Genomic DNA, 109,149 nt, shown 5'->3' with positions numbered 1-109,149 from the left:
TTGCAATTGTGCTCTGGCTTCTAAGCAGGCTGTTCTGGGCACTGGACAAAGCCCAACAGTGGTACTCAGGACCCATCCGCCTTGATCCTTTCCCATTCCATGTCTCAAAATGCACCCCAAGATGCCAGATAACCAAAATGAATGCTTCCCCATCACATGGAATGAATGGACACCCAACATTTTGGTCATGGGAGAAGCACTTCTCCACAAAAAGATCTCTTACATATCCCATCATATCACCCCATTGTCCAGCACCTAAGCAAACTCATTGTCTAAGCAGACATGAGCCCATGATGGGAATGAAGACCGTGTGTTTTGGGCACACAATTCACATGTTTGATTGAGTCTTGGAGCAGCTTCTAGGCCCCACAAAAGAGAACGTTAGGAACACAAATCTCTGAGATCTGAAAGACTGAAGATAATAATGGGTGAGGGGGATTGCATGTGCTTCATGGAGAATGGGAGCATATGAGCTCTTATTGGACTGCATCAAATAGGATTTTGTCACAGCTGTCACGTGTAATCAAACTGTAACCAATACCAATTTCTCAAAAGATATTCATGGGAGGTGTCCTGTGAGAAGGGATACTCAACCTCATCTGAGTACTGATTGCTGGCAAATATTAGGGAATGGATTGTGATGCTAAAGTCAGAACAATAAGACAATGTGACTATAGGAAAGTTGCAAAAATCTCAGGCAAGGTACCTCAAATCATGTGGAGTTTCACGGTCTCTCTTAACATCCTCTTGATGTTCATTCCCACTGCTGAGATTTCATTCCAAATTCATAATAAAGGAGTGCTGTAAACAAAATTTGCCAGAATTACTTGCAAGCCTGTGTCATCAGCACACAGGTTTTGCATAGCAGAGAAGTAATGGCAGAATTAGCCACTATGATCCTCTCTTTTTGTCACTACAGCAGAACTTCATTTGTGCAGTGCTGAGCAGTGATTTTCCAGCAGTCTCACTATCATCACTCAAGTCAGCTCAGAAGGAGATGCAGAAAGTATTTTCTTCAGCACAGAAGTTGAGAGCTATTGGAAGAGAAGTGAGAGTAAATTTCATCCATTTTTCAAAAAAAAGGGGGAGAAATGCACCATTCAGGAAAGTGCTGTCTTTGTTACAAGGTCAAGAGTAAGAAAGTTCCCCAGTTCTGACAGGAGTATGGAGCTTGCTCTGATTTTTAGTAATTGCATTACTCAATTCATTACTTGGTTTCTCAAGGCTGTCCTACACCTGGAGTGCCTCAGTGCCCAGATGCTGCAGTGGTGTGATGAGAAGCTCTGAGGGCAGCTTCCACTAGGCCCACCAAGCATTAGTGGCTTATGTTGCCTATGGCCTATCCTCCTGTTCCCAGTGATACCATGAAGAAAGAAATGCCATCTTTTCTTTTTAAATACTTGGCTTTTTAAGAACTAGGAAATCCAGCTGAAATTAAAAGATAATACACCGAAGATTCCATTTTGTATGAGTGAGAGCCTGTAACACAGTCAGTGAAGTTATCTGCCTTCAGTCCCTATGATACTGGGATTTATTAGCAAAAAGATCTAGAGAACTAATAAACCAGTGCCTCCTTCAGCAAAGCAGGCAGCTCCAGCAACATATGCAGCTTTTCTCACCTCTGGGCTGTATAACCCACATCTTTCAGAGACCAGATGGTAGGAGTCAGCTCTGTGGGATACACAGAGATACACGCATGATACACGGATGACAAACAAGTAGTGCTTTGGTTATGAGGGAAAGATGCCCTAATACATTACAAAACAAACAGGAGGCTTGCTTTCCTAAACACCAAAGCTGCCTATGTATGTAGCTGGGCATTCTGGATCAAGCTGCACTGCCAAATGTACGTTATTTTCAGCTGTGAACACAGCTACGTGTTCTGGAGTTATGAAAATAAGAACACTTCCTAGCTTTATCTTTGGCCATGTTAAAAAGAATCATAAAATTCTTTCACCACCACTACCCTTACATTTATTTATTTATTATCCAAATAATAAATTAATTTCATAATCTTTGCTGTTCTATAGAAATATTTTTTCTCTGCAGTGTAACAAGGGATATGCCTCTCTAGCAGGCGGTGCTTTACATGGAGTAAATCATTTACTGGTGCTGGCAATCATTCACCCAGCTATCAGAGGAAACCAAGCAGCACTGAGAGAAGGTCAGGGATCAGCTCCAGCCCAGACAGGTATGGCTGCGCTCTCACGGGCTTTGAAATATGCCAGCGGGAATCTGCAGGCTGGTTGCCAAGAGACCATTTGGGGTGAGGGGAGGGGAGTGGGACACATAGTGGGTCACACAGTGCCAAGGACATCCCTCTTCCCTGCAGAGTCCCCTCAGGGATGGGGTACCTTTCCTTTATCCATTTTTCCTGGCTGTTTTTTTCTAGTCTGTTTACCTCTCAGATTAAAAAAACCAAACAAACAACAAAACAAAACATAACAGAAAAAGAAGTGTCCACAGACTATCTGTTGTCTAAATCAAATTTTTTGTAATTAATGGGTGTTGTCCTTCAGCAGCATCTTACACTCACTTTCCTCCATGTCCAGGTGTCCCAATTCTACCTAATCTCTCTTCAGGCATCACAGCCACCTAATTAACATCATCTAAACAGGGTAGTCATTCAACCCATAAAACAGGATAGGCATGGGATGTACTTTGTATAACCCACAACAACCACTCCATCAGTGTTTCTAGATCTAACTTCAATTTCCTCATGTGTGCTCAAAAGCTGCCATTATGTGAATTTATAAGAAATCAATTTTTCTGACCAGCTCTTGTCAGTAGCCCTTAATTGAACTCAGTTTACATTACAGGATCCTCTGGGGCTGGAATGGATGAAATAAGCTGGCTCTCTGCAACTGATGTAGTGTGGAGCCTACTTCAAAAGCCTTGTGGAAATAGTAGGGCAACAGTGTGGCCTACAGAGGTGTGACTAACCTTTTCTCATGCCTGCAAGGGACAACTTGTGTGACTCCATGAGCCTGAAATGACCTAAAATCTTAGAAATAAGAGGGTAGTAAAGAGTCTTCCTTCTGTGCATGTGGTTCCTATGGTTGCCATACAGTTGCAAAGGTGCACATGTGCTTGCTGTCTGCAGTTTTCTACACTTAGATTGTGCAAAGGTCTCTCTGTTGCCCTGAAGTTGCACTGGGTGAAATTTCTCTTCAAGTAAAGGTAATGGCGGAATCCCAGGTGGCAGGGATTTTACCCCAAAGCTCCCTAAAGGTCTCAGGTTCACTTAGATCATACCCACAGAATAATGAGTGTCTCCAGACAACGAAATTCTATGGGGTTGTTGCTGCAACTTTTCCTCCTTTGCTTCATCCTCTCAAATGCATTTTCAAAATATAAGAAAAGAAAGCATCAAATAAAGAACTGTGTCATCCTTGACCTCCTTATTGATTTCAATTGTGTTCATAAGCCCTTCTCCAAGGTTGCAAACTGGCCATCTTCATGTGTGATGTTACAAAATGTTAGCAATTGCCGGGCTAACACCGGGCTATTCCTGTAGGAATAGGAGCTTAGTGCAATGTGTGAACATTTTTTCCTAAAGTTGCAATTACTTGAACCACTGCTCCAAGAAAACCCAAGGTACAGTGTGTACTTATGCTTGAGGGGCCAGAGGGTTTCACTGGCTTTTGTTTTCATTTAAGATAAACTTCTGTTTATTTAAGAACGGGAAAGATTTATTAATTCTTGCAGAACAGTATGCTTGTGCTTATTCTGACGTTTGTATTCATATCTGATAAATCAAGAGATGTGTCTTGGAAAATGCCACATTTGTGCAACATCAGATGCAAAGCTGGAAATCTTTTTTCAGTTAAACTCCCCTTGAGTTTCTCCTGCGCTGACACTCTTTTATTCAAGCACAGCGGGGCGGGAGTCTGGGGACAGCGGGGCGGGGCTGGGGCCGGCGGCGCCGCTGCCGCCAGGGGGCAAGAGACAGCTGGGAAAGCTGGGATAGGGAATGGGATCCAGGCATGGAGACAGCTAGGGAAAGCTGGGATAGGGAATGGGATCCAGGCATGGAGACACCTGGGGAAAGCTGGGATAGGGAATGGGATCCAGGCATGGAGACACCTGGGGAAAGTTGGGATAGGGAATGGGATCCAGGCATGGAGACACCTGGGGAAAGCTGGGATAGGGAATGGGATCCAGGCATGGAGACAGCTGGGAAAGCTGGGGTAGGGAATGGGATCCAGGCATGGAGACACCTGGGGAAAGCTGGGATAGGGAATGGGATCCAGGCATGGAGACAGCTGGGAAAGCTGGGATAGGGAATGGGATCCAGGCATGGAGACACCTGGGGAAAGCTGGGATATGGAATGGGATCCAGGCATGGAGACACCTGGGGAAAGCTGGGATAGGGAATGGGATCCAGGCATGGAGACAGCTAGGGAAAGCTGGGATAGGGAATGGGATCCAGGCATGGAGACAGCTGGGAAAGCTGGGATAGGGAATGGGATCCAGGCATGGAGACAGCTGGGAAAGCTGGGATAGGGAATGGGATCCAGGCATGGAGACACCTGGGGAAAGCTGGGATATGGAATGGGATCCAGGCATGGAGACACCTGGGGAAAGCTGGGATAGGGAATGGGATCCAGGCATGGAGACAGCTAGGGAAAGCTGGGATAGGGAATGGGATCCAGGCATGGAGACAGCTGGGAAAGCTGGGATAGGGAATGGGATCCAGGCATGGAGACAGCTGGGAAAGCTGGGATAGGGAATGGGATCCAGGCATGGAGACACCTGGGGAAAGCTGGGATAGGGAATGGGATCCAGGCATGGAGACAGCTAGGGAAAGCTGGGATAGGGAATGGGATCCAGGGGACAGGGCAGCCTTCTGCCAAAATCCCCTGTCCACAGAGGGGCATATCGTGTCCTGGGACCTTCTGCCCAGCACCCCAGAGCCTCCTGAGCAGCTTGGCCATGCTCAGCAGGGCCCTTTCAACCATCCTTATTTCTGCTCCTCTGGCAACAAGACAGGTAGCCAAGATGGCAAATAGAATCCTGGTCTGTATCAGGAATAACGTGGCCATTAGGACCAGGGCAGGGACTGTCCCCTTGTGCTTGGCACTGGTGAAGCCATGCTTCAAATCCTGTGTTGAGCTGTGCCCCTCATTACAAGAAGGACACAGGTGCTGAAGCAAGTCCAGAGAGGCACAGTGAGGTTGGAGAAGGGTCTGGAGCAAGTCCTATGAGGAGCAGCTGAGGGAGCTGGGATTGTTCAGCCTGAGTCTCTGAAAGAAGAGTGTAGCCAGGTGGGGGTTGGCCTTTTCTCCCAGGCAACAAGTGACAGGACAAGAGGAAAAGCCCTCAAGCTGCATCAGGGGAGGTTTAGACTGGCTATTAGGAAATTCTAATGTTTGTTGTCAAACATTAGAACACAATGCCCAGGAAAGTGGTTGAGTCACCAACCCTGGAGGTATTCAAAAGGTATGTAGTTATGGCACTTGGGGAAATGGTTTATTGGTAGACTTGTCAGTGCTGGGTTAAATGACCTGACCTAATGTTCATATACATCTTTTCCAATCTAAATGATTGTATAACTCCCTGGCATTTAGGTGCTTATCTCCCTTGAAACTGCAGACCAAGAACCTAAAGTGGAGTTCCCCTCACTCAGGTGTTTTAGGCTGAGGCTGAAGTGAAATGTCTGATTGTCCCACCACAGATGATGGAGGGTCACCATGGAGTTAGGTCCCACCCAGACACCTGCACCACAGGTGTGTGCAAGGCAGAGCCTAGAAGTTTTTTGCCTTCCAGAGGGAGTGTGGCATTGCCTTCTATCCATGGGTTTGACTTAATTTAGGGAGATGGAAGCTCCTGTACTGCTGTCCATTCTTAGCACTGAGATTTTACATATACATACATATACATATACATATATATATATATATGTATTCAACTCCATATTTCTGAAAGTTTTTCATTCCAAAATCTCATGGGAAAACTGGCATGATAGATACACAGTTTTTCTTTCCATCAGCATTTACATTTTCTTGCATCAATCTGAATTTTTTGTCTCCATTCCTCCTTCCTCTCTGTAAAAGCCACATGCATCTCAGAGCTGCCCACACAGCATTGTAGAATCACCATTTTTGTTCTTTCCAGCCTCAGTACAATTAGCTCTTGTGAAACAGCATCTTGGTTCCCAGGATTGACATCAGGAGCTTTTGGGATAAACTTAATCACTACCTGCACATGCAGAAGAAGACAGAGTACGTTTGATTGTACAGCTCTGCATTAAAGTCTCTGTTTAACTTTTATAAATGACTCACCCAATAGATCAGTTCACTGAGGCCTGATTTCTGAGACATGCTGGTGCTTTAAGCACATACTCAGATGAGGGATCACAACTCTAAATTAGCAGCACATGTGGACATCACACTGGATTAACACAGCTTGCATGAACGTCAATACTTTGAGTTGTTATTTTCAGAGGCAAATCAGGGGTGCTGCTTCTGACGCAATTTCTCCCAAGCCCTGTTCCACCAGGAGCTGCTTCTGTGCTTCTCCCTGGCAGTGACCCACTTTGTTCTATTATTAAGAAAAGCAATAGTTTAAATAGTTATAATTCCGAGTTTTCTCTCCCATTGTGCTGGACAGAGAGTGGAAATTTCCATCTATTTGTCCTGCTGCAGACAACTCACCTTCTTCACACCGGTTTGATCACTTATGAGGTTTAGCTTCCCCTTGCAGAAACCATGCTGTACCTCTAATTTTAAAAGCATGTCTTTCTCGAGCTCCTTGCTGTGACAGACAGAGTTGAGTGCAGGAAGATGAAACAGGATTGTGTAGAACATGGTGTTGTAAAAGCCTAAAAATATGGGAGAAGAAGTAATTTTAAAACTACACACAGAGTTAACACATACATGACCAAGAGTAAGTATTTGGAGCCATAAGAAAGGCCTGGGAAATGAAAGAGAAAGAACAGGAAAATGCTGCTTGGGGGGAGAAATTTCTATTTTGGGGAGGGTTGCAGGGAAGTCTGACAGTATCTACCTGTCAAGTGTCTATCTGTCAAGGGTTGGTGAGCTTGTTTTGTGTATGTTTGTGTGCATTGTAGTAGCAAATACTGAGGCACAAGCATTGGACCCACGTAGAAAAGAGTGGAGATGAAGGATTTAGTTTAAATGCTGTCATTGATAAAAAGTAAGCATGGAAGGTATGTGCTTACACAGAAAGAGAGGAATGGTAGGCAGGGGAAAAATACCCTTGTCTTTTTGCTCCTCTCTCTCTCATTTACACCTCATACAGTAGATAGCAATTACATTGAAATATAGTCTGTAGTATAGTGTGATCAGTTGGAAAAATGAGACCACAAGAGACTTTCACTCAATAACAGATGGGGTAATAAAACCTGGGACAATAAGGAATATTTGCAGAACAAATGAAAGATCAATTCCCCTTCTGTTGCAGAAGCAAGAAAACAGGCAAGTGTTAAAGAACAATCTAAAAGGCAAAATGATGAGGAAAAGAACATATGGCAAAGATGGAAACTGCTAAATACACACAGAGGAAAATATATGTTTTTAAACTCTCTTTACAGCATGCCTGTTTCTAGTCTTTGCATGCTTTTTTTGTTACCATTTGCGAAAAAAATTTCTTGGATCTCAATAGTACAAAGCATGAAGAAACTAGGTACAAAATATAGGTTCAGTAAAAGTTTTAAGCACAATAGGCTGAGGAAAAAGAAGTGTTTATCATAGGTGGTCTGAACAAAAATGCTACTAAGATTTTTTTTTTCCCCACACATATTATAGTAAAGGCGATTATGCCATGTTCAGAGAGTGAATGCAATTAGAAATGGGACAGGAATCATCCCTGTGTAGCCACAGACGCTATACTTTTTAGTGCAGTATCTAAACAGCAATGCCCAGTGTATCCCATACTCCATTCTCCTGGGAATTAAACAGACTCCTGCACATTAAACATAGGAAGCATTGATAAACTACTCAAATACTGGAATCTCTTTCAACTACTCAGAGTCTGTTTGTACAGTCTGATGAAGGCCAGGAGGAGGCCAGCTTGTGAAATGAAGGACCAATGTAGAAATTCAGCCTAAGAGGGCATCTCCAAGGACAACCAGAGCTTGCTCACTCTCTGTGGGACATACAGGGCCATATATGGTTGGCACTTCAGCAGCCCCAAAAAGGGGCCACTGTCTTCAGTGTCCAGGTGAGACAGATGTGAAGAGGAGAGGTACCCAGATTAGTGCTTGCTGTCATCCCCAGCTTGGCACATTCAGAGCACCCTGGATGTGTGCAGTCGTCCACATCCAGCAGCAACCACGCCAGGGATCCTCTGTGAGAAGTTCATTCTAGACTCAGCACTGAGCAGCCTGACTCCCACTGTGAGCAGGAAGGCTGCCTTTAGACATGTGCTGGAACTGCAGGGAGAGCACCAGACCTTCTTGTTCCCTCATTCTGTGCCCAGCTCTTTGCTAGGGAGGTCCCACAGAGTTCACTAGGACTGTCCTATATTTTAAAGAAAGATCTGCCAGCTAGCTGCCAGTTGCAGGGGTGACAAGGCTGTGGTTCATACATGGGCACTGCCCACTCATGCATCGGGTTATGCAGCAGAGATGTATAAACCCTCTCTGGGTCCATAGCTGGATCTAGCCTTGTGCAATTCTTTGCAAGATCAAATGCATAACTGAACAGAAGTGAGGTCAAGATCCTGGATTTAGAAGTAACACCTTTTATTTTTATGTTTCTATGTTTGCTCTAACAAGTATGTATTTTTCTTTATGCTGCATTTCCTTTTTCTCATGTTAGTATGGAAAAGAAGAAAATGAAATGGAGATGCCCCTAGCTATCTGTCCCTACAGCTCCATTTGAATATATCACAGTGAATATTATCAGTCACGGTAAAATGAGACTGACAACATGGAGAGAACAACAACACTGATGCTTATCACCTGGGCTACACTGCAGAAGAGTGTGAGCTGTATTCTCAGCAGAGCTTTTTCTGGGTTATGACTCATGCAGAGCTCTGTTTTTTTGCTGCTCTTCCACCTACTGAGACAAACGAGAGCTACAGTAAATAAATAAATAAATAAATAAATAAATAAATAAATAAATAAATAAATAAATAAAGAACCAGCTATTATTATCAACCAGAATTCAATAAAGAAATATAATATAATGGTGCACATCCTACATGCAGGCACACCAGAATCCTGAATCCAGCATCACACTTGTGTAATGACCTGTGCCTTGCCCCCTCCCACTTTGAAGCTTCAGCTGAAAGCTCTCTTGTTCCAGGTCTTCTTCTCATTTGCAGTCATTTACCTATAAGAATAGGCCAGCAAAGAAGAGAGGTTTTTGAGGACTCTACGGCCAAGGAAGAGTAGGTGGAGAGGTTGGAAGGAAGAGCCAGAGGAGGTAAGCAGTAGGGTAATGCAGAAGCAACTCTGGGTAGTGGGCGAGAGCTTGCTGATAGAGGCTTTGTCACCCTGTTAAAGACCTTTCCAATGATGTAGGTAGGGCTTGTGATTGTAAGGGTTTCAGTTTTCTCTTTTTAAAGGATGGAAATTACAAGAGTGAACCAGCATTTATCCAAGTTTGGTGGAGAGCCCTCTTCTTCATACTCACCATTGCAAAACTGAGCCTGAGATATTTCAGAAGCTGAACTTGGGGTACGAGCAATATTTTACCATCCAGTGACCTTTGACATAGTGAATTAACATAGGAGGTATCTGCATATCTGGAGGGGAGGGGATATATGCTCTATGAGCCTGCTTTGTCTACAACGCATTTCATCTTTTTGCGGCTTTAATGAAGGGGAAAAACCTTGATATAATTGTAAACTCTTGACTACCTGGAAGTAGAGACTGTCTTTATAATATTCACCAAAATAAAAGAATCAGCATCTGTTTCAGATATCTGTGCACAACCAGACTTGAAACAATAATAATAGTAATAATACAAGTGTTCAAGTATGACACATTAGGATAAAATCATGATGCACAGATAAGTAAGTGACTTAATCTTCTATGAAGCTACTTTTATTTGAAACCCTTTAAAAAGCTGCAGTAGATTCATTCTTTTGCCTGAACTGGCATAAGCACCCTAAAACACGGCAACAGCTTTCCAGTTTCTTCAGTGTTAGGCTTTGGGGCTTATCTTTTTGAAATATTTAGCAGTTTCCTCCCATCCAGTCATTTTGTGTTATTTTCTCTTTTTTTTTTGTGGGGGAGGAAGATTTTTTTGGTGTGCCAATACTGCAACGGTGAAGCTCTTCCCTCAGGCTGGTTTTATTTTGTGGACGTGAAACATTTGGGATCAGATTACATACTGGCAAGTAGGACAATGGCATTGCTGTAATGAGCTGGAGGCTAATTTATAGGCTTTGCAGATGTGAATGCATTACCATGCAAATCATGAGCAGCTCTTGCCTATAAATAACTTACCTTGCCAAGGATGGCTGTCCCAAAAATATAATGAGTATTATAAATTTCAAGCAGGTGTCAGATTTCCACTTCCTTTGTATTCTCGTTTGTGCTTCTCTAAGGAAGCATTTAAAGATAAAATGTACAATGAAGTGTATGGCACAGGCAGTTACAATCTTTGCTGCCCAGTGTTATTATCACCTTTTGCCAACTGCCACACCTTTATTTGTTAACAAAACAGCTAGTTAGACTTGTCAGCAGCTTGGAATATGTTCCTACATAGTGGTCCTCTGAAAAGGAAGGATGAACTGTGGTAAATGCATTGAACATTCACTGAGCAGTGGTGAATGCACTGAACTGTGGCTCAGAAGTTTTCTGCCTCAGACATAGCTCTTCCTCAGACCTGGTGTGTGGCCTTTGGTAAATCTTTTAAGCATTCCATTTCATAATTTCTTTAGCTAAGAAATAAGCAACACTAAAGTTTGTTCTACCTGTGTTTCCTGTTCAGGTATTATTTTGGAGTAAAAGATGTCTTTGCTGTTTATCTCTGCAAGGTTGTGTTGGCACACCCTCGGCACACCTGTCAGCAGAAATAACATCAGAAATAACCTCTGAAGTTACAGCTTCAGAAGATATTTAGGAATTTGCTCAAATCCGATTGGCACAAAAATTTAAGGGTTTTTTGATGGGTTTTGGTGGTTTCAGGGTTTTTTTGGTTTTTTTGTTTTGTTTTGGGTTTTTTTGTTTGTTTGTTTTAGTTTTGGTGGGTTTTTTTTTTGAAACTTGAAGAGAACTGAATGTGACTTGCTTAATCAAGTCATGAACTCATGCAGAATTGATGTCTCTATGATTTTGCCTGCTTCCAGCCACTCCTTACTTCCCCAAAACACCTTTTAAGGACAGAAGATCAGAAAGAGCAAAACTGAAGAATTCCTACAAGTTTCACCAAAAAACACTGCCTTGTGGAGGAGAGAATCCCAAAGTATTGCCTTCCTCCCCTAAAGCAGTTCTACAGTCAACTTAAAGAGAACCTCAGAACTGTTAAATTTTGCTCCTGGCAGAGCTACTAATTTCTTCTTAAAATCATAACTTTGAGGTTGATTCCAGTGGAAGAAAAATCCTTCTCAAAGTGGAATAGGCCTGCTGGAAACCAGGCTCACTGACAGCTTTGCTTATTTTATGGACGTATTACACCAAGCTAAGCCTTTGCCATCTGCTCTGCCACCAATTGTAAATGGAGAAATTCCACACCAACCAAACAAAAAGAACAAATCACAAGAACATCAAGGATATAAAAGTGATTTAACTGCCTGTATATGCTCCACTAACAATGCAGCTTGCACTGAAGATGTTCTTTCTCGTGATTCCAACACAAATCACATGGAAAACAGTTCACACACAACACGGTAAATTTTCTGCTAAGCTGGAATTTTCTTGAACCAGACCCGACTCCACTAGAGCATTCAAATGTATTTATATGATATTATGTGAGCTCTTTATATAAAGAGTGTCCTTAATAACTTCTTTATTTTGTTGGCATCTCAGGCAGTAAGGTACAATGTGGTGGCCCCACAGCCTTGCAAATACTACAGTGGCTAACTGCAATTTACACGAACAGCCTTTAAGAAGCAAGCAAGGAAGGAAAAGAATACAGGAATTGCTGTTGCCCTCCTCAGAGGGCATACTCCTCATACTCCTTGAGTGTACGTAAATACACTGAAGCATCCAACAACTGCATGGAATATGGGAGGTATGTTGACCTGTGTTTTGGGAAGGGTTATGGTAGCTACAGGATCTGCTTCCAGTTCTGAAGGGAAAGCCTTTCCCTACAGTGCTGATAGGAAGATGTGTCTTCATTCCATGGGAAATAACAGTAAGTTAGCTTAAAATACCTTGCACAAGGCTGAATGGAAACAAACGGAACTTCAGAATTTAATTTTTAAAAATTATTTGCATTTCATATACTTTGTACTTATAAATCATGGCTAAAGCAACATGACTAAATCCTCTTATTCTGATATCTACATAACTATTTATAGATGCTAACTATGAAGCAGGGAGCACAGTGCCTGTGGAATAGCAGGCCGCGTAACTTTCTCAGTCTTGCCTGAGAAAGTGGCCTAGAAAATCATAAGGAGGAATTAAAACAATCTTCAGAGATAGAAAACAGCCTTGCAGGTGCTGTTTGTCTGTTCCTTGTTTTCTTGCAAGAGGAGGTCGAGGGGTGGTGTACCCCACTGACCAATGATGGTGATATGTTAGTTTACTAACCAGTAAGAGTTTTACTTTTCTGTACTTTCACGTATCAGTCTATAAAAGATCTGACGTAATAAACCAGAGAGAAATTCTCCTGCTCGACCCCAAGAGAGTCTGTGTCGCTCTTCTAGCCATTCCCAATAGAGCAACAACTATTCATTAATGGGTCAATGATGCTCTGTTCTTCGGCACCATAAAGTTCAACTTACCCTTGGCCTGGGAAACAATTGGATTAATTTGTTCCCAAATGAAGAAATTATTCAAAGTAGGCCCTTGGTATTTAAGAAGATAATGTTTTCAACTTCCACAAAGATCAGAAAAGGCACAGTAAATTAAATGAGCAATTTTCTCATTACTAATTACATGTAACTACATAAAATCAATATTGTATCTGTGATACATATGTCATTTATAAAGTTGGCTGGCATTATAGGTGGCACTACCTCAAGATTACCTGGCAACTGGCACAGTACAATCTCATTCTCACCCACTTTATCAAATACTAACTGGAGCTGAAATCTTCCATCTGGATGGGAGCAGGGGTGATTGCTTTGCATTTCAATCAGATTAGTTTCACCATTTCTAGACAAAAGAGAGCAGATAATGTTTTGCCAATTTTAATACAATCTGATAACCTTTATTTGAGAAGATGTCCCTGTTTGTTGTCATGAAATATTAAAACAAAATGTAAGATTGGCTGTAAGATAAGATGTATCTGGGTTATGCTTTTTGCTGCATGTCAAAAACTTGTCCAAAGGTGTACAAATTTCAGCAAATCAGCTTACACATATTCAGTAAGGTGACTAGTTTTTATCAGTTCTTACAGATAAATGTGAAAGAGCAGAAGTAAAGGGCTATGGTAGAAAAGCTTCTCTCTTTTCATATCAGCGAGACCAAAAATCACAGTTCTTCTGGTTGCAATTGTTTCAATAAAAAATGAGGGAAAAGAGTTGCACAGGACCAATCATGTACTAATGAAATCAGAAAGACTTCCAGTAGTACGGAAAGCAAGAGTACTGGTAGTCATATTTAAGATCAAACCATCAAAATCCATTTGTGCTGTATCCCTAAAAATAGTTTTTGTTCTTTAAAGGACCATCATTTTAATAACCTCGCAAAAATTTCAATCTTTTTTTTCTTTTCTTTCTGCTTGCCCTATAATACACCGAAGATGGCAAGCAGTCCAGTTTGACTGCCAGAAACCAGATGAACCTGTAGCTTTTGGTATTAGATCTATTTTCCCCCAAGGTTTTTCATTTATACACTGAGTATATTTGATCTGGAAGCTATTGAAATTTAACATAGAACTCCAGAATGCCATTTCTTGAAATCTCTTTTCAAAATACATTTTGGGAAATGCTATATTTCTGCTTGATTTTTCATTTAATGCAAGAGAAGTTTTCAAAAATTATACATTTGGATAGTGGTGCTCTCCCTCAGGTCCACAAGGCTGGGTGCTTGTGACTACTGCTGTAATAAGAGCTTTTGTGTGGTTCAATATCACTCAGCACTGGATTTTCAGATCATGACTTAGAGGAAATTACTGTCTACTCCCAGCAAGGAGTAAGGTGAATGCTCTACTCCCTCTGATTATATCTCCAGAAAGTACATGCCAATAACACCTTGAGGATTGATTTCATGTTGATTAATACTAGTAGTGAAATATAAAAGGACATCAGTCAGCATACAAGTTCATCAATCAGTTTATAGCAAACTGGTCTCTTGAAGAACGTTCCAAGAAAGCTTCCAAGCATGCGACTATACCACAGGTCTGCTTACAGGTCAACTTTACTGCTAATATGCAATTTAAGTGTCAAATTCAGGAAACCAGTCCTGTGCCCACTTGGATGACAGAGGGAGATGTATAAGTAACTGATAGTCTTTTCTAACCTAATTGACTCCATGATTCTGTGATAGTTTTGAGATGAAAACCAGTGTCTTCAGGGACAAGAGAAAATGAGGTGTAAAAGATCCTTACACCCTTTGGAAGAGCTTTTGGACTTACTTCCCTTGAAAGAAGTTCCCACTTTTTATTGTGAGGAAAAGGCATAATGAATAGGAAGTAAACTATGATCTGAAGTTAACTATCTCAATTCAGAACATTTTTTCTTTTAAATTGGTCTTTAAAGCTGGAAAAATAAGAACCATTGGCTAACAGAGTCAAACCGTATCTCAGAGAGCTTCAGAGTAGCATGGAGAAGAGGAAGAAGATTTTTTTCTCCTGTTTATACTGAGTATTATATGACTGCATAAAAAGAAGGCTCTGAATTGAATTTTGCCACTACTGCATAGTAAACCTGAGAGCAATGTCCTGAAACCAGGGAATTAATTTCAGATTGATCTATCTGTGGCAGAACAGAATCTACATATTAACACTATTAAACGTCTATTTAACCTGTCCTTTTGTGTTTCTCTTTACTTTGCACCATAATTAACAAATTCAGGGATTTGTCAGGGAATGGTCTTAAAATTTACTTAGAATTTGTAATAGTGGCAGGAAAATCTATTTCTCTATTTCAGAAAGAGCATATTAGATTGAAAACTCATATAATATCTAGCTTTTCTAGGAGTATTTCTAGTACTTCAACTCACGTACTTATATGCTTAACACTAAACAGGCGGTGCAAATCACAATTTGTTTTCTGGCCAATAGAGATGTATTTAATTTAGACCTTGCTGACCTTTCTTGACTTTGTAAAGCAAGCCTCTGACAGCTGCAGATGCATCGCTGTCCTTGTTTCCTCATAATGAGGAAAGGCCACAACAGATTTCAAAGCAGGTTATGAACACAAATATGTATAATACATTTATAACTTTCAGTGACCTACATTTCATACAGCTACAAGTTACCAGCTCAGTCACTTTTCAGAGACAACTCCAGAGAGTTTAGGTTTGTCCATTTTGCATATTCCAGGTATATGATGGCCAGATGATACAGTCCTTTTGTGTTCAGCTTTTGAACAGACTGCACTTTTAAGCTTTCTTTCCACAGATTAATACTAGAGGATCCTATGGATTAGGGAAGAAAAGTGGCACACAAGGAATCCTCTGAAGTTTGGTTTTCTGGCTGACTTGAAACTCTTATGATATTAAGGTTAATTCCAGTTACTTGTCATTTTCTTGCCCCTTGAAGCCTTTTCAGTGGAGTCTGATGGAAGCAAGAGAACTTTTCTAGTTTAAATCTTCACGCCGCCTTTTTCCATGTACTCACTCTTCTTCAAAACTCTTGTATTTCAGGGTAGAGAAGAACAAGAATTAGTACAGAGAAAGGCAGTCAGACTGACCGAAGATCATTTAGGGAGAAAAATTAAATAGAATTTAATTTTTCATTTCACTGTAGACTGGAATGAAAACAGCTGAGGGAGAGAACATGTTCAATGCATAAAGAACCATGGATGATGGGGAGAAAATAGGGGATGCTTATGCAGTGCTTCTCAAAGCATAAAAGGTAGGTAGTTTCAAAAACCTAAGCAAAAAGAAGATAAAACTGTCAAAAAAGAATTTTATTTTCTTTGCACACAGCTTGGCTGTGGAACTCACTGCCAGAGGTTGGTTGTGCAGGTCAAAAGCATAAAAAAGTTTCAAAAGGAATTAGGTACATTCCCAGAAGAAAAATCTGCCAGGTATTATTTATGAAGATAAAACCACTGTCTCAGGAAGTGCCTAGTCTGCAATTTAACAGAAGCTGGGAGAGTTTAGCATAGGGAAGGGCACTATACTTTTTCTGCCCTTTCTTTAAGAATGCCCAACTAACTTCTGCCACAAATTAAACTAGGTAAAAACAACATTTATGTGGCCCAGAATAGCTGTTCTCTGTTCCTGATGCCTTCTTCAACAGCCTTGGCAACTCTGCAGGGATGAAAAGATTATGGTAAATTGAAGACAGTTATGGTGATTTTTGGTTTTTGTCTGTCTCTGCAGAAAATATATCTTCAATGAAGTCAGAAAGCCCTGTCTCATATTTCTACCCTGGCACGGATCTGAGGATTTTACATTTGCTTCAACTGTTCTTCACAGAATAAATGCTGTGAAGCTGTATTGAAAAGACAGTTCTGAAAATACGCCGGCTTTATTTACAGCTGCCACTCCAGTGGCTTTTTCTCCCTAACTCTGTAATCCTGCACTGAGCATCACTGGTGCTTAATGTGCTTTACCTTGCTCAGAAAGGTCATACTTTGAAGGGTGCAGAAAGCAGCAGCAGCTCAGGAAAGACTTCATTGAATCCTCAGCTCTAGCCTCTGGTAACTCACTGTGCAATCAGGCAAACAATGACAGACGCCACTCTACCATCAGTGGTGTGCTTACAGTCTAGACAACCAAAACCAAAATCCTGACAAGGGTCTTGCTTGTCTGAGTCTTGATGCCCTCTGGGAGAGAGAAGAAAGGGTACCTCCATCTGCTATGAGGTGTCACAAAGGTGATGATGAGCCCATGGTCCAGCTATAGCTTCCTTCACTTCAAATTTTTTTAGCAATTTGTCCTTCATAAGGGAAGTCATATGTACAGAGCTTCCTGAGCAAAACAGAACCCAAGCTTCTGACTGCTGGTCAGTCCAGTTATAGGGGTGCTTCTGGGAAGAGAAATTTTGAAAAATCTGGCTAGGCATAATTTTTGAACCATGGGATCAAGTGGTTTTCCTGTCTTTAGAGGGAGTTTCTTAGAATTTTGTAATTAAATTTGTAAGAAGTTCTCAGGGACACAGTCCATTTCTTTGGCCCAGATTTTCCAGCATCTGCAGTATACAATGAGAGAATATTGTTAAAATGGCCAAAGCACAGGTAATACCTGAGTGATAATGACTAATAAATTAACTATCTGTGATAACCTGGCAGTCTAACATGCCTTTGTCTCACACTTTTCCACTATACTTTTAATTCTTTCTTATGATCCCAAAGACTAGAATTACAGGCAGGCGTGTGCACAGGCAGTATGGCTTATGCTACCAGAAGAGATTAAAAATAGGACCACATTGCCTTCCTTGACTGCTAGAAGGCACAGAGACATAGTGGCATGGAAATCTTTGAAGTCAAGCAAATGTTGCTTACCAGCCTGGACAGAGAATCATACTAACACAGCTCTATTACTCCAGGTATCTTGAGTAGCTTGGCTTTGGTTACACACTCCTTGGCTGTGTTCAGAGCTGTGAATGTATCTGGGGACATAACCAATATTCACACAATGCATAAGATCAGTAGCACTGGCACTGCCAGGTGCAAGCTACAAAAGCACACTGCACATCTGCCACTGCTTCTTTGTGATATATATGACCACTGCATCGTGCAGATACCAGATCTGCGTAGGAGCCTTCTGACTTCAAGTTGGACCAGGCTTCAGCAGTGCAGGGGATCAAGAGCACTGCCTCCTAGGCAGCCTCTACCGCTGTAGAAGGCTGCTTTGCACAGTCAGGAGAAAGCAAGGAGGATTGATGAGCTGTAAGGATGACCATAGAAAGCTTAATTTTCTCTTCATGGCAGAAGAGAGGAGCCTTCATCACCATAATCCCTACTCTGTAGCTGGACTTCTAGATATTGTGACATTTTAGGACACTTGCCTTGAAATGGCATCCAGAGAACACGATTAAATATGACCTCATCCCTAAGCAAAGCTTATTCATGGGGTGACTTCCAGCACGACATGGTTTCTGTGTATTTATGTGAGCGTATAGACAACAGACTCAAGGACTGATGGACTCCTGTCCATATGGAAATGGAAGGCCTCAAGTGAAAAGTTTCAGCAAGCTGACTCATGGTGTTCTGACATACATGCTCAGGAAGAGTCATCATGGCTTACTCACTTCTCCTTTTGCATAATCTTACTGGCAGGCCTTAAGATGCTCCAAAGAGCCTGAACTCGACCTTTGTTTGTCACAAGCTGATGACATTGCTACTGACAGAAAGCGATTAGCAGCACAGAATCCATTTTGCTTGAACACATTGGACAGCAAGTGAAACACAAATGAATACAGATCTTGGTTCAGTAATATCAAGTATCTATGAAAAACACTATAGTTCTGATGAAGATGCCAGCTGCAAAGGCCTTCCTGTAGAGACTACTGAGAAATTAACCAGTAAGTTCATGATGCATATAGCCAGAAATTATCTGAAATTAAAAATTAATTCAGTTTAATCAGTCATTCCCTGAAAATAAGCAATTAATTATTTACTACTTACAGATACATATTTATCTTTTAGTGTTTCAGAGGTCCAAATAAACTCTGGTATGCAATTTCTACATTAAAAATACCTAAGTCACCATCATAGTTCTTTTTGCTGTTTTCCCCCCAGAAAAAACAAAACCAAAGCCTTGGAAAGTCAGAAAACCCCATGTTCATTTCCACTAAGCACAACACAGAATACAAGAGGATGCACATGGACGGGAAACAATTTATCATCCCTTCAATATGAGTCTTAACTAATAGCATCATAGTGCCCTGACAATCCCAGGCACTAGCTATCATCAGATTTTTCATTCCAAGGAAGGTGGCAGACCACAATCAGAGATAAGAAACTCTGGGAAACTACTTTCAGTTTCTTAGAGGCTGGTTTATGGCCTGAAATTGAAAGATAAATGATATTTCTGTTAAAGGTTGGGGTTTTTCAGTTTGGGAGTTTTGTTGTTTGATTTTTGGTTTGTTTGTTGCTCTTGTTCGGCTTTTTGTTTGTTTGGTTGTTTTGTTTTTTTTTAATTCTTAGTATTGTAGCAATAGGCTACACCTTTCCACCTCCAGCAACAACCTACGCACCTCTATGCCATTCTGGCATTATTCTAAATCCTTTTCTTTTCTGACAGGACTTTTACATTCTGGCCTTAAAAGGCAACTATGGATAATGCATTCATTATATGTCTGAACACAGGATGAGCCCTTGTAAGTATTTGGACAAGGGACAGCCTTTGAAAGCCCAATATCCTGTGGGAAATGCTACGGCTGATTCACCAGGTGCCAATATCCTGCCTGGCAATTCACTATTGGTACTCTTCCAATTAGCAGTAGGAGCCATAACCACTAATACTGCCAGCTGCTACCTGGAATGCCTTTCTTATCTGCTTTTACTTTTCATTGTCTGCTTATCTTCTTGTCTCTTTTAAGAGAGACTCTGCAAGAAGACGAAGACGTTGTAACACTCAATTAAGCGATGCAGTCACAAAAAGGGCAAGTAGGATATAAACTAGAGATAAAGCAGGGAAACAGCAAATCGAAGGAGGTAGAAGGTTTGGTGGGTAGGAAGCGTTCCGAGTGAGAGGAGGAAGGTCTGAGCTAGTGGAGTGGCTGCTCTTTCTCCTGAAGGCTGGCTTGTTGGGGACATTAAGGTGTGCGTTCCTGTGAAGGCACAGACAGGTAGCTTCAGCCGTGACCTGCTGCACTTGCCGGCTTAGGAGAAAGGCACAGATCTCACACCCGTTTCAGGGCACACTCTTTTCAGGGCACACCCAGCTCCGGCACTCGCGGGTGGCCTGGCCTGGCTCCCTGCGTCCGGCCCGGTGCGGGAGCGCCCGCGGCTCCTCAGGGCGCTGCGGGACAGCGGGGCTGCGCTGCGGCAGCACCGCCGGGAGCGGAGCGCCGGACAGCGGGAACCTGCCCCGCAGGCTCGGGCAGCCCTCGGCGGCAGCCCCGGCCAGAGCTGCGGGGCCCGAGCGCACAGGCAGCGCCCGGGGCGGGCAGGCCGCGGCTGCCGGCGCCCCCCGCCCGCCGGTCGCCATGGCGACCCGCCTGCCCGCCTCCCGCGGGGCTGCTGCCGCCGCAGGGCCCGGATCCGGCGGCGCCGGCTCCGCTCTCCTCCGCCGCTCCTCCAGCCCCAGCGCCGGGAAGGGAGTTCCTGCGCTCCCGCGGGCAGGGCCAGGCCCGCCCCAGCCCCGCTGCGCCAGCGGGGCCTGCCCGAGGTGGGAGAGGAGGAGGAGGAGGAGGAGGAGGGACTCCGCAGCGGCAACAACTGACGTGTCCCCGCCATGGAGCTCGGCGTGATTCATCAGCGGCAGCGGGGCGGCAGCGGGGTGCCGCGCTCCGCTCCCGCGTAGGCACCGCCGCGGCGGGGACAGCCCCGGCGCCGCTCTGCCACCCTCCTCCTCCTCGCCGCCTCTCCTCTTCCCCCGCGGCTAGGCGAGGATCCCGGGGGAGGCAAGATGGAAGAAATCCTGCGAAAGCTGCAGAAGGAGGCATCGGGGAGCAAGCACAGGGCCATCAAGGAGAGCTGCACCTGGGCCATCGGTAAGGTGCGGGGGAGCGGAGCGGGGCAGGAGCCGCCGATGGAGAGGTTTTATAACGGAGGGGGCAGGGAGACCTCAACAAACTTGTTCCGCGCCGGCCGCCGAGCCTCCAGCGGCCGGGAAGGGACCGGAGCACCTGGGCCGTTCAAAATGCCCGGGAGCTCCGCGCTGCTGGCAGGATCCGTGGCACCTGCTGCCGGAGAGCATCCGCGTCTCGCCTTCCCCACCGCCTGCATCTGCTCCGTGGCTCTTGCGAGGCAGATATACGGGTATCAGTAGCTGTCAGTTTCCGCGTATGTTTTGGAGGTGCTGTCTTTTCCTTTAAAGGCCCCCTCCCTCTCTTCAATCATCGTAAAAAAAACATGCAGTTTTACGCTGGCTTATGTTCGGGAATCTATTTTAAAAGCTAGAAGTTTTGTTTTATTGGATTACATGAGCTCTTTTATCCTTGTAATGTAATGATCAGTGTAACGAGTTAATATTTCAAGGGAGTGCAAGCTTAGGTACATTTTAGCATCCACCCATTTTCAAAGATTGTTTGTGGCTTGAAGTGTTTTTTTGACACTAACAACCTGGAACACTGATCATCAAGACCCATAATTTAAATCATCGTAACTGGGATACCTTCAATTGCTTTAAATTTTTGTTTCTTATCCATGCATAGCTACAACATTCTGTGGTATATAAGACCTGTTGCTGTCTTATTACTGGCCTTTCATCTTGATGTTGCATGGGTTGCTTCATTAATTTCATATTAGTCTTGCACAGCAGCCATGCAAGTATCCTCTATACTGTTCCAGTTTTAGTGGATGTGCTGCTGAAGTGCTGATAAATGAAAGGGAAAAGATGGTGCTCGATGCTTTCTCATTGAGCATGCAATGTCCTGACAGATTTATGCAAAGCTTTGGCAACTCAGAGCAGCAGTGGTTGTTGTTCTGTCAGCTGGAGTAGGTGTAAACTTTAGGATCATTGGCTCAGAGACTGTAGCCAGACGTATTAACTGTGGTTGAACTCAGAAGTTTCTTTTAAAAGCCCTGTTTTTCCTTTAATTATACAGAAACCTTGGATTCTCCTGATGCTGCTATCAAGATACCTCCATATCAGCTGAGGTAAGAACATTGAACTTGAGTTCTGTAGAGCGTGTACTAGTAAAATTGAAGCAAAAATTTTGAATTAAAAGTGAGGTAGACAGAGGAGCAGGCTGCATCTATGTGATTTCTATAGTTTGTAGATATGCCTTTTTAGGCTGGTAGTATTAGATAAGTTTCTGATGAGCCCTTGACCTTTGGCCCTGAATGAAATGTAAGGAAATATATTAAAATGGCCATGAGTATGTACAGTGGTGAGATTGGTTAGAAAGGAGGGCTCTCTTATGGTCTAAAGAGTTTTCCTGCTAAATTCCATTATAAGCAATGGTGCTTCTTGGTTCTTCTCAGTGTGCTTGTGTTCTTTTAAATCTAAATCAGGTTTTGTTACTGAAAAGAAATATTCTAGAAACAAAAAAGTTATATCATCATATAGTTAGGACAGTGACTAGGAACTAAAATAATACCGTTTCTATGCCTACTTCTTCCTTTAGCCTGCTGTTTAATCTTGAGTGAGCCTCCTTCCCAGCTCCATTTGTTCACATACAAAATGAGAAAGGTGGCATGGCCCTCCTTTGTCTAGATATTTAAAATCTTGTTTTGGAAATTGTCATTGTTATGGAGTAGCTAAATGGGAAAAATTCTGTCCTTTCTGACAGAACCATTAAGAATCATCAAAGAAAACTAGCAAATGCACTGCTTAAAACAGAAGCATGTTCTTTCACACAGCTTAATAGTTAAGATGTGAAATGCTTAGGCTCGCCTTATTAGAGAATGTAATGGATGCTGAAAGATTGCATGCATGCAAAAACCACCTCAACAAATACAGGGAAGAAATTGATGGAAATCTATGAGATGCACAGGTACCCTTATTCAGAAGTGCTTTAATCAGAGGTGATTGAGTTTGTAGAGGAGGATGTAGAATGTTGCTGTATGTTTGGCTTATCCTGTGGTCCTCTTAGATACCTGCTGTGAGCTGCTGACAGAGGGGACTTTTTTTTTGCTACAATATTACTCTCCTGGGAGTGTTTTTATCACCTTATTGTCCCCTGCCGCTCCTTTCATATATGCTTTGCAAGGAAAGTTAGGAATTGAAGAGCTAATTATTCCAGAGCAGTCACCAAACAGGGAAAGGATAGGAGCGGTTCTTTTGCCACTCTAAAATGCTGTCAGCTGCAGTCCACAAGAGGCCTCAGATCAAATGGGGGATAGATGTAGCACATGACATGACCAGTGCCAGACACAATGCATTTCCAGCGCAGGATGGAAACAGCTGGATGACTAATTCTCAAGAGGTCCATTAGAATTATGTTTACTTGACACCGTGGAGGGAGAAAACTTGGCTCTTCATCTTCCCATTTATCAGCCTCTAATATGGTGTGTGGTCTCTGCCTTTAAGTGCTAATGTCATTCCCTATGAATTAGTTAGCTAGCTGTCACCACATTTCTTCCTTTTTCATTTGCCTACTACCTCTTTGCAGAGAGGCCTTTTTCTTTTCTTTCTCCAGTGTTCTTAGTGATGTATTGTTTAGTTGGAGTATTTTTTCCACTGTAAATCCCAATCTTTTTAAATAAAGCTAACACCTTTGCAGGTGTAGCTATGATTAAATAAGCTCTTCATGTTAGATTTGTCAGTAGCAATGTCCTCATTATTACTGGATGTTTTGGTAGATGAAAGGCACACAAGAGGATTTGGACAAAAGCTTTTGTTGTGGGGTCCTTGGTAAGACTCAGCCACACAGCCAGACAGTGTGGGAGACGTTGCTAAACTTACCCTTCACCCTCTGATAACAAGCTACTGCCAAGCTCCAGATCAGCACACTGGGCCACATCTTGGGCTGGAGTCCGCCTTCACAATGTGCAAATTAGATAAAAGTTCTTAATTTTGTATTTGTTAAAAAGCAGCACCGTGATGGCCTGGTTCCTAGCACTGGAAAAGAATAGCCTTGAAAGCAGAGCAATGGCTGTGACCAGAAACACAGCCAAGAAACAGAATGGAGATGTCCTGGCTGTGCCTCTCTTCTGCTTTCATCTTATATCAGGTGCAGGTTTTATCAGCTGCTATAACACGGATCAGCCTCTGGCTGCTCATCCAGTTGGAATCTTAATCTACACTTCACATTTAGATTCTTTTCATTCTAGAACTGAAGAATGAGGGCTGCTGACAAGAATGAGAATGTGTAAACTGTTTATTCACCTCATTTTTACTTATAAAATAAAAAGCCATTTTCTGCTCCTGACATGCCAGTTCTAGATGAGTAGAGGTTCTTTGTAAAGTTTCTTTTGTAAAATTGTGGTCCTAGTGTGAGAATGGGGAGGACAAGGTGTCTCTGCTTTTCCTCAGACTATGACCATTTGAGTTCAAGGGATTTCTGACATGTATTATATCAGCTGCATGCTTATCTCCACTGTAGTATTGGGGTATAGATGATTTCTGTGTTCTATCTTGTTCCTGACTTGTCCATAGTTTCATCTTGTGTTGGACTTGTGTTATTGAACATGAGGCAGACCAGACCACATTACAGTTCCCTGATGGCTGTGCAATTAATTGGGGGCTTCAGCTGTAGCATTTGCATGGGAGCTGTTTCCAGCAGTTGTCTGATACAAGTTTAGGTAGCACATGCCTGCTACATCTGGGAGCACCCTTTGCCCCAAGAGAGTCCCAGTGACTGACCATCCAGGCTGGAATGTAATTCTTTAATTAGTTTGATAGAGATCTGTTTGGTATATCTTCAGGGAGCTAGATAAGACTATTTTGCTGTTCAACTTCTTTTGATGTTAGTTTGACTTATGAATCCAAATCCCTGTTAATGACCTTGCATATTGATTCTAGTGAGGGGCATTATTTAAATGTCTCGCTTCCTAAAGAAATACAAATCTCCAGCAGAGTTTTCCATGGGGTCTTGTCAGCTCTGCCTTGAGATAGGAATATGTGTGTGATTTTCCAGTACTTTTAACTTATGATCAGAGTATTGTCGAGGGTGTGAGATAGTAACAAAGATTAAAGTGGATCAAGATTAAAATGGCCTTAAGTCAGTTCAAGGCTTTTCTCTAGATATTCCTTGAATTCTTGACAAGGGAGAGTCACATAACCCACTGGCCTCTTGTTATCTGTCTAATATGATGATATTTGTCTCTGAACATGAGTTGTGAAGATTGGATATATACTAAGTGCTTTAGGAGGCTGGGTGGCTGACTTATAAATAATGAATTAGATAAGAGAAATTGATGTGCTTGTGTTTTAATTGGTGAATTGATCACATGGAAAATAGCTTAAGAGACCTTAATGTTGTCTGCCAGCAAGCAGTTGTTTGCTACTCAGCCGGGCTATATATCCACTTCAGTATTTTCAGGATGGCAAATTTTCCCCTAAGGCCAGCACTATACACTGAACAAGGCTCTCTTCTTGGCTTGTTGTGATTTTAGAGACTGAAATATGAGCTATAAAAGGGAACTGAACAGACACAAGAAAATGAGCTTTGAAACAGAATGTTTGATTGGAGCAGTTCAATACTCATGAGGACTATCTACATATCAGATAATAAAATAAGAGGCTAGACAGCAGTTGCCAGTCACATACTGCTTTGAAAAAACTTGGGATTGCCAGAGTTTCTTGGAGTGCATTATGTCATTAAGTCATGCCTTATAGGCTACGTAAAACTTAGTGACTTGCTATTGGTGCACTTTGCTGGAATAAGAAGTTGATTGGGACTTCCGAAGGGGCTTTCTTTTTGGAAGAAATGCAAATTGGGTTTGCATGGCCAGGTTTTGGTAGGAGTGGGGCTACAGGGGTGGCTTCTGTGAGAAGCTGCCAGAAGCTTCCCCCATGTCCAGCAGAGCCAATGCCAGCTGGCTTCAAGACAGAAGTGCCCTTGGCCAAATCTGGGCCAGTCAGGAGTGGTGGCAACCTCCATGTGATAACAAATTTAAGAAGAAGAAAAAAAGTTGTTTGGCAGATGTAACTGCTTCCAGAGAAGAGTGGGTTGAGAATACGTGCGAGGAACAGCTCTGCAGACACCAAGGTCAGTGAAGGAGGAGGAGGAGGAGGTGCTCCAGGTGCCTGAGCTCAGATTCCCCTGTAGCTGATGGTGCAGCCCATGGAGAAGCAGCTGTGGCCCTGCAGCCCATGCAGGTCCATGGGGGCACAGCGATCCACCTGCAGCCTGTGGAGGAGACTCACACTGGAGCAGCTGAATGCCTGAGAGGAGGCTGTGAGCCTGTGGAAGGCTGGTGCTGAAGCAGGTTTCCTGGCAGGCACCTGTGGACTCATGAACAGGGGAGCCCATGCTGGAGCAGGTTTCCTGGTAGGACTTGCATCCTTGTGGAGGACTCACATTGAAGCAGGCTGTGACTCCTTTCCCCAAGCAGTGGCAGGAGCAATGTGTGATGAACTGACCATAACCCACATTCCCTGCCTCCCTGTATCGCTAGGAGGGAGGAGGGGGGGAAGGTGTTTAGGTCTTATTTTAGTTCTCATTATCCTGCTCTGGTTTTGGTAATAATAAATTTAATTAGTATCTCTAAATTGAGTCAGTTTTGCCTGTGGCAGTATCTGGAGAGTGATCTCTCTCTGTCCATATCTCAAACCACGAACCTTTCATTATATTTTCTCTCCTCTGTCCAGTTGTGGAGGGGAATGACAGAGTAGCTTTGGTGGGAGCCTGGCATCCAGTCAGGGTCAACCCACTAAAAACCCTCTTCTATTTTGCATTGGCCTTTTAAAAGTGATCAGTATTTCTGGAGATTATAGCTGGAAAGTCATTGAAGAAGTCAGTGAGGAGCAGGGTCCTGTAGTAGTTCATGTCCTGTTCTGTCTCTTCTTGCTTGTGTCCCAGTACTAATCATGTTGGTGGTAGCTTTTGAGGGTAGTGCATGAACTTTTTCTATAGTCATGGACATTTGGGGATGAAGATATTTGGGGATGAAAGTGGGCGTTCTGCTATTTTATTTTTTTTCCTATCTCTAGATTAGCATCTAACATACTTCTTGAGAAATATGCAGTTTATAATCTCTTAAATAAAACAACATGCTCACTTATTTTATTTTACACGTGCTCAACAAATAATAAAAGCGGTAATTGTAGTGTGATCATCACCAAACAAGCAATGCTATAGAGACTTTCAATCCACTTAGCTTTGCAGGTAATTCATCCACTTACAGAATCTTGAGTCTTGGTATGCATTTCACCTTCTCTGTTGTGAAGAAATGTTTGTGATTTCATCGTTTTTGTCTTCTCCCATCTCTTAATTTTGTGAATGTTTTCTGTTAGTTTCTACTGAGAGTGGCTAGGAAAGCTGATATATAGCTGATATAAGCTAGGAATGCTGACATAGCAGACCCCCCGAAGAGAAATAAAGAGTGGGGAGGGAGGAATGGTTGTCTCTGAGGTTTTTTTTCTGGTGGGTTGTTTTAGCATATCTCTCTCTGTTCCACTCTTTTTTAAAAAAAACCCAACAATTTGTTTCCTGCTCTTGCTGCCACAACCATCTGGCATTAGGTGCTCCTGTGCTTTCTTCCTCGGTATGACTGCTGGATGTGACTCATGCTGTTCAACCATTACATGGTCACTATCTGCCATTCAGCAAGTGAATTATGAGTTCCCTGGCAGGCAGCTGGCCAAGAAGAGATTCTAGTGACAGTGTGGATTACTGACCTGCATCTCCCATGCTGGCAGTTTGCAGCCTGGATCCAGACTTTTGGGGGCACTTATGTAGTCCATTTGGTGTTTTGGATGGTGTATATGCCCTGGTCTTGATTTAAAATTTTGCATTCTCCGTTCTAATGTTGATGAGTAGATGAGGGAAGGAAATGAGTGTTTAGAAAGGCAATGCGCCACTGCTACAGTATTTGGATCAATCTGCTTGTTTAATTTGGGATATGTAAGTGGCCCTATTTCTTGTCAAATGGGCAGGTATTTTTATCTCAGCAAAACTTTGCATCAGTTCTGGGACCCCAGAAGATGGTAGTGTTGGGGAGGAAAGGGAAAGGGATATGTGGGGTCAGCTTTAGGAGTCCCTGAAAACCTGTTAGCTGGGGTTGTGATTCTTGAATGTATTGAGTGAAGTTTAGTATTGTTATGAAAAAAGACGCATGGTTTCTGTTACTCTTACTTGTGAGTTCGGGTGAGGTTTTTCCTTTGGTTTTAGTGGTGTTTTTTTTAAAGAGCAATGCTTGCTCTCTCTGAAGCTAGCTTTCTACCTTTCCTTTGTATTAGTGGACCGTGATAATCACCATTGCCTTGGGTCTTTGTTCCTGTTATAGACTTCTCAAAATTCATTCTCCTTTTGTGACAAAAGCCCACAGTGAGCTAGTCTTGGCTGGGCTGAAGTTAATTTTCTTCGTGGGAGCTGGTAGAATGGGAGTAGGGAGCAGCTGGGTGGGGCTGAGGATGAGAGCAGCCATAGTTTTAACTGTTTGACTTCTAACAACAAATGCAACTGACATATTGACCTGAGGGTCTGAGGATGATAATGGAATAGTAGTGTGTGTGTTTGTTTTAAATGTTTGATCGCTTTCAGTGCTTGCAGAAGAGAAGAAAATGAGAACATCATGAGGCTTTTGATAATTGCCTCAGAGAAGGAAATGTGATTGGGGATGGGAAGAGGGGTGGCACTGAAACTGAGAGGACTGTTTTCCTGCTAATGATGCTTTACTCTGCTCTGGTCTTTGTGTGATGCTGTGCAAGGCATGACTTTTCTTTGTTTTGAAAATGAAGGGGTGAGTGGGAATAATGAGTCTTTTCTCACATTTCCTTTATTTACATTCCATGAAAAGTATCAAAGCTGCAGGAAATTCACTACCTTTCATTTCCTTGAATGTTTGTTTGCTTAAGAAACTGAATATACTGAAGTGCGGTGAGTATAAAATTACGTAATGCATTGCAAACATGGGGATATTTTTAGCAACCATCCCTTAGGTCTGTCAAGATTTAGCGCTGAACTGCTGTGAAAGTTGAATGGCATTGCGGATTACAGCATTGACCTTCAAAATGTAACTAGTAATGTCCAAAAATATACCTAATTCTCCCATTTCTTCATCTGATTTCTGTATCTCACAGCTGCAGTGGAGAAAATAAGGTAATTTGCAGGATGTCTGTGTGATAGTACCTCTGTCTATTTTTCTGTTCTCTCAGCCCTGCCTTCTCCCAGCATTGTAAAACTTCTCATGATGGAAGCTTAATGCTCATAAAACACTTTATTTGTTGTTTTGTACTTAACATTTGAACCAAAAATGCTTTCACTATACAAATCTTTAACTTTCCTTCCAGACTTACCAAATTCAGGGAGGAGAGGCTTCATGGAATAGTTTGATAAGCTTTCAAGATTGTAGGCTGAGCATGTCCTGCTTGTCACCTCATCTTCATACTCTAATTCAAATCATAATCAAACAAAGTCACCTAAAGGCTACAGATTGCTTTATGATTAAGACCTGATGAGGTTTGCATGTGTCATCAAGTTCCTTAAGAGCAGAGTTTGTAAGTGACTATGCTACCTTGTGCACAAAGGGCAAATACCTGGGGGGGTGGCTGTTCTAGGGAGAGCAATGATAACAGAGAGTACACTAGAGCTTCAGAAACTGGAAGCATCTGATTATTATTTTAGCCTTGTCTACCTTTAATATTGTGTAGAATCTTTTGCTGTCTCTCTTCCTCTCCTCTCAAGTAAAGGTACGCCTTGTGCTTATGGCTTGGGTTTTTTTTTTTTTTTGTTCTGTTTTGCTCTCATCTTGACAACAATCTAGGAACTTTGTGTTTCTGTTAAAATCAAGATGTTATTAGCTTTTATAGCAAGGAAGCAAGTGACCTCAGAAGTGCTCTCCAGCTGAGTGACTGTGCTGAGTTACTTAATTACAACTGTATGAATTCTGTGGTCTTGGCTGCACTGGGTTGATTGGAAGGTTAAATTGCTCATGTTTGCCTTTCCCATGAGTAGAGCTATGCTGCTTCTGTAGTGGCAAATTCATTCATCTTAGAAAGAAAGATGAATGAATAAAAAAGATTATAAATACCATTATGTCGCTTCTTTAATACCAAGCATTTTAAAATTGCAATCGCATTCAAGATTCCAGGTAGAAAAAAGAATTATTAAAGTTCTAGCTAGGAAACTATGAAATTACATTTAGGCATTATTCTGCACTTTTTTTCCACTGTGTCATTAAACATCCTCTGATAAGCAACTCATATTTCCCTGCAAGGGCAGGCTTATTTAACTGTTGGATGAAGACTTTGTGTCTGGGTTTGAAAAGCAAAAGGATTGAAGGGAAGCGGGAATACATGAAAAAAAGAGGAAGGAAAAATTAAGTACTGAGTTGGATAGGACTCAGAGAGAGCTGATGTCAGCAGCTGAGGTGAGAAAATCAGATATGGAAAGAAAAGAAGCATTAAACTTAAGTCAGAGAAGAAACATTTCCATTGTGACTGGATAAAAACAAAGAGTTTTGTGCTCTATGGGAAAGTAAAGGATGAGTTTTTTTAAAAAAAATAAGATGCAAGTGGTGAAACATAAAAATGAGAAGGTCTTCAACCAGAAATTACAATTTCTTTAGTTATTAGTAAAGGTGAAAGCTCACCTGATATGTGCAAATATATGAGGCAAATCTCATTATATGGGAAACATGCTTATAAGTGTCTCTATGCTTGTGAGTAACTGGAATAAAATCCTGGCCCTGTTGATGCAAGCCAGTATTTATAGCTAGATAGTTTGGCAACAGTCTCCCAGTAGTTGTTTTGGTTTTTTTTTTCCCAGGACCAGTAAACTGCAACACTGAGTGCTTGTTCATTCTTATGTAGCACAGTAGCAGCAATGTTGTCTAATGGTGCCTGATCATCTTGTAGTGGCACAGCGTCAAAATTCGTTGTTTTATTTTTTTCTTGAGAAGGAGTATTCTAACTGGAGGGCTTCAGATTTTGTCTTTTATCCTATTGCTCTACTGTGTCTGTAAGTGCTATTGATAAACTTGTACTTGCATAGAGGTACAAATTTTAGTGCTGAAGAGGGCTGTTGTAATCATCTGGTTTGATTTCCTGCATTGTGGAGGTGGGAGAACTCGCCCTATATTTATATACTGTGGATTCCAAACCTCTCTCCAACCTGAGCTTGACTGCAGTTCTCTTTGTAAGTGGGATGATCATATTTCTGCAGTAATCATTTCTCTAGAACACAAGCAAGGACTTAAATCTTCCTTCTCCTGGAAGAACTGTTACTTGAAAAACCATGCATTTACTCCATATTCCTTTTCCAGGTTTTAAATACTTCCATTATGCCTAAACTTGCTGGTGGGATATTTTATCAATGTTGTCTGAACTAGTACAGGAAAAAAGATTTATGTTTCTACTTTTAGATGTACACATGTTCATATATTCAACACTAGAATTTGTTTTATGTAAATTTAATAATTCCTTTTTGTGCAAGGACAGTGTTTGCTTCTGTTTGGTTTACTTAAGGGTAGCAGCTGTGGGTACTTGCAGAATTCTGAGAATTCGTCTCTACCAATTATTTTCTCATCATGGGCCATTTTCTCATCTTCTGCTTGAGTAAGTGATGCTAATAATATTACACTGTGCTACTCTGTTCTTTCTAAGCAGCTAAGACTGAGAAAATCTTTTCAACCGTTGTTTACTCCAACTAAAAAAATGTCAGACTTTGGCTATGACTGTTATCCTGACTAATAAACAGTGTATCAGAAAATGGCAACAGTGGTGAATGAAATTTTTATCTGTTCTTTGACTGGGCTGTGAATTATTCTGTGGAATGCAAACTGCATGCTGATAAGGCCTTGTGCTCCTGAATTTTGCTTCCCCTATGTAATTTTCAGCAGGAAGATAATACTGAGAGCTGTCTTCTTTTTAGTCTTTCATTTTCAGAAATGGGATTAAAAATAATATGATTATCACCATTTGCATGAAGGGAAAAATGCTTCATTTATCATGCCCCTTTCCCTAAATCAAGGAGGGGAAGGTGGGCTGTGAGACTGTGTTCCAGGCAATAGCAACAAGGAGTTAAGATTAGGCAATTTCCTATCTTCATTACAGTTTTTATCATAAGGGTGGATTAATGAGCCATTATTCTTTTCTCACTAAATGCTTTTTTTGTCATTACAATGATAATAGAAAGATTTTTATGATCTCTCTACTTAAAATAGTAATTTGTCTTGCTCTGGCCTTTCTGGTAGTCTGTTTTGACTGACCTGCCATAGCATCTCTTATTCCAGACCTGCAGGGAAAGAGGTAGGTTGATAGGCTGACAAGCCACAGCAAGCTTGGACAACTAGAAAGGTCATTGTAACTTAGTGTGCTGAATATAAAGGCTGTGTGTGTTCTCATCACTCATTCTGCAGTTGGCAAAGTTGACAGTCTCAGAGTGGGGTAGCTCAGGAGGAACAGCCTGTGCTCTGGGAGGTACTGGCCTTGGATTATGCACTTGGTTGTGTCGCTGAGCTGTTTTGCTTGCCCTGGCAGGTAGCTTCCTATCTTCCAAGTCAAAGGTGTTCCTTTCATTCTCCCTCTGTGTTTTGTACTTGATGTGTTTCAGTCAGGGTTAAGTCAGTATTTGTGCCTCAAACTGTATGTGTATGTATGTCCACACCAGCACACAACAGTATGGATACTTAAGAGTTACAGTGTGAAACTACTTTGTGTACATTATGTAAATGGAGAATGTTCTTAAACATGTTTTGAAGTATATTGTTGTGCATCAGATTATTCTGAGAGCTTCACTTATGTAAAATGTCTTACATGTGTAGTACTACAAAACCTGCATGAATTGTCCCTTAACCATACAGAACTGTGGATGGTGCAGTAAGCAATGAAATCCTATAGTGGAGGACTGATCAAAACAGAGTGGAATTATAAAAGGGCTGCAAGGAGTAAAAGGAAATCTCATTCTCTTACTTCACTGCACTCAAATCCATTGAGGTAATTCTGATCTGCATTCCCTGTTTTGCAGCCTTACTGAACTGAATTCTTAAGATGTTAGAAGGGACTATGTTAATTTACATCATTCTCTCCTGTTCTGCCTGAGGATTATCTGTCATGTCCTTCATGTTCTCAAGCAATCAGATGATGCATTTAAATGGCAGGTTGAACTGAAGTGTGAAAGATGCTCAAGCTAATCAAACATTGTAAGATATCTCTGCAGGTGTTTCATAGCTGTAGCATAGAAATGCTAAAGGATTAATTGACTGAGTGTAACAAGAACAGGAAATGACACAATGGCAATTCATTCTCTCCAAGAATACAGTGGGAACACAGTCTGCAGCAACCTTAATTAGATTCTCAGTTAAACATTTTTAGCAAGGATGGGAAGTTCAGCTAATTGAATCTGTTCTAATTTCCATCCTCCTGTTTGTCATTTTTTACTCTTCTTTTTGGGACATCTATCAAAGCTCTCATTGTTCTGTGCTCGTTGCAGTATGTGTTGACAGATGGCAGGCAACATGCTGATGTGCAGGGTAGCTACACATAAGCCATAGGAGCTCCCACCTGTCTTCATTATCATGAAACTGAACTGGATCCACTCCAGTGGCTTATGACTTTCTTCATTTTCTGCTCTCTTTCCAGTCTTCATCCACTTTAATGTGAGAATAAATTCAGTCTCTATTAGTAATGCCCAAAATGTTTATATGCTGTTGCAAAAATCTGTAGAAAATCTAAAAAAATGTGGTGTTCTGCCCAGAAGAGATGCAGGTCTAAACAACCATCAGTTTTAAGCATCCTTCAGTTAGTACCATACACTGTAGTAATCTTTCTTCCTTCTTTTTTTCCTGTCTGTGTCTGGCTGATGGAGTACCAGTTGATGCACAGGTACCTTGCTTTGGCACCTGTTGATCTGTTGATTTCAAATGTGAGTTCTCCTCACTTTAACAGAGGGAGTGTAACAAAGTCATAATGTAAAAGCACTTAAAGGTGCTTTCTGGATTAGAGATGTGTGAAGTGTGTGAATAAATATGCCAGCTTTCTTTAGAGGGTAAAAGTGCTTCACAGAATTGTGAAATTATCTTTGGCTGCTGTATGCAAACATCATATTTCTGCAACTGATACAGCTCTTCTGGAATGTCACTTGAATACCAATTTTAGTTGCATTTTTCCCTCTCACTTTTTTTTTTTTTTTTTTTAATTTTCCCTAGGGAGAAGTGTCTTCTTCCTCTTCAACTGGCTTTGGAATCGAAGAGCATGAAGCTGGCCCAGCAGGCTCTAGCAGGGATGCAGGTATGGCTTTAGAGTGGGAGTGTGTTGGCAGGCAGTGTGTGTCAAGAAAATGTAGGCTTTTCTTTTGAAAAATACTACAGAAAAAGCATCTGTCCTTGGGTGAACCTAACAATAATGTTTACATTTCTGTTCAGAAGTTAGGATGCAAGTAAAGGCTGGTGATTTTGTGGAAGTTAAAAATGTTTTGCAGATAGGTGGGAGGTCCTGGATTTTAACATTGAAATGTAGATGCACTCTTCCTTGTGGGCCCTGTGCTACTCCCAGAAAAATTTGCCACTGCTAAGCATCTTGGAAATTAAGCTGAGACTTGCTGATTTCTTTGATTAGAAAAGAGGACAGCAGTGCTTGGAAGATCGAGAGTTTAATAGAAGATCGGGGAGCTGTGTTCTTTATATGTGGGCACTTTTCTGGGGTTTTTGTACGCTGAAAACAGTAGAAACAGGATCTGATTTGGAAGTCTATGAAATTGCAAAAAAAAAAAACAAAACAGAAGAGCAGCACAAGCAACAAAATTCTCTTCTGGGTTTGACAGTATAAAAACTAAAGCAGTTTACTGTTCTTTTAATTGGACAAATGAGTATAAGTCAGTAAATACTTATCACTAGGGGTATGCTAGTTACGGAAAAGGCTGGCACACTGCTGGGGCATAAAATTCATTTTTCAAAAAGATTTTTTTCCCTTGGAGGGCCAGAAGGAAGTTGTTCTGAGAATATAAGGATATAAGTGAATCGTTCAAATTCACTTTATCCAGCATATGAGGTGTTGGACACTTGGTTAGAGAGTTCCCAATATTGGGGCACAGTGTGGTTGTCGAGGGAAGGGATAGGAGCATCCCTGTTATGAAGAAGGGCTGAGAGCTGTGACTGTTTAGACTGGAAAAGAGGTGCCTCCAGGGCGGGGGGCAGCATAACCTCTCTGGACAATCTGTGCTTGATCACCCTTACAGTAAATTTTTTCTGGTGTTCAGAGGAAACCTTCTGTGTTTCAGTTTGTGCCCAGAGCTGCTTCTCCTGTCAGTGGGCACCACTGATAAGTTCCTGTCTGTTCTCTTTGCAAACACTCTTCAGATATACTTATATATGGTGGTGAGATCCTCCCTGAGCCTTCTCTTCTGCAGTCTAAACAGTCCCAACTCTTAGCCTTTTCTCATAAGAGAGATGCTTCAGTTCCTTTGTCATCTTAGCAGACCTTCCTTGGACTCTCCAACAGCTCCTTATCTCCCATCCTGAACTAAACATTCTTCTTTATTTGGAAAACCCCATTATTCTCACTGCAGATTGAGCTAAATCTCATCAGGCTGTACAGTGCTAAAACACTTGAAATTCTGGTATATGAAAAATGCTTTAAAACACTGTGAGTTAAACCCTGGCTGGCAGTTCAGCTTTACCCATTCACTCCTTCCTTCTCAGTGATATGGGAGAGAGAATCAAAAAGGTAAAAGTGAGGGCAAAGACAAAGTTTAATAGCAAAAGCAAAGCTGCAAATGCAAGGAATTCATTCACCCCTTCCCATGGAGCAGCAAGTGTTCAGCCATCTCTAGGAAAGCAGGGCTCCATCATGTGTAACAGTTATGTTGGAAGACAAATGCTTTAACTCTGAACGTCTGTCCCCTTCACTTCCTCCTTTGCCCAGCTGTTGTTGCTGAGCACTGTGTCATATGGTTTGGGATATCCCATTGGTCACATTGGGGTCAGCTGTCCCAGCTGTGTCCCCTGCCAAACTCCTCTGCACCCCCAGCCTGCTTCCTGGGGAACCAGTCTGAGAACCGGGCAGCCTTGATGCTGCGTAAGCTCTGCTCAGCAGTAGCAAAACGTGTGTGTGTTATCAGTGCTGTTTTGGTCACAAAACCCAAAACACAGCATGCTTTGAGCTCCTATGAAGAAAATTAACACTATCCCAGCCAAAGCCAGTACCAGCATAGAAAATAAGAAGTGGGAGTGAACCAGTGAAAGTGGCTGGTTCATGCAAGGTTGAAGTTGAGGATGAGCATCAGTACAAAGAGTAATGCAGAATATAGAGAGGGAAATGGGCTGCTCAAAGTCTCTACTAGGACAGAGCAAGGTTGTGTTCCTGGGATCTAAGACAAGCTAGTTTTGCTGTGTTGTGGGATCTTCTGAGAAGATAGGAAAAAACTTGTGTGGATACATCTCTTGCAGGATGTCTGCCACTAATAAGAGACACTCATGAAGATGGTTATAGACTATATGGAAGAAGCATTTCTAGTGGAACTCCAAGGAAATAGTGCCATTGACAATGTTGAGAGAATTTGTGAGATACTGGGCAAAGTAAATCTGATTAGTCTAAAATAGCCAGTCTGCATTGAATTCAGTTCAAGCAACCCAATGTCAGGACAAGGAATTATGGTATCACCTCAGCTTGGGTTGGTTTCTATGTGTGTTTGTTTTAGTCACTTATTAACTGTACTCTTTGTCTGAGGACTTGCTTGTATCCACTAATGGTCAACTCTGTATGACACAAAACACATCTTGCCAGGGATCAGAAGTGCCACCTCCACAGCACATGTGCTCTATTGTATTGTGCTCTACACTAGTGGAGTAATTGGGATGGTAGGTGACTGTCTCCTATCAGGCAGGAGATCTGATAGCACTAGTTTAATGCCAGGATACTAGCCTGAGTGGAGTTTTTTTTATTCATTGTTGTTTTGATGGTCTGAGGGGCTGCAAAGGTTCCAGTCTCTCCCAGCTTCTAAGGTACTGAGAGGTTTTGCTGAGGATATTATTTGAAGTGATTTATCAGTTACTGGTGTCTTCTTTCTTCTAGATGCTAGGGAAGTGGGATGGGCAAAGATGATACTGGAATGGTACCTGACATGACACAGATGTCCCAGTTTTGCTGTTTTTCTTATATTTTATATTATTGGATTAACTTGAAAATTTTACACAGAAAGCCTAATCACCCTAGTACCAAGTGCTAATGGGTTAGGTGCAGTACTTTGCAGAGGCAGTTTTTGTCTCGAGATGTACATTGCCATTTTCTCTCTGCAGAAGCTGCTGTCTGATGAGAGGTTTGTATCCGTGGAAACAGACTCAGATGAGAAACAGTTGCTTAATCAGATGCTGAATGCTGTCAAAGTGACTCCTTCCCTCAATGAAGACCTGCAAGTTGAAGTGATGAAGGTTAGTCTTTCACACACATGAGTGCTTGCAACAGAGGCTGCTTGACTGAATGCTGCAGTTAGCAAATAAATTAGCTGTTGCCTTGAAAATCTTCATTTTAGGACAGTATCTGATTCCCTTTTCCTGCTGGCAGATGTCAGTTGTTTTCGTTTCTATTTTGTGCTTCCTTGGATTAAATAGGAGACAGTTTACATTAAGATTCAGGATACTGGTGGTTCCAGTTTTAGCAGACTTAAGCAGGACAATCAGTTTCCTCCGTGGGAGGGCATAGATCAATGACATGTAGATCTGAAAGTTTGTTATTGAGCTTTAGTGGTCGTGAGGTGGGCTGTGCACACATGTAATTTTGTATTGTGTGTGAATAGGTGCTGTGTAATTTGTTAGCTGTATTTTCTCTTTGATGGAACATGATTTGTTTAGGCATCAAAATGTTCCTGGACCAGTGCATAAGGGAAATTATTGTTTTGTATACTCTGTCAGAACTTCCATCTCTAGGAATACTCTAGCATTCTCCTGTGTGCATGCTAGGAAGCTCAGCTTCCAGGAGGTACTACTGTTTTGGGGGGGAGGTCCAAAATTCCTTGCCCTGTGATCGTGTTGGTTGTATGACTTCGAAGTCACTTTTCTATATCAATATTGGCAATACCTGTATTATTTGTACAAAGCAAGATGATGGTGGACAGTTTTCAGATGCTTGGGTATAAACTGTGCTGCAGGGTTTCTTGTGCTATAGCTGAAACCATTTTGGAACAAACCTGGTGATCCTTTTTGCATGTTCATTATACCTAGTACTGATGGATATATTTGGATTTATTCCTTGACTGTCCTTTCTAAGTGCATAGGTTAGTTATTTTGTTTCTTCCATGTAACATCTTGGGTCTAACAAATTCATGTTACCCACTTTGAAATTGCCCTGTAGGAGCCCTACTCTTTACCACGTGGAATATGCCCCCAGTGTCAGAAGGTGCATATCCTAGGCTGAGCCTAGCTGCAAAAAAAAGGGAGTGGTATTTGTGTAGACTGTTATGTGTTTTATGGCAGCAGGCTTCTGCCCCAGGCTTAACTTTTGGCACCCTGATCTGCATTCCTAACCCAGCACACCTCCTTCTTGCCTCTTTTGTCCCTACAGAGAGGGAAAGGGGAAGAGTTAAGTACTTGCAGTACAGAACCAACAGGTCCCTCTTGGAATGCAGTAATTTTTTGCAAGCTGCTTTTTTTACATTCTTAAGTGTTACAGATTCAGAATCTGCATGCACAGTTTCTTTGAAAGCCTTAATATACATCTGCAAGGCAAAGCCCCCACACTAAGAAAAATGTGAACACTATTTTGCTACAGTTCTGAGTAAACATCTTCTCAAGTTGTCTTGACATGTGAGAAGCAAAAATAATTTCAAAGTATCAAACCACAGAAAACCCAAGCCAAAACCATGTATTTATGTATGCATTTTTAATTTATTTTTTTTAAAATTAGGAAAACATATTCAGTTCCAGTTTAAGTGCATAAGAGAAAAGAGAACATAGTCTTAATTTCACTGAGTGAAATTCTGATGTGCAAATCCTTTTGTGGGCAAAATACGTTTATGGTAAAAATCAGGGTACAACTTCAATTTTGCTGAGAACAAAGCAAAATTCTATTTTGATTTAAATATTTCAAGAGACCAGAGGGCCATAACATATTGTGACCAGGACAGTTAAAACTCAGAGGCATTAGATCTGAGCCTTGCCTGACAGTCAAATCAAGCAGACATGTCTTCAGATTGTAGCCTGAAGGTTACAGATACCATTGCAACATGTGAAAATGTTGTTAGCTAACCCAAGCCTGATGAATGGCTAAAGCCTTTGTGGGGGAAGGAGGGAGATTTCTAGCAGCTGGTCTCAGCAATGTGTTTATGTCCCTGGGTCTGCTAAAATGTGTCCTCAAAACAGCTTATGATTGTACATTAGACTGTGTTATTCCATCTGGAAGGGACAAAAGATGTCTTTATCTAGTGCAGATAGATATTGGACACTCCTGAGTGTGAGCAGGTTTGTGTGAAGCTGTGTCAGCTGTGGTGCCAGCCTGGTTCTTTGTGACTTGCTGCACAGTTGCACCACAGTGCACCAATACTCACAGGTATTAAGAGTGCAACCATCAAAGATTACACAAAAGCTTTTAGTCATGTAAAATCAGTGTGAAAGTAGGCATGCAGGACTACAGAATTCACTGTAACTTGCTGGCATGTAACCTGCTGTTCCCAAGAAGTTTACCAGAAATTCACACTTCACATACTATAAAAAAAAATATCTTGGATATTTATGTTAATGATTTGTTGTGACTCACCTGTATTACAGATGGAAGTGTGAAGGGATCTGGTTAGCTGAGGGGAGCATTCTGTAAAGATGCTTTTTACATTCAGATGACTGCGTGTTGGAATTGGCAGTGAAAGGAAGAACACCGGAAAGACATGCAAGTGCAGTTAGTTGCCTTTCTTCGTACACTTTTGGAGCATGTCAAGTATTGTGAAGGGCCATCCTTAGACAGGAATGGTATGAGTAGCTGTAATGGTTGCTGTAAATAAATGGAGAGGAGTGCTACCTGGATCTCTTCTAGAACTGAAAAAAGCAAACAGTTGGGGCCTCTGGTGTGAAAATGGAAAGGCACTGACTAATTTATGGCTGGGTACCAAATCCTCCTGATTTTTAAGGGTGAGTGTCATGGAATGCTCTGCAGATTGCCAGATTGGAGGATCACAAAACCAGCATTCTGATAGCATTCAGACTTAAAGGCCAGGGCTGGGGACTGTGCAGGAGTGCATTCTGGGCAGCACTCAGGGAAGATTTACACTGCCCAAATGCAACTGTCAAGATGAACTCAAAGCCTTCCCCTGTTACATTATTTCTCTCTTCTGTGCCAGGTGAAGCATCTCTTACCTTTGCATAAACTTGGCTTGACTCTCTGCTTCTTCTGAATACCAGTTGGGGATTGTGCCTTTCTCTTTAGGTTTTTCCATGTAGAGTCATTGTATGGGGTAATTCCTCCCTTGAATTTCCAGAATAGAAATAATACTCTGAAGTCCTTGTTTACTTGCAGGACACCCTTGTAATTGCTAAGCACTGGGTAATTCTTACACCAACAACACTTTGATGCCCAAAAAAGGCAGTGATCTTTTCAGTGAGGATCTTTTCTGTTTCTCTTTGACATGAATACACATGAATAACAAACACAGGTATACTAACTGGATTTGATTTCCCACATATCAAAGCAAGCTGTCTGGGTGTATAAATTTTGCATTCAGACTTGTATGTTATTTAACTGCTTAGCCAAATATTTCTTTAGAATATCTTAATTGCTACCCATTCCGTGTACTCTCTGTATCTCTGATGTATTTTATGGTAGAGATTTATTAGTATTTTCACACCAGGGACTAAAGCGAGGTTATTTAGGTGCTTTAATTTATATTAAAAGATACTGAGAAATCAGATAATTCAGAATGTGTGACTAGAGGGAATAGTGTATCTGACACAAGGTTACTTTAGTATTCATTTTTGTTTATGCCATCTTTGTTCCTATAAGACTAAAAATCCTTCAAATATGTGTGTTACCAGTTTGTGTTTTACTATGTTCAACTGGCTGTATCAGTGGAAGGGAAAAATCACACAATCATACAGTACCTTGCTGATAATTTTGTTATACATCACTAACTTCAGTTTCAAACAGAATAATTACATATTTATACTTTTATATTTTCTTTAGAATATTCATGTAGGAAGAGATATATTGATTGCTAATCAAATGCAACATTTTATCAGTGAGATACCAAAGTGACTCACTGCGCTATTTCTACAGCTGCAGATGCATAGAAAAATCAGGGGGACAGTAGTTTAGCATTTTTCTTGGATGAACATGATCATGCAGTGGGGCTGGCTCAGAAGTGGGAAAAATTTTGTTGTGTGACATGGTGCCATGTTGCAATTGAGGGAAATGCAAGGGTGTATCTTCCGTTGAGGGGTGGGGCCATTTTGATGACATTAAGCACTAGACTAACAAACCATAGATGGTCTGCAGCAGAAAGAGTACATGTTCTGGACTGGAGATTAATACTCACTTTTGGGTTCAGTTGTGGAGTCAGGGGATCCTGATTTTTTTTCCTCCCTGGCTTGATGCTTTTAAATTTTGCCTTCAGAGGTTTTTAAAATGGCTGAAGTACTTCTACTTCGTGTTGTTAGACCTTTGCTTAGAGGAATACATATAGTATTGACAAAAGCACTGTCAAATATTGTCAGATCAGTACTGGAAAAGGAAACTGGGAATCTGATCTATAGCTGAACCTCTGGATTTCAGTCACTTCAAACCTCAGCAATTCTGTGATTTTTACTTTCTTGCTTTGAGTTTTTTGGTTATTTTTCATAACTAGCCCTGACCCTAAAATGCTATCCCTCCAGGAAAGGCTCCTGGAAGAGGAGAGGAAGAATTAGGAATTAGGAAGAATTAGGCTTTGAATGTAAATTTGGCACCCAAGCAGCTCAAATTAAATATTGAAGAAGTGGGAAGTATGGAAGGAATCCTAAACAGCAGGGACACTTGGGGTTTTTTCTTTTTTTTCTTTTTCCTTTATTCTCATGCATGTTATAGTCACTTTCATTTCTGAGTTGACCACCTTCTTAATAATGCAGTACTTCTATGTGACTGTAATAACATTATTTTCAGATAACAAAAAATGAAGAATTTATTCATTTATTTGCCTTTTTGCAAGCATTTTTCAATATCCCTTGCAATATAAATTGCAGTCCACTCATCTTCTAAGCAGAAACAGACTATGCTTCAAATAAAGTAAAAATAAAAACAATTAGTCAACTTCAGTTGAAAGCTTTAATTCAGAACTGGATTAAAATCTATATTAATTAGAAAATTTTAAATGCTGAAAAATTATAGTTTTGCCTGAATGTGTACTAGTGTTTGTAATAATGGTGCCTGGTATGATTTGGAAATTATTAGATGAGTCCTCACACAGGGGCAAGTTCTCCAGGTAAGCCAGATACAACAGTAATATAATGGGTACTGAAGTAAGAAAGTTGTTCTTAGGACAAAGGTGTGATTGATCATGTAAAATTTCCCTTTCTACTGCATCCTCTTCTTTTCTTTAGTCACAGAGATAGCCTTGTCATATAATTCAGTGCATTTCAGTTCAGTCTGTGTCCAGATTTCCTGGGAAATATAGAGCTTGCAGGACAGAAATTTTCAAGCAAGAAAGAGAATAATGACCTCTTGTGAAAGAAACTCAGTTTTTAGATTTGATGTTTTTCCGAATGCTTATTCTTTATTTCACTGTTCTAATTAATGGTGATATGCTGGATATGCTATGAATATTTACTGTGTTTCTGTCAGTGAAGATTCCAAGCTTTGTTTCTTATTACATCTAAGAAGACTTCACACAGCTGAGTTGCAGCTACCTTACTTGTGGTGGTTTTTGAATAGACTTGAGGATTGCTTTAAAACCAAAAAATAATCTTCCTGAGTGGCTTTAGAAGGATCACACTTCTAGTTCCCATTATTTACCTATTATCCGTGGTGAACAGCAGTTTCATTTAGGAAAGATTAGTTTATTCCCAGTGAGTCCAGCTTGCATTTGTTTGTGGATTAGGTGTATTTCTTGCTGATGGGCAAATTTTTTATTATTTTTCTTCTGTAGGCTTTCAGTGAGGAGTCAGCCAGAAGTCTTTCAACTGTGAATGAGTTTTAATGAACCCTTGTTAAATCTGCTGTGTCAAGGCAATCTTTCCTCTTTGTCTTTTCTCTGATCCATTAATTAATACTGCATTTGAGAGCTCTCCAGTAATAACAGTAGACAGCTCTTTTTGTGATTTCAGTTTTCATTTTGGATATATTCGGAACTGAAGCCTGACTTAGAGTTCTGTGGTAAAACATTGTTTGTGTAAGGACAGACTGTCTTGAGGTGGGTATTAATTTCCAAGATTGTTACCATAATGCTTTAAGGGTGCAAAGTGATTCTTTGAGTGCTAAGAGTCATCTCCTAGTTTTTATAGTCACTTGTGAAGGTCACTATTGAAATTCTACAAGGAGTCAGAGAAAGTTTAGAGACAATTTTTTTTTTTTTTGTCTTAGTTTTTATAACAATTGTATTTGATCTGTTTTAGCATCTGTACTACCATGTTGTTACAGGTTCAGGGAGGTAGTCCTGATCTGGTGCAAATACTGAATGGAGCTGGACTGTGCTTGACCAACCAAGCAAAACTTACAGTTAATTATTTCAGAAAACTTGTCAGGAACTTAGTTGCTGCTGAGCAGGTCTTTGGCTCTCGAAGATAGAGAACAACTTTTGTGTTTGAAAAGTGGCTCCAAAGCATTTGATCCAAAATGTTGACATAGTTGTACAATCCTAGTCTCTGTAGATGATTATATTCTACGCCGTTTTCTTGAATATTGATAAATGAGATAATCACTTACAAGCTCTCACAGATACATGTCTTCACATTCTTTTAAGATTAATGTTTATGAAATCTGTGGTTATGCTTAGTAGAATATAATTTACGACTGTTCTGCTTTGTCTTGTACTGTAATATCAAATGGAGGGCTAAAACAACTTCTATTAAAAGGTATATGTAAACTGTGATATTCCCTGCATCTATATAAGAGTTTTATATAGAAATAAAGACAGTGATTTCAATGCCTATTAAAAAGAAGAATTTATTGGTGCAACAGTAAAAGTATAATTTCTCAGTGGTGATGGAGAGGAGAGACTGTCATTATCAGGAAAGGAAACAGCAACCCAGTTGGTGACACTTGTTTATCTGTGCATTTTAATTAATATAGAATTTAGGAACAAAAATCTGTTTTTTCCTCTCAGTATATTTTATGCACTGCCTTTTTGCAAACATTTTTCAGTATCTCTTGCAATATAAATTGCAGCCCAGTCATCCTCTGAGCAGAGACAGACTATGCTTCAAATAAAGTAAAAATAAAAACAATTATTCAACTTCAAATTCAAAGCATTCAAAGTTGAATGCTTTAATTCAGAACTGGATTAAAATTTATATTAATTAGAAAATAAAATTTTAAATGCTGAAAATTTATAGAACAAGGTTTTGCCTGAATGTGCATTAGTTGTTGTAATAGTGGTGCCTGGTATGAGCTGTCATAATCAATGACACTTTTGTCCAATCAATAATTTTGTCCAATCCATAAGGTGTGTTAGCATCTGCTCTTTTAAAGAGGGGATTCTGTAAAGACTTGCACAGTATCATGCCAATTAGATTTTTTTCTAAGATCAGTCCTGCTGAGAAATGCTATATAGAGTTCTTAGTGTGTAACCTTTTCATAAGTTAAAGTTTTGTAATCTAGGCCAACTACAAATCCAGACCCTCTTGGGTTTGCTTGTCTCATTTTACTTCTTTCTGGTTATTTTTGAAAGGCATTTTATTCATGTGCTTAGTTATAAGTAACCGGGTTAATTCCAATGGATTGAATGACCCACCTTATGTGCTTCAAGATAAGCTCATCCTTTCCTGAGTTAATTAGAACTATAGTAAATGCCTAGTACTGTGATTAAAGGACTCTCCTGGTTCTTAGGAGCCTGGTCGTTGTAGCCAAAACCAGTCTTGAATTAAAAGCAGAGCTCTCTTCTTAAGGAATCCAAAAGAACAAAGTGTTAATGGCCTGAATGTGACCAAAAGGATGCTGGATGATAACTGCCTAAACCAGTCAATAGTGAATGCAGTATTTCAGTAATGAAACCTGTTTCCAGGATCAATGGCTTTTCCTTACTACTTTTCTGTGCTTGAATTCTATTCCTGAACAACCTCTGGGTTTGGTCAGATGAGTAATTTCAAAAATCTAAGCAGAGGGTTGTCAGCTTAAAATATTTGCAGAATAGAAAAGTAGGCTTAGTTTCTTGCCTGAAGAAATTCTAGTGCAAAAATTTTAGATGTCTCAGAGCTGTGAGGTTATGAAGGTGTTTTCAGATTGAGAACATACTCATTCTGTCACATTGGAACTGTCACATTTGGTGTGGCATAATCAAAATCATTGGCATCAGCCAAAAAAAAGTACCAAGTCCCTAGCTCTGTCAAGTGTAATTTCACACCTATCCAGTGTGGAAGTACAAGTTCTTACAGACTTTTTTTAGTCTGACACATATACCAAGAACCTGGAGTTCACTTAACCATTAAGAAAATGAATTGCAAAGACATTGTATGATCAGAACCCCAAATATAGAAACCCTTTAACTTTCACGTATGACCTTTTAGTCTTTTGCCTGCTGCCAGACATTAATGCTTACTGGTGGTGACAATGCCAAGTTCTGCCAGCCAAAGTGGCCACACAATAGTGGCACAAAAGGGTCACTTGCCATAGCTTTTGCATGCAATTATACCCATATTGCAGGTGTGCCACAGCTGTGCACAGATGCACCCAGTTTAGTCCCTCTCTGTTTATGTGCATCCCATGATTAGGGCCACTGCTACCATAGCTGTTAACACCATTGGGTCCTGGGGGCAGCTGAGGAGAGAACTTGTGTCCCAATAAGCTGTTCTGACACTGCCAGCTCCTTGGGTCCTCTACTGTGGAGCACCTTACGTCTCTTGAAAGAGAGGAAAGAGACAGAAACTGTGTGTGACAGCAGGTGGTGATACAACCACCAAACCAGCTTCTCTGGCTTTTTAATATTTTCCTGGATGCAGGTCAGGATGTGGTCTGGGATAGGATAAAATCCTCAGGCAGGCCAGACAGTCTGTGGGACACCACTTCTTAGGTTGTCTTCATGCTAACTTCTGCCAATTAATCTAGTGACTTGAAACAGTAATTTTAAATCAGCCGTTATAAAGTACATTGCCATGCAGAACATTTCCCTGTTACACTTTTTCATTATCTGAGAGCAATGGAGCTATCTTCCCTCTCCCCTGCTCAAAAAATTCTCTTGTCAAGAATAAATGTCAGAATTTTCCACCCAGGGGAGACACACCCATTCTTTTTTTCTTTGACAGCTCTGGCTCTACTTACATCCATGTGTCGACAGCCTTTTGAATCACTTTGGTAATTGATGCATGAAACTTCATTTTTATTTGAGAACTCTTTAAGCTTTTTGTTGGTGTTTTCCAGTTTAGTAATTGTTCTTTTTCACTTTTGTTTTACTCAGATTTGTAAAGTAATGCAGTATTACCTAAATAGGATGTAACCTGTAAAGGGGGAAATGTCATCCTAATACTGCTATTCAGCCTTTTTCTTTATTTTCCCCTGCCTTTAATTGTTAAAATTCTGAAGATAAAAACCCCCTGTCAGAGTGTTGACAAAAACTGTTAAATATCTATTAAGCTTTGAATAATTTCTTTCCCTTCTACAATTGGACTACATAAGCAGAATTTCACTTGGTTTCATACCACCATAAAATAGTGTTCAGCAGCAGTTGTTTTAATCCAGTGGACTAAATAGGCATTGTCTTCTTGGAACACTCAGCATGTCATTCCTGATGATGTGTGAGGTTCTCCTGTACCGGATATAGTCCTTATATCGGAAGCCCTGGTTCATTCATAATACTGAGCAGCATTTATGGGTTTACTGATTCACAGCAGACACTCCCCTCTCTTTCCATAATTAAAATCTGCTGTTTGGTACACATGGTGACACAGCGTACACGACTTCATTAATGCCTTTGTTTCTCTTGCCCTTGTTTTCCTTCAAGGCCAAAGATTGCGACATGAGCAGGTTGCCATTTATCCTGACAAACAGGAGGACACCTCCTGTCCAAACTATGTTGCAGAAATAACAGTATGATTTTAAATGTCAAACTACTGAATGAAGTAAAAAAGAGTGTCTTTCCTGTCAGGGTTTTCCTCTAAGGAGCAGGATATGAGAATCATCTGACACACATTGCATCCAAGTTTACAAGCCTGAAAGTAAAGTAAGTCAGGAAGAACTTCTTTTACAAATCCCACAAAGGGATTAGAGGTGGCTGCAAAACTGTTCTGTTTGTAAACTGTAAAGTTTTAAACCTTTCCTCTCTTTCTTGGAGATACTGATTGCTTTCTTACACACTATTTATTTGACGTGCCTCCAGCATAAGCTCTTCAATGTGAGAATTGCTGTGTACTACAGATATGTACTAGGCACTTAAGGAATTTGGCTAGCAATGCTAGGCAGCCTTAAAATCTAAAATAATGTCCTCTTTTTTCCTCGTCAAGAGGTCACAGAATAGTTTGGGTTGAAAAGGACCTTTAAGTTCATCTAGTTCCAATGTCCCTGCCATGGACAGGGACACCAAGTTGTTCAAAGCCCCATCCAACCTGGCCTGGAATACTCTCTCTTAAAGTATAGAATCACAGAATGGTAAGGTTAGAAGGGAGCACAGTGGTCATCTGGTCCAATCTGGTCCAACCAGAAGCAGAGTTTTTTGCTTTTGTTTCTACTCATTGTAAAACCAACCGTGTGTGTGCTCTTATACTACATTTGGGACTGTATCCTGGGACTCTAGGGAGTAGGAATTATATTTTTTGTTCTATGGCGGTTAGAACTTCAACAGTAATTAAAACAAATACTTTCATTATGAATAAACCATTTATGGAAATGTGATCTCATCAGGCATTTGCAAGATAATGCAATCCAGTTAAAAAATCCTGCAAGTTATGTGACTTTGAAACTATCTCTACAGTCATATAAGTTTCTTCTTTAAAACAAAACCAAAAAAGAAACAAAATTGTTTTTAGAGTCCATACATTTTCAATTTTGTTTTTTACTGGAATTGCTTTCTAGTTATTAGGAATTGCTTTGTAGTTTTGTTTTTGCTTTGCCTACCAGTGGTTGCAAAAACATGTCATTGCCCAAGAAAGCCTCCATCTTCTTTTCTTTAATGTTTTAAAGTACAGATTGTTTGAATTAGTGTCATGAGTAGTTAGGCAGTCTATGGGGGTATCCTGTCTGGAGACTCAATATATTCAGTGGATCTGAATGATTAAGTTTGGTTTTGTTTAGCTGGTTTTAATCCCATTTTTCATCCAGTAATTTAAAAGAGGAGCCTGCTGTCTTCCTGTTTGTTCAACATAAATGGGAAAACATGCAAGTTAAGTGTTTGGATCATTGCCAAGACTGCAAATGAGCCCTGCAGCATAAATGAGCCCTGCAGCAGTGCTGATGGAAATCATAGCTGAGAGCAGTCTTGTGTACTGGTCAGAGATGATGTTTCAGAACTTACAATGATTTGTGAGGGAAAGTGGTAGCAGTGGAGCAAGCCAAGAATAGACTGACTGATCACTTGTGCTTCTGTCATTTGACTGCATCAGTTTGTATGCCCTTTCTCTAGCTAGTGGGTTCCCAGATCTTATTTATTACAAAGAGTAGCAGCCAAAACTTAGCAGTCTTTTTGCTGAAATTCTCTATTGCTTCATAGCAAAGTTTTAATCATCACTTCCTTAATGAGCTTGATCTCTGATGTTTTTATCACTCACATGTTACATGTAGGGTTTTGTCATTCGTGACAGAAAGGAATATATTTATATGTGTGTGTGTGTGTGTGTATATGGACTAACTTTTCACAGGTCAGATCCATAAAAGAGTGAAATTTGAAAAAAATAAAAAAATAAAAAGGAGGGGAAGAAAGAGATTTTGAAGAGCAAAGGCTTAAAAGAATTTCTGAACCGGTGTATGCTTCCATGAATTGTGGTGTATTTGCATCCAGGTTTTGATCTGTGGAAAGCATTAAGTGGTAAGACATCTTAACAAATCCAAGATGGGATGAAAGCAGAAAATCACATGAAGTAAATAAGGTTTTACAAGTAGGGAAAATCAGGACACACAAACCACTGAACAGGATTAGTCATGGATGTCCATCGCTGTTCTTAGTGTGATAAGAAGAGATTTGTCAGAGGGAGGTAACACTTGTCTGTCTCTGGGTTTAGGAAGTGTAAAACCTGTGTTTTACATAGCATTGTTTGGGAGGTACAGATCAGTTTTTCCTTAAGTACTGAATATATATTTTTAGCCAGCTGCTGGGCTCTCACAGCTATTAGAAACATCAATAAAATTTCAGGGTAATTAATAGTTGAGAAAGAGAGGCCCCACAGCTGACTTGTGAGGCTGGCCAGTAGTTTAGAATCCAGTTAGTGCTAAACAAAATTGTTTGGCCTCAGAGTTTTAAATTTTGAACATATAGACTGAGCAGCAGATAGAAATACCAGCCCTTAGAACTTATGTACTTATTAGCCAAATGAGATTATTAAGAGTTTTTATAATTTACTGTTTATTTTTCTGTTATTCTGTAGAATTTGATCTGTGGACAGGAAGAGAGGTACCACAGTTCCTTTTCACTGGCACTTGTGCATGTACCAGTCAATGTTATGGATTGCAGAGAAATTTGTGGAGTTCCTATCAAGACATACAAAATAAAGCGTTTTTAATTGTTTGTGGTTAGAATTAGATTGCTTTCTCTGGCAAGTTCAAGTGCTCTGTAGCTTGTATCTCTCCTTGTAATATTGAGGTGGACTGTATAACACTTTTAAGAAAATCTATTTTGTCCATTTCAAAGAAAAGAGAAACCACAAAGAACGAATTTGGCTCATAAACTTTGCTTTGCTCCAAAGATAAATGCAAAATATCTAAAAAAGAGTTTCTAGTGCAGGACTACTGTAATTTGTAAGGGGTTTTTTGCCCTTTTTCTTGTCACTACCTCTAGTATTTATCCACATTATTCAGCTTCTATTAATGAAGGATTGAGAGTCAAGTCAAGATAACATTTACAGAAAAGTTGTGCCTGTAAAATTGTCATTACGTAATGGTTTACTTAGAACACCTTTTGTAGTAAAATCATCTTCTGTAAGAACAGGATCAAGCTCTTTATTGGTATTTTATTTACAAAACAAAAGTGGAAACAAGCAAACAGAAAACTCTACAACCTTGGAGTAAGGTGTGACATCCTGTAGTGAAATACAGGTTTTCTGCTAAGAAAAACATTTGTAGAGGTGCTATGCATTTTGGTGTATAGAAACTTTTTGGTATGACTCTCAAAATGCAAAACAGTTTATTTATATCCTCCTTCAGGAAAATGTGGACATTTTGTCTGTCTGTGGACAGACTATTCTGTACTTTGCTTCTAGTTAACAGCCACTAATGCCCCCAATTTCCTTGTGAAGCAGAGAACAGTAGTTCTGAGTAGGGCTGCGAAGTTGTAGAGACCAATACATTAGTGTTAATGTGATTGATATTTGCTGCTATACTTATCCCAAGGAACTCATACTATTTCAGACCAAGGCAAACATAAATTCTGGTACTGGGGAATTTTATGCTTTGAAGGAGAGAGAACAGTAGCTGAGACTCTGTCTTCTGTGAGGCAGAAGAGATTGGAAAGGAAGACAGGAGAGAGGGAAGACATCTTCAGACACAAAAGGCATCACACCCCACAGCACCTCTTGCCGCATTGCCTCACTCATCCATTTACCCCGGTGGTTCACATCACATTCTCACTCCCCTTCTCTTCAAAGTAAGATGTTGAATTGATCTTTTAGTGTCTTATTCCTCCTGCTGAATTCAGGACAGGACAAGCCTCCCTTCATGAACTGGGGCTTATGGATTGTTTTTTAGCTACTCATCAAGTGACTATAAAGCACTTACTGGAAATATACTGTGCTGGGAAATCCTCAGGCAGTAATTAATGGCTTGTTTCACTTAATACTTATGTATCTGTGGCACTAAAGTAATAACTTGCATTGTATGCATTTTTCCTTCCTCTTTTGTTTTTGATAGAATTGAATGGAGCGATGGATTATAAATCATGCAAAGCTTGTGGTTAAATTATGAATAGAGGTCCAAGGCCAGAGTTGATCACTGGATTGTCTTCCTTTTGGTGATCATATGTAGGAGACAGCAATAAGTAATCCATTGGGTGGTGCCTCTGGGGCCAACAGATGCAGCTTCTCAGGAGGATCTCATCTATCCCAGTAACATGCGGAGCTAAGAAACTTCTGATGCTGTTCTCAAAATTGGAAGGAGTTGTAGTTAGAAGCACATGGATGGGAAGGAGAGTCAATAATGGCTGAAACTTATTTTTTTCCATTTCCTCTCTTTTGATGCAAGGTCTTGCTCTGCATAACATATACGTCCACCTTTGAGCTGAATGGGAGTTCAGTGTTGAAGATTGCTGAGGTGAGTGCCTCTGTTATATCACAGCTTGTGTCACTTAACCTTTCCCTACTACCTACAGTGTGTCTTCCATTTGTAACCTGAAACTGAACCAGTCTAAAGCACATCTACCGTTTTTTGGGCTGGTTTTACCTTATGTTTGGTGTGAAGAAATAGTTGTCAGTTGGGCAGGTTTGGGCTTGCATGGGAAGGCTTTGAAGTTGACTGATACTTGTATATTACAGCATTGCACATTTACTACTCTTCATATTTACTTTATTTTGCTTTTTGCAATAGAAGAATTTTGTAGAGTTGTTCATAAAACAGCACGGTGTTGATTTCTTACTGGCTGCAGCTGTAATGAAGTTTCCTCAAGGGAATTGTATAAGCCATAGTGTGCCATGTTAGCACAAGTGCCTCAATGTTCCTTGTGTATATCTCTTTCCTGCCACATCCAAATAAAACATTTATAATCCTTTAGATCCATTGGGTTATTATTCACTCTACTCCCTTTATTCCATTAGATTTTAGTTTGAATTAAATTGTAAAGGAGCTTTGGTTGTAAAAAAACATACTTGCAGGCATATTAAGTGAGCCTTTGTAGGTGGATGATATTTTTAGTACAGTGGGCTGCCATGGGCTGTTTGTTTAGGTTAGAGAAGATGCACAGGAACACTTAATCCTCCTGTGCAACACACACTGCTGTGTGCAGAATGTGTTATAAAATTACATTGTTAAGGTGATATAGGCAGAGGTAGTGTCCATGAAGGAATTAAAATATTACATGTCCTACACTCCCAAGTGTCTGTAGATATTTAGAGACATGTTCCTTCTCAGTTTTTGCTGTTTGGGGTGGGGGGTTTTGTAAAAAACAGAAATCCCATGTCAAAATAGCTTACTGTGGCTGGAAGTTACAGTATTTTCTGAACTGAAGAATAAAACTGACCTTCCCTTATCTTATTGAAAGCTGAGAAGGGAATTGTAGGTATAACAGGGAACCACAGAAAATTCCTTCCATTTTGTAAAAGAAAAGAGCTTTAAAAGGCAAGGATACAACATAAATAGTTCATCTATATAATGTATACTGGATTAAAAAATAAAAGATAGTAATCGTTCTAGATTAACGCAACTTAGATTTTAGTTTCTCTTGTGCTAGGTGACACCATAAGGTGTGGCTATTTTTGGAGGTCTTTGTAAGCCCCATCTGTAGATGCTGCAGCAGGGATGAACTGAACTGTTACTTAAAGCAAGCCACAATTTTTAAATTACTACAAAACCCTCTTTATGTCAGTGTCACACACTGAAAAAAAAATACAGATAATTTCCTCTACTGCAGTTTTTCTCACTTTTCTCACAGACTTCCTAACATGTGAGGCAAAAGCTGATGAATTCAGCTTAGTGCATCTCTTTGGTGTAGATGAAGAGCTTGAGATTAAACAAAGTGCTTGCTGGCAAAAGCATTTAATGACTCTGAACACTTCAGCTTTCAGTCTTTAAGAGCACTACCTGGGACTGGGGGGAAATGGTCAATCAGTCATCTGTGTCTATAGTCTGTGTGCTATAAACTGTAGAAATTATCGGAAGTAATATTTTCTGTTCTCTCTGTAAACAACGGGGTTGTTATTAATCAAAAGCATTCTGAAAATTGGCAGCTGTCTTTCACAGATTTGGTAGTTCACTTTTATTCTCAGAAGGACAATTTGGTTTTTAAAAAGCTTTGTTAGTGTACTGATATACATTAGGACAATGTTAGTTATTTTCTTGTATGGTGAACAAGACTCTGATGCATGATGAGATGTGCCAGCAAAGCAAGCAAAACTCATTTTCTTCAGTGAATTGGAACAAGCAGTAATACAGAGTGCACTTGTATCTATTTGGAGTGTTTGGGGGTACAGTTATTTTCTCCACACCTCTTGAGAAAATGTTGCCTCAGGTTTTTCTAAATAGCCTAGGTCTTTCTAAATAGAAAATCCTACCAGACACATACATGCTTCCCCAGATTCCTACTGTCCAGACTTTAGGTAAGGCAAAGACTTTAACAGCTGGCATCACTATGCCTTTGAGTATGAATTATTAAATGTATGAGCAGTAGGAAATAGAAAATCATTTCTCAGTTCATCATTTGGTTAACCTTCAGACTTGCTCGAAGTGAAAGGTGGCAGAGAGGAGCTTTCTGTTCCGGTGCCCATGTTATTTAACATTTCTTTCCAAGTCACTTCCTTAGTTTTCCTAGCCTGCACTCTGTAGCAAGTAGAGCCACTGCAAGACAGGAAAGATGCTGCCTTCATGCTGCCTGATGGAACTCCCTGAGGACTGTCTCTGACAAACAAAGCTACAGTCTGGCCATTTTGCACTGCCTTTTGTTTCCAATTCATGTGTACAAAACAATGGCAATCAAAATCTTTCTGAACCTTATCAGTTGCAAATTAAGGAAGAGTACTATAATTTGTGTCCTAAGTATTAATAGTATTGAAAATAGATTAGTAGTATTAAAAATAAATTAAATCTTGCCCTGTGCACCTTCCCATGTTTGCCTAGACACCTGCAGGAAAATTTAGTCTATGCTGTTGCTTGTTTTCATGTGTGTGTTTGTTGCTCCAGTGTGCCTTCTGGAGGTTTATTTTGTGTAACTGTTGTGTTTCATTAGCTAACCCTTCTGTGTTTTGCTCTTAGTTGTGTTTTGCATGCCATAGAGCTGGAAGTCCCCGAATGCATGAAATGATCAAAATGTCCATTGCACACCTCTTTGGAGCCCTGAGCTCTCGCATTTTCACTGCTGCTTCTTCATCAGTGGCTTTTCAAAAGGTATCTTGCCCAGCCATTTAGAACACAGGCCTTCTGTAAGATTGCAACTCAGGTGAACAGTATTGTTTGCATATTAGATCGCATGGGGAGAGGAGAGAAGGAGGTATCAACCATGCTCTTTCCAGAAAGTCAGCCTACCTCTAAGAATGGTATTTCATTAATTAATTCAGGTACTCTAGAAAAAAGCTTGCAGCCCAAAAAGAGTGATCTCAGCAGCACTGGAATGGTTTGGCCTCTGTGAAGAGCTGTATATGGTAAGCAGGCTTTTAGGGTTATGTTGTCCACTGGGGTTCAAGTGATAGATTAATGAGGGGCAGAATTGATCCAGGCCAACTTACAAGAACATCTTCATCCCTGACCTACTGGCAGCTTGGTTTCATTTCAATAGGCATTAGAAACAATCAAGAGTCTTGTTTGTGCACCTATGTCAGTACTGATCAGACTATGTAATCAGATCACTTTAATTTTTCCCTCTTAAAAACTCATCCACATTAGGGAACTATAAAAATGACTTTACGTCATATAATATCCTTCTCATTCAAAAAATGTACACCAGATACATTTATGTATACTCCTTATGCATATAATTTATACTACATATTTATATTTTTAATATTTTTACACAGCTAGTTCAATTTATATTTACAGTTCTTGTTATATATCTGAACAGTGACAGAATAAAACTGCTAAAACTGAAAAATATAAACATATGTGAACAGTCATTTACTTCTTTTTTTTTGGTTGCTTGGTTTGGATTTGGGGGATTCTTGTGGTCATTGTGAATGATAAAGTGTAGTATAGGACAAAGGACCAAAACTGCTTCTTCAAGAAGGCTGTATTGTACAGTTCTGTCACAAACCTGCTCAGCTCCATCAAGACTTTTATTTGCTTAGTAGTTACTGTGCAATGTGCTTACACAGTTTATTCCAGTTACAGCAAGTCTTAGAGACCTCCTACAAATTACCTGATGAAGAATAGAAACTGCATTTTCCAGATCCTGTCCCCAGGATGCTGGCTGTGTAACACTTTGGCAGCCATTTGTATCACATCACCTCGGACAAAAGCACATCTGGGCACAGCACATTGACAGAAAACTGCCAGCAGCTGGGCATGGAGTTAGGAACTGGATGATCCATCTGTGTTCTTCTGTTGCTACCTTGGCTCCCATGGGGTGTCTGAGCAGAGGAGCCCTCTGCTGGATTGCCAGTTACTAAAAGGCAATTGTATTATTTATGGTAAAGTGCTGTTGTATTTTCTGTGTTAAGAAAGGCCTTAAAAGTTTTCAGATTTGTTAGAATATGTAATAATTATCATAGAATAAGTGGCAAATACTTGTATATCAGAAGCAACAAGCTTGAACAATTGGAGGGGATTTACATTGCAGACATAGACTTGCAGAGAGGTAGTCACAAATAAGTATCAAGAGATGAATAATAAAAGCAGCATTCAATTGTACAAAGTGAGACAAGTACCAAAATCATTTGGGTTTGACAGGAGACTTCCAGTTTTGCCCTACCATTCCTGCAGCTATGAGACTGATGAATTGTAGGCTGCTTCTAGGTGCTACTTACTTGGTTTTCCAACTGAGACTGCTGAAAACTTCTAATGCGTGAATAAAGCAGTAAGAAATAGTAAGGAAGGCTGACTATCTGCATGTGAGAGACCTTGGTATCCTCCTAAAATGTGTTCCTGGTAAGTGGGAGTTGATCTCTTTGTACTGCTGTCTTGTTTTCTCATCAGGTTTGCATTGAGACATATGTATCTAGCTGTCACCAGCGGAGCATTAACACCGCTGTGCGAGCAACCCTCAGCCAAATGTTGAGTGACTTGACTTTACAGTTACGACAAAAGCAAGAAAACATGGTGAGCCTTCTGGCATCAACAAATGGTTCCATGTCCATGGCTGCGTACCGTTTTGTTCCTCTGAACGCCTTATGGCTTTTATTTGATACTTCCTCAATTAATCCTGTTTAAAAGCTTTTTTGGGCTCTGACTATGCCTGTATGCCTGCCTCAGAGCACTCACGTTGTCGACTCTAGTTGGCTGGTTTGGTTTTTTTTACCTTCCATTGAACAAGAGAGACTTTGTTCTGATATCAGGCTGCCTCAGCCTTTTGTTTGATTGTTTATCTAAGGTTTATTGAAATCCTTCTGCCAAAACTTTTTGTATGGCAAATATTTACGTAATGAAAACAGATTCTCAACTAAGGAAAGTGTAATTGAGGTTTTTCATCTACTTTTTTTATCGAAGATAAATTTAAGTTCATGAAATTATTTTTTTCTTTGTTAGAAAAAAATATATTTATTTTATTTATTTCATTATTAAAATCCATGAGAGCTGTTTGAATGACATCCCAGCACATTTTCAACTGTAAATGTTCTGGGTGCATGTGAAATTACATTGGCTTCTTACATTTGTTTGTACTGCTTTGTATAATATCATATTGTCAAGTACTATTTGTAAGTCAGTTTTTATTTATTAGGAAATTTTAAGGACTGTAGTTGTAAAGACTATTTTCCTTACATCTGTTTTGGGTTAAGATGATCACTTCTATTTCACATTATTAGACTAGATTGCTCTTATCCTGCTGAGCAACTGCAAAAATAATTAATCTGTTTAAGTAAACTTGTCTTCTGTTGATGCTAAGTAGGTTCATTTTACTAGACAAAGTATTTACCAAAAAAACCCCAAACAAACAAACAGAAGCATTTTGGGTCCGCAAATTCAATTTTGTTAGTTCTTTTCTTAGCTGAGAAGTAGGTAAAAACATATGAGAACTGCATTTTATTCCTGGCAGTTTGTTACTGATGCTTGAGAGAATTTGGCTTGACCCTGTTGAGCACAATAGGAGGACCCCTATACCACAGCTGAACCAAACGATGTAAGAGGTCATTTCCATTTCCTGACTGCCATTAATTCTGTTGGTACTGTAATATTAACATTATCAATGTTCTAAACTCGCTAATACTCAATTGATTTTGGTTTCTAAGTAGTTTTTGAAGTAAAAAACTGTGCTTTTCTCCGAGTTATTTTTAATGTAATTTACATGCTAAATTATTCCTGAGTTGTTTTAGGTGTAGGAAATCCCTTAAGGACTTACAGGGCTTTCACCTAAATGAGATGCAAATTCCTTAAATCTAAACGACTGTTAGAACATATCTTGAGAAATTTTTTAAAATGTTTTGCAAAAGGTTCACTTAAAAACCCTAACAAAAACACAAAATGGCTAGAGGACATGAATTTAAGAAAGTTCTGCTGTTAAAGTATTGCTTCTATAACATTCCTCTGCCCCTTGCACCAATTTCATCACCTTTGTCTTTCCTCAACAGATAGTTGAAAACCCTGACACCTTGCAGAAATTCAAGAGTCAAGGTATTTGTAATATTTTTTTAGTGACTCCTTCCAAGCCAGCTTTTTTATTCTTAACTTTCCTTTTATCACCACAGTGCTGTTTGATGTCATGGGAGTTGCATCCTCAGGATTTCATAACTTCTCTATAGTTTGGTGGTCTCTTGGTTACCTGTGGTAAGAGCTGAGACAGCCCTGTTAGTTCCTGGTACTCCCACTTGTGTCTTCATTTGGACCATGGTAACAGCATTGCACTCAACATAGTAATAAATTATTGTTTCAAGGTGCTAACTTCTGTAATTAAGGAGTTTCAGTAGTCTGGAAGTAGTTTTAGCAAGTGTCTTCCTGAAATGAAATGGATTCGCAGAGTAGAATGTGGAATCTGAAAACCATTGTTACTGTATTTCAGGCCAAAGACATTGTTTATATAATGACTGCTTGCCAGGTGATTGTTTTATAAGAGAATGGTTTTTTATTCCCTTTGTGGCTTAACTTTCAGCATCTTCTAGTAGGAAAAAGTAGTCCCTGGTTTTGACCTTCACACTGGATTTCTGTATGAGAACTTGTGTGAATGGAAGCGAAAATCTTTGAAGAGCACAGGCATTCATTTATAAGATCAGAGCTTGGTCAGACATCACAAAATGTGTAAGAGAGAGAAACTGCAGGGAGAGATACAGAACTTGGCTGTCATGTAGAAATATTGGGGCCAGTCTTTTTTATTACTTAATTGTATACTTATTTTATTATCTGAATTTGATTTCAGCTAACCTTCTGAAATGCATGTAAGCAATTGGTGCTCTCTCTGGATTTAATACTGTTGCTTTTGCATTTTGTAGCAATCACTTTCCAATCTAGGACTTTTCCTACTGCTTCTTCTGTATGAATTTTGGTAGCTCTGCTCCTTGTTTAGAAGCTCTGACCAGCTCTGAAAGCCCATGCAGTTAACTGATGTTGCAATCCAGCTGCTCATATGTAATGCCTCTGATCTTTGTCCTTTTTGGAGGTACTTCAGCTGAGTCTCTTTGTGACGATGTTGTATCTGTCCTCACTGTGCTCTGTGAGAAGCTCCAGGCTGTCATAAAGTGAGTTATTTAAGTTTATAATTTCAATTTATTACCTGGAGATTGAGAGTTTCACTGATGCATGTGATTGTACTGTTGTCGTTCTGGAATTATGGAGCAAAGCTGTGCTTAAATGAAGTGTTTACTAGAGAAAGTATTGTTCATGATGCAGCAATTTAATCCTTGATTTAAATGAGGAGCTAATTTGCCTTCTTTGTGCACTGTTCAGCTTTAAAGAGTTTCCAGTAAATCTAATCTGTAGGTAACTTCCATACAGCAGCAAAATACTAATCCAAGGAGAAGTTTTCTTATCTGGCTGGAAGAACCATCATAGAGAGAATAACAATTACAAAAGCCGTGGAAAGACCTAACATATGCTATATTCAGAATGAATAAATCTGTCCTTCTTAGGTAGCATTTATCCAGTTGAAGTAATTTGTACTATCAAAGTATTCCTTCATTTTAGGAATATCAGACACTACCTACTTGAAAATGCATGATCTTAACTTTTAAAATGTGTTTTTTATGGACAGTAAGTGCATTATTTGCTGTACAATTTTCAGAAACTACCAGAGGTAAAGATAGCACAGGCATCTGTGTGCAGTTCTGCAGACTTTCTTCCCATGAATGTCTCTTCTAACAGAGGGATTACAGAGAAGTGCCTTACTTAGCATTATTTAATCAGTGTCAGCATCTGGGAGAATAAAATCAAGAGTGCAGGGATGCCCTGTGCATGCCCATGCAAGTGTCAACTGCAAGATGATGATCATCTGCAATAAGACACATTGTAAGAAAGGCTGTTGGGAAAGAAGGCATCTGTACGGAATGCATGTATCTTTCCAGATAGGTGTGGACTGTTGTAAGGAAAAATCTATCACCTTTAAAATAGATAAGAAGCCAGCAGTTTTCAATCCTCCATAGCACAGAGTTAGAAATCTAGCTTTGAGTCTCAGGATTCAGAGTTTTCTGCTTGGCATGCGAAATAGGTATTGTACTTGGATGCAAATTCATATATGTGAACAAAAGGAACTCAGGCAGTGGCAGAAAAGCAGATATTTCTCACTCCTTTATTTCAATTTAGATAAATCCATTCTTTACAGCTTCCTTGACCTACAATCATATATCAGAAAGCACATTCCTACAGCTCTCATCTCTGACCAAAAGAGTTATTAAATCCTGGTTTTCTTAGGAGTGAAAACCAGATTATGGATGCACTTGCCGTGGAGTGCTCCTTTCACGAGGCAGACCTTAGCCTTGCTTGTCTCCTGGGTCCTGCAGTTAACATTAAGAGTAGGCACAGGCACAGGGCATGTTACAAGTGTGTCAGTTCTAGGTGGCCACAGGTTTTTTAATACTCTTTCTTATGAGGCTTTCTTTGAGTTTATGGTTCTGACAGAGTAATTGGCAATGCCCTGAGAGGTACCAATGTTATCATGTGACTTTCTGCCTGTAGGCATTGACTTTTGACCATTATGGCTGTCACCAAGGGAAAAAACAACAAAAACAAACCAGAAGAGAGGAGCCTAAAGATGCTTCAAGTTGCCTGAAGAAACTATCCAATAATCCAAAATCTTGTGTTGTCTTATTTCCCTGTGTTTAAGGCTTCCTTCCCAAGATTTTAGATTGAATTTGAGTAATTATTTGGGTTTTATTCTTCCTCTTTCTTCACTTACTATTTTTTAATGTAGTAGATCACTGCATGTGGTCAGTACAAAATAAATGGGATGATGCAGGTGATCACACCATTGTAATTTCATAGAAAGAAGCAAAATAAATCACTGCTGCAAATTATGTTATAATTTTCAAGTGAACTAATGCAGTTATTTTAGAAAATTAAGTAGTCTTTGTTTTAATATGATATGAACGGCATCTTTTCTTTGCCAGTGACAATCGTCAACTTCAGCTTCTTTACTTGGAGTGTATCCTCTCCATGCTAAACAGCTCCTCCCCCAGCATGCACCAGCACAAAGGATTCACTGATTTAATATGGTGAGTACATGAAGACTAATGCAAATACTCAGCTGGTAAATATAAAAGGACCTGCTCCCCCCAGCCTTGCAAAAAGGCCCTGTAAAAGTCTCCAGGTGTGAGCAGAGCTTGCTGTTAACCTACTATCAGTTCTTTCTGTGCCTCATATAAAATTGGTTAGGACTGCCTGCTCAGCTACCACATTAAATCCTGGTAGTGAGTTATCACTGTAATGAGGTCTGATGGATTCAGCCAGAAGAGAAAATCTCTTAGGTTTTCTGCAATGGTTTGGATTTGTGTGTGGCATTAAACACAGAGATGCTCTGCTTGTTGTAGGAGAGTACTGTTGAGATTCTTAATGTTCTGATACAATAATACAGGAATATAAGCAAAATTGATGTCAAATGTGTGCTGGTAAACAGAAATGCTTATTATGACCTGCACTGTTCTATAAGGTTTGAGGCTAAACAGTCTTAATGGTGCTTCTATTTTATCAAGAAATTCTCCTTTTTAATGCACTTCACCAGGAAGGCTTGATATCTTTGGTGTTCATATCTATCATTAAATTGTTAATACCATCACCTCAAAGCACTTGAAATAATCCTTCTTTCCTTACAATTGAAATAGTGGGGTTTTTATAGCCTGTGGATAATTGAGTCATAGTAATAAAGCAAGAATGTAACTAATATGCAGTTCCTTGCAGTCTGTGCCCATCTTTTGACCTTGTCAGGTGATTGTATTAAGGAAAGATATATGTGACTGTTAATGGCAAATGTGTTTCTTGTGCTTTTACCCTGTAATTTTTGAAATTGAAGTGTTTGACTTGGGCCCAGTTCTAAGGATGGAACATGTAGAGGCACCCGTAACTCCCCCTCCTGTCCCAGGGCCATCAGTGGCTGCAAGACTGGGATGTCTTCAGACTGGTAACACTTGTCAGTGTTGCCAAGAACCCAGTGCTGAGGCTTCTTGGAAGTCTAACATAAGAGTAGAACAAACTCTCTCTCTCATGGCAGACCCACTTCAGAAGTTTCTGCCTTTGGCTTTCACATAACTCTTTGTTTATGCTTGTGTGACAGACTGTGGGGCCATCCTATACGCAAGATCACTGAAATGATCTCAGTTAAAAGAAAGCACTTCCTGTTCTATTTTCAATTTACATACTTTTGATGATCCAGTTTATGCTGCAAATCTATAGGTGTTTGTAACTGTGCACTATGAGGGCAAGCCATCGGGGTGGAACTTCTTAATCTGCACTGCTGCCATACCAAGAAATGAACAGGCATGCTTCAGCTAGCTGCTTAAGTGGAGGGAAAAAACCCGAAATACTAGGAAGATATGAAACAGTTTAAACTGCAAACATCATTTTGAATGTTTTATACACACTAATACATTACCTGTCTGGTGAGGTTGTGATCCAAACTAGTCGCTGTCATTATTCTTTAAGGAGCTGTTGCCTACATGCGCACAGCTTTCACTCTGATGGGCACTTTGTAGTCAGTTCATGAAGATGAAAAAGAAGGGAGCAGACAGAGAAGAATTAGCTCTGTGTGCTGACAGTGTTCTCCATAGTTTGATACAGAAACTATAGGACTATAGAAACTGTAGGACTAAGATGTGTGGGTAATATATTGTTGCAACCTGTGATTATGCCTGCTTTGAGAAAGGCATGCTTCTTAAGTAGTGAATTGTTATGTTTTGAAATGCACTTGATTGGAGAAATAAATGGAATAAGCAGATTCAAAGTCATTATCTGATGTCCTGTTAAAAGCTGTTTTTCTTTCTGTGACTTGGTGAAGCGGAGCTGATTCAGAAATTTTGTTAAGAGAAGCGGTGAAAATTCTGGACTGCATAAAACCTTGAGAAAATAAAATGTAGTTACCTATGAGGATGTATTTTATGAATTGTTACTTGTAATTAGGTTCTTGCTCTAGATGGTCACTTGAACCTCTGAGACATGGGTGAAAACCAGATTTGGGACGCATTCTCATGCAGCACTTGGCTTCTTAAATTAAGGTCGTGCAGACTGAAGTAAAATGTCAAGTGCGTGAATACAAAGCTGAAATAGCAGCTAATGGAGCAAAGTGCTGAGTTGGCTTTGGTTCCACAGAAGAGTGCTCTGCTGGTGTTGAATCACCTAACATGAGTGCTCATGCAGAAAGATAGTTGAAGGATGGATGGGTATTTACTGTATAGTGGCATATGAGTAGTATAGTGCACACTTTGAGTTATTTTAGAGGGCTTTCATTTTGTTCTCAAAAGACAGCCCAGTAGAGGCTCACAACTAAGGGTGCTTACTAAAATAATGCATGTGCAGTTCAGTGATGGAACACTCAGCCTTCTAGTTAACAGAGATTAGTTCTTGTTTAGTCAGGTTTTTTTAAAGCTCCCAAGGTGAACTGAAAGAGACACTGAGCAGTGGAAGCCTGGAATTTCTACCTTGTGATAGGCTGCAACCAGTGAAAGAGGCAGGCATGCTATCCTGCAAAGGGACAGCACTGTGCAGCAACACGAACTTGCAAAATCAGTACCATGCTTCTACAGCACACAGAGGTATTTCCATATGGACTAGCAGGCTGATGCTTGGGAGGTGAAAAAAGCCTGGCATAATTTGTTTTTGTATCTAACCACTGCTGTTTGACTGATCATTAAAACAAGAGTGTGTATCTCATTTAACCATGGGCTATTTTCAATCTGTTCTTGTAAGAGTATTTTTTTTCCAGTTACCATCTGCTGCTTTTCTCTTTCTCAGGAAGCAACTGTGTCCAGCCCTAATAGTAATCCTGGGAAATCCAATCCATGACAAAACTATCACCTCTGCCCACAGCAGCATCTGCCTTGAGGCTGATTCACCTTCCTCAGGGATCTCTGATCATGGCCGGGGTTCAGGTTGCTCTTCCACAGCACCTGCCCTTAGTGGGCCTGTTGCACGGACCATATATTATATTGCAGCAGAACTGGTTCGACTGGTGGGGTCAGTGGAATCCATGAAGCCTGTGCTACAGTCTCTGTATCACCGGATATTGCTTTACCCACCACCTCAACATCGAGTAGAAGCCATCAAAATTATGAAAGAGGTAGGGTAATCACATGTGCAAATCCAGGCACGTAAAACAAAATGTTTATTCAACGGCAAGCGTTGTTGATATGTACATAGCAATGCATTTCAAACCTTTCCATCTAGGGTTGTTGAAATAGTTCTTTCTGAGCACAACTGGTACATCAGCACCACTCTGACAAATAGTTTGATGCAGTTGCAAGAGCTGTATTTGTGTCCACAACACAAGCTACTATGGTAACTCCGTCAGGGCTCATGCTGTGATGCTGCATGGAGCAGATCCTATCACTGAGTCACGACTGCTCTTTTGGGTGAGATAAAGCATAACGATCCAGTTTGCAACTTCTTTGGCATCTTTCCCCAGACACATCCTCACATTGTGGTTTCCAGGCAATAAGATGAATATATGCTTTGATTACATGCCAGGTTTTTGAAATCCAGTTTCTTGGAGCTTTTTTTGAATAGATACAAGAAAGTTGACAATGGCTTAAAAAGCCATTTCAAGACCAGTCCATTCTGGCCTCTTGCCCAGCGCCTCTGAGAGCACTAGAACTGGAGCACTGGGAGACTTGTTTGAGCACCAGCTGAAATCATGGGGTTTTCCATGTTGTGGAACACAAGGAAATTTATGTAATTTGTAGGAACAGTGGTATCACCTAGAGAATTTTTCATCTAGCTTGTGCATACCTTGGCTGATCTATTTCTGAAAAACCTCTCTTAACACCACACAGCCTCACATTTGGTTCCTGTCTAAACTAGGAGTCATTCTGTCATTGTCTTTCTCTATTTTTAAACAACAGCAAGATGAAAACAGAAGTTTTAGGAAAAGCTTAGTCTAATGTTGTTTTGTGCAGGACATACCTGACAGCTTGAGTCTGAAGGAATCACTTTGCCAATCATTGCATGGCTCCATAATTTTGTAATTAGGTGACTGAGGAGAGAGGCTTCCTTTGGTATAAAATATAATAATAAATACTCATGTAGGCATAAAAATTGTATTGTGTGCAGTATCAGATGAAAAAAATCAGTCAAAAATGTAAAGCACTGGAAAACATTCTAAATGTGATTCTTGCTGAATATTCTCCTTTACTTGCTTTTCTGCCTCTAAAAGGAGGAAAGGTAGCTTTAATAAGTAGAGCATCACTGTGCCATTTCCCTTTGCTGTGAGAAATTGCAGTAGTGCTACCTTGGGTTCCAAGGCTTGATAGAATTGTGACTTATTTATTGTATTTAAATTATACTTAGATAATCTTCTACTTATTTCTGTTTCTTTTCCTTTCAGATACTTGGCAGTCCGCAGCAGCTTTGTGATTTGGCAGGGCCCTGCTCTTCTGAGTCAGAATCCAAGAAGAGGTCTATTTCTAAAAGAAAGTCCCATCTGGATCTTCTCAAGCTGTACGCTTTGTTTCCTCCTTTAGCCTCTTCTGTCTTAAACCCCTGCACACAGAACACTTAAGCAGTTCAGGAGCACATCCAGTATCAGCCAGGGTGTCTGCCTGGTTAAATAAGCTCTGAAAATGGAAAAGGTGTAAAAGTTCTTGCTTGGTTTGTCATCAGTCTGGGCCTGTTTGTGAAGATGTAGATAACTGCCTTGTTGAGTTTCCCAAAATTCCCAAATATGTTGGTTTACAGCTGAAAAATTTTGGGTATGGGTCCTTAAACTTGCAGTAAAATAAATGTGTGTTTCTTTAGAGGTATATTTTCAAGATGAAGTCAGGAGGTCATAGAAAATTTAAACATTGTCATATTGAGCAAGAAGGGTTCTCAGTTCTTATAAAGATCATATCTTGTAGATAAGAACATTTTCAGGACACAGATGGCCTTTAAATTTAGTTCAGCTGGGGGTTGAGATTTTTTTTTTTTAGTTTAAGTGTTTGTCTGTAAGAGAGAACATGCTGTGCATGCTGTTATAAATGCATGGTAACTTTCCCTTGTTGGCACTCCCTTTACAGAATGACCATGCTTGCATGGGAGACTTAGTAATTTGTTCTTACACTAATTGTCTTTCTCAGGAATAGTCTTAAAGGATAAGTTCACTTCTTTTTTTCCTGGTTATGGAAAGATGGTGTTGAATGACAGTGACGTGCTCACCATACATGTTGCATCACTTAAATAAACTCTGTGTTGATTGTAGTATCATGGATGGGATGACGGAAGCGTGCATCAAAGGTGGTATTGAAGCGTGTTATGCTTCAGTGTCCTGCGTCTTTGCCCTGCTTGGAGCATTAGATGAGCTGAGCCAAGGGAGGGGTCTTAGTGAAGAGCAGATCCAGCTGCTGCTCCAGCGCTTAGAAGAATTGAAGGATGGGACCGAGACAAGCAGGGACTCCATGGAGATCAATGATGCTGACTTCAGGTGGCAGAGACGCATCCTGTCCTCAGAAAACCCTGCCTGGGAATCAGCGAATGAGAAGAGTCCCGATATTAGCATTAGTGTTACCACAGACACTGGTCAGACTACTTTGGAAGGGGATATGGGACAAACAACTCCAGAGGATAATCCAGAAAATCAAAAAAACTCCCTGCCATCTCCAGCTGGACACGAAAGCAAAGAGATTCATTACAGAGAACCAGAGTCAGAAACCATTGACCAGCCAGATGTTGTTCAAAGAAGCCACACCATAGTCTATCCAGATATAACTAACTTTTTATCAGTTGATTGCAAGACCCGGTCCTATGGCTCCAGATACAGTGAAAGTAACTTCAGTGTAGATGACCAGGACCTTTCTAGGACTGAGTTTGATTCATGTGATCAGTATTCCATGGCAGCAGAAAAAGATTCCGGCAGGTCTGATGTCTCAGACATAGGTTCTGACAATTGTTCCCTGGCTGATGAGGAGCAGACACCACGGGATTGCCCGGGTCACAGGTCCTTACGCACTGCTGCTCTCTCTCTGAAACTGCTGAAGAGCCAAGAAGCAGACCAACACAGTGCACGGCTCTTTATCCAGTCACTTGAAGCGCTTCTTCCTAGGCTTATAGCTCTTCCCAGCATAGAAGAAGTGGATGGAGCACTGCAGAGCTTCTCTTCAACGTTCTGCTCAGGTTTGCAAGCAAATATTTACTGTCTAACCAGCATGCACACTCTGACAGCACTGTACACAGATTCCCTTGTAGGATTTCATCTTCAGAGAACATACCCAGAATGAGGAAGTTTGAGCTTTACACCATACATTCCTCCACAGAAACACACTTCATTTAGGGCAAAGCAAATTGAGTATGCAAGCACTGATTCAAAGGGAGGTACATCCATTGATTCTTAACAGGCTCTGGATTATGTCCTGAATCAATAAAGAAATGGAATTTGCTGTAGCAAGATACCTCTTTGCAGGTTTGCGAAGCTATGGTGAGAAGCTTGGCACATGGTGTCATTAAAGAGAGGTCAGGGTTGCCCCTGAGAGGGGTGTGGGAAGACCCATCACCTGTTTGTAATGAGATATAAGTAGCTTAGTATATCACTGCACTGTTACTTTTAATAATGCCAGCCTTACAAAGAAGCTGGTTACAATTCCACAGCAGCAAGCTCTAGGAAAGATAGGGAAATAGGAGAGTTTGTCTTCACTCTTTTGTTTTTGTTAGTGCTGCTGGTCTAATATGACAGGAAATGCAAAGCTCAAAGCCCAGACTGAGTGAAAAATTAAGATCATGCCTTCTAAGAGATTGAATATCTTCAGTTCTTTCATGATTAGAACATTTGGGATCTTGACCTGTCAAACAAACAAAAAAAGTTATGCAAAGGCTAGTTTGTCCTGTTGATAGGATATTTAAAATGTGTGTAAATATATATTCTTAGAAGGGTTTTACTTTCCTGACAGTGGGCAAAATGAAAATGTTTGCTTAAATATATGTCTCTGTTTCTTTAACTTACTTTACTGCAATTGCCTTTCCTATTGCTCGTCTCCTAATCATTGCTTCATTCATTTGTGCTCTCACACACATTAAATTCATACAGAGTCAGAAGCGGAGACTCTTCCCATCATCATGCAGCATAGTTTAGATATGAAGATAGGTGAATAAGATGATATTCCTGATATCCTGTTTAAATGCTACCCAGATAAACCCTAACTCAGGAAGATGATAAATGGTATACTTAAGAAACATTGGCCATTTTATATCACAGAAAAGAAATACCTTGAAAGAGAGACTGATGTTAACCACTTTCCTAATTGAGGGGTTCAAGAGCACCCTTTCTGCCACAGGTATATCTTTTTTCCTGAAAAAGAGTAATCTTGAGGTTATGCTGAAAGACCAGTATTAGACCTCTAGCTCAAACCTTTGTGCACCTGCTGTCTTGTGCATGAATGAGTATGCCACTTCTTTTGTCTGTGAAGTCTTTATAGAGTGCTATAAAGCTTTGAAAGATGTGGACCTAAGAGAATCTAGATTTTAAGGCTAAACATAGCTTTTCTTGGCATTCAGTATGAATAATGCAGTGAGAAAAATGGAAGAATATAACTCAATTTCTGCATTAAATCCACTATTTGTGGTTTGCATATCTTAAAAAGATACCTAGTTTGGGACTTAGATTGTTGAGAGAGACCTTTCACTTTTCTTAAGAAAGCAACCCCTGTGGCTGAATCTGTACTTTAAAAATGTACACCACGTTTGCAGATGGATTTGGTGAAGTACTTGTAAAAGACACCATTCAGTAAGGAATCATGGAAAAGTGGAGTAGCAAGTCACTGTCCTAAGACAGCCTGGAAGAGGTATCCTGGAGTTTTCATGGAGATGTGGCTGTTGCAGAGTTGCACTTTTATGCTTTTGTAAGATCTGCATGGTTCCTGTTTCAGTTGGACACCTGGAATGAGACTCAGTCCAGCTGAAACGGCCCCTTAACTTGTACCTCAGATCTTAAGCAAATGTCCATCAGTCCTCCTGAGGTGAGAACTTGTGCTCCTGTGTGGGTGAGAGAGCCATGAGTTTGAAGACTTTAGAGAGAGAGACATAGAAAACTTGAAACAAATATCAGGGCGTAAGGACTCCTCCCCCTGGAGAGCTTCTGAAACACCAGTTTGATCTGCCTGTATAAGCAACATGAAGGTCCCTACTTTAGGAGTCCTTCATTAACATCAGCTGCTCCAGGCACAAATTTGGTGATGATCCCTCTATCTATCTATATTCATTGTATATACAACATTTATTCATGCATAATTCTTGAAGAATACTTTGGGAATTTTGAGAGTTTAAGATTCGAGTTGAGAAAAGATGCAGATGCAGTTCTGAGATCAGTCAGTACAGAAGCAGTATTTTTGTGTTTCTGGGAGACCTTATTTAACTCCTTTGTTTAATTTTTTTATTTTTCTTACTCTTTGGAAGGATAATACAGTTTAGTGCTCTTTCCTCCTACAAGCCAGGTCCTTATATAGATAGCATTGCAAAATTAGGATATTTTCATAGGATTGAAAGGCAATGAATGAATGGAGGTAGGAATTTAAGGCACTGCTGAGATAAGCATGGAAAAGGTGAAGTCAGCTAAGCAGAGTTATAGTGAAATTAAAATTTGCAAATAACTTGGATAACTCTAAAGTTAGGAGTAAGCCCATCTTCAGTTTTAATTCCCTAGTTTTTAGAGGGAAGGTTTTTATGCCGGTAAGTATCATCTTCTGTTTTTGTGATCCCAGCATCTCATAAATGCAGTTGTTTGTTTTCCCATATTTTAGAGGAAGTTAAGGAATATATTTTTCCCCAACACTTTTTGGTGCTCAAATACATCCCCTTAATGGAATATCCCCTTTTCTGTGCACTTCTACACCTTCTTTTTTAATTCTAAACTTATATAGGAGGTTGCACGTTTTAAAAAACATTTTAATCCAAAATAAACTGGGCTTTTTTGTTGTTTTGTTTTGTTTTGTTGGGGTTTTTTACTTTTATGTACATCTCTGCCTTGAGGTTTTTATTACTCTAGCAGGTTCTATTCCCTGAGGTACAGATTTAAGAGAGATAAGACAAAAAAACAGTGTGAGATGAGGTATCTACATCAATGTCACGATCCTCCATCCAACAGAGTGTTAAGATGCATCTTTGCTTTCAATGATGAAGGAATCACTAGAACTACTCACAGGCTGCTTTAAAGCACATGGTTGCAGTTCTGGTAAAGGCTCTCTGTCAACATTCACCATGAGAAATCTACCCCAAACAATGCCAGCCTCTGTGGGTGTGGGTGTGGTTTGTGGCCAACCCTATCGCCCTTCTTCCACAAAGGTTGCTCCCTTGAACAGATACTCATTTTTTAGACCCACCCTGGAACAGTTACTCTCTTTCTAAATCCACCCTCAAACAGTTACTCACCTTATCCACGCCCCCAAAGTGACGACAGTGGAAAGTCCGAGAAGGCAGCAGCACAGAGCTTTCAAACCCTCACGAGGCAAGAAAAACATTTGCTTCTTTTCTGTGTGTGGATTTTCTTTTTTTTTTTTTTTAATGTTAATGGTTTGTTGTATTTTGTCTAAGAAGAGGTATGAGCTTTATGGTGGGAGGAATATGTTCACAGTAAACCACTGCAGCAGTTAACAAATGACACAGCTTTGCTTCATCTTGTAACTAACCTTGGAAGCTGGTTTTTGTTCCATTTCAAATACTCCTTTAGAATAAAGCTGACTTCTTAGTCTTCCCTAATTGACATTGTATGAATGAATTTCACAGTTGATGTGAAAACCATGAAATATTATAACTCATGTGGTTGGATCTGGTATTACTGGTTTTTTCATGGTTCAAGCTACAGATCATGGGGATTCAGTTAGGTGTTGCTCATACTTGATTGATATTTTTCTACCAGTAGGTCAGCTATTTGCCATCAATGGGAAGAAGGGATTGTGCCACTGAGCATAGCTGTAGGCTTCATAGAAATAGTGTTTTCAGGTCTAGTGAGTGCTTTACAGGTGGTTTCTGGGATGACAGAAGTGCAAGTTCTCAGCTATTTAGAAAGTAGTCCTTGGTGTTAGATAAATAGGACTTGGAGTTGCAACTAGTTCCAGCCAGCTTTGCCTCAGATATTTGTCCACATACTTCTAGGCCATGGAGAGAATGATGATTACAGACTGATCATGCAAGGTGTAGAGCACTCCAGTCCCCATCCAGCAACTGACTTAGCCAGAACAGGTTTACTGGGGGGTTAAAAGGCTGTAAACCTCATTAGCACCATTTGGTGCAGTGTATTCTCAGTTAAGTGCACAGACTTTGGGTCTGCTCCTTTCCACCTCACTTTTCCAGTTAGCGTTGCAGATGTATCCTGCCCTTTGCTTTGTACTTGATAGTCATCATAAGGAATGCTGGTGCTCCTTGCTAATTTCAAATTTAGCATGTTGCTATGCTGGACTGTGACTGGAGTGTTCAGTTTATCTTGCATTCTAGATGAACTACTTATTTTTGAATTCCCTATTCTAGTATGTTTAGTAGAGTAATTTCTACTGATGATTCATTAACTATTCTAGCAATCTGTTGCTGTCAAAATGCTAGGGATAGTTTCTGATATTTTTTCCAGTAAAAATCTGTGTAAAATATGAGAGCTCACATGGTGTTTTTGTTAGGTATGATGCACTCACCAGGATTTGAGGGAAACCTAAATTTCAACTTCCAGACACTGATGAATGCAGACAGTCTCTATGTGTTATCACATTACACTTTACTGCTCAACCTAAAATTGGCAAACTCAGATTACTACAGGAAGAAGCCTGCCCAAGCCCCTGTGTTGCTGGTGAGTTGGGGAATATGGGATAATTGTTTTTAAAAAAATGAAAATTTATTTTGCTTCATTTCACATAAACCAGCCCACACATAAAGCCTTCAGGATGCTTGTTAAGTAGAGAAATAGTAATTGCAAATGAAGCGTTCTCCAAGCTGCTTATGAATTTTGCATGGTAAGTGTCATGCATCTGAATTACACTGTGATTTGTTGGGAAGGAATGCTGCTTACTGATTGTCATTAAGGTCGCAGTCATTTTGATGGTAAAGCTATTTTCAGAATAGATTAGCATCATGTGATACAGCAAGTATTGTCTCTTGATAATGTGCATAAACAGACCTTCATCTTGCAACTGGCTTTTTTTGCCTAATACTCAATTTGAACTTCTGTAGATGAAGACATGAGAAGTTAAAGTGAAAAATAAGTAGGTCTTAGTAATGTGAAATTATGATTTTTGTTATACTTGGAATTACTCAGCTTCTGGGGCTTTTTAAAAATCATGAGTTATAAAACATGGATGCATGTTTTTCAACTTAGTTGCTCAAGAGACATTGCTTTGGAGTTTTCTGAAAAAAACAAAAAAAATTGTGATATATGGAAAAAATAAAAAAGGTGTCAAAATGTATAATTATTTCTGAACTTCCAGTGTAAGAGAATCTAGATCATCTCAAAAACAAATGGAGTTTAACATCATCCTTAGTTCTGGTGTGTTCTGCAACAGATCAAGTGCAGATCTGTGACTCAGGATATTCTCTAGAGGATTCAGTGTGTGCAACAGACCTGAGCATGACTAATTATTCTTGGAGATCCTCTGATAAATAATTGGAGACCAGTTCATCTGTGATGACCATTCAATGCAAAAAGGCCCAGTTGTTGGGCAGGCCACTTTAGGTGCCTCAACTTCTTTTAATTGGATTTGAGGTCCTACTGCTACCTGGTGGAAACAGTGAGAGATCAGCATGTCCCATTGTCATTGTGCAAGAACTGTCATTCTGATTTGCATCTTGAATTAACTGCAGTAGGAGAAAGGAGAGCTGTTCATGCCATTCTCCACTGCAAAGACAGACACAGAAGGATCTGGGCAGGCTGGGTTGATGGGGAATGGCCAATTGTATGAGGCTCAATAAGGTAAGGTGTCAGATCCTGCCCTTGGGTCACAAGAACCCAGTGTAGCATTACAGACTGGGGCAGAGTGGCTGGAAAGCTGCCTGTGGGAGAAAGATCTGGGAGTGCTGATGAGCCAACTGAACATGATCCAGTGTGTGCTCAGGTAGCCAAGAAGGCCAATGGCATCCTGAGCCTGTACCAGGAATAGTGTGGCCAGCAGGACCAGGGCAGGGATCATCCCTCTACTGGTGAGGCCACACCTCAAATCCTGGTTTAGCTCATGGACTCCCAGTACAAGAAGGACATTGAGGTCCTGGAGTGAGTCCAGAGGAAGACAACAAAGCTGGTCAAAGGTCTAGAGACCAGGTGCTATGAGGAGTGACTGAGGGAGCTGGCATTGTTTAGCCTCGAGGAAGGGAGGCTCAGGAGAGACCTTCTCATTGTCTACAACTCCCTGAAAGGAGGGTGTAGTAAGGTGAGGGTAGGCCTCTTCTCCCAGGTAACAAGTGACAGGACTAGAGGAAAGGATCCCAAGTTGTGCCAGGAGAGGTTTAGACTAGATATTAGGAAATTTCTTTTCATGGAAGGGGTTATAAGGAAGAGGAACAGATTGCCCATGGAAGCATTAAAAAACATGTGGATATGGCACTTCAGGACATGATTTAATCGTGAACGTGGTGATGGTGCTCTGCTGTTGGACTTGATGATCTTAAAGATATTTTCCAACCTTAACAATTCTAAGATTGTGGTCCTCCATTAATTATTCTTATAACTTAATTTCTACTTCTGCAATCCCTTACTCAGAAGTAGATCTGGGGGCTCATGCTGTAGGGTTTACACTGTTGTCTTACATTTGGCTTTAATGGTTCTCTGCAGAAGGAGTTCATGAAGCAGGTCCAGTCCAGTGGAGTGTTGATGGTATTTTCCCAGGCCTGGGTTGAAGAACTGTACCACCAGGTACTAGAAAGGAACATGCTAGGTGAAGCTGGATACTGGGGAAGCCCTGAGGAACACAGCCTTCCACTTATCAGCATGCTGACGGGTCAGTACAATATTATGGTGGCAAGGCTAACTTCCAAATGTGTCTAAAACAAGCTACAGTGATACGCTGCTTTACTGAGTTACATACGGAACAGCATGTAAGCATGCAATATGTGATGTCTTGTGGAATTACTGGTAGAGAAGGAGCCAGACCTAGCTGTGGCAGGTACTTAAGTGTTTGTTTTGGCTCATCAGAGTGGTTTTGAAAAAAAAATCAAAACTGTCCGTGGGAGACATGGAGAGTTGTTTTGTTCACTGAATCAAAACATCTCTTAATTCTGTCAGCTTCAGTTCTGGTAGACTTGATACTTGTTAATGATAAACAGTAAGGCTGCTGTTTTCTTGATGTCATAGCAAAGCCATTTCAGTGTGCCTGCGGTGCAGTACAAATATAAATAGTGGCATCTGATCCTGGAAGCCTTCCACAGATTGGACTCCCCTCGGTTCAGACTTCAGCTATGCCAGGGATATGCCAAATGGCATTAGAGAGAAGCTGAAGACCTGGAGCACAATTGCTTAAAAGCAATCCTTAGCTTCATTTGAGGGGAAAAAAATCAAATTGTATCAGCTGAAAGACAGCAGGATGGCTGTGATACTGTATTGATATAAAATGGACTGTCTGCTTTAATGTGTATGTAATTAAAATAGTGTATGCAGGGAGAACACTGACTTCAGCTGAGCCATTAAGTGGTGATCAAAGGGTACTGCTCTAAAAGTTTTTTAGCTGATTGTATTGAGCTCAGTGTTACTTCTAGCTATGGAGCTGGGAAGATGAAAGTCTCGGAAAAAACGATACCTGGCTGTGGAGATGGAGCTTGTTAGAAAGAAAATCAACCTGGTGTCCCTAACATTAAACTCTCTGTGAGAAACTGGTCTTTTGTTGTGTTGGAGAAAGGATTGTATTTGTTTTGTTGCAATGGAGCATGCATAGCTCTACTAAAAATCACATTTAGGACATAAGATTCAAATGCACCTTGAGGACTCAGACTGAGGTAAATAAATACAGGATTTAGCAAGATTTAAAATAATATACTAAGAAATGCAGAGATTTAGTGTGTGGTAAGTTCTGAACTGTAAGAAATACCACAAAATCTCTACTGGAAGTTCTGTTCACTGTGCAACTTGAAGGGGAAAGCAGCTTTTGAGAGTGGGATGTCTCCCCTGTTCAACAAAACATTGGTTATACTGGGCAAAGCCTAAAGTGCCGCAGCTCATGTTTATACCAAGGCTTTAGAAGGCTGCCAGAAAGAGTAACAAAAAAGCACACCTGAGAAGTCAGGAACACAGAGCCAGTAAGACGTGCTTTCCTTGTACCATCTGTGTGTCAAATAATGTAATCTGATGTTTTTTAATGTTCTGGCAGACATCGACGGCTTGGGCAGCAGTGCAATTGGTGGCCAATTGATGGCATCTGCTTCAGCTCAATCTCCTCTTTGCCAAAACCGGAAGACAGATGATTCTGTTGTTGCAGGTACTAAGACTGTACTATGAGTGTGTCTACCAGCAGTGGATCATTATGCACCAAAAGCATATACAGATAAATTGTGTAGAAAACCAATTTTAAAACTAAGTATATTAGTACATTGTACATGTGAATTGGTAGTTCAGTGTGCAGAGGACAAATGTGACTTGGCTTTTTACCACTAATGATAAAGCTTCTGTTGTGTCATTTCCTAGTAGTAATAGTATTATTGTTTTTTCCACTCTAGGAATTGCTTTTGCCAGATACATTTTAATTGGCTGTTGGAAGAACTTGATTGACACTTTGTCCACCCCACTGACTGGCCGCATGGCAGGCAGCTCCAAGGGGCTGGCCTTCATCTTGGGAGCAGAAGGAGCCAAAGAGCAGAACCAGAAGGAGAAAGACTCCATCTGCCTGAGCCTGGATGGACTAAGGAGGGCAGCCCGGCTGAGCTGTGCTCTAGGTAATGCTGCATGGGGGATGTCATGGCAGACTCATAATATAGGATGGTAACTTTCCTTGAAGGCATTTGGCAGAAAGAAATGCAGCATGCCGCTCCAGTTTTGCATAGGGATGGTGGGAATATGCATAGAGTGCCCTACAGCATAAACATATCCAGCCAACTTTCCTTAACCCTACCTCTTGTTGAGGTTGTATGGGATTGGGGAGGAAACATTGGTCATACAGTAATTGTGTGGTTGCTTTACAGGAGTTGCTGCTAACTGTGCATCTGCTCTTGCCCAAATGTCTGCGGCCTCCTGTGTCCAAGAGGAGAAAGAGGAAAAAGAAATCCAAGAACCCAGTGATGCTATTGCTCAAGGTAACTACATGATGAAATTACCTACCTTATCTTATATTGCCCGTGAAGCTACAACTGGAAAGCACTTTGCCACCCATGGTGACATTTCCCTCTGTTCTGCTGTGCACCACTTGCTTGTAGGCACATGGGATGTGTGTCTTCAGTACCTGTCCTGCCCTCCTAGATTCTTAATATTATGTCCTGCTAATTATATTCTATACAGAACTGAAATTAGTGGAACAGTGCATAAGCCAACAGCATTTTTCAGTGTGTGCTTTTTAAACCTTGTGATACTAGTACAACAAGAGAGCATTAGAGAAACAGGTTTTTTTGGGGATTTTTGTGTGTTGGGTGGTAATGTAAGCTGAGTTTGCATCACTCCCCCTGTCTGGTTTATATACCCTTGCTTATCTTTTGTCATCATCATAATCAGATATTTAAAACTGTTTCTGAATCATGTTAAATTAAAATGGAATAAAAGATTCTGCCTTTATAGCATACAAAAAGTTCTGCATCTCTATACCATCATTTCAAATTCAGTGGAAGTTGAAGTCCATTGTTGTCTGCAGTGACTATTTGAAGTACATATAATTTCTCTGGTTACATCTGATTTCTAATGGCAAGAAGCCCATAGCAAAACACAGTGTTGCACAAATGACCCTGCTTGGTACTTAAATTTGGTGTTTTGGTAGAGAAAACAAAACTGAAAAAGCCTAAGCTTAAGAAAGCTTTTGACTGCTCTGCTAGACATAACTGAAGTGAGTTGTCCAGACTATGCTGAAGCAAAGAGGAGGCAGCAGCAGTGGCCAGAGGCCAACAGATCTGTTCTATGAAAGCTTAAAAAGCTTCAAAACTTGTTTCCATTCCAATGCAGCATGAAAGCAAAGCTTTTCAGGGATTCTCTGAAAAAATAAATAGATCCAAATGGTTGTGGCTCGGTTCAAGATTAGTTTTGCTTTGACAAGAGGTTTTTGGTGAAACTTTTCGTATGGAAATATATGCAAAATCCATAAATGCTATTTTTTTTTTCCATAGCAAAGGAGATTTTGGTAAAAATAAATATCTAGTCAGCCATCTCCAAAGAGAAATGTCACTGGCAATCTGCAACTGTTCTGTGGGCAACAGGATGTGAATTTGGGGGTGGAGGGTGTCAATCTAACATTGATTTTTTTTCTCCTGTATATAGGATCAGTCAAAAAGGACTTTTGTTTTAAAGCTTAGGTTTATTAGGAAATTGGTTTCTCTGTTGGTTTTTTTGGTCTAAAATTCATGTTCTTTTGTAGATTTCAGACTGTAATCTTTTGCCATCACCCTGTATGCAAACCAGTGTTTATTTAAAAGCTGAAGAATCTAATTTTATTTATTTTTTTTTATGCTGCAGTGAAACAGAAAGTGGAGCAGAAACTGGAGCAGATGGGGAAAGTGCAGGGAGTCTGCCTGCACACTGCTCATGTTTTGTGTATGGATGCAGTCCTTAATGTGGGTCTGGAGATGGGAAGCCATAATCAGGACTGTTGGCCTCATGTATTCAGGTATTCGCCAGCTTTCCCAAAATAGCCAGAATTCATGCCATATTGCCTAAAAGTAAGGAACTCGGAAAAAGGGCTTTTCAGGCTCTGTGAGTGTTCTGTATAAACAGTGTCAGGGTGAATTAGCTGTCAGTATCTCTAAAAGAAAAGATGGTGCTGTTTTCCACCACTGCTCAGGGACAAAATCAGTGCTTAGAAGCTTCAAAGTTACCAGGAGACTGTGGCAGACCCAGGAACCTAAATGGGCTTTTCAGGTACCTCCACCAAACTACTTGCTGTCTAGGCACATGGGAGGCCAAAGGATGTAAGAAGAAAGGTCATCTGTGTGTAGTTTGAGCGTTAGAAATTATCTGTCTATGGTTTGAGGAAAATGTCCTGTGATTAGTGGAGGGAGGATTTGTTTTGGGGTGTTGATTAATTTTTCGCTTCTCCTGTGTGTTCTCAGGGTGTGTGAGTACATCAGCACGCTGGAGCACACTCACTTCAGTGATGGTGCTGCCCAGCCCTCCCTTACCATCACCCAGTCACAGCAGGCACCTGGAGGGCTGCACCCAGACTCTGAGCCTGGGGAGGCTGCTCAGGCACTGACCCCCGAGCAAGAGACCACCCTCAGCAGCCATCCTGTCATTCAGCCAGTTTCTATCCAGGATCTCATCAAGGACAGCAGTAAGGGCAGAGCTTTTGACTTCCGTGGAGGCAGTCTGCTTTGTGGTACCAATGCTGCCAAGGCTGTTCTCACACTCTCCACACAGGCTGACAGGTAAAAACACTGCTGTCCGTAACCAGAATCCTTGTTCCCCCAGAAGTACCAAAATGGCCCTTTTGGTGCTGCAGTAGGTCTAATCTTTGTTTGTTGCAGCCACTTGCTTCAGTTGAATTTCACAAGAGAGCTGTGTGTTTGTCACAACCAGCTGTTTCTAAAAGACCTGGGGTTTTTTCATCTCTGCACTACCTGCAAGTACTGAGCTGAGTATGTCTGTGCACAGCATATGCCAAGCAAATAAAATGCATCCTGAGAGTGGTGGATTTATTTCTTGCACGTAAATTGATATGTTGTATTCAGTTAAGCAAAGTAAAGGGGTGTCCTGTCCTGGCAGGAAGGGACTGATTGACAAGACCAGTGTCAGTCAGAAAGCAGCTGCTTCTGTCAGGGCTGCCTTCTGTCAGTTCATCAGGCTTCCCCAGTGTGTCCAGAGGAGCAGGGGGAAACCAAGTATGGTCACAGAATGGCTATCTTAAATGCCTTTCATCATGGTCTGCCAACTGATATAATTTCTGCTATTTTTTAAGCTGCACAGACTACAGTTGAAAATTTCCTGGGTTTGCATCCTTGCAATTTGATCCAACTGACATTTTTCATCTCTGCATGTACAAAGGTGTTATATGTAAATTCAAAGTCAAAAGTAATGGATAAACTGTAGAAATTTGACTCTGGACATAAAAATACCTTCTTTTTAGGAAGCTTACAATGAAACTTGGTTCTGAGAATTAGAGAATAGCAATACTGTAATTTTAATGTTTCATTTCTACCCTTTGACTTAAGTGCAAATGTTTATTAGGACTTAATCCCTTGTTTCTTAGGACTATAGAAAGTTTTTCATGAAAAGCAACAACAGAAAATCATATTTTTGTCAATTTCTGGCTCTACCATGTGAAATGTGACTGTAATCTCTGTGGAGCTCTGTGGAGCTCCAGTGTAACCACACTTTCTGTTTTATGTGTACAGATTTTAACTGTTAAATCCTAGGAGCCCACTGCAGCTGAAAATAACAACTCTTGCTTGTATTTGTCACTGTTTAACCAAAACATAGTGCCATACTGGCTGCTGTTAAAAAATTTAACTCTACCCCAGCCAAAACTAGCAAAATATTCTGAAATAGCAATTCAGGTACAGTAACCTTAGGTTTAAGACTTGAATTAATTCATTTTTCAAGTTTGGGTCAGTAACTTCAGATGGAGCAAACTGGTGCAATTCTAAATTTAGTCAATGAGGCTATGATGGTCTTTATTGTGAGGTCTTGGCACGTTTCAGCTGGTTTTTGATTACTGGTTCATGAATGGCTTATAGCACTAAGGTAACTTGAAAAAGTGACTTTCTGTTTTAGCACCATAGTTGAATCTTGAAAAGGTTCTCATTGATCCCATAGCAACCTACTTCCCACCCTCCAATTAATAAAGCTTCTAGATCAAAGTCTTGCTGCTGCACTGTATAAATGAAAAAGACCTCAATAACCCAATGTGTCAAGAAAGGCAATGTATAGAAGCCACAAACAGATAGGAGTTTTCCTCTTACATACACATTTAAGTCTGCATCTCATGAATTTTTCAGTTAGATTCTGTTCTTTACCTACAGGCTTTTTGAAGATGCTGCTGACAAGTTAAACTTGACATCATTGGCAGGCTTCCTTTACCAGCTCAAGAAGGCTTCTCAGGCCCAGCTTTTCCATTCAGTCACAGATACAGTTGATTACTCGCTAGCAATGCCAGGTAAATCACCTGAAGATCCTGTACAGAGTGTACAAATATACAATTGTACTGCTTACAGGACTTACTCTGTATTCCTACCAATTTTTTCCAATTGAAATTTCAAGGTAAAAATAAAACACAGTATGTAGCCTAACAAGATCTTTCTTATTAGAATTGTGGGAACCATTTTTTGTCTTTAGAAAAGACTGAGCGCTTTTTTTGGACAGGGTCCACATCCACACCTGCTTTGAAACACATCACAGGATGTTCATTTGGTTCTTGGACTTTGGGGGGTGTTAATTGCCTGCCAATATATAATCAGCTCTGTTTTTGAACCCAGGCCACTATGGAAATTTGGGTCAGTCTAGACTTAAGACACTGGATTTAGGTTTGACATTTGACAGTAGGATAACCTCAGAAGTGTTCAGGAAATGGGTGATAGAGTATAAAGCACACAAAGAATGTTAAATAAAGCAGTGGGATTTGTCCTGCTTGATTTTCCCCAACAGGGTAGAGCATATACCTCACAGTACAAAGCCTGTAAATTGTTGTCTCCATCACTGTCTCAAATAGAGCAGAAGAATTGGACACAAAAGAAGATAACTTCACTTATTATACTGTGGCTGTAGAAGCTACATTAGTCATACAGGTTTTGTTCTGTCCTGTGGCTGACACAGTTGTTATCTGTGTCTCCAATTTAATTAGTTTCCTCCCTCCCTGAAGTGCTACTTGTTATTTCCTCAGTGTGACATTTCAAGTTTTTGATTTTTTTGATCTTGCTTGTTTTCAGACCTCAACATTCATAACTCTAGTTTTAATAAATAGATTTCTTCTTTTCATGTCATGTAATGGTCAATCAACAGTAATTTTCATGCTGAAATTAAAATTAAGATAGAAGAATTAAATGCTATTTTTTATTTTAAAAATTATATGTCCCCTGATTACATCTGTTGTTAGAGATAAAAGCACCAGTGTATTTGAAATGAGAGGCTGAAGTGTCTTTCCAAATATTCTAAGAGCAATGGAAGATGAATTCTTTTCAACAGGAAGTAACAACTATTAGAGACTGGGAAACAGAAAAGCATTTTCACACATTCTGTTCTTTATATCCTTTGCTTAATAAGAAATACAGAATTAACTACTCAAGCTAAATAATTTGCAGTTTATAATCTTTCCTGTAGATGTCACCAAAACCCTTCATAACTACCATTTTGGGTCTTAATATCAATTACTTAACTCCTTGCTTAACTTTACGGCACTACTTTCCCAAGCCTTTGTCTTTCATATGTTTGCAAAAGAAGTGATCACTTAAAGTATGTTTAGGATAGTTTAAACTTGGGTCCATCTCCTGTCCTTTTACCTACACAGGCATAGGCTGTGTTTTACATTGGTTTTGGGTTGTTTTTTATCTTTTTCTCACCCCTCACTAAAGCCTATCAATAATTAATTAGTTAATCAATCACTTAATCAATAATTTCTACTTCAAATTCAGACATTTAGGAGTGGAGGAGCAGCTGATGCTTAGCTTCCTTTTTTTCTTATACCTTCTTGTAGGTGAAGTAAAATCTACACAGGACAGGAGAAGTGCACTTCACTTATTCCGACTTGGTGATGCCATGCTCAGAATTGTAAGGAGTAAATCCCGCCCATTGCTCCACCTCATGCGCTGCTGGAGTCTCGTGGCTCCTCACCTTGTAGAGGTAGGAATGGGGGACAAAAATGGGAATGTGTGCACAAGGTGACAAAGCTGAAAAAAAATGGTGGCGGCTTGGTAGCTCTTAACAGCTTTAACAACCTTCAACACTGTCAAATCTGCTCTGTGTTGTACATACTGTGTCATATATTGCGGTACTGCCACCAAGGAGTGTGCTTGCAAGTGACTGAAATGGGCAGGGACAGGGTGCTGGGCTTCTGCAATATGATGCAAATTGTGAAAAAAACTGAAATCACCCCAAGGGGCTCTGAGTGACTCCTCCGTCTGCCGATATTCCCAGTCAAGGTCTGCATCCTTGCAGTTCTTCCCGTAAGAGGATGCAGGATTTCTTTTTCCACATAAAACCAGCTCGGCTGCTACCTTTTGAGGGGAAGAATCGTCACACAGTCCAAACAAAGGACGTTTCCCACAAGTTCTGTTCTATGGGTTTTGGTATTTGTTTATTTTTAGCTCTATGTGTTTTTAATTGTCAGCAAACTTTCATACATCTGTGAGCCTCCTGGCAGCTCAGAGTCTCAGTCATCTGCTTTCATGGCAGTAGTCTCATTTTCATTACAGTGACCTGTACATTACATTACCCTGGTCACATCAGTGGTGAAGCTGTTTTGAAGGTTCAGTAAAATGTAGTGCTTACCTCCCTTGAAAGTGTCTGAATAAAGCAAAATTTTTGCTTGGACACAACCTAATACTTCTTTCCCTGCAGGCTGCCTGTCACAAGGAGAGACACGTGTCTCAGAAGGCTGTCTCCTTCATCCATGACATCCTCACCGAAGTGCTGATGGACTGGAACGAGCCTTCTCACTTTCACTTCAACGAGGCGCTTTTCCGCCCCTTTGAGCGCATCATGCAGCTGGAGCTGTGTGATGAGGATGTCCAAGACCAGGCAAGTCAGCTCTGATCAATGTATCTGTATGTGGTCTCTATGCCCATAAGAATGGTTTCCAGAGTGCACTTGGTCCACCTGAGAGTGTTTCCCAACCTCCCCTTGAATGCTGCCCCTTAACACCTTCAAGGAATTGGGAGTGCTCTGCCTACCTATTCCAGCATTTTGGCAGAGCACAGAGACAGCAGACCTGGCTTTAAAGCAATTAAATAAAGATTTTCTACTATCTAAAAAATTTTAAAGAATAAATTAACCTAGACTGTCATAGTGAGGTCTAGGAATGTGTTTAAAGACATTCTCTTTCCTTCTGAGGATCCATCTGTGTATCAATTCTGATTTTTGGTTCTTTTTCTTTTAACCCCTCCTACACTGGCTGCAGGTGATCACCTCTATAGGAGAGTTGGTGGAAATGTGTTCTACCCAGATCCAATCGGGATGGAGACCCCTGTTCAGTGCCCTGGAAACAGTGCACAGCAGCAGCAAGTCAGAAGTTAAAGAGTACCTTGTAGGAGAATACTCCATGGGTAAGGACTTACTGCAGTGTTTCAAACGTGGTTTTGATTCCCTGGGGCATAGTAACTAACTCAATGAATTTAAAAGCCCTAACTGAACACTGGCGCTACAGCACTCTAGAACTGTAACAAAGTATCTGACTTATTAGTTGGGGTAGGGAGGAAAGCAGACGCATTGTTCTGGCCCTTTATCCTCTACATTCTAACAAATTATTAGAATGAGAAAAAAATGCTTCAAACCTACTTGAATAAGTCTGAGTAAGACAGTAGTGCAAGGGTGCTGAGCTTGGCTGAGCATTTGTCACTGTCCTCCTGGAAAAAGGACTGTTTTCAAGTAGCATGTCTCTTGTGGACTGCCTTCCCTGGTGTATGAAACCTATTGCATCTTACACATCATGGTAACTTAATGTGATAATCTAGGCAACAGCTTATCCAGGCATTTGATCACAAGGCTTTCAGAATCCAAGTACTATTACAGACCACATTTCTGTAAGAATGTGCATTCCTCCCAGAGATGTTTTCTTGTATGGAAATGTGTTAATATGGGAAAACCCATTTTTTCTGATTAGAGGGTATGTTTAAATCTGACAAGTCACGTGTAAGGGACATGGTTTTCTGCATAAACTTTGTCATTTAGATCTGTTATGGCTGATGGCTGAATGCCGGCGTATACAGCTTTTGAAGAGATAATCTACTTTGGAAAAGCAAAGCTATTTTTTTACTCTATAGTCTGAATGGTTTTCTGCATGATTTATGTCATCTTGGTGCTTATCAAAAGCTAAACTAGAAACTAAACAGAAACCTCCACCAAACAGAAGTATTAGCTCCTGCGTCCAAGAGCTCAAACCTGCTCTTACCATTTGAGCAGGCATAAACTGGTATTGGTCATAGACTGGGCAAAGGAGGGAATCTCTATCACTTCCTATGAAAGGCTGGGTTTCCCCATGAGCAAAAGAAGGTTTTACTTTCAAGATAGTTTCTGTCTCTGCCCAGAATAGAAAAGATTCTACAGATTGAGTTAAATTGCTGAAAAATGGTTGGAAAATAATTTCTACAGGGGTGTGAGGAAGAGTTCTCATCTTGTTATCTCCTCAGGGAAACGCCAGGCTCCAGTGTTTGATGTCTTTGAAGCATTTCTAAACACAGACAACATCCAGGTCTTTGCCAACGCTGCCACCAGTTATATTATGTGCCTTATGAAGTTTGTCAAAGGACTGGGTAAATATTTTCCTTTTAAGCCATGATATGTCAGGCTTGATCCCACAGAAACAGATAATTCAGTTATGTAATCCATAGAATGGTAGGAAAGAGAGGGCCAGTGAAGAGGTTGAGTCCAGAATGCTTTAAAAAAATTAAATCAAACCAACACGAAGGGATTATTTCTGTAACATTTTTAACACTATCAGTTCTTCAAGTCTTTATAGCAGCAAAGATGCATCTCACTATTAAGTGTCTGCTTCTCAATTTGAAGAATTTGAAGAACTTGCTTATATTCATGTAAATTATAAAACAAAAAACCCTCCAAACCTAGAATATTGTAGAAATGGCCTGGCATTGTGCAGAGACAGCATGGATTGTTTGCAACAGAGCAGTGTGTGTTTTACACTGCAGACAGCAGAGACCAGGCAGAGCATGTCAGGGTGACCCTGCAGAGTAATTGTCATGCTTCACCAGCCTTCAGAACAAAGGCAAATGGTGCTGGGTCGTTCTGCCCACATGCTGGTGATCCATGGCTTGCCTTGATCATTAGAGTCTGACACTTTTCATTGAACTGTGACATTGTTGGGTTTTTTTTGTGGATGTAAATTATAGAACTTCTAAGTGGTGATAAAATGGGGCTTTTGGTTTCTATATGAATATTAATTCACAGAGGTTTCTAGGTCTGTAAGCAGCTCCATTTGATTTAAATGAAGCACCTAGCTGCAACAGATCTACTCTTTAATGTTACTCTTGTCTCATTGAGCTATTTCATCATTGATTTCAATGGGGGAAGAATTCACCTTGCTGAAATTGTAATTGTAGTTATTACTACAAAAGAGAAGTAAATTTACATATCCAGTACCAACAGAGGAAACTCATGTTTCTTCTGGAGAGCTTAAAAGCCTGTCTTATATTTCTTTACATTTCTCACTTTCATGAGATAATTTTGACCCTATTGTGGTCACATATAAAAAAGCAAGGTGGTTTTTTTTGTATTAAAGGTAATAGGACTATGGGAAACATCAGCAAATACAATGCCATACTATGTGCATTTTATTGTAAAACTAAAGGATTCAAACTTCACTGCTGACTTGGCTGATCTCAGTAGCAGAAAAGACTTTAAAATACATTATGGAGGGAATAGTTAAGAGCATAGAAAAAGCAAATAAATATAGTGAAAGGAGAATAAAGTAGGATCTAATAAAATAATTTCATATTTGTATTGTGCTTTTAATGAGAGGAATAACTTTTTAAGGCAAGAAAATGTTGATGTCGATAGGAATTTAGTCACACTTCAGATTTGGCACTGAATGGGAAGTATTTGAATAAACTGAAAATATGGTTCTGAGCCAAGTATTCTAAGGTGGACAGAACATCAGCTGAAAGGAGATAGGCAGACTGGCAAACAGAGAAAATGATGGAGTGAATGGAGTTATCCAAAGAGGAGCTCTGCAGCAGGATGCCTTGGAACTGCTCTGCTTATTGAATTCCCTTAGAGAAGCTGGCCTGAAAGGAGCAGTCTGCTGATGGAAGTTGGGAATACCAGCAATAGAGAGGCACTAGAACCTGAGGATATGTGTCATACAGTTGAAACTGTGAGACCTCGATACCTGCATTAGACAGCAGAAGGAAGTGTAGTATACAAAATATAAAACAATGTATTTAGGCAGTAAATAAATGAATAGGAAGAACTTGTGATAGAAGAATTTTCCCAGGCAGTGGGATGCAAATGAATAGAAAAAAATACAGTAATTGAGCAAATGATGAATATGAGCAAGTAATTTCTACACCCATGGAAGAAAGTGGAATGAAGTCAATATGACAGTTAATATAATCTATGATTATTAGAACTCCCAAAGACTCCACTAGGGAGATATTAAATAAGCATATGTTTATTAAAGCATTTATTTATATAAAAATTTGTATACAAACTATGACCAATATTACTATATTGTTTGCATGGGGGTTTCCTGGTTGTCATCTAAGAAGATCAAACAAAGGATGTTTTCTGGATTCTGTTCAGATATTGGGTTGTAACCGAATGGGAAAAGAAAACTAATGCTCTACTTAAATCTTTTCTTCTGTCCTTCCCAATGCTGCCTTTCCTTTCCCCAGGGGAAGTAGATTGTAAGGAGATGGGTGACTGTGTGCCAGGATCAGGATCTGCATCTACAGACTTGTGCCTTCCCGCGCTTGATTACCTCAGGAGATGTTCTCAGGTATAGTGAACAATCTTATACAGGCACCTGGTCTGGGAAACAATTCTAATCTGCAGGCTTTGCATCAGTCTTTGGATGATTTGCATGAACCCAGCAGAGTCTGTGGTAGTACTGTAGTCTGTGGTAGTACCTGGTGTTAATACCCTGCATTGTCAAATGCCTGGATCATACTTTCCAGGCCAGCAGCAGTGGGAAAACTGAGTAGATAAAAACACTCAGACCCAGGGAGCATGTGAGAAAATGTGAATGTTCAAAACCTCATAGTAATTCAAAACTAAATTCATTCTTATTTAAACAGTTACCATAAACTGTGTTGGGAATGAAGGACAAAAAACAAAAAGAAACCAAGAAGTTGAGAATTCTAGTATTTTAAGAACAACAGGTTGCACCCTCTGAAATGCAGAAGCAGCTTATTTGTACCATACAAACATATCTGAAGTTCAGGACAAGTCTCTAATAATTAGAATGCTGGCATGTTTCCTGTAATCTCCTTGCACACAGCATATATTTTTATCTAGGGTTATCTGGACAATTTTTGCCTGATTTCATAATGTTGTTTGTATTTCTGTAGCACCTGAAGGTCTTTTTGTTGGACCCAGGCCATGTTTTTCTGGGTACAATACAAAAGCACGACAAAGGATACTATGCTTGCTGAAAGTACTTAATATCTAAATTCAGAGATAGAGGGTGGATTCAGTATGCAGACTGAGAAAAGAAGGGAATAAGGCAGCTCAGAATAATAAACAGCAGACATACCAAATTCAAGTTGCTGTCTTGTTCATCTAAAACTTTAGTAAATATCTATGTATATATATGTATGTATATATAGATATAAATATCTAATGTATATTCTGTCTATACACAAAATAATACCATATTGCTATTCCTCATCCTTACAAACTCCAGTTCAGAGTGAGAGGAAAATATTTTCTCCTCTTTAAAAGAAGCAGCCATTTTTATCTTGGTATACCTTTTAACTTGCCAGTAAAAGAGGAACAGGAATGACTAAAAAAAAGTCCCGTCTGTATATTGCAAGTACATTATTTACTTAGAAAAACCTGATTAGATGCTGGTAGCATCCCTGCAATAGTACGGCTAACGGAGCTTCGTAGGTCATAGATGCAATCAGTGAGTTGTAACGCTTGCCCTCCACAAATGAGAAGAGAGCACACTCCCATCTGAGAAATGTGTTGTTTGAATTGCTGTTCTCCCTCTCTTTACCCACAATTTTTTACTTGCCAGTGAACCAAAGACTTTTGGCCACTAATTGTGTTTGCATACCTTTTATTGTATTTTGCATTCCTGTGTTGTATGTGATCGCTTTTACAAACTTTACTGTGGCTATTTATCTTATCTTCTCTCTCTTCTTCACCCTCCCAAGTTGTTAGCCAAAATCTACAAAATGCCCTTGAAACCCATCTTCCTCAGTGGCCGGCTGGTTAACTTGCCCCGAAGAGCGCAGGAACAGTCAGCCAGCAGTGAGGATGGGACTGAGTGCATCCTTTCTGACTTTGATGATGACACTGGTAAGTGCACTTAAAGCAGTAAATGCAGAACTAATCAATTGCTTCTTCTACATGTTGCTGCAAATTTTGCCAACTGCTGGAAGCAAAAAGAAGGGAAAATTCATAATTTATTGTTTCTTTGTTGTCTACACACACGCCCACATGTGCACACAGAGCTTGGAAGTTCAGGTCCTGTCACCTCCTTTATGTAAAAGATACAGTTCATATATAAGAAAAATATAACCCCTCTCTAGGGGCAAGATAACAATATTTTGATTAATGTTTATTTTTATTATCCTGATATTCATAATACAACATTGTATATTTCTGAGAGCTAACACAAAAATACTTTCTAAACCACAGCTGAAGTAAAGGAGTGAAAATCTTTTAAAGTTGGTGTTGGCAGGCCTGCTTCTAACAGAAAAAAAAAATACCAGTATTGAGTTACAGTCTAGAAAAATAAAGAATAATTGTTTAAATGTTTCCAAACTTAGGTCCTGTGGTCTGTTGAAATAAACAGTGAATTTCTGAAGTCTGTAAAAAGCGCTATGACCTCCAGAAAAAACAAGCAGCATTTGTCTCCTGATTATTGGAGGGTTTATATGGGTTGTAGATTAATCAGGTGTTGGATGAACTAGAGTGTGCAGAGCCAGGCAGAAAAGGAATGCAGCCGTATGGCTTCTGGCCTCAGGAGACCTTCACAGCGGTACAGTCACTTTTGAATATTGAACTACTGAGCTGTTCCAACCAGGCTGCCTCTGTGAAGAGTCAGCTGCAGCCTGGCAGAAAGCAGGCTGACTCCAATGCATTTCATTCATGTGCCTCACCATTCTGGCCCTTGGTCCCTACTTTTATCTGGACTCTTCCACCGTATGGGTTGTCCTGTTCTTACTACCCAGGATAAAGGACAGAAAAGCTGCTCTCTGTAACCAGAAAGTTACAAGTCCTTTGAATCAGACTGCTTTGAATCAGACTTGGAACTCAGTTGCCTGCTATTCCGAAGTGGCACTGCCTGTCAATCTCTTGCTTTAAATAGAAATATCACCCTGCAGCAAATAAACCTTCTTTTAGTTCTTGTCAGAGCTAAACCCTGAGGCTCTCACGCAAATTGTTATTTACATGGCAGTGGTGTTAGAGCATTGCTAGGCAAACTGACTTTACAAAGTCACAAGGCAGTCTTGACCTGGCACTCTAGTGCTCAAAGATGGTAGCAGGATGAGGCAAAATGTTTTAACCTACTTGCCATATTTGCAATATATTTTCCTATTGTATTTGATTTCATGCTGGACTCTTCAAGAGGGTGCTTTAGAGATACTCAGTTCTCCCAGATTAGAAAATGTCCACATTTTGTTCTGAGTAATTTGTGCTGTTTCTTTATCCATAAGTATCATTAAAGTCTACCTGACTCAAAACAATGTCACCATACATACTGCCCTCTGAAAGTGGTGTGAATAAATAAATGCTCAACCTAGTAATGAAGTAATGATTTCAGTGTTTTTTCGTTGTTTCTCAGGAAGATTCTTGAAGTCAGCAAGCTCAGTGAATCTTAAGCAAAGTTCCTTCTTGTATTGCCCTTTAGAATGTAATTATCCAGCAAGTATCAGATAACAGACTATATCAGCATAGCTGATATACCATTGGCAGAGAACATGAACTTATTAGTGAAAAAGTAAAATCCATTTTAGCCTTATAACACCATAGCCTTTTAGGATGATTCAACTCAAGATTGTAATGTGCAAGATCCTTCTAGTTGTTCATGTTATCATGGGGAACTAGCAAATACCTAAGGCATCTGTGAAAAATTAAAGGGCAGCCATTCCTAACCATCTTCAAAACTGTATTGAATACTAGTTGTATCTCATAATCTTTTAGGGGATACCTGTTTGCCACTGTAGATGAGAGCTCACCTGTATCCTATCTGCTGTTCTGGTACTTGTCTAGCTCTGTGACCTCTTCAACATCTAAAGATGACATGTGAGGCAGCCTGATTATACCTCATGGGATATTTTTACTGTTCAGTTCTGGGTACCGAATAGAGCCAGTTAAATTACGGCTAGTCTCCTCAGGAGCCTTGCTTTAAAGCATAACCTAAAGGAGTACAATCTATTCTGGACAGCATTTGCAATGGTAACGAGATGAAGCATTATTTATATCATTTTTGTGGGACGTTTTACACAAGGTTAAAGAGACTGAGCTAGTAGGAATAGTACAGTATGTGCATTGATGAGGAAGGATGGGACAAAACACAAACTTGATAAAAAGGGAGAGAAAAGGAAACAATCACTTCAAAAATGGCTATTGCCCACAACTATTACACGACAACAGTAAACATGCAAGAACCATGATCTTTAAGTTACTTAATTTATTAATTTCCGTAATTTCTGAGGGCAAGTTTCACCTGTGTAAGCAGTATCTTATTCATGGTTTTTAATCTTTCTTTCTTTCTTTACTTGTAGGCCTTATCAATGTCTGGATTATTCTTCTGGAAGAATTAACAACTGCCATATCCAACTGTCCCCGTCAGCATCAGCCTCCTACTTTGGATCTGCTCTTTGAGTTGCTGAGGGATGTTGCCAAGACACCTGGTAATGAAAGGGCTTGATAAAATGTGAGCTAGTGGAGTCCTAGCCAAACCTTATAGACTCCTAAGCCATTTCTGTAAAGTATGTTACTTGTGTTAAAGCTGCACAGAGACATTCTCTACTAGAAAGGGATTTTCTCAGAGCTGGTAAATTGTTCCAGTCAGTCCATCATTCTGTTGACAAAAGGCATCTTGTAAGAGCATATTGAGCATATGCTTAAATTTATTGCACAATAAAGAGGCGTGGTACTCTATCAATGTCCTAGCCACAGAAAAAGGTTGCTTCGTGTCTAGGAAGTAGAAAGAGAAAATTACATAAACCTGCAGATCTGCTGGGAAAGACTGCAGGTAAACAGTTGGCTGAATGTACCTCATAACTACATCCAAAACATTTTGCCACTCTCATCCCACAAAAAAGTTTCAGAACCTCTTTCCTTCAGCATTACTTCAAGCTTCAGCTTGGAACAAGTTAGCAATTTTACTGAGCATGTAGGCTTTGTAAGCAAGTGTATACAACCATTATTGTGTTTATTTTAAGGACCAGGATTTGGCATTTATGCAGTTGTACATCTTCTTCTTCCCACGATGTCTCTTTGGCTCCATCGCAGCCATGGCGACCATTCTTACTGGGATGTGGCATCTTCTAATTTCAAGCATGCCATTGGCCTTTCCAGTGAACTTGTAGTGGAGCACATTCAGAATTTCATACACTCAGGTATGTCATTGTAGTGTCACATCTACTGTCATCAGTGACATGTTATTGAATAGCTACTTGGGGAGGTAGTTTCATTGCTTTTTTGGTTGCTCAAGCATAAAATAGGAGGAGAGTTAAAAATTTCTTATTGGGATTTTTTTTTCTTTATAGGGTTCAGAATTATGGGGGAAAAAAATTGTAAGACACTTATGGAAGTTATTTAGACCAGGCTCCTTCTCAAAACAGGACTATCTTCAAAATTAAAAGATCATCATCTTTAGTATACTTCCCAAAAGAAGATACAAAGATTTTGATCATAAGGAACTGGAATATCAGAAACAGGATCTAAGATAATTTCTCCTGTACCAGTTCAGTCCAGACATGTTATACTGTTAACTTAAAAAGGATTGTTCTTATTTCAGCTTGATACGATGCATGCTTCAATAGCTGCATAAATAGCATTTGGTTTTGCAAATTCTCTGAATAGCAAAGTAAGTGTAGGAAGACTGTTTAATTATAATGAAAAGACAATGATGTTAAAACCAGTCTGTGTTTTTTCCTTATAGATATTGGTTATGAAAATATGATCAATACTATGTTGAAAGATCTTTTCAAGTTGCTGGTAGCCTGTGTAGCAGAACCAACAGAAATTATTTCCAGAGTTGGCTGCTCCTGTATCAGGTAACCCAGTCTGTTCACTCTTAGCATATTCAAAAAGATATCTATATCTTTGAAGAACTTGTGGACTGATAAGTTGGTTAACATCTCAAAAGAAATCTACAATACATCTTAGCTCTTTTTAGTGGAAAAATGAATTTTAGACTTACTAGCCTTTTCTTGCTCTTTTCAGTGTGCTTCAGAACCTGTGATTTCAGGCAGTACTATATGTATGAATCTCAAAAAAAGCACATTGTTTATATATATTTAGTCAATAATTGACCCTTAAGAAAAAGGGTCTTCTCCTGGCATTTACAGGTCTTTAGAGATAATTAGCACCTTTCACAGTCTTCAGGTTATTACAGTCATAACCAAAATAAGCACTGCATTTATACAGTTACATAGTGTATGGTTCCCGTGGCAAAATGTCTAAACTGTAGTGTAATTACAAAAATAGGTCAGAGGAGATTGGATAACATTAGCTAGCTACTGAGTAAGCCTTTTGTTCTGTTTTCATAGAATGGTTTGGGTTGGAAGGGACATTAAATAGCACTTAGTTTCAACTCCCCTGCTATATGGGCAGAGACACTTTCCACTAGACGAAGTTGCTCAAAACCCCATCCAGCTTGCCCTTCCAAAGATGGGGATTTTCAGCCTTCTTCTTTTATAGGTAGGAATTGTCTAGTTCCTTCTTGAACATGGCAACATGTTACTGTGTCCTTGCAGATATGTGTTGGTGACAGCAGGGCCTGTTTTTACTGAAGAGATGTGGAGGCTTGCATGTTGCGCCTTGCAGGATGCATTCTCTGCCACTCTGGAGCCAGTAAAGGTAAAACTGCCATTTTGCTGTCAGTCAAAATGTAATTACACAGTGGATGCACTAACTTTTGACAAGTTGTTAATTTGTCAATTCACAAGTAAACATGTTGGATCAGCAATGGAGATTGAAATCGGTTTTTCTAAACATATACTGACAACACTAGTAGCTTACAGTTCAGACTTATTTTAAATTGCCTTGCCAGTATGAAATCAGAAGAGTTCAATAGGTGAAAATTTTCCTTTTGATCCATTTCTTCCTCTGGACTTACCAAAACTAGGTAGAAGACCTAGAAGACTAGGTAGAATGTTGCTTTGCTGTAGCTGCATGTTCCACATATACTAGTTTTCAATTCACTGTCTGTTTTGTAAACAAAAAATCCTGTGAAGACTTTGCAGACCAGCATCCATAAGAAGCTGCCTTTACATTGGATATATTGATTGCTAGATGGCAGGTGATCAGCTGGTGGGAATGGCAAATCACTGATTCTTGTATTTCACACAGCAGGCTGGACATGGCTACAATCACTTGTTTAACACAAAATTAATTCTGATGTTGTGTCTCTCTATAGAACCTGTTGGGCTATTTCCACAGTGGTACTGAAAGCTTTAGTGGAGATGCCTGTGAAGTGAAGGTGGCGGCCCCCTCCCTCTCACCAAGTGCTGAAGCTGAGTACTGGAGAATCAGAGCCATGGCACAACAGGTACTGACACATGTTTCAGGGGAAGTCAGAAAACCTTTTAAACTTCAAGCATTTCTTTATGAAGTGTATTTTTTCCCTCATCTTCCTCACAAACCCTACCAGCAAAGACTTTCTCATCACCAGGCTAACATCAATTGCCTAATAGTAGTATTCGGAAAAAAAAAAGAGAAGAAAAAAATCCCCAAAACCTCAAAACTGTTGGCCTGTAAGTAGGAAATTGGAATGCCTAGGGTGGGAAAAAAATGCATGGATATCTAAAGAGGACTGATAATGAGCCTACTGTGAAACGTAATTTTAAAAATTGCCAGGTTAGCATACATCAGTGGAAATGTATCTGATAGAGGAAGGGAAACAGTAGTGTCACTGTGATTCCTCATCAAGAATCTCACAAAGATTTCTGAATACTCTGTTAAAGAATGATAAATTCAAAGGACAAAAATTGCACTAGAATAGACATGGTGATATAAAAATAGGAAAGCAAGATTTGATTAACCCATCAAAGCTTTTTTCTCTGTAAATACTTAGGTATAGATTGCAAAGAAGAAAAAGGGTTGCTGGGAACTAGAGGATAATTTAACAAGTGATTCAGTGACTCCTAATCAGAATCAGCAGAGCAAACTTGGAAACAACCTTCTTAGGGTCCTTTTGACTACAATAATTATTCATTCTGTGAAAGTGGTTATATGAAACAAGTTCTTTGAAATACAGCAGATTGAACTTAATGACCTGCAGAGTACCATAAAACTGTAAATACCATATGAGAGTTTCAGCATGGGAAAGCAGATAGATTAAAACAGCCAGCAGATGTTTGCTGTCAATTTCTGACTTGATAAATCATACTCTGATGTTGAAAATCTGAGACACACAGACCAGGATTGGTGATCACAAATATTGTGGTAGTGGCAGACATTGTTTGAATAGAAAATGTGCTTTAAATTAAGTTTTAAAGATGTAGAACTCAGGAAAGCAGGGAATGTAACATTAATACTTTTCTTGTTGACACTAAGAGTGGCACTCCCTGAGTCCTCCTCAGTGAGAATTTGCCACTACTATGAATCTACAAAACAAAGCAAAAGCAGCTGAGAGTTGTTTCTCTATTTCCCACTGAACTGATTTTGGTTGGGATGGAGTTAATTTTCTTCCTAGTAGTTGGTACAGTGCTGTGGAACTTAGTATGAGAATAATGTTGATAACACACTGATGTTCTTGTTGTTGCTGAGTAGCGAATAGTCCAGGACCATTCAGTTTTCCATCCTCTGCCAGTAAGGAGGCGCATGAGAAGCCTGGGGGAGAGCATGGCCAGGACAGCTGATGGAGACTGGCCAGAGGGATATCCCATACCACAGAGTGTCATGCTCAGTATGTAAATGAGGGGAGTTGTCTGGCAGGGGCTGATCAGGAACAGGCTGGGCATCATCAGTCTTTGGGTGATGAGCAACTGTACTGTGCAAGTTTATCTCTCTCTCTCTAATTTTTTTGTTTTCTCACTTTCTGTAGTGGTGGTTGATATTACTGTATTTTTTTTTTTAATTATTAAACCATTCTTATATCATCCCATGGGGTTTATCTTTTTTTTCCCTGATTCCCTTCCCCTCCCCATCCTTGAGAGGGATGGCGTTGTGGGGTGTGGTAAGTTCGTAGCTGCTTGGTATTTAGTTTAGTCTTTGGTTAAACCACAACACACCCCCGAATGATTGCATTGTCTGCTGTATCTTCATGGCTGAAAATAATCCTTCTGACAGCCAACCTTTCTAGGTGCAGCTGGCTAACTGTGCAAACGGGTCCTTGTCTCCACTGTACGTGATACTTTCAGACAGAAGCATACAGACAGCAGAAAGCTTGGTTTGGCATTTAGGGTTATGCCTTACAGAGGTTCAAAGGAAAATATGTCTGTCCTTTCCCCTGCACCCCACTGGATGTCTGGAGGTAGCCCACTGCTGTTTTACCAAAGTAGTAAAAAGTAGTAGTCCAGGAAAGGTCTGCCTGGGTAGATACCTTGCATTCTCTCTATCACTGTAAAATAATTCAGTATGACAAATATTTCACACTGCAGGGAATCCTATTTCCAGCCCTTTCTCCCCTGGACCCACTGCAAGTGCTAAACCAATTGTTTTATTTAACTTGTTGTTTTCTAGGTCTTCATGCTGGAGACTCAGTGCTCCCCCAAAACCCCTAGCAACAAGGAAGGGTTTGAACACGCCCAGTCGTGTGTGCTCATCATTGACCTCCCACCAGATAAGAAACCAAATGGGCATAACCAGAGAAGGTAAAATATCTTCCAAGGAAGACACTGTGTCACTAAAAGCAAGATAAAAATAGTGCTGGACAGGAAGAGATGTGAACTGAGCCTGGTAAATCATACCCTCTCCATAGGGCTCGTCAACAGAAACAAATACACCAATCAAATTAGGTTTCGTGACACTGTTGTGTTTTTAGTCATACCTAGAAAATGCAATGTCTGCATCACCGAGGGTCTTTTTTAACTCAAAATTACTTGGTTAAGAAGGTAGAAAAAGGTGGATAAACTGGGGCATTATAAACTGAAGAGACCACATCCAAAACTGCAAAAACTGTCAAAATTGAGCTAGGGAGCGTTGTTTTTGTTTGGCACATTATTTTTGTGGAAGTCGTTCTGTTATGTTACCACCTGAGAAACTCATCTATTTGCACTACAGTCTGATCCTGTGAAAGAACATTTCCTCTTGCTTGCACTTGGTTGTTTAAACAACTACTGTACCATCATTTGGGCCAAGAATCAGAATTCTGCATTCAGGGTTTGTGTTTGTATTGCAAGGTATGCAATGGCATGAAATTGTCTTTTATGAGATACCAAACATGGTTTTATACCATTCAAATCTAAACTATTGCTTGCAACAAGGAGCCAGAATGTGATGGTCCTTCTTTGGATGGACAGGAAGGAAGACCATGCAAGATGTCTCTATTCTTACTCTTCTGTATAGAAGTTTTCCCCCAAGAGCAGGTGCTGTTGCCTCACCATCAGAGAGCGGGGCCCTGCACTGAGACAAAGAAAGCTTGAGATCACAGGTTAAACTGCTCCTTTTTAGGGGAAAATATCTGCTTTATCCAAAGGCTAGCAGGTCGTTCTCCTTGTTACTATGAATGCAAAGCAAAAGACTGGAATATTCACATCTCACAGCACATAACACCATGCAACCTAACAGGCTGTGTTTGTAAGGGTAGCAAGGATCTTGCTTGTCTTTAAACAAATAAATAAAGCTTGCAATTAATACAAACTCTGAATGCTCTCACACTGTGCTTTGTCCAACCAACTGCTAAAGGTGTATATGCCCATACCCAAGTGTTATCCCAGCAGTGCTCATTTTTTCACTGAAACACAGCTCAAAAGTTGACTGTGCCACTGTTTTCATATTATTTGCTACAGCAGTGCAGTAATATGGCAATCATGCATGATAGTAAATGTGGCCTTTCCGAAGTTTTACTTTAACCTTAGCAGGGTTTCACTTCTCCCTTTTGGTTTTGTTTCCTTAATGCTGCATCGTTTCACAGGAAGCTGGGGTAAGGGAGCTTTTCTTCTTCCTAAAAAGTAATCATATATTTCAGTTTGAAACTTTGGGCAGAATAAGAAAATACTATCCTTAACCAGCTTTGACACTGTGCTTTCACCTGTAGTTCTCTACCAGTTTCTTTTCGGATTGAGCAGTACTTTACACTGTCCTTGTAAATTGCTTTTTTGGCTCTTACAAGGAAAGCAGATCTGCTTCATTCCTGACCCTGCTTTTGGAACAGGATTTGTTGCTTGAAATCACTGCAAGCTCTCATTTAACTTTATATATGCTCTTAAGAGCTTTTCTGAGTCAGTGCCTCTAATGATTTTTACAGCAGAAAACTACTTCCCCATAAAGAGCTCAACTGTATGTGCTAGTCATCAACATTTTATCACTGTCAAATAATAAGACTACTAAATTTTACTGATGTGTCAGCACTGACTGACAGCTGTGCCACAGTAGGCAAACTGACACAGGGAATGTCAAACAAAGGAACAAAGAATAGTTTTCCCTGAACTTTGTTTTAAATGTAGTGTTCTCAAATTTGGGTCTTGATAGGATTTCTCAAAAAAAAATAATATTTGGCTTTTTATGTTGGTATTCCCAAACACTTCTGAAAGTTGTTTAATGAAAGCATAATATTTTTTGCAGTTCAGTCTACAACTGAACCTCTCATGTTATGTGAAGATTTGCTTTGACTCAGACCTAAAACTTCAGTATTGCAAGCAAACTGAAAATCTCTTCCTTACTTGATAGCTGTGCTAATTAAAACTTGACTCATCACATCAAAGTATTATTATGTGCATCAGCTCCATTTAAAACATTGCCCTTACATAAAGACCTTTTAAAAAGACCTTAAGATATATTAAATTAAGATATATATTGTATTATATATATTATATATATCAAGATATATTATAAATGTATCGATTTCTCATTTGAAATCCATGAGGTACCAAACAACAGGGCTGTCTGTCTTCCAAGCCTTCCTTGCCTGTAAGCCTCTCAGTGCAATTTAGTGGTGAAAGACCTGAAAACTTTGGCTGGAGGCATTTGCCATTCCTGTGTCCCCTGTGAAAATCAAAAATCAACTCCCAGCATCCCTCTAACAGGAGCACAGCTAAGAATCGCCCAGTATCATTTGTGAGGAACAGGGTTAGGAATAGATATTTCCATGCTAGGCTCTCAGTGTTCAAGTTGAAGTATTAGGAGCAAGCAGTGAAATGTGCCTTCAGCCAGACTTCAGCTTCTTTGCATGCTGCATTGCACTGCTGATGTTTCTGCACATGTTTCTTTATTGGTTGGATAACTCTTCATGGTTTATTTTTAAGAAGTACTCCTGGGCATTAGTGGAAAGGGAAGCCAAGTAGCAAACTAGTTTTGGCCTCAATTTGTCATGGCAAAATAAAGGTTGTCTGACCTTTGGTGGAGGAATAATTTGTGTGTTAATAAATTCCTCAGTTATAGCAGGCTGAAATATCTGACTGTGCTTTTATTCCTAGTACAAGCACAATGCACCATTTTAATATGCTATGATTTTTTCCTTCCCATGCTTGGTTTACCAAGTATTCCATTCAGGACGATAGTGGTGAGCTTGCTGTCCCACCAAGTACTGCTCCAGAATTTATATGACATCTTACTGGAAGAATTCGTGAAAGGCCCTTCTAACTTGGAGGAGAAAATGGCAATACAAGTACCAGAAAACAGGTTGGCTGGTTTTCTCAGGTACATCTCCATGCAAAACCTAGCAGTCATCTTTGACTTACTCCTGGACTCCTACAGAACAGCCAGAGAGTTTGACACCAGACCTGGGCTGAAGTGTTTGTTGAAGAAAGTGTCTGGCATTAGTGGAGCTGCCAACTTGTATCGCCAATCAGCAACGAGCTTCAATATCTACTTCCATGCCTTGGTTTGTGCAATCCTGACAAACCAGGAGAACATCACTGCAGAGCAAGTGAAAAAGATCCTCTTTGAAGATGATGAGAGAAGCACAGACTCATCACAGCAGTGCTCTTCAGAAGACGAGGACATTTTTGAAGAAACTGCCCAGGTCAGTCCCCCGCGAGGGAAGGAGAAGAGACAGTGGAGGGCTCGAATCCCATCTTTGAGCGTCCAGCCTGTCAGCAATGCAGACTGGGGATGGCTGATCAAACGGCTTCACAAGCTCTGCATGGAACTGTGCAACAACTACATCCAAATGCATCTGGACCTGGAGAATAATGTAGAGGAGCCTCCAGTGTTCAAAGGTGACTCTTTTTTCATTTTACCATCTTTTCACTCAGAAACCTCCACCCCATCAACTGGAGGGCTATCTGGAAAGGACACACCATCAGAAGATGACCGAAGTCAAATCAGGGACCAACTGGGAGACAGCTTGACACCTCGAGGAGGGAGTGGAGAAATATTGCTGCTACCCCCACCCCTGAGTCCTAAACCAGAGAAAAAAGAGCAAACCAAGAAAAAAGAATGGTGGGAGAGTGCTGGCAACAAAATCTACACCATAGCCACTGACAAAACCATCTCCAAGTTTATGACAGAATACAAGAAGAGAAAGCAGCAACAGGCTATGACATCCTTCACCAAAGAGGTCAAAGTGGAAAAGAAAGGGGAACTCCTGGGTTCAAGAGGACCAGACTCACCTGTACTCCAACGGCCACAACATCTTCTAGATCAAGGTCAGATGAGGCATTCATTCAGTGCTGGTCCAGAGATCCTGAGACAAGAGAAGAGACCCCGTTCAGGGTCCACAGTCAGCTCCCTGAATATATCTATTAGGGATGCAGAGGCCCAGATACAGGTAGGACTTGTAGGATTCTTGTAGAAGGCTAATGATAATAACAATAAATAAAAAGATACCTATTTTTTAATATATTATTATAAATTATATTATTTATATATTATTTTGTATATTATTATAATATTTTTGTTAAATATTATTATATAATGAAGTCCTCATGATGAAGAGTGAATCAGGAGCTGGAATTAATAAAAATCTGATTCTGTCCTATTAAAAGAAAGTCTTCAGGAAAGTGTCATCAGGCATATACTAGTTTAGCTTTCAAGATTATTTCTATGACTGGGGCCAAAGTTGCCCTTAATCCTGAGAACTGACAGCCTACAGCAAACTCATTACTTACTGCTATGGGTTGTAGCCCACTGAAGGCTTTTGCCATGCTGCTTATGACATTGCTTTTGTACTTAAGAATGTGGTTTTTTTGTTAATTCCAGAGAAAAAGAGTGGGTTCTTTTGCTAAATAGCTTGCTGTTTGCATGTCCAAGTGCACAAATCAGTGAAAGCATCAAACTTGACAGATTTTTGTTCACTATGGGACAAAAAAAAGGAAAGGGTAAGCATGATGCCTGCAATACAAAGTCAAATAATGACTTAGTACTACTGAATGTAGTTTAGGAAGTCACAGTGAACATTAAATGAATATGCTGGCATTACTCAGTCTGCTTCATGAGGCTGCAACCACCAGGTGTCTTATTTTCTGTCTCAACCATTGGGCTCATCTATTTAGAAAGGTCTTCTAAAGAGGTTTTTTTAAATCAAATTTCTTCATAGGCATGGACCAACATGGTGCTGACAGTTCTCAACCAGATTCAGGCTCTGCCAGACCAAACTTTCACAGCCCTGCAGCCAGCAGTGTTTCCCTGTATCAGCCAACTGACTTGCCACGTGACAGATATTCGTGTCCGCCAGGCAGTACGGGAATGGCTGGGAAGAGTGGGCCGAGTTTACGATATCATCATTTAAACCAAGCTGTGCTCTGTTGCAAAGGGCAGAAGACATTCAAGGTATACAGCAAAAAAGTACTTGGGGTTCATCAATTGCCTATTTGTTGGTGATAAATTGTCAATTTATATTGTCTATCCACCTGAGATTGTGTGTCCCTCACTCACACTAGCAAAGGAGGCAAAGCATGAGTCTGTTTAGAGGATCTGGCATGGGCCCAGAACCTGTCCATAAATCAGGCTCCTACCAGAAGAGATTATACATTTCATGGGCATCATTTTAATTCAAATTTGCAGCAGTGGGAGCCACCAGAAACTGCAGCAAAACTTCCACACTTGAAATTATCTGTGAGTGCAACTGTCATGTGGATGTCAAACCAGGTCAGTAAACCTATTTAACTTAGAAAATAAATAAGTAAATACAAGTCAGTGAAAAGGTGGGGCTATAGGACAAGTAAGAAGGTGACATTTTTTAGGTTAACATCTTCCCTTCAAAAATTGGCATGAGAGAGGATAGCCAACTAAAGATTATTGTAGTAGATGTGTCACTCATTAGAGAAAGTGGAAATTTATTTTTCTCCAAGAAGAGCCTCTGAAGTCACATTTGGATTAGCTAAAGAATCCCAGGTCTAAAATGAGTGAACCAAGTAGAGGCTATTGATCCTTTCATTGCTCTTATGGAGTATTACTCGAAGAGAAATGGCGCTGTCAAACTGCCCTCTCTGCAACACCATCCTGGCTGCCTCTTCACCTATGCCTACAGCTGAGCATTTTGCCACGTGTCTAATTCCCTCTAAGGGCAAAAGGGAAGTTTGTTTTGCTCTTTCCTGTGAAGCTGTGGGGAAGACACACCACAGCCAAATACCAGCATGTGCCAGTGTCCAGTATTCTTCTAAGCAGAGTAGAGGTACAGTGTTCCAGTTTAAGCACCACTGCAGCTGTCATTCTACTAGAAAGTTATGTTTGTTTATATAGAGCAGCTGTAGCCAGGAACACCCTTATCACCTTTGTTAAATGTAGCCTATCACTCAGAGCTGAAGCAAGATGGAAAATAGTATGAAAGGGAGGTATATTTCCTGTTTCTCTTTAATTTCTTGTCTGCTGCTGTAAATAGAAAAGGACAGATCCTCATGGAAGTACATTCCCCCTCCATGCAGCACTCCTACTGGGACTATTACAATGTGCTGTTATTAAGAGGGAGGAAAAGGGGGAGGATTGACTATTGTGTTGTCAAATGCATATGTGATGCTTTTCACACAATACAAAGCAAAGGGTTACCTTGCTGCACAAGTTGTGTCACAGCCCTTGGGACATTTCACCTCATACTCCCATGCTATATCATTTGTTGATTTGTTGATAACTTGTTGAAAATTAGTTGATTTTAATTTTGGGTGACCCCTAAATGCTGTTCTCCCAAGGCTTTTAAAATGTGCATGCCAACTAAATATACAGCTTTAGTCCCTGCTCCAAAGCATCCTAAAAATGTCATCTCTTTATATAAGGCCTGGATTTTGCACAACTAACTACTTTCAGCTCTTAAACCTGGAAAAACAGGGAGCCAAGAGGCTCCACTGAACAGCCATCTCCCAAGCTGCTTTGTTTACAAAGAGCCTGACACTATCTTCCTGCCTTTTCCCTCCATTGCCTACTTCCCATTTGTCACATGCTAGTCTTGTGCAGGGAGTATTTGTCCCGTAACTTTCTGTAGTGCCACTCATGCTGTTTCCCTTTCTTTAAAACGTTCCCTTTGCTAAATTCTTTAAAGGACATAAAAATTCTGTAAAACCAACTCTTTTCTACCACCTAAACTGATTTTTTGAATTACTAATTCAACAATGTTTTCAATTGTCAATTTTCCCCCAACAGGGGGACAGGTTAGATTAGGCTTTGGTATCTGGGAGAGTAGTAGCACAGTTTGATTTCTGTTGCCATGTTTTTCTTATACATCTTTAGATAGAGTAGAAGTGTGATTACATTTTTTCTTAAAGTTCTCATTTGGCATCTATACAGAACTGCTTTTAAGGCAGTACATTTATTAGTCAACAACAGAAATCAGAATAATAAACTACGTTTAAAGCAGCCAACTCTGATGGTTTTCATTATAAATGCATTGAATGGATGCAGATCCTTGCTGTACTGATCTAAAACTAAAGCAAATTCCTAAATTATGTAGGGGAAATAAAATTGAGAGCAGTACTAGTGAAATAATCAGAAGAGGTCCTAGAATCTAGGAAATATCATGGTTGCATTGTGGTTGCAAAATCCTTCTGTAAATCAGAAAAAAAAGCTTTAGGAGTGACAATACCATTACTACCATCTCCCTCAAGCCCATGAGCACAGTATAACCTGGTGTTACCTAATTGGCCACCATCTTGATCTAAAATGTGATTTTATTTTAACTATTTACACTACAAATACCACAGTGGAAAATGAGGACAAATAAATTTGCTATGTCGCTGTCAGCCTGTTTTGAACTTTGTCCTTCAAATTATGCACTAAGTGCCCATTGTCACCCTCAGTGCCTCTGCTCATTAACACCCCTCCCTAAAAGGTCATAAGTAATTTTGAGTAATTCCAGAAATGTAATTTAGAAGGAGGGAAGAAGGAATATTTGAAGCAGCAGACATTACAGACTGAAATTCAGCATGTGCTGCTCTTCCTTTTCCTTGTGTGTATAAAATGCTAACCAGGTGAGGGGAGTGGTCCATGGCCACTTCAGTAACCACAACCATGAGATGTAGAAGCTGAAGCTTTCTGATGTACCTTCAAAATATAAACAAATAAAAAAAAAAATTAGTTGGTTCATCGGATTCTCAGAAATTTTTCTGCTAGTTTAGCTATAGACATTGGTAAGCCCCAAAGATGTAGAATAATGAATGTGTCAACAATGAATAATGAAGTCACCATTTCATAGGTCCTGTGTGGTCTGTTTCAAGGCTCATGACTGCTAGCACGATACCTTCAGACCTCATAAAGCAAGCTTTTAGCGCAAAGGAGAAATCTGCCAGAACAGTCCCAGGAAAAGGGGACTGGCACCAGCCTGTCCTAAGCTTCAGAAGGGGAATTCCCAACACTGCACATCCCACTTGTGTCCAGGTACATGTCCATGCTACAGTGGCTTTTCTGCTTTCTCCTTGTGAGTGGGGAAGCACCTCAGTCAATAGCGGTAGCATCCTTGTATCCACGTGTGTATTACATGGGATACACATGTATCCCATTCAAATCTTTACTGTTAGCTCTATAACCTCATGCATGGCAGCTTTACTCTTGAACCAAACATCCAGACCTTGAGCAAACCAGTCACTCTGCTTTACAGCCTTCGCTTGGTCTTTCTCTTTGCCTTGGTTAATGACCACATTCTTCTCTTTTCTTGCCCTTACTTTTTTGTCACATAACTTTCTATAAGAGTTGGGTTTGAATTCTTTTTACTGAACTGGCCAGTTGTTTTTAAACATGATTGCCCAGTAAATTTTGCTCAGCTGAAATGCTCTAAAAAAGAAGACGTGGTAGCTTGACATCCTTCTCAGGTACCAGAGCTGCACCTCTGCTGCCTTTGCCTAATTCACACGGCCCTCCTCAGGGCCACCGCAGCCAGCAGAGGCAAGGACATCTCATTTTAAAATCTTGCAGGCAGTTGCTAACAGAGAAAGTTGCTGCTGCCCAGCATCAACTACCTTTAAGCACATGAAATAGCTCAACACTGTGCAAATATTTAAAAACTTAAAAGCATTCATCAGGAAAACAGTCCTTTTCCTACAGAACAGGTGCAAGGTTTGACCCCAGCTTACATGGTCTCAGGTCAATGCATATGTTTGCACTTCATTCTGCACTGTGAACATATGCAGTCATATGAGATGATTGACATGTTATGTACAGATAGCTGTAGCTCCAAACACTGCCATATTCTGGGCATTCAGCATATTTTCAGAGAGCTATCCCCATTAGTAATATGCTTATCTGCTGTGTTATGTATTTGTGTCACATCGGCAGTGGTTAACACAGTTATTCTGGTACCTTTTCTGAGCATTCAGCAGCCATTGAATTAACATCACTATCTCTTGGTTAACATGCCTTCATGTCTTTATGATGTTAAAATACAGATTTAATACTTTCCTAGGGATAAACACTCATTTGGGAATGACTGAGTTAATTTACCATATAGAAAGAATTATTGGAAAAAGATTTACACAGACCTGGGCAATACTTTCCTTGTACAACTCCCAGCACAGGCAACACAGCTTTTGCCTCATCACAGATGAAAAATTTACATCCTCAGCACTGTAGCTTGTACGTGTCAAGGCCAAGCACAGTTTACACCTGTGACTTGTAAGGTGCTTTCCCTTTCAGTTTGAGCTTCAAGTTTTGTTTAAAACTTAATTCTTTATGTAAAATTCACTGACAAATCCTCACTCACCAAAGATAAAATCCTCACCTCTAAGTACCATGTGCAGCCTTCACCTGTACTTTATATAGCAGCATCTCGGTGTTGGTATCAGCACTGCAGAGCCCAGCACAGCACGAAATCGAGCAGCAAACAGGTTAGAAAGTAGAGTCCAGCTCCATGTGCTGCCTGCACTTTGTACCTTTCTTCACAGCTTGGGCCCACACTCAAAGTGCTGAAGCTGTTGAAATCAGTGGAAGCTAAATAGCTAGGGATGGATCTTTAATAGTCAGGACTCAGTCCTTGAATCCTTCAATCCCTACATACGGGTCCACGAGTTCTCAGGAAAGGGGGAGTCCTGTTAAGTTCTTTGTATCACCCTCTCTGCTGCTGTCCTCCATACACCTCCTGCTTGAAAATCCACAGGAACCAGCACACAGTCTCACAGTCCTGTACTACAAAACTAGAACCCTCACTTTTGCACAGATCCAGCAAGCCAAAGCGATTTATTTTTTACCTAGCTTGTCTGTATAGAAGCTGTTGAGAAATTGTGCATGTGGTTTGGCTATTGTCACCTTCAGCAGTCCTTTCTAGAAATGCCATTTCTCAGTGCTAAATTGTTTGTAATTCATGAGAAAAGTGAAGTGCTTCCCCTTTTTTCACCCCACTTTTATACTACGATATGTCTAAGGAGTTTAAGCAGGCTATTTATTCATTATTCCAGGCACACTAATTTATGGGAAGACCTTTGTACAGGGCTCATCGTGGTTTATGACATGAAATAGTTTTTTTTCAGTTGCTGATCATTCCACAATTGTTAAAGAAGTAAGATTATACCATCAATTTACCAAAAGAAGTTTCTCTTCTTTTAGTGTAAAGGACCAATTTACCATTGCAAAGAAGCACAAATGTTGGATTTTATGCAATTTAGATAAAAGCATGTGGCAGCTAGCGATCCCTCTTCACTGAGCCTCCCTAATTTGAGTGGAGTTTCTATAGGGATATCACCAAAGGGTACTCACCAGCAACATGCCTAGGACTCCAGAAGTTGTACAACTGCAAGGAAGAAGTAATTTCCACTAATTCCCCTCAGAACACATACTTTATATGTGACACTAAACAGTTTTGGCCACACATGCGGTGCTGGCTTTTTAAAAAGGAAAAATGAAAACACATATGGCCTAAAGTGTGCATCAGTCTTTTCACTTAGTGCTCAGAGGTCTCCAAGCTGAAAACTAAAAGCAGAGGGAAGAAGAAATGCCCTAATTCTGTGGATATTAGTGTAGCTATGCTGTATGATCCTGGATTAATGCAATAATGAGCTCGCCTGTGGAACCAGATCCCTCAAATTCCAGTTTTTGGCAAAATCACAAGTTGAGGTTTGCATAGTTTACACTGCCACATTGAGTCAGGGAGCTGAGTTTATGGAATGTATTTTTGGTTAAGAAACATGGCAACAGGATCTATTCAATCCTTTTATCCCAGCATCTTACTTTTCCAAAGGTAGTTTATGTACTTTGATAAATTTTGTCTGCCTCCCATGGAGCATCAGGGCCCTGTTTCCTGTCCATGCATTTGGTCCGTCTGGGCTGTGGTGAAGTGCCACACTTCCACAAGCAGCAAGCTGCAGCGAGAGAGCAGAGCTAGCACACAGACACAGGTACACAGGCTCAAGCAAGGGACAAATATCTCCTCCACAATCAGGCTGTGACCCCTGAGCCCCCCAGTCTGCGGAGGAAGAGAGGACTCAATTGCAAAGGGAGAACAGCCAGGAAGGGCAGAGCATGGTGGTGACAGAGCCTTGTAGTGCACGCTGTTTGCAAGAGCAGGTGGGAGCAAGAGATTGAAGGTATGCAATGACAACAGCAAGAACCTTCTTTCAGTTCCCCCCACTTCCTCTTCTCTGCCTCTTTTCCCCTCCCTGCCTCTTTTGGCATTTTTGTGAGACTGCAAGCATACTTCTATGGGCCCTTCAACCAGAACTGAAAGCAAGCCAAAGGGAGTGGACACTCTATTTCGCCAAAGATCTCTTTTCTGTTTGAAAATTAAAGATAAATAAATAAAATTTTATTTCCATTATGATGGCTGCCAGAGGAAGCATTTTACCACAAAACATGATTCCCAGGACTTAATCTCTCTAGCTGTATATTCAGGAGGATCCAATAGTACTTCTTAAGAGAAACTATGAATTACCTTGTCAAACAAGTGCTTACATTGGGTTTACCTTCTGCTGAGTTCATACCTATCTGCAATTCCTTGGTCTCATCCATGTTTCCTCCCTCTACCTTTCTACTCTTCTTCAGAAGAACACTTCCCCATGTCCACCATGTCCAGTTGTGCTGCTAGCTTTGTATGGTCCTTGGGTGTCCAGTGGTCGGGCAGTCACTGTCAGCTGGCTTGCAAATTGTATTTTGTGTATATTTTATTCTGACTGAATTCTGAAATGGAAATATTTTAAAACAAAAAGTATAAACTATTTATGTTGCTTGTGTTGTAGAATAAAGATGCAAATGCAAAATAAATTATGCTTTGGTTTTGTCTAATGAAAGTTATTGTGCAGTTCCTGATAAAGCAAAAGAACAGAGAAGAAAAAGGGCCTGAAATACTTGGTGTGTACTAGCAGGAACTGCAGTTTTCATGGATGACCTTGGGAATTTAGTCACTCTGAGCTGCTATATGTTTTTGGTGGGAACTGAGATCTAAACACTGACAAATGAATCCTACAGCACTTCTAGCCAGAGTCTGGATTTGTGGCGTGTAGATGCCATGCAGAATTTTGATGCATCTAGTCAGGTGAAATATTTCTCCCTCCATTTAAATGAGGAGAATACTGTTGGCTCTGATTTCATTACAGGTGGGTTGCTCAGAGCTCTCATTCACAGCCAGACTTTTGTTTGGGTTTTTAAGCTGGGCATTCCCTGACCACAGTTTAGATAGCACTCATCCGGTGTTCCCAGTAAACAGGTGCATGGATGCTGCAGGGTTTCATTCTGCTAAAATGAGAGCTCAGCAAGGGCTCTCACCTCACCTACATCCCTCTTTTGATTAAAGTCGAACCAAAGATTGCTCCTATTGAAGAAAATAATAAACACCTTCTTTACAGCAGTCACCCCTGCTTCTGTATGCAGCCAAAATTTCGGTACTGAAGGAGAAGGGGTTTGCCGGTGTCCCTGTCAAGATAATTGCCATGGGCTTCCTGAAAGCAGGAGTGTTCTAGTGACAAGACATAGCATCATACAGTAAACCTTAGGATACACATCTCTGTGGTCAGGGATGCTACCCACAGCCCAAAAACAAGTTTTCCACATAATCTCAATAACAAAAATGCAGCCAACTTTCCACCTGGCCTCACTGGGGTCTCTGGGCATGGGCTCCCATACAATGAAGCAACATAAGATCTGGCCTTCACTGTTTGTTACATAACAGCCTCATAAGCATGAAGGTTAAGAACAGATTACAAAGTGACCAAATGAGGTTGTGATGCTTTAATAATCTTACACACTTCTGGCAAAAGAGAGTGTGTTAAATCCCAACCGTCAGATCTAATTTCATTCCAGGGAACTACCTTCTGCTGCTCCACACATCCCATTTAGATCCCATTAGAAAGATTTCCATCTCCTCCTAAACAGCATTCAGTAATGTGAAACAGCAACAGAGTAAATACAGAAAGTAATGCTCCACTCACTCCAACAAATTCCCAGTTGCCTTCCCACTAATGCTGGGGTCAGGCTAGCGTGGCTTCTGCTGCCACTAGACTTATATACTAGAATATACTTGGTCCTGTTCTTCTGTTGAGAAGCAGAGTGTTAAGAACACTTGCCAAAGAAAACAGTCAACAGTCAACAAATACTATAAAAAACAATAAAGACAATTTTTAAAGGGACTAAACAGGCACGCCATTAAATCTCAGACATCGTCTTCAGTGGATTCACTAAACTCATCAGTCTTTTCACAATGTAGGTTTATCACTGGCTACATACACTGTGTTAATCTGTGTTAAACTAAATGCTAAATGCTCCTCTGATACCAAGCCAGACTGATTGTTTCCTAAGTGGTTTTTTTTGACAGGGTGTCAAAGTGCCCAGTGTCACTAATAACATTTTACAGGTGGGATGAACAACCAAGCAAGTAAAAAATTTGTCCTTAACCTCAAAATGGCCCAAAGTATCTAAACACATGTTCTGGCCTCTTGCTTATCCCAGAGTTGTAGATCTGTGAAATATCTGGCAAGAGAGGAAAAAAAACCTCCAAAAAACAACAGCAAAGACAGTTTATAGGAGGAATACAGAAAGGCAAACTAGAGATACCAGCACAAGA

The 109,149-nt window shown here is 40.2% G+C and overlaps 1 protein-coding gene across 1 annotated transcript; it reads left to right on the top strand.

Moving 5' to 3' along the window:
• The first annotated feature begins 20,566 nt into the window (after positions 1-20,566).
• Positions 20,567-107,338, top strand: ARFGEF3 (ARFGEF family member 3). The gene is made up of 35 exons (XM_058836517.1): positions 20,567-20,858; positions 21,915-21,966; positions 34,066-34,147; positions 37,153-37,284; positions 51,338-51,406; positions 54,056-54,187; positions 55,928-56,050; positions 57,517-57,559; positions 58,539-58,617; positions 60,481-60,585; positions 63,314-63,638; positions 64,902-65,014; positions 65,754-66,664; positions 71,146-71,312; positions 73,284-73,449; positions 74,812-74,919; positions 75,158-75,373; positions 75,620-75,730; positions 77,091-77,241; positions 77,684-77,998; positions 79,592-79,725; positions 81,259-81,404; positions 82,122-82,301; positions 82,681-82,825; positions 83,909-84,031; positions 86,129-86,232; positions 87,614-87,758; positions 90,194-90,322; positions 90,857-91,033; positions 91,579-91,693; positions 92,396-92,498; positions 93,058-93,189; positions 95,325-95,455; positions 98,283-99,513; positions 100,282-107,338. The coding sequence occupies exons 1-35, from the start codon at positions 20,774-20,776 to the stop codon at positions 100,471-100,473; spliced, it is 6,672 nt and encodes a 2,223-aa protein (XP_058692500.1). The 5' UTR covers positions 20,567-20,773; the 3' UTR covers positions 100,474-107,338.
• Positions 107,339-109,149: the final 1,811 nt, after the last annotated feature.

This window comes from Poecile atricapillus, chromosome 3 (genome assembly GCF_030490865.1).
Source record: "Poecile atricapillus isolate bPoeAtr1 chromosome 3, bPoeAtr1.hap1, whole genome shotgun sequence".
In the NCBI taxonomy this organism is placed as follows: domain Eukaryota; kingdom Metazoa; phylum Chordata; class Aves; order Passeriformes; family Paridae; genus Poecile; species Poecile atricapillus.
Note: the sequence above shows the minus strand (reverse complement) of the source record. Positions and strands in the feature narration are given on the sequence as shown.

Bases quoted from the DNA above. Each gene is read 5' to 3' on its own strand.
- ARFGEF3 (XM_058836517.1), top strand. From the start codon at position 20,774: ATGGAAGAAATCCTGCGAAAGCTGCAGAAGGAGGCATCGGGGAGCAAG. The intron at 51,407-54,055 runs GTGAGTGCCTCT...TTTTGCTCTTAG, and splicing joins CAGTGTTGAAGATTGCTGAG to TTGTGTTTTGCATGCCATAG. The intron at 71,313-73,283 runs GTGAGTTGGGGA...GGTTCTCTGCAG, and splicing joins CCCAAGCCCCTGTGTTGCTG to AAGGAGTTCATGAAGCAGGT.